This window comes from Coregonus lavaretus, assembly GCF_964263955.1.
Source record: "Coregonus lavaretus genome assembly, chromosome: 13".
Classification (NCBI taxonomy): Eukaryota; Metazoa; Chordata; class Actinopteri; order Salmoniformes; family Salmonidae; genus Coregonus; species Coregonus lavaretus.
This window is the reverse complement of record NC_140000.1, coordinates 47345338-47478642: the sequence shown is the minus strand read 5'-3', so window position 1 is coordinate 47478642 and position 133305 is coordinate 47345338. Positions and strand designations below refer to the sequence as shown.

General features: G+C 43.4%; 3 protein-coding genes and 2 pseudogenes across 5 annotated transcripts; 2 read left to right on the top strand and 3 right to left on the bottom strand.

The window, feature by feature from the left end:
* Positions 1–1746: 1746 nt before the first annotated feature.
* LOC311140068 (liprin-alpha-2-like) lies at positions 1747–12447 on the top strand (the record flags this gene model as incomplete). The annotated part of the gene is made up of 12 exons (XM_084175025.1): positions 1747–1838; positions 2225–2306; positions 3600–3800; positions 5520–5585; positions 6879–6914; positions 7111–7286; positions 7443–7540; positions 8247–8422; positions 8851–8919; positions 9294–9447; positions 11056–11139; positions 11989–12447. 11 exons carry the CDS (start codon positions 1747–1749, stop codon positions 11112–11114), a joined length of 1209 nt encoding a protein of 402 aa, XP_084031151.1. The 3' UTR covers positions 11115–11139; positions 11989–12447.
* A 5758-nt stretch (positions 12448–18205) lies between these two features.
* On the bottom strand, positions 18206–72323 carry LOC311140067 (acyl-CoA synthetase short-chain family member 3, mitochondrial-like; annotated as a pseudogene). Its single transcript has 18 exons — positions 72244–72323; positions 62598–62750; positions 59223–59367; positions 58958–59146; positions 57991–58125; positions 55184–55324; positions 54197–54277; positions 53981–54076; positions 52627–52779; positions 48263–48366; positions 28492–28604; positions 27933–27996; positions 25631–25694; positions 22156–22237; positions 21286–21408; positions 18956–19055; positions 18651–18826; positions 18206–18289 (listed from the first exon to the last, which is right to left on the bottom strand). The product of its transcript is annotated as an acyl-CoA synthetase short-chain family member 3, mitochondrial-like (transcript).
* Positions 72324–72352: 29 nt separating this feature from the next.
* On the top strand, positions 72353–110081 carry LOC311140770 (protein lin-7 homolog A; the record flags this gene model as incomplete). Its single annotated transcript, XM_084175985.1, has 6 exons — positions 72353–72389; positions 85727–85845; positions 92107–92178; positions 94972–95181; positions 98145–98360; positions 108353–110081. The coding sequence occupies 5 exons, from the start codon at positions 72353–72355 to the stop codon at positions 98358–98360; spliced, it is 654 nt and encodes a 217-aa protein (XP_084032111.1). The 3' UTR covers positions 108353–110081.
* A 6687-nt stretch (positions 110082–116768) lies between these two features.
* LOC311140146 (myogenic factor 5-like) lies at positions 116769–119150 on the bottom strand (annotated as a pseudogene). The gene is made up of 3 exons: positions 118547–119150; positions 117298–117373; positions 116769–116962 (listed from the first exon to the last, which is right to left on the bottom strand). The product of its transcript is annotated as a myogenic factor 5-like (transcript).
* Positions 119151–124673: 5523 nt separating this feature from the next.
* On the bottom strand, positions 124674–125725 carry LOC311139175 (myogenic factor 6-like; the record flags this gene model as incomplete). Its single annotated transcript, XM_084174065.1, has 3 exons — positions 124674–124783; positions 124881–124974; positions 125213–125725. 3 exons carry the CDS (start codon positions 125723–125725, stop codon positions 124674–124676), a joined length of 717 nt encoding a protein of 238 aa, XP_084030191.1.
* Positions 125726–133305: the final 7580 nt, after the last annotated feature.

Genomic DNA, 133305 nt, shown 5'->3' with positions numbered 1-133305 from the left:
ATGTGTCCGTGCATGTATGGGCAGTGTGTGTGTCTGTGCATTCGTGTGTGTTTGGGGGCAGGGGTGGTAAGGGGGTGCTGTTAACTCATTAACGTTTGTGCACTTTTTGTCTCCCGTCACTTTCTCTTCCTCTCTCTCTCCTCGCACTCTTCCTCCCTCCCTCTCATCATATGACTAAAGAAGCGGGTAAGTTGTGACAGTGTGACACCTGGACATCTCCATTGTCAGCGCTGTGCCGTCTGTCCACCTCTCTGTCCATCCATCTGTCCCCCTCCCAACGGCCGGTGCCAAAGCTGACGTCACTCTGACCCCTTGCTTTCTATCTTTCTTCCTTCCTTTCGCTCTTTTGATCTTTTCATTTACCGTATAAAATGTTTCTCCCCCACAGTGCAGTGACGGCTGCATCCATGGCTGGACAAAGAATGTGTGCCGTCACCCGTTAATGGGGTTGATTTTTATACCTGGAATGTCCAATACCTTCCTCCCTCCTTGTGTTTCTATATCTGTGACTGTGAGATATAACCGGTTCTGATACCGGGTTATGGGGCGTCAAATCTTGTTGTTGTTTATTTTTTTTTTTTTTATAACTGTTTCCTTCCTTTCCTAGCTAAGTTCAGTGGATGTATATCTCATGCATAAGAACCTGACATGAACATATCTATCTATATACATGTTGTATTGATACAACACTGAATGAAAAAATTGAATATTGATTGATATCAATGGACACATCTCCTACGTTGTGTGTCAGTCCATTCAGTCTTTGTATGCTGTATTCAAGTGCCCTTTCTCTGCACTGAGGCCTTCAACTCTGAACGAGTCACATACATAATGTGTTACATGCCTTTTCTCCATATGCCTCATGTTGACCACTATGTCTCGAGTTGGAAGACATTTTAGCTGCACTCAAGAACTTGTTTCTGCCTTAGAACTCTCATGAAGTATTCTGTTCACTGAATAGAATTGTAACTTCAGAAGTCCGTTTTTATGTCCATTTTTATGTGTGTAGCATGTTGTGTGAGTTATGTATTAATATGCTCAACAGGCCCTCTCTATATTCAGACTCTTAGCTCTGTTGACAAACCAAACTCAGCGTATACACTATGAACTGTCTTTAGGAAGTAACGTTCCACAGTTAGGTATCTCTCTAGCGTAGCCTCTCTGGTTCTTTTCTACACCATAGGCCTCCCATCCATCTGCTCCCCAACTCCATGAATTAGCCGTGTGCACATGGCAATAAAGATGAGACACACACACACACCCAAACACATATTTATATAGACTGTCCATCAGTTCTATGTCTCTCACTCTGCCTAACAGAGTTGGCGTCGCAGGAATCAGCATATTACAAATTGCCTGGGTAAAGAGAACATCTATCTGCTCTCCTCTGCTCTCCCTAGATAAGGTGCAATTTACTCTGAGCTGAGTAGGGCGGTGGGAGTGCTTAGCACAGCTTTCAAAGTGGTGCTCAGCACAAATAACACATTTCTCTATTTCACTCCGGCCATCTTAGTTCACCTATTGAACACTTCCACCGCCACACAAAAATGCAGTATTCACTTTTTTTTGGCCCAAAGAATGTGAATAAAGACGCCAAACACGATTTAAAGATGGCCAGAAAGAATACATTCAGCAAGACTCTCAAAAGGGTATCACAGTCAGCCGAAAAAGCCCAGTCTCTCTGTAGTTAGTATCTCAGCAGTAGTAATACATTCCCAGCTGCAGCACAGAGACAAGTGGAGATTGATGGTTCTTCAGATTAGCAACTCAAAATCAGGCTTCAGTGAGCAGCCCAGCAGCCCTAGCTGTCCCTTGAAGGTGTGTCTCTGGACCAGATGGTGAGACAGAGAGAGGGGCAGAGAGAAAGAGAGAGAGGGAGAGCGGCAGAGAGAAAAAGAGGCAGAGAGAGGAGGGCAGACAGAGAGATAGGGAGAGGTAGAGAGACAGACAGAGAGGGAGAGAGAGGCAGAGAGCGAGAGAGAGAGTACTCATTTTACAGGCAGTGTGTGTGGAGAGATTGATGTATGATAAGGCTGTGTCCTTTTAGAAATCTCTGGTCTGTGAGAGATAAAGTGTGTGGCACTGTACAGTGAACACACACACACACACACACACACAACATCTCTGTGTAATACTAGTGCCTTGTGTGTGTGTGTGTGGGGGGGGGTCTCAGTATATGTGTGTGTGCAGTGCATTAATCCCATGTCTCTGCTCCCGCCCTCAGGCACGAGCTATTGGAAGAGGCGAGGAGGAAAGGCTTACCTTTCGCCCAATGGGACGGCCCCACAGTGGTGGCCTGGCTGGAGGTAGGCACTCCTCTACTCTGGCCTGGAGCCATTCTCAATCCTCCTGCCTCTGGGATAGATTTACAAGGTCTGTGCCAGACCCCCACTCTGTGAAGAAGATAATATTCTCCGCCCCAGTGAGGTGGTCTATTCCTCCATGACTTCCCAGTCTGCACACTCAGCATTCACCTGAGATACGACACCCATTATTCTCTAACCTTTGAACCGTTGATGATGTTTCACATTTCAAATCAATTACCCGATGCCTTTCCACAGCCTAATGTTCTCCCTTTCTAATATGGCACTTCGAAATGCAAACCAGATACTTTCCGTTAATCAAAACATGACTGGTAATGGATATGGAATGACACAGTGCTGTTACATAATCGTTGGATGTATTGTGTTGTAATTACGACGCAAGGAACTCTAACGCCGCAGTCAGCATGTTACCGAGAGTTATTAATAAGTGATTACGCCTCCGGCTGACATTACTCTTTGTGCTTTATTATATTAAGTCTATTATCTAATCTAGTGTTTCCCAACTCCAGTCCTCCTGTACCCCCAACAGTACTCCATTTTATTGTAGCCCTGGGCAAGCACACCTGATTCAACTGGTCAACTAATCATCAATCTCTCAATGAGCTGAATGAGGTGTGTTTGTCCCGGGCTACAAAAAAAATGTGTACTGTTGGGGGTACTTGAGGAATGGAGTTGGGAGACACTCTGGCAATGGGCCTATGGGACCAGCAGTGGGTTGAATCTGGATCTCACTGATATTATGGGAAACAATGACCCATATTTTGATGTCACCTTGGTGGAAGCCTCAGAGGCCTGTTGGTAAAGGTCTACTCTGTGATTTACTGTGACATGTTCTCCCCAGCACATCCTTTCCCTGTTAAATCAATTACAAATGGGTTTGATTATAATTGATTGAAATTACACCTCATAAAGGCCATAGAGTGATGTTGTTTAATATTAACATGGGTGTTCATTAAGTAAATGAATGTGTTGCCTATCAATGAATCATCACAGTTCATTTTCTGTCTTAATTGAAATATCCTATGTCTGTATTCAGTTTTTCTCATTTCCTCAGATAGAACATTCTTGGCATATAAATTCAACATTTCAACCATGACTGCCCCCTAGTGTTTATCAGTAGATATTTATTAAAACAATGAAGCACTACACAACTTGTCTACCATAAGTAAAGAAACATTGTTTCTCCCTCTCCCACCACATCACCTATAATTTGTCAAACAAGCTCACTCGCTACTTTACATTAAATCATGGATGGTCTTCCTCCTCCTGTTTCAGTTGTGGCTGGGGATGCCCGCCTGGTACGTGGCGGCATGTCGTGCCAACGTGAAGAGCGGTGCCATCATGTCTGCCCTGTCAGACACAGAGATCCAGAGGGAGATTGGCATCAGTAACCCCCTGCACCGCCTCAAACTACGCCTGGCCATCCAGGAGATGGTCTCCCTCACCAGTCCATCTGCCCCGCCAACCTCCAGAACCGTGAGTGTCCATTGACACACACACACACACACACACACACACACACACACACACACACACACACACACACACACGCACCCACCCATGTATGTAACTGCCATCAGTGTGCTAGCTTAGCATATAGCGCTGCCTCCCAGAACCTGCCTCTGACTGGGCTTTAACCAGGCTCCTCTACCTCACCAACACACGTGACCGCCCGCTTGACTACAAACACATTGAGCTATAGAAAAAGGATCCTATTCGATAGCTCCATCGGCGACATTTCGAGTGCGCTTACAACACGTTCTTAACTCCAACACACACGCATGCACGCACACGCATACATACACACAGACTGTATAGTCTTCAAGGTAAAGACACTCAAGAAACTCAAAGCTATTTCTGCTACTTTGCATTGTAATGCCTGCACAGTCAGAGAACCTTACTTGTGTACCATCTCTATAATTTGTGTTGGTAACTGAATGTTGGAGAGAGTGGGAGGAGGCGGTTAAGGCTGGCTTGTTTATCACTCAGTAGTGTCAGTCAGCTCATCCACTTAATTGAGCACCGCAGCAGTTGCTCTGATTTACCACACAAGCAGCTATTTTATACCTGTCTGTTTCACAGCTCTGAGTTGTCATGGTGATTTCATGTAACCTCTGAGGAACCTGCTGTGTTTCATGCTACAAACTGTTCATTCTATGTAGCTTTATCACACCCTCAGACCCACACACACACACACACACACACACACACACACACACACACACACACAAACACAAACTGCTCATGAATCTTTCATCAAGGAGCAGTGAACTCTGGGAATGTGACTCTATAGACCCCCCTCTGCCCTAGTACCCCCTGCTGTGACGGGTGGTCAGTTCCCTGCCCCACTGAACCAAACAGACGTACAGCTGGTCTTGGCTCGGCTCTATAGTGTGAAACAGGCATGCATGACAGCCTTTTAGTACGGTGTCTTTAATAGAGATTGTCATCCCCTCAAGGGTTCTTATCTAGGTCATGACAGCTTGATCCAGTGGGGCAGCAAAGCACAACAATCATGGCTGCTAAAATTAGAATCAACAACAGTTTAGAATGGGTTAGAAAGGGGTTTAACGGTGTGGTACACTGAGGTATATCAGACTAGATTGAGTGGGTTAGAAAGGGGTTTAACGGTGTGGTACACTGAGGTATATCAGACTAGACTGAGTGGGTTAGAAAGGGGTTTAACGGTGTGGTACACTGAGGTATATCAGACTAGACTGAGGTGGATATGCATGTTTGTATTTGTGTCTGTTTGCTCCCAACACCTGTACTAATCCACTACTGCACTAGCTTATGGTGAACCAGTCTTGTCATGCATGCTAAATGTGTTCCTTTGGCACCGTGTGTGTTGCACCTGTGTAGGTGGGCTGCCCCAGTGCTCCTGTGTTGTTATGTGTTTGTGATACAGGATCAGATAGTATTTCACCCCTTAAATGGATAAGGTTATGATGGGGGTAGAGTCATCTGATCCTAGATCTGTGGTTAAGGACAACTTCTTCCTCAACAGTTTTGTGTCTGTGTTTGTTTGTGTACTGTGTTGCCCTTTGACCCCAGAGGGGCGGGCCTGCTCATCATCTGACCATGATGCTATAACACTATTGGCTTACAGTGGTGCTGCTCTTCTTCTTTAATACTGCTTGCCCCTCCTGGCGGACTACTACTGCTGCTGCCTTCTCTTGGGCACCGCACTCCTAGCCGTCAGGCAATGTATGGGTGACCCACGAGGAAATGGAGACCCTCGCAGCACCCTCCTCCAAAACGGTTAGTCCTTCCTCTCCTTTGACCTCTTCTCTGCTCTCACTCACTCCCTCTCTGCTTCCCTCTTTTCTTGCTTTCACTGCAGTTGAGACCTGTCAATGGCTGCTTTACTGAGTTCTGGGCGGCAGGTAGCCTAGCAGTTAGAGAATTGGGCCAGTAACCGAAAGGTCACTGGTTCGAATACCCGAGCCGACAAGGTGAAAAATCTGTCGTTGTGCAAGGCACTTCACCCTAATTTGCTCCAGGGGATTGTCATCCCTGTACTACTATGGCTGAGACTATATTTACCAGTGTGTGTTGGTGTTACTGCTATGATTCAGGGAGCTGCATTGCCCTTGGGTACCATACTGTAGTTACCCTATATTACCAGTCTTTATGTTATGTTTCAGATACAGCAGTTGTCAAGACATAATGCTATTTTTGCCCTTAGCAATGTCATCCTTTTAAACCTGACAGTGATCAGCTGATTGTACATAGGATTCACCGTACAAGACAGGTGTAAGAAGCTAAATCAAATCGGATACAGGTCTGCTAATTGATACAGTATGTTGCGAACATGTCCATTTAAAACCAATTGCTTCTGTCTCAAGATTAAAGCTTACATGAATATTGGTCACTGCAAGTGTCATTCATGTCAATCACTAGGACACAGACTGCTATGTAATGTACATGTAAGAATATATCTCTTTGAGCTTGAACATAAAGGTTATCCTTTGTTCCACTGTTCTCCCTGCTGCCTGCCTCTAATACAGCCTGCATGTCAGGCACAATGAGGCTAATAGCCAACTCAGTACCATTGTACGGAGGGCGAACCACGGAAAAAAGCCTCTCATTTGTGCCAGCCGTTTTGTGCAAATGGGACTGGATTGGCCTAATGTGGCAGCAGCGCCTGTCTCCAAATCAAATATAATCTGGCAGCAGCTCAGCTCAGGCCAGGACTGAAGGGATAACTGTGTTACTATCCCATGGGGCCAGTTCAGTTCACACGCTAAAGGTGGGAAATCATTTTCCCTTCTCAGATTGCAGCTAAATCCCACAGGCCATTTTCTCTACCTTGAATAGGGAGTTTTCATACATATTTAAATGGAGCTCTACTTTTAGTTTGGAATAGTTTGTTAGGGGAATGTATGCGAGGGAGAACTTTGCTGTACATTCTGAGGCCTTTGCTCTGGCTTGAGCAAGTCAACAGCCTCTGATGCTAAAGTAGAGACTTTTGGACTGTAGTCCAATGACCTGTTGCTATTATGTTCTCATGCATATTGCTACTGTTTCTTTTCCATGCCTGACCAATGACAGAGGTCCGGGGAGTCCGAGGAGGGGAGCTGGGCGCAGGTAAAGAATTTGCTGTCGCTCTCATGGATTAAAACAGTAGAATTGTCGTTTATTTAGAGTTACTCTAGTTCACACCAGAGTTGGTTTACAGTAAAACAGTGTCTATATGGCTACTTTTCAACTTGATCAAATGTAGTTTACAGATTAACAATGGGCTACAGTACGTAATTGTTTCCTTGCCATTGTTTCCTGTCAGACTCTAGCGTATGGTGACATGAACCATGAGTGGATAGGGAACGAGTGGTTGCCCAGTCTAGGACTACCTCAGTACCGCAGCTATTTCATGGAGTGCCTGGTGGATGCCCGCATGCTGGACCACCTTACCAAGAAGGACCTCCGGGTGCATCTCAAAATGGTGGACAGCTTTCACAGGTACACTAGCTTCACCTGCCCTCCTCCTGCATGATGTAGAAAAGTAGGATTTAGTCAGAAAGTTTTGTGTTTAGTCTCATTTTGTGGTAATAAGTGCATAATATTATTGTGTTTGTCTTTCAAAAAATTGCTTTTCTAATGTTCGCATGACTGTAGGACGAGTTTGCAGTATGGCATCATGGGTCTGAAGAAGCTCAACTATGACAGGAAAGAGCTGGAGAGACGCAGAGAGCACAGCCAGCATGAAACAAGAGGTACTTAAAGGACAATTCCTCCCAAAAACTATATTTTGGTATTTGTTTCATTAGTCCATTGTTGACATAGTCCCAAAATGTTTTGCTTGTCAGCAATCAAGTTTTCAAGATATTTAACTTTCAAAATACAGAAAGCATCATATGATGCAAAATGCATCAGATGGGGATGATTTCTGTATTTTGAAAGTTATATACAGTACCTTGAAAACTTGATTGGTGACAAACGAAACATTTTGGGACTATGTCAACAATGGACTAATGAAACAAATACCAAAAATATAGTTTTTGGGTGGAATTTTCCTTTTCCTTTAAAGACTGCTCAAGGAATGATGATAAAGCCCTTTAAGATAAAATATATCTAGTAGTGTCTAATTACAATCTCCTTAGTAATCTGCTAAGGCAAGTAATAGTTGTGGAAGCGCACTTACTTTACAGTATGTATTGCATTCTATTGTGTCTACCTATCATAGAGCTAGGAGGTGACGGTCATTAAGGACCAATCTAGCAGAGCCCTGAAGATTTTCTTCATCATGTAAACAGACTTGGAAAAATTATGTTTCTGCGGCCAAACACCCATGTTGTGTTGTACTGTAATAAGGGCTTGTAAGTAAGCATTTCACTGTAAGGTCTACACCTGTTGTATTCGGCGCATGTAACAAATACAATTTGATTTGATTTGATTTAATACCATGTCTGTGTGCCCCAGATGTGCTGGTGTGGAGCAACGAGCGGGTTATCCGCTGGGTCCAGAGCATCGGCCTGAAGGACTATGCCAACATCCTGCTGGAGAGCGGTGTGCACGGGGCCCTGGTCGCCCTCGACGACAACTTTGACTACACCAGCCTGGCGCTGCTCATCCAGATCCCCAACCAAAGCACTCAGGTCAGATCCCTCTGCCCTGCATCATGCTATAGCATAGTTATGCCACAAGAGTGCGATGCACAATGTACTAGCACAACCATACCACAAGAGGGAGACATTAACGTCTTAATTCCAAGAGTCTGTGTTTGTAGTCTTGTCTCTCTGAGCTAAAAGCAAGTTAATTATGATGTTTCACCCCAGGACAGAATAGATTATTTAGATGATCATCATTAGCAGTACACTTCAAACACATATTTTCATTTCTCAGTCTTTTCATCTCAAACAGGTCTAATAATACCCTGAGTGCCAGACCAGTAGAACAGTGAGCTGTTTGGTAATGCTGGCTTGGTATCAAAATGACTGAAAGCGTCTGTAGCCCAAAATAAAGAGACCTTAAACTTCCATTTCAAATGTACCTAATAAGAACTATTTATCCTTCCTATCCCCAGGCACGTCAGATTCTGGAGAGGGAATATAATAACCTGCTAGCCCTGGGCACTGAGAGACGACTGGACGAGGTGAGTGACTCCTGTCACCCGGACAGCTAGCCCCGCTGTTACCATGGGTGATGGGCCGTGACAGACACGCAGACAGACACACACACCTGGGTTTGTTGTCAATCATTACTCAGTTTTCCACCATCTCACTGCACCTCAGACCTTTCCTCAATTTTTACTTCCCACCCAATCCACCCGTCTCTCATATTGTCTTAGAGTTTGTTTGAGTTTCTAAATTGGGAAATTAGTAATATTTGTTAGCTACTATAAACACTACTGTATATGCAGACACAAGCTGTTCTCAGACCAGTTTATTTGGTGATAAGATAATGGCCGCCATCTCTAAACTCAATCTCTAACCTGTCCCTGTCTGTGTCTGTGTGTCTGTCCGTCAGTATGAAGATAATGACCTCCGGGGGCCATCGTGGAGGAGGCAATTCCCCCCGCGGGACGTCCAAGGGATCAGTATGATGCCCGGCTCGGCAGAGACCCTCCCCGCTGGCTTCCGCGTCACCACCGGCTCACACTCCCGTAGGCTACCCCCCGAAGGTAAACTCCCCCACAGACTCACACACTGGCCCCCTGCATGGCCAAGACCCCCACAAAGTAGACCTAACAATTAGACTAGAGCCTCCAGTTCAGGGCACTTAGCATGGATGAATGTGAATTGCTAATAATGCTACATTTGATGGTAAAATTGCACTCATCAAACACTTGCTGGCTGCCACACAATCATTCAGTAGTAGCCCCATTAGTCTTACACTTAGAATAATATAAAACATGCTAATGTATTTGATTAAGATTGTACCTGGTTGCATTTCTGTTTTAGAGTTTGGGGGGGTGGTCCTCTTGCCCCTCTCTTTACTTGGAGCTCTCTCTCCCCATCACACTCTCTCTTCTATCGGTGTATGGATGGAGCGTGTTGCTGACTATATCTCTATTTTCTCTGCTCTGGGACTGCTGCTCTGTGTGCAGTGCTCTATGAGGCGCTGGATGACAGTCCTGACGACATGTATTTGGACTGGTTTCAAGGTCAGATATACTGGAGCTATACCATGTGGCCTGCTGTTGGCCTATGTGCCTTTACATCCCCCAACACTCCCTGGTTCCTGCTTCCCACCCTACCGTACCTCCTCTCTTCTCTCTCTACTGCTCTGTTCCTCTCTGTTTCTTTCTGTCCCCGATGCCAACTACAAGGTTGGCCATTTGCTTGTCAAGGTTGTCAGTTTGTTATAGTAGACATTGTGAGTCGAGTAATTGTCACTCAGGTTACTGTTATTAGTACAGTAGTTGGTAGTTGCAGCCTCTGCTGCTGCACCCTTGAAGTTAAAGCAATGAATCCCCTATACATATGTTAGTTGAGCTATGTTAGTTGAGCTATGTTAGTTGAGCTATGTTAGTTGCCCTGTAAAAGGAGGTTTACATAAAAGAATAATGAAGACTTATGATGTATAAGATGGATGTTTTACAGTTGCCGGTTTGTGTTGCTCCTCGCCCTGTTGTTAAAAGAGGACGCTGGTCAAAATCTTCATGTTTTCAAGGGGATGAACGCTGTATTGAAACTTGCGTCTGTGGCCCAGTGAGTTATACCTGGACTGTAGTACAGTAGGCTTTGTTATGCCAGAACTTCTGATACAAGTAAGTCTATGGCTGACATCCGAATGCAGGTTTTGACCACAGTTCTTCTCTAACACAGTCCCCAGTGTAACTGGTCTGCCTTCCTGTCTCTGCCTCTATCTGTGGTCCCTGGTCTGTGGTGGTGATGATGACATTAACAGACTTGTTCCTGTACGAGGTGTGATTCACTCAAAATGGCCACGTGCACTCCTCCTCTGAGTGTGCGATGCAATGTGCCTTGGCTTTGCTAGCTGACATTTTGACTAACCTCGTTCCCATGTGTGGTGTGGTGCGTGTGTGTGCAGTGTGTTTTATCCACAGTATGGTGTACTGTACTCCTAGCCCTTATCAACTGGTTTAGAGTCAGTTTTGTTTGTCTCTCTCATTTGTTTGTCCCTCTCACAGTGGGCAATGGGAGCTGATCCTGTGTCAGTTGTTATGGGCATAAAGTAAGTTTGATAGCATTCTCTACTGACCCTGGGCCCACTCTGGGTGTTGAAGCTGAGTGACTAAGTGACGTGTCTCTGTCTCCCCCTACAGTTGGCCCCTCAGCAGTGCAGCGTCTGGACAGCTCTACAGTGAGGACCTACTCCTGCTGAGGGAGGAGAAGAGAGACTGTAAGCTGTAAATCACACACATTATCCCTGTACAAGCTATCAGTTGCGCATACACACATGCTCACACACACACAAACTCTCCCTCTCTCTTACATCTGTCGTTCTGCTCAGGGAAAGCAAATTACTCTGAGAAATTGGAACGGGGTGAGAGGGTAACTTGTCTTTACAGATAACCATGTTTGCTTGGAGAGGAGAGTCCCTCCTTTAGTGCAGGCATCCATGATTAGGTGATAGGAGTCAAAGCCAGCAGCATGAGGCGGCCTCACTCTGTTGTCCCTCCTTTAATCTCTGTCCAGCACAGACAACTACAGCCACAGTACACATGGAACTCTATTCCACATCAGGTAACTGATGCAAGTAGTAGATCAATAAAAGATACAAATACACCTTATGGAACAGTGGGGACTGTGAAGAGACACACACACTGGTACAGACACACGCCTACGCACTCACACACACTCTACACACACGTACATTGTAATATTGTTGTAAGGTGGTATTATACATTTGGATTGTAGATATGTAGTAGTGTAATAATGTTATATGATGTACCGTTGTATCTTTTGTTTTATGTGTGATGCAAGTGCCTTAATGTGTTTGGACCCCAGGAAGAGTAGCTGCTGCCTTGGCAGGAAGTAATGGGGATCCCTAATAAATACATAAATATCCCTGAATGCCAAGGTAGAGAGATATGGCAGCTACATGAATCTGTCTCAAATGAGATAATGTTATACAATTAGTAATGTCAACAATAATTCCCATATGATCAAATCCATGTTTATGACAACTGCACTGTGACTGTGGATAAAGCTTCACAGTGGCACAGTGTAATTACATCATACCCCCTCTCTTTCAGGTCCAGATACTGTATGTATAGAAGGTCTTACTGTACCTTGGAGCTGCTGGACGGGTCAACCTGCCTGGAACAAATATTCTGACGAGACGCACTGCCAAGAAGCGCCCCCCTACCCCCAAAAGAGAGAGAGAGGGGGGCCAGCGAGGGGTGCCTCCTGCCAAGCCACCCCCCTCTGCACTTACAAGCCAAGGCCCCCTGAAACCTGGACAGCAGCTGCCGGTGCTACTTTCCTTCAGTTTGTCCTGTTGTCACCGTTTCTACCTTTTACATGTACAATAACTTATTGAAGCATAATGTACTGTGTATTTCTTCTACCAGGAGATGTGTAGGTTATCTGTAAATTAATATAAATATGAGGGTTTTTTAATATATATATAAATATATACACATCTATATTACAAAAAAGAAAAGATATTCAGAGTTTGTGCAAATAAACCTCCCCTTCCCATTTAAAGTCCATTAACTTGGTTAAAATATGCTGCTCTTTGAACATTTCTCCATCATTCCCTGAGACCATTTTGTACACAGTTATTTTCCATTGTGCCGATGAACGTGTGTTGCACCTTGGACAGACTGTCCATCTGGTCGCCACGTGACCCCTCCCCCCCAGCTGGTAAAGCCTGCCCTCTAGTGGCATGTACAGCCCCATGTATCTGAGTGACCATCCACCATTCACAGCCCATCACCTCACAATCATGACGGGAGCCCATCTCATAGCAAAGCATTCTGGGAGGAGGACACAGAAACGCACTGTGACGTTTACTGATGATGTGACAAGCACTTTGATACAACCACAGAAACTCTGGACCACAGCCACAGACTAAAGGATAGACTCCACTCTGAAGCTACTCAGCTCAGAGTTCAACTAACACCAGGAACACTCTTCATCAGATGCTATCACTCACCTATAGTACCTTGACAATAAGTCAGGCCATACATGAAGAAACTCTTGACAATATACACACTCATCCAAGCTGGCCTTTTTTTTTTTTTGCCGTGGTGTCCGACTCAGCATCGCTGAGAAATAACTGAAAGACAGACTGCTTAACTCAGTGTGCGTAGAGTGTATATGGACATGTCGAAGTGAGGTGAATTTTAATGACAAACCTGTTGCTTGCTGTGACATTGGTGTAACTGTTAACTCTTTGTTTTTGTCTGAGTTGCCAGGGAAACCTATTGTACAGCCCTCCTACCTGTCTTTGAGTTATTTCTGCTGGAGTACTCAATCAAGTTTGACTTTTTTGTTGACTTTTTACATCTTCAATTTGCACAAACAAAGAATCATTTTATTTTGTGTCCATTTTTTATTTATTACTAATTGTATTTTGGTCAAAACTAAGTGGTGATCAAACAAATGTTCATTGCCAATAAAAAAAATACTGTCAGTGAAGTAGCTGTTGAAATGACTCTTTTTTTCACTCATTGCTTCACTTCAGCGCTCTAGTATGAAGAGTTCATCCATCATATTAAACTATAAGCTATAAAATAAACATGACAATTAACACATCAATGTATCAATAAGGTAGATTGGATGATAGATGCAGGATGTGGAACACCCGAATATCCACTCCAGAGCTCAGTTCTGGCATCATTAGTGCTTTCAGCTATATTCCGTTGACTGCAAAATGATTATGTTATTGTAGTAATATGAAGGGATTTTGATTTGTACGGTTGTGGTTTGTTGAAGTCTGTAATTAGGCATAAAGTAAGCTTCATTAATAGTGTTAAAATGTTGGCAGCATGAGGATTGAACCCAAACTGAAGCTAAACTGTGAGGTGGGAGACCCTTCCAGCGACTACAGCGGCCTGTTCAGGAGGACATAACGTAACAGAATGTTCAGATAGAAATGTATTGTGTAGAACAAAAAAAGATTGTCTATCAGATGGATCGTGTCAGCTCTAGTCAGTCTATTTCTAACTGCAATGTTCAGTGTTTAATGTTCCTGAATACACCCAGGGCTCAGACGTTTTCCTGGACCCAAATTACTTACAGGTCAAATGCAGCCGTTTTTATCTCAAAATCAAACAATTTCTGTTTAACAATTAAATACCTTACTGTGATTGTTTTCAATCAAAAATAAACAAAAATACCTTAGCAAAAATCAATTCTCAAGCAAAAATGTTGCTAGGACTGTCTGGGAGTGGTCTGAGTGGGAATGGGGGAAAAACTCAAATTAGTTGTTATTGGCAGACTTACACAATTCCACAGTATTATTCCAAAATCATAGTGTGTTAATATATACAAAACATAGGAAAATCACGTTTTTGACTGTGTGACAAAGTTAAAATGTAGAGTTTCCATCAACCTCGCTCGCGCTGCGCGCAATGTAGATATCGAAGAACACCGCTGTTCGCAGGCAGAGTAGTGGGTGAAACCATTCACTTCAGAAAAAGGTTTGATATTAATAAAGTTTCCTTTCATTATGTGTTGTCGAATTCATAAAAATATTTGCTGTCATTGTAGTAAGGTTGGCAATACGAGAGGTCTTCAGACTTACCATTTTTGTATTATTTTCCTTGAAAGAACAACTAGTGGGTTTTGAGCGCTTCTCCCCTATTTGGAAAGTTGGTCTGGCTGCTCTGCTCTTCAGTCAGAGATATTCTGAGAACAAGTTCGTGTTTCCTTCTGTACATAAAAACTGTTTAAAACTGTATAACACAATAGTGTCTTTGGAAAACTGGTTCATATATCCCAAAGTCAATAGCGAATGTGACTATGTATATATTTATGTTGCGGTTAATGTATTTAAAGCCTATTTCGGCAAGTTAATCAAGTGTTTGCTGGCTTAGTTAGCCATGGTAATAACGAGCTAACTAGCACCGTCAGTCAGTGCACTGTAATTTATTTTATTTATTTATTTAACTAGGCAAGTCACGCTAGCTATTGCTAGCAGGTGTTTTATTGGTAATTCAAGACTTCTTTATTGAAATATTAAGTGCATGTTTATTTTCTTACTACCTTAAAAGGTTTATAATAAAAGGGTTGTACTTGTGCTCTGTGTTTTTGGATTGATGTCACTTTACATTGAGGGCATGTATCATTACTGTTGCTCCTATCTAAAATATATATTGTGTCCTACCTAACCAGTGAACGTGTGGCTGTGACCATCCTGTCAATGCCTGTCATCACTGTTTGATATCTTTTACTGCAGGTATACTTTTCTATATTTTTTTAACACAACACATTTATGTTATATGGTCACTTTGTGCATTGAGTCAGAGATATTCTGAGAGCCGTAAACGTGTGGCTGTGACCGCCCTGTCAATGCCTGTCATCACTGTTTGATATATTTTACTGCAGATAAAAACCAAGTCAACCTGAAGTGTGGGTGTCCGTGTGCCTTTCTTCTGGGTGGCTATATGAAGTTGGTTACAACTGCACTGGGCCTTCAATAGACCAATAACAAGGGGAGTTGCAAACCTCTCTGCCAATAACAGCTAGTTTTCAGGTTACATAAACATATCGCTCCTATTAGGCCCCTCACTCAGACCACTCCCGAACAGTCACTTTGCAAATTTAATTGAGACGCATCACATAACTTGTACCCAGAAATGTTTTGATACTGAGATAAAAATAAAAAAAAAGGCTGCATTGGACTATAAAATCGGACCTATAAATAATTAACATAATGCATGATGGCTATTTGAACAATATTGGCACAGAGTTTCTAAACCCAGTGGCGCAACATCGCGAGTCTTCTGGGAGCGCTTGCGAAGCAAACTCCGCAGACCAGACCAGGGTTTGAGAAGTCAATGGGAGAAGTGAAAAATGCATCCTTAGTTGTTAACTTTCTCGAAATCAAAAGGCAAAACCTAGATTCGAGCCAATGTCTGAAGTAGTTGAACATGTTATTACTCCAACCTAATGAAAGTGACAAACTGACACGTTTTCATTTTCGTCAAAAACAACTTTATATCGAAGGACTTCCTTTTAGAGGTCTTCACGGATCCACCTGTACCCGAATCAAAGTATCTGAGATCCGATCCGGGACCTGAGAGGAATTCTAAATAATGTCACGGGTCTGGGTCGGATCTGATACGATTGTCATGGGACTCGGGTATGTGTAAATTGAACTGACTTGTCCGGAAGGGCCCGTACAGATCCGGACACGACTGCTGCAGTAGAGAGAGAAAGAAATGGTATAATATCTGCTTCTGCTCTTGCTTTTCACGAGAGTGGAGCGTGGCTCGTGTAGCTTGTTGGCCAATCATAAGTCTTATAAACGGCAATAGGCTACAGTCATATAGCCTCATTCCGTGTGTGGTAAAAGTTAGAAGATATCTATATGGATATCAATGGAAGATGGCATTAAAATGATGGAATTAAAAGTTAAAGGAGAATGATAGGCTACAACGACCAAGAGCCAACAGGTAGGCAGGCTGCTACTTATTAATATTCTGAATGGTTGTTATTTGTAACTGTAGAATGAGAAAGCACATGCACTGCAGCCTCAGTTAGCCTAGCTAGCTAACATTCGCTTCTCCCGGTTTGATGCAGTCCAAGACAGGTAGCTACTACATAATCATATTTGATATTAAATAACCTAGCTATGGTAGCTATTAGTCTACTATAGCGCAAGTCGGCTTGTTTGGTTGTTTGTTGTCTCTAGTCTCTCCCTCCCTCCTCCCCGTGTCACTCGCTCACAGTACGGCCCCTCCCCCGCCTGCTAGAGCAGCACCTCTCCCTCCTCTCGCACTTTATCAGCTCCGGTTAATAAAGTAGCTTAAAAAATAACTTCTGCTGCTTCCCTCACTCGGATCGGACCGGGTCTGGATCCGACCAGGTCTATACGGAATGAGTCTAGTTGTCCTTGGGTCTGTTTGGAACGGGTCTCTATATTTAAAATAAATATTTATACATATCAGGTGCAGGTGGGAAAGCCCCAGGTTCATTTCGTGAAGACCTCTACTGCCTGCACACGCGCAGTTCTGCATGACACGACCATTAGACCCGATGACATCGCCTACAAAGTGTGATCTGGGATTTCTGTTGGAGAGGCAGTTTCTGCCTCTCTTCATCCTGTACTATCTTTAATATTGGTACCCATGACTAGTAACCCCATGAGGAAATGACAAATTTAGGCTTCAAACCACATAGTGGTTGTTTTGGTGGAGTCTGAGGTGGAACTGCGTTAGAGCTGTGAAATGCACAAGCGGCTCCTGGCGTTATACATTTACATTTACATTTTCGTCATTTAGCAGACGCTCTTATCCAGAGCGACTTACAAATTGGATGATTTGTGACCCACTATCAGTAAATGTTGAAAGTAAAGAGACATTAGATTATAATGCACCATGAACTCCTTCTTTTCCTCCATTGGAAACAGCCGTGGCCAAACTTGGAGGTTAGGGTTATGCCATTCACATATTATACCTAAAGCAGACATTGCCATTGGCTGCACAAAATCTCATTAAGAGAAATACCACGCATCCCTGTTTACCAGTTTGAACACTGGAATGTGTGTTGTAATCTACACCTTGATTAGGCTGATAGATATCCACATTATTTTGTTGAATGATTTTCAATTTGAGCATCATTATTTCTATATAGCCTACACTTTCTCCTTCTGAACTTCTAACATGAGTGGGACGGGTGTGGCTTTGTGACAATGATCAGGAGCAGCTTCTCACCAATTTGACACCGCCAAAACAGTTATGTGGATGTCGGCTATTGCCGGTTAACTCTTGATCTGACTCTAGGCCTTACTCAGAGAATTGACAGTATAGCTATACCAAGTTTTTTCACAATTTATTTCACAGTGTTAAATATACTACACATTTTCACAAGATTGTTAACCAATGTTCAAGGTCTACAGTACATACTATCAAGTTATTTCATGTCATTTCTTGTCCTGGCTATTCAATGTCACCCCCACACAGAGGTAGTGACACCCATCTCTCAGAATGACTGTTCCCTTTGGGTAATGTTAGACGGCGTAACTGTTAAATCTACAATTGGGAGTGTCTACAGTGAAATAGTGAAGATATACTGTAACCTGTTTGCAGATCTGCTTGTGCTATAGTCAACTCCTTCTATTGTGCCATGTTCATTGTCACGCCAATGAAAGTCAGAGGAGTTGGCTAAAGTACATACAGCTCTAGTGACCAGCGATCGGACTGTTTTCTGTCCAGTCAGAGGTACAGTTCTAGTCCACTCTTCATGGTAGACTGCACTGTCTGCAGTCCAGGTGGAGGGTTAGAGCAGGAGGTTAGAGAGTTACTGTCCAGCGGCTCTCAGCTCCTGTTTCACCATCTTCTCAATGTCCTTATATACATCTGGGTCCTCAATGGTAGGAGATATCTGTGGAGACAGACACAGCCTTCCATACTACTAGTAGTAGCCATTTTTTTTTCATTTCTATTTTTGATCTGTTTAAATCTTATTACATCGTGAGTGAATTTCATCTTTGATATAATCCTCAAACTTTTATTCAATTTGTCGGTATGAATTAAATTGATCCAACATCGGCTCGCCAGATAATTGGCAGCTGTACATGAATAATAATCCAGTGCTATTCTTGGTGAATAATTGCACCTTTGTCTTCCAGTACCAACCAACTTTATTTATTAATATGCAGCCATGACTCAAAGTGTGCCTTGGCTTCAATCCAAGTACAGGATTGACAAGCATTGACATGGTGGGTGAATGTGTGGTGAGTTACCGTGTATAGCTTCCCGTTGACCAGGTTAGCCAGGGAGGAGCGGGGGATCTTCCCAGAGCGGTTCTTGGGGAGACCTCTGACAATCAGCACCTTCCTGAAAGCAGCCACTGGTCCAATGGTCTCTCTGACCAGGCTCACCATCTCCTTCACCACGTCTTCCTGGCTCTTCTGTAGGTCTGAGACAGACCCACATTCACAGATGTTTGACTTTTTATAACCCCACAGTCACAGGAATGTTGGATCCCCAAACTGCTCAATTAAATGGACCTTTATCCTGTATCTCTCTGGGTCACTGTGTCTCTTACCGTTTCTGAGGACACACAGAGCCAGGGGGACGTGACCCTTCAGGCAGTCCTCCAGACCCACCACAGCACAGTCCACCACCCCGGGGTGCAGCAGACTGGAACACACATAGCCCCTTTTAGAATCCGAGGGTGAAATACTTACACACCCGTCTCTAACATGTAGGCTCAGCATTCCCAAACAATCCCATTACAAGTCAGAATGTTGAACAAACTTCATTTCAACTTATTTTACCTGTTGTGGAGGCTGCTGAGGGGAGGACGGCTCACAATAATGGCTGGAACGGAGCGAATGGAATGGCATCAAACACATGCAAACCACGTTCGCACATGACAAACACTTGCACAATATGGCAGAGCTTAACCGAACCACAGACCAAACGGCAAACACTTTCAGCTGATTGTGAGGAAATGTGCTTCGGTCGACTACGTTCAGTTACATTTGGCTATTGTTTACATATTGTGCATCATATGCAATGCGTTAAGAGATTGAAAATACAAGCGACAGACCCTACCGGCGCTGCAAAAAGTCGGGAAAACAACACTTTCCTGTGGATCAGTGGCGGTCAGTGCTGTTTCAGACGAGGGAGGAGGATTTTTTTTTCATGAGCATGGCCTCATTTCTATTACAGCATATTGCATGACTGTCATTCATATTCCATTCACCCAGTTAAATGTAACAGCAATAGGTTTAGGCTACTACATGATACTCAAATTTTCCCTATTCCCATCATTAGGTTGCTACAACCTCGCCTATGAATAAAAGTTTACAACGTAGGTGCACACACATGGACAGACAGTGACATTCAATACCACCTTGCACACTCTTGCCTGCATCCAGCTGATATTGTAATCATTAGTCCAACAGTTGCAAACAAGAGTTTCTATTGGACAAATTCAGGTATGTTTATCCCCATTTTGTTCAGTTTTTCAACAGAATCGGCAGAATGAATACACCCCCGATCACGCGTAAACACAGTTTCATATCAGCCACGTTGTATTCCTTCTCGCATCTACGTTATGCGGTCTCCTCCTTTAACCTTTGCTTGTTGACATCAATGCACAACACATCAGCTGTATGTGACCAGGAAAAAAAAGAAAAAAGAAGACAAACCGCTACATTGTTGTCACCATATTAGCTAAAGTAACATCATAGTCAGCATAGCTAATAGAACTAACGCGTTAGTAAACCCGCTACAATCATGCAGTAAAGTTACAGTGTACAGTCAGTAAGCAGTTACACCGGCGGGCCCCGGTGGCAATAAATTAGTAAAACCAAAAGCTTACCTTGACTTGGAAGAGTTCCAGTGTTGTGTTGCATAGTCATAGCCAGCTAGCTAACAAAGCATCCCTCTGTTTGAGCAGGGTGTTTCAGTAGGCTAAACTAGCTAGCTGCATTTGCTAGCTAAGCAAGTGAGAAAAAAAAGACAAAATCTCTCTCTCTATTTCTCTCTTGCTTCTCCTTCATTTAGGAAGAAATTAATTTGTTCAAAACTGTTCAACTATTTTCTTTCTCTCCGAGTCAACTACTCACCACATTGTATGCACTGCAGTGCTAGCTAGCTGTAGCTTATGCTTTCAGTACTAGATTAATTCTCTAATCCTTTGATTGGGTGGACAACATGTCAGTTCATGCTGCAAGAGCTCTGATAGGTTGGAGGACGTCCTCCGGAAGTTGTCATAATTACTGTGTAAGTCTATGGAAGGAGGTGAGAACCATGAGCCTCCTAGGTTTTGTATTGAAGTCAATGTACTCAGAGGAAGATGGAAGCTAGCTGTCCTCCGGCTACACCATGGTGCTACCCTACAGAGTGCTGTTGAGGCTACTGTAGACCTTCTTTGCAAAATAGTGTGTTTTAATCAATTATTTGGTGACGTGATTATATTTAGTAAAGTTTTATGAAATTCACTGAGGAGGATGGTCCTCCCCTTCCTCCTCTGAGGAGCCTCCACTGCTGTGGATACCCTATCTCCACCTCCAAAAGGACCAACAACATGTACAACCGGTAAAGTAACTGTAAATAACATTTTATTCAACATTCTGGCTTGTAGAGACTATTGAGTATTTTTTAGGGCGACTTCGATCAGACTGAAAATCCATGGCGTAACCATGGCACAGTCTGATGTTTAGGCAAGAACATTCAGAGATGTTACAATAAATTTCTGGTCAGGTTACATGAAGAAACCTTTTTCCAAATGACATTTCTACTCCAGTCATTAGCTATGTGTCTCCACCGTGTGGCTGACACAGACACCACAACACAAGGGAATAACCTGTTAACAGGTGGATTCATATCCATGCAATCTGGGTCTATTAGTATCTCCGCTCATACCTCTTCCAGTGCCCCTGCCGACAGCCTGTGGCCCGCCACATTGATGACATCATCAGAGCGAGACATGATGTACAGGAAACCCTCCTCATCCACGTAGCCTGCGTCCATGGTGTCATAGAAACCCTAAGGTAAAACAGCAGGTAATGACTGACATTCAGATAAAATCACCACTCTAGCGTATATCACTTTTGAGTGTTTTTGATCTGTTATCTACACTGAGTGTACAAAACATTAGGAACACCTTCCTAATATTGAGTTGCCCTCAGAACAGCCTACTTTCATCGGGGCATGGACTCTACAAGGTGTCGAAAGCGTTCCAAAGGGATGCTGGCCCATGTTGACTCTAATGCTTCCAACAGTTGTGTCAAGTTGGCTGAATGTCCTTTGGGTGGTGGACCATTCTTGATACACACGGGAAACTGTTGAGTGTGAAAAACCCAGCAGGGTTGCAGTTCTTGACACACTCAAACCGGTGTGCCTGGCACCTACTACCATACTCATTCAAAGGCACTTAAATATTTTGTCTTGCCCATTCACCCTCTGAATGGCACACATACACAATCCATGTCTCACTTGTCTCAAAGCTTAAAAATCCTTATTTAACCTGTCTCCTCCCCTTCATCTACATTGATTGAAGTGGATTTTAACAAGTGACATCAATCAGGGATCATAGTTTTCACCTGGATTCACCTGGTCAGTCTATATCATGGAAAGAGCAGGTGTTCCTAATGTTTTGTGCACTCAGTGTATAATCATTCATTACATTTGAACCACTAGATGGCATCACTGGCCAGCAAAAAATAAATCCACGTACCTTGTCCCTATTTACATGGTAATTCAAGAGTTTAAATCTACAATGAGATCACCTACAGGGAACTTGGTGAAGTAGAGCTCCTTGAAAAGCTCTTGGTTCTGCCACAGAGATACGGCTGCTCCTGGTGGTAGTGGCAGTCTGGAGGAGAGAGAGACAGAGAGGGTGTGTGTGTGAGAGAGAGACTAGTGTCTGACACACAACAGACAGCAGCAGTGAGAGGTGACACTGTGGGACAGCTGGATCTCCAGGCCAATCACGGTGAGGACTATTACAGTGGCACAGAGGGAAGAAAGAGCCATACTCTGTGATGCTACAAATAACATCCAACAACAACTAGAGCTAATAACAAATGCTACAAAACAACAGTTCCTTTATAACTTTAATGTCAGAGGAGGTCTAGGGTTGTCTTCCCTTACCCATGAACCCATTGTCACAATAACCCGCCCCCCCCCCCCCCCCCCCCCGGCATCAAGATGTCTAAGGCACTGTTTTTCTATGGAGAGATAAGATACTCTAGGATATCTAAACCCTTATAATACTTTGGGTTTAGCAAGTGACTAAATTGGAAAGATAAGCCTGTCAGTCTATAAGGTTTATAAAAGAGTTGGGGGGGCTGTGGTCGTGGATACTATTACACTACACCTTAGTGGGTTCAGACATGTTGCCCAGTGTCTGCTGGGCCTGACCTGACCCTCCGTGTGAACACACACACACATATAGGGTGACTGAGTATCTGAGCCTTTGTTTACCCAGGGTCACTCGATCACCCCCAAATGTTCTTGAGAGGGTCATCCAAGTTCAAGCCCTGTCTGCATCACACCAGTTTACAAAGCAGCATGTTTGTGTACTGTAGTTGCATCAAGAACAAATAACCTTTGAACAAAGTTGGAATAGATAAAAAAAAGTATGTACTGAGAGTATTCAAACTTTCCCCGTCTGTCTTTGACTGCAGCCAGATCTAGGGCACCTCTGATATTGCTCTGATAAACCAAGACCTAATCATGTTCCATGGTTCAACCGCCTGCATTTATATCCTAATTTGGCTGTCACCTTTTTTGAATGCACTTCCACACACACACACACACACACACAAAAATAACAGCCTTTGAAGCAACAAAACTAACCAAATTCAATTAGGGCGCTAATGCTTTTTCTTAACACGTGAGATCCTCGCCACCCAAAGGCAATAACAATGCCTAAGGTTCATTTGCACAATGCACTATAAGAAAATAAAAGTCTGGGGTGGAGGACTTCTGATGCCTCCCACCATCTTGACTCTCGAAGAGAGATTCTCCATTATTAATTCACCTCAGAGCTAGGTGTTAGTTCTTAAACAAGAGAAAAGGGTTGGTTTTAAGAGTTGCGGCTATTTGTTCTCTGATGAAAAGCTCCATAGCAGCTTGGGCTGAATCCATTGTAATCCACCTTGTTGGTGCAGAAACAGTGGCAGCAATAACAATGAGGTGGTGAATGGAAGATGGGAGTGATTTCCAGGTAACAGGCTCACAGATAAGAGCACAATGGGGAGGAATGACTGATGTGCCCTCGCCGTGACCCGGCTCACACAATCAGCTCCCAACACAACTCGCTCATCAACTTATCCTTGACCGCTGGCTATGTCCCTTCCGTCTTCAAGAGAGCGAGAGTTGCACCCCTTCTCAAAAAACCTACACTCGATCCCTCCGATGTCAACAACTACAGACCAGTATCCCTTCTTTCTTTTCTCTCCAAAACTCTTGAGCGTGCCGTCTTTAGCCAACTCTCTTGCTATCTCTCTCAGAATTACCTTCTTGATCCAAACCAGTCAGGTTTCAAGACTGGTCATTCAACTGAGACTGCTCTTCTCTGTGTCACGGAGGCTCTCCGCACTGCTAAAGCTAACTCTCTCTCCTCTGCTCTTGTCCTTCTAGACCTGTCTGCTGCCTTTGATATTGTGAACCATCAGATCCTCCTCTCCACCCTCACCGAGTTGGGCATCTCCGGCGCGGCTCACTCTTGGATTGCGTCCTACCTGACCGGTCGCTCCTACCAAGTGGCGTGGCAAGAATCTGTCTCCGCACCACGTGCTCTCACCACTGGTGTCCCCCAGGGCTCAGTTCTAGGCCCTCTCCTATTCTCGCTATACACCAAGTCACTTGGCTCTGTCATATTCTCACATGGCCTCTCCTATCATTGCTACGCAGACGACACACAACTAATCTGCTCCTTTCCCCCTTCTGATAACCAGGTGGCGAATCGCATCTCTGCATGTCTGGCAGACATATCAGTGTGGATGACGGATCACCACCTCAAGCTGAACCTCGGCAAGACGGAGCTGCTCTTCCTCCCGGGGAAGGACTGCCCGTTCCATGATCTGCCATCACGGTTGACAACTCCGTTGTGTCCTCCTCCCAGAGTGCGAAGAGCCTTGGCGTGACCCTGGACAACACCCTGTCGTTCTCCGCTAACATCAAGGCGGTGACCCGATCCTGTAGGTTCATGCTCTACAACATTCGGAGAGTACGACCCTGCCTTACACAGGAAGCGGCACAGGTCCTAATCCAGGCACTTGTCATCTCCCGTCTGGATTACTGCAACTCGCTGTTGGCTGGGCTCCCTGCCTGTGCCATTAAACCCCTACAACTCATCCAGAATGCCGCAGCCCGTCTGGTGTTCAACCTTCCCAAGTTCTCTCACGTCACCCCGCTCCTCCGCACACTCCACTGGCTTCCAGTTGAAGCTTGCATCTGCTACAAGACCATGGTGCTTGCCTACGGAGCTGTGAGGTGAACGGCACCTCCGTACCTTCAGGCTCTGATCAGTCCCTACACCCAAACGAGGGCATTGCGTTCATCCACCTCTGGCCTGCTGGCCCCCCTACCTCTGCGGAAGCACAGTTCCCACTCAGCCCAGTCAAAACTGTTCGCTGCTCTGGCACCCCAATGGTGGAACAAGCTCCCTCACGACGCCAGGACAGCGGAGTCACTCACCTCCTTCCGGAGACACTTGAAACCCCACCTCTTTAAGGAATACATGGGATAGGATAAAGTAATCCTTCTACCCCCCCTTACCCCACCCCAAAGAAAAAAAAAAAAAACATTGTAAAGTGGTTATCCCACTGGCTATAAGGTGAATGCACCAATTTGTAAGTCGCTCTGGATAAGAGTGTCTGCTAAATGACGTAAATGTAAATGTAATGTAAACACACACACTTCTCTCTCTTTCTCTCTCAGGTCCTTCTGATGGAGCTCCTACAGTGGAGACCTATCTGTATGGAGAGGAGGGTGCTTCATGTAGCCCTGGGTGATGTAGAAATGTTTTGTATGATCGATTCTACGTAAATTCTTTCCATAAAACAATTCCACCCTCATATTTGAACACATATAAAACAGGAGTTATTTTTACTGTGCTCAAGTTTCTAAAAGTGAGAGTGTGAGTCCATCTCCCTGTGTGTTTATCCCTGAGGCAGAGACAGAAAGGTTTGCTACTCCAGAATAACAGAATTACTTAGCTGCTCACAGAGGTGTGACCATGACCATGCGGCTGGCTTACCTCACCACAATATTTCCCAGGGTCCTTGGCGTCACCTCCTGCATGTCATCGTCGATCACTGTTACTGGAGAAGAGAGAGGTGCATAGAAATCTGATTTATAAGGCTTATATTTCACCAGCAAGGTGGGATGTCAAAATGTGGCTTGCTCTAAAGTTCAACCATTGTTTTGATGGTGTGTGTTTTTTCTTTTCGCAAGTCAACATGCCTGGACTCCTCTCAAACGTGCACATATTAAAACAATTACAGTGTGACATTAATACCTTTTTTGTATTTGTCAACTACATGTAACTGATTACAGTTGCAGAGCCTGAAAAGCAGTATCTCTCTGCATACTGGTCAGGTAAATTGACTGAGACATTTCAGAACATTTGGGATAGTTCCAGAGGCGTCATGCCCATAGGGGGCACAGGGGCACGTGCCCCCTCAGATTTGTCCTGTTTAAAAAAATACATATTTTGTTTTTGTAAATGTTTTGTTGTTTCTCTGTAATACTACTCTCTGTAATATTACTAGCCACCAAGAAATGTTATGAAGTTGGCTTTAACTAGCCCAGATAGGTTACCAATTTCCAAACCTCATAACTAGCTACCAAGAAGCCATTTCAGGCTATCAATCAAGTTAGAGTAGCTAGCTGGTCTATCTATACTACATGACCAAATATGTGGACACCTGCTCATTGAACATCTCATTCCAAAATCATGGGTATTAATATGGAGTTGGTCCGCCCTTTGAAGCTATAACAGCCTCCACTCTTCTGGGAAGGCTTTCCACTAGATGTTGGAACATTGCTGCGGGGACTTGCTTCCATTCAGCCACAAGAGCATTAGTGAGGTCGGGCACTGATGTTGGGTGATTAGGCCTGGCTCGCAGTTGGCATTCCAATTCATCCCAAAGGTGTTTGATAGGGTTGAGGTCAGGGCTCTGTGCTGGCCAGTCAAGTTCTTCCACACCGATCTCAACAAACCATTTCTGTATGGACCTCGCTTTGTGCACGGGGGCATTTTCATGCTGAAACAGGAAAGGGTCTTCCCCAAATTGTTGCCATAAAGTTGGAAGCACAGAATTGTCTAGAATGTCATTGTATGCTGTAGCGTTAAGATTTCCCTTCACTGGAACTAAGGGGCCTAGCCCGAACTATGAAAAACAGCCCCAGACCATTATTCCTCCTCCATCTAACTTTACAGTTGGCACTATGCATTCGGGTAGGTAGTGTTCTCCTGGCAATCGCCAAACCCAGATTCGTCTGTCGGACTGCCAGATAGTGAAGCGTGATTCATCACTCCAGAGAACGTGTTTCCACTGCTCCAGAGTCCAATGGCGGCAAGCTTTACACCACTCCAGCCGACGCTTGGCATTGTGTATGGTGATCTTAGGCTTGTGTTCAGCTGCTTGGCCATGGAAACCCATTTCATGAAGCTCCTAACAAACAGTTATTGTGCTGACATTGCTTCCAGAGGCAGTTTGGAACTCGGTAGTGGTTGTTGCAACCGAGGACCGATGATTTTTATGCACTACAGCCCTCGGCGGTCCTGTTCTGTGAGCTTGTGTGGCCTACTACTTTGCGGCTGAGCCATTGTTGCTCCTAGACGTTTCCACTTCACAATAACAGAACTTACACTTGACCGGTGCAGCTCTAGCAGGTCAGAAATTTGACGAACTGACTTGTTGGAAAGGTGGCATCCTATGACGGTGCCACGTTGAAAGTCACTGAGCTCTTCAGTAAGGCCATTCTACTGCCAATGTTTGTCTATGGAGATTGCATGGCAGTGTGCTCGATTTTATACACATGGCAGCAACGAGTGTGGCTGAAATAGCCAAATCCACTAATTTGAAGGGGTGTCCACATACTTTTGTATATATAGTGTACCTTAGCTGGCATGGCTGCTGGCAAGGTTGGTAGACTTTAGAAAAGCAAGCAATTACTAAATGTACTGAATAAGACTCACATTCCTTTAAATCTTTTGCCCAGATTTTAGCAGAGATGCAGAGAAGCATATTTAGTTTCTTTAAAACAAGAACCACCAATCAGGAGGATACAGACAGCTCAAGAGGTTTTTCTGCTTAGATATGCAGAAGAAATATTTTTTTTTACATAAGATTAAACATAATGATTATGGCTCTAGCTTACATGAAAAAGCTGTTTCAGGTGTTTGAAAAATGCAAAATTCTCCAACTAGCGGATGGGGGGCCTAGACACCACCCCACAACCATCCTTGCGTTCTTTGTGCCCCCTCAGATTTTGGGGGTGCATGACACCCCTGGATAGTTCTGCTCTAATGAAGGAGACAGGTTAGTTCTCACCATTATATCCTGGAACGGGTTTGCCAGCCTGACCAGCAGGGGGAGACAGGGAGCAACTTCCACACTACTCTTCTATCTCTGCAACACGCACTTATAAACACTCATATACACGTACGCACACACACACACACATAGAAAAATATGCACGCATGCACACAGGGGCGCAACTTTCACTGGGGATGTCCCCCCCACATTCTGAAATTGCATTTTTGACCATGCGGATGCCTCCGAGCAGTCGGGTAGGCTGTTTGGAGTGTTTATCCGACTGGATAAAAAAAATGAAACCCTAAAACCAAAGTTGCGCCCCTGCATGCACACACCACAATCTCAACTTTTTACCACACAACCATAAAAAGTTTTACAGAATGCGCAAAAGGGAACAAATTATTCATACTTTTGAGTGGAACAAAAGTCAGTTTCATGCATCCCTAGAAATAAAAATGGTTTGTGATTGGCAGGCATGTCATCAAAGCTGTGGTTGAGCCCTGTGTTCTTCCTGTGAGCAGAGTTAACCTACATTACCAGAACTATGACAACTCCTATGGGCTCTCTGACTCACACAACCAACCTCCACTCTACACAGCTGCTCCACTTTACACTGAGATATCTCTCTGTCTATTCTGTCCCCAGTCACATGTGCCCACACATCAACACTACAGCCCTGGTTCCAACCTAAATACAGCAGAACCATCAAAGAGGTGACACATCACACAGGGGAGGCTCTGATGGAGGATAGGAGAAGAACCAATTGTGACCACCGAAAATAGTTTTCTTCCTCCATCCTCATCATTGTATCCTGTTGTCATGGAGATATCTGAACGTGAGAGCACTCTAACCTACTTCACTTTCTTAGCAAGCTTTTTGGACTAAGCTTCTATCCATATTATAAGGCATTCTTTGCTTGGAGGGGGGATTTTGACTGTGATGGAGATGTCGCATAACATCCCAGATCAATGGAGGGAGAGAAATGAATCCTCCTCCTCTAGCCACCAGGGCAGTGGCCTCTGAACTGGAGATGTTCTGCACCTCTCTGGGCTCATTAATCATCAGCAGGTTAATCACTCCCTGTAGACTTCAAAGCCCTTCTACCTCCGGCCAACACTGACGGCCAACACTGAGGGGCCAACACGGAGGTCTCCCCCAATGGGAGGTGCAGAAGGGGGATATATGTCTGCCCTGGTCCCACCTACATGGTCAAAAGTCAAGGCCTATCAGCCGGTGGCCTCAGCCACCTCAGTAACCAATGACAACAAACCAGCCACTGTTCTGCTTCCTCCTCAGGTGTGATATACCACACCCTGAGGGCAGGGAGATGACATGGTGTAGTAGGCCTACCGTATGTTTACGACTCTTCTTATATATATATGTGGATAGAGATCAATAAACCTGTGCAGAGTAGCTGTGTGCGTCTGCTCAGCCCATATATGGATCAGTGCAGAAATGGCAGATTATAGCAACACATGTAGACCGTGACAGGCCTCTCTAAATGGGAGCATGTGAGGATAACACAATAAACCCACTGAGCTGTGGCAGCAGCGTGTGTTTAAATCTTGCTGTTAGCGGCAGTCGTTGTAATTGCGGCGCAGATTTCAGCCAGCAATTAAAGCTGGAACAGAGATGAGCAGAGACCACTAATATAATGGCCCAATATAATTGCTCTCGCCAATTAAACACTTAGAAGTGAAACAATGCACAGGGCTTAATTGGCTGCTTACATAACCAGGTACATCTGGGCTGTTAGTGGATACTAGAGCACAGAGAATAAAACACCTTGGAACATTTTCCATGGGAAAAGTATAGATCTACAGTGCTTTTTTTATTGATTGTTAACCAATCTTTGATCTTTGTTCCAGTTTCAAATAATTACATTTTGTCCCGAGTTCTTCGTGAGGTGTAAGGGGCAGCAGTAGCCTAGAGATGAGAGAGGCGGACCAGCAGCTGGAAGGTTTCTGGTTCAAGCCCTGTGCCGGGCAACACAAAAATGGGAATGGAACTGAATTGGAAGGCTGCTGGACTCTGTCTGATCCCATGTACCATCGCCTGTTGTTGTGCCCTTGAGCAAGGCACTTAACCCCAATCGAGGGGCTGCACTGCTGCTAACCCTATGCCTCTCAACGTGTCTGTGTTAGAGGTCTTCACGGGTCCACCCAAACCTGAATACACCAGACCCGACCTGAGCGGTCTGGGAGTGTTGGGAAAGACCGAAGCCAAATTTCCATTCTAACCAATGGACAATATTTTAACATGCTGCATACTGCAATAGTCTAGTACTTGATATTCAGAGCTGTTTTTATTTCAGCGAGAGGCAGGAAGGCCTATTAATATGCCACTGCACTGCTTAGTTCTCCATTCATTTAGTGTTCTTAAACAGCAAGGCTACGCTAAGCAGAAAAACATTCCCCCTGGCACATTCAAAACATTGAAGCCGGACGTTATCTTTATATTCCCAATGACAGGGAAGATTGTCTAGTGAAAACAAGCAGAGTCGACTGAGCGAGGCTCCGGATGGCTACCAGAGAGAGGGATACTGTGAGGAAATTAGTGTGAAAACAGGTTTAGACATGGACGAGGGATGAAAGATGTGGGGGTCTCGCTCTCTCCCTTTCTCTTTCTCTCAGTGGTCAGATATCAGTACACAAACAAATCTTCTCCAGACAGACAGATCTGTTGGGTCTGTGGTGGTGAGAGGCTGTTTGGGAGTGATGAATGGAGGGACACTGTGAGAGGGCATGCAGTGAGGGGGAGAGGAGAGGAGAGGAGAGGAGAGGAGAGGAGAGGAGAGGAGAGGAGAGGAGAGGAGAGGAGAGGAGAGGAGAGGTAGCATTGTGCCCTTTCATACCAGGGTGCCGTCTAAAAGCCAAGCTCCATCACTGGTCTGTCTGTACAGACACAGAGCTACACAAATCCTTTATCTTTGTTCTGGGATCTCTGACATATAACCACTAATGAATACTCTCCCAGAATCACCTTGGCTTGTTCTTCTCTTTAATCTCACATTGACTTTTACACACCCACATACCACACATGCACACAGAAGCACAAACACAAAGAAGCACAAACACATAAAGCACAAACACACAGAAGCACAAACACACAGACACACAGAAGCACAAACACACAGAAGCACAAACACACAGAAGCACATACACAAAGAAGCACAAACACATAAAAGCACAAACACACAGAAGGACCAACACACAGAAGGACCAACACACAGAAGGACCAACACACAGAAGCACCAACACACAGAAGCACAAACACACAGAAGCACAAACACACAGACACACAGAAGCACAAACACACAGAAGCACCAACACACAGAAGCACAAACACACAGAAGCACAAACACACAGACACACAGAAGCACAAACACACAGAAGCACAAACACACAGAAGCACAAACACACAGAAGCACAAACACATAAAAGCACAAACACACAGAAGGACCAACACACAGAAGGACCAACACACAGAAGCACCAACACACAGAAGCACCAACACACAGAAGCACAAACACACAGAAGCACAAACACACAGACACACAGAAGCACAAACACACAGAAGCACAAACACACAGAATCTTGAGTCAGGCAATTATCTGGCCATTCTTGTCCTTCATCTGACCCTTCTTACATGTCAGGTGTCAGATCTCAGGGGGCAGGCTGTGTGTGTGTGTGTGTTTCTGTGAGTCTGTGCCTGCGTCTGTGTGTGTAGAGAGAGCGGGGGGGATTGGGTTGTCCCGATGATATGCGGTGCTGGGGTAACTTTGGATTGTCCCGGTGATGTGCGGTTGCTGGGTAACTAAGTCAGACGATGACAGTGATCAGACAGCAGGCCCAAGGTCAGCAGACCCCTACTGGGGCAGAGCTAAGAGAGAGAGAGGAGACGGCAAACATTCCTGCAGCACTGTCCTACATCTCATCTCTCTACTGACCTGTCTGAACCAACAGACCAGTATACAACGTATTTCTGATATCTGCACCAATTAAATAGGCCGGTAAGCATAGTATTCAATATAAAACAGCATGATGTGCAATCACTATATATGTGCTATGCAGTTATTTAATGTATTACGTTCTATTTTGGATCATAATATATAATAAACGGTTAGTTTGAGGATATTGTCTGGTATGACGCACAATTACTTGTTTACTGCTTTAATTACGTTGGTAACCAGTTTATAATAGCAATAAGGCACCTCAGGGGTTTGTGGTTTATGGCCAACACTCCACGTTGCGTCACGCCTAAGAACAGCCCTTAGCCGTGGTATATTGGCCATATACAGTGAGGGAAAAAAGTATTTGATCCCCTGCTGATTTTGTACATTTGCCCACTGACAAAGGAATGATCAGTCTAATTTTAATGGTAGGTTTATTTGAACAGTGAGAGACAGAATAACAACAAAAAAATCCAGAAAAACCCATGTCAAAAATGTTATAAATTGATTTGCATTTTAATGAGGGAAATAAGTATTTGACCCCCTCTTAATCAGAAAGATTTCTGGCTCCCAGGTGTCTTTTATACAGGTAACGAGCTGAGATTAGGAGCACACTCTTAAAGGGAGTGCTCCTAATCTCAGTTTGTTACCTGTATAAAAGACACCTGTCCACAGAAGCAATCAATCAATCAGATTCCAAACTCTCCACCATGGCCAAGACCAAAGAGCTCTCCAAGGATGTCAGGGACAAGATTGTAGACCTACACAAGGCTGGAATGGGCTACAAGACCATCGCCAAGCAGCTTGGTGAGAAGGTGACAACAGTTGGTGCGATTATTCGCAAATGGAAGAAACACAAAATAACTGTCAATCTCCCTCGGCCTGGGGCTCCATGCAAGATCTCACCTCGTGGAGTTGCAATGATCATGAGAACGGTGAGGAATCAGCCCAGAACTACACGGGAGGATCTTGTCAGTGATCTCAAGGCAGCTGGGACCATAGTCACCAAGATAACAATTGGTAACACACTACGCCGTGAAGGACTGAAATCCTGCAGCGCCCGCATGGTCCCCCTGCTCAAGAAAGCACATATACAGGCCCTTCTGAAGTTTGCCAATGAACATCTGAATGATTCAGAGGAGAACTGGGTTAAAGTGTTGTGGTCAGATGAGACCAAAATCGAGCTCTTTGGCATCAACTCAACTCGCCATGTTTGGAGGAGGAGGAATGCTGCCTATGACCCCAAGAACACCATCCCCACCGTCAAACATGGAGGTGGAAACATTATGCTTTGGGGGTGTTTTTCTTCTAAGGGGACAGAACAACTTCACCACATCAAAAGGACGATGGACGGCACCATGTACCGTCAAATCTTGGGTGAGAACCTCCTTCCCTCAGCCAGGGCATTGAAAATGGGTCGTGGATGGGTATTCCAGCATGACAATGACCCAAAACACATGGCCAAGGCAACAAAGGAGTGGCTCAAGAAGCAGCACATTAAGGTCCTGGAGTGGCCTAGCCAGTCTCCAGACCTTAATCCCATAGAAGATCTGTGGAAGGAGCTGAAGGTTCGAGTTGCCAAATGTCAGGCTCGAATCCTTAATGACTTGGAGAAGATCTGCAAAGAGGAGTGGGACAAAATCCCTCCTGAGATGTGTGCAAACCTGGTGGCCAACTACAAGAAACGTCTGACCTCTGTGATTGCCAACAAGGGTTTTGCCACCAAGTACTAAGTCATGTTTTGCAGAGGGGTCAAATACTTATTTCCCTCAATAAAATGCAAATCAATTTATAACATTTCTGACATGCTTTTTTCTGGATTTTGTTGTTGTTATTCTGTCTCTCACTGTTCAAATAAACCTACCATTAAAATTATAGACTTATCATGTCTTTGTCAGTGGGCCAACGTACAAAATCAGCAGGGGATCAAATACTTTTTTCCCTCACTGTACCACACCCCCTCAGTCCTTATTGCTTAAATGTAGAGTAACTTTCTCAGGCCCTGGCTTGACAGATTTGTCCCAGACAGGATCCGAGGAAAGGCCCACGCCTTACCACTCTTACAGAACATTAGCATATCTGTTTTAGAGCTTCATTAAGAGCCCATAGAGTCCTGTCCAGACAGTCTGACAACCTCCCAGCCAGCAGTGAGCTGAGGTGCCAGACTGCGGCAGAGCTACAGCAGCGCTGGTTAATAAGCCCTTCTGGTTGGAGCAGCTGTACCTGGGAGGTAGGGGGGAGGGAGGGAGTGGAGGGAGAGAGAACCTCCATGGAGGTCACAAATAAAGTCCTCTACAGCTGATGCTCAGTTCTGGATCATACAGGCATGTGACAGACATGCACAAAGTTCCGTATGCAGATGAACAGGTAGCGGAGTAGAAAGGGAAAGCTGCCATCACACCTGCTCTAATAGCATCTCAAATTTGCTAATTACAAAATGACCAGCGTAATGAAGAACACCAGCTTTACGGGTCTATGGAGTTTAAACAAGGCAGAGCTAGCAGCCGACAGAAAACCACTCTGCTTGAGGAGCCAATGACACCAGCAGCCTCTAGTGAGAGGCTAGCACACACACACACACACACACACACACACACACACACACACACACACACACACACACACAAAGTGTCTCGGAGGAGAGCCAAGCTGTAATTACGCTAGTGGCTCCGCCCACCACGAGCCAGGAACCTCTTAATGAGCCAGTCTGTGGGACGGGAGCCATATGGTAGTGAGTGACACGCTAGGTGTGACGCGCCACGAAAATCCACAGGTGGGCACGGAAAACAAGGAAAGGTTGGCCAAAGGAAGGGCTTTCATCTGAAAATAGATTGTGTATGTAATGTGTATCTGGGTAGTACGGCTAAACAAAGGGCACATTAGGTATTTTTATCTGGCTGGAATTCTTTGAATTCTTTGGTAATGGGATGTAGTCTTATAGCTTTAGATAAGGGGACCCTGTATATGTCCATTACACCATAGCTGTACGTTACCCTAGTAACGTAACCATAAGGTGGGAGGAGATACTACCACTAACCTAGCCCCTGTTGTAAGGTGAAACGTGTTAACAAACTTCAAGTCCCATACCCTGCGGTTACTTCCACTGCGTCCACTGGAAATGCACTGAAGTCGCGTCGCCATCCATAATAAGCGCTAAGCTGAGTAGTTAAGACTTCCTCTTAACTTCCTGACTCTCTGGGGCATAATCGTGTTGGACTTTAGAGCCTCAAGTGCCAAGCACAAAGCTACTGGTTTTCATGTTGGTGAGGAGGCTGTTTAAAGGAGGCTATGTGAACACACACAGCGCCACTTCACATGGTGGCTTTGACCCACAGACAGGACTGGCTCCTCTCTAGTGCAGAGTACAGGGCCAGGGGAATGAACGCTCTAACTCTATAGTCAGAATGAGATCAAGAAAGAAACACTGTAGTTGTAAAGGATAGTCATTATTTCTAAAACCTAATTTGCTGCAAAACGTAGGATCCTGTTTCTAATTGCACTTTAATTTACAACCTTACAAAGGTTTATTTAATTGCAATTCATTATGCACCCATTTGCGTAATATCACAGTCTAGTACTTAATTGTTCAGCTTCTATTCATCCTCTCTGTGTGATGATTACCAAATGTCTCTTCCTAGAGAATAGACATCTTGTGTACTGCTCCTAGACATATTTCCCCACAACGTTACAATGAACCTGAACCTTTGTACTGAGACAGAGAGCTTTAAAGGAAAGAGCCTTTAGCGGGTCATGTCCATGGGGCTGGAGCTTGGGCAAGAGGAGCTGGACAGTGGGGGACAGAGACCCAGCCGCCTGCCCTCACTGCGTCTCTAATCGCTGCCTCCCATCAGCCACTTCACCCTGGTGAGCCAGACCCTGCCAACTGGAAATATTCTGGTTGCCCGGCAACGCCGATGACATCAGCAACCTTCATCATCAGCCGTCCCTCCAACCCCAGGCACTTGGGTCTTAAAATAGCGACACAGATTATTATCAGGCTTCAAAATAGCAGCCATTTTCTCTGTTTTCTTCCTGGATACACAGGGGAAAACAAGCTGGTATTCAGACAGATTTGGATAAAGGGGTGGGGGTCAGAGGATGCTGTGGGTGTCTGACTGAAGTGGATAGATGTGACTGTCTGTGATGTAACAGAAATGGAGACCGAGTGGATACTCTTTTTTCCATATTTTTCTTCTTTTTTTTCTTCTTTTTTTTATAATTTTTTTCTTCTTCATTTTTTCATTTTTTTCTTTTTTGGATACTCTTGATAAGGGAGATAGAGAGGCAGTGGCGGCTCCTGAAAAAATTCTCAGGAGGGGCAATTTTTCTGATGATTTAGGTGACCTACACACATTTTAAAAAAGATATGTCCAGCAACAACATGAAGACAGGGGCAGCATATAAGTCAATACCAGAAGCATTTATTGACTGATCTGGGGAGATGGATTCCAGTTTCTGTGACAGATTATAAATAATCTCTGATGCCTTTGTTATATTAGCTTTTGGTTGAATGTACTGTCGTAGTAAATATATAATGTTATGGCTTGGTCTGACTAAAATCTTGTGCATGACCCATTTTGTGTTGGGCGTTTGTTTTCAATCAATGCTGTTCCTATCCTATAACAATGGACAAAAGAGTCCTATCTTGTCAGCCTTGTCAGCAGGTGGCCAAGGACAACACCCACGCCATAGGTCTCTCAGTTCTTCCAACTCACGAGTTCTTGCTCTGAGGACACACACACACACACACACACATCATCACTGATAACACACACACACACACACATCATCACTGTTAAACACACACACACACACACACATCATCACTGTTAAACACACACACACACACACACAAAAATCCCCTCTCTTTAGGCTGAACATTTGAAGACAGAGAACCTGACTCAGAGCCAATGCAACAGTGGAGGGGACCTCGCCCAACTCATCAGGACCAATCAGAAGATCAGAACTACTAGATTCAACCTACATCATTTATTGTATAAAATGTCAGCACACAATGTTTTCGGGGCTCTCTTCAGATAGCTCCCTAAGAGTTTGACGAACGAGTCCGTGCACGCGATTCCAGATATCTTTACCTCTGAATAAACTGCCTTTATTATACCATATCCACCCTGTCCAAAGTCTCTACTTGGTCTCAGTTCTCCAGTAAACTTGTGATTATCAACAGTACACAACGGTAACAAACAATTGGGGGAACTCACGGGGCAGATAGTAAGGTCGCAGTGACACAGAAAGCAGTTCAATGTCGGGGCTCGGGGTTACAGAGTCGCTCTCTTACCAGGATCGATTTTCCCTGTGACTGTCAGATCGAGGTCCGCTCCGACCAGGGTGAAGCCGGCCGGCTCCACTTCTCTGTCCGGGACTCTGTCATCCAGCCAAGTCTCCCAGCTGTATTGGATTCCGCTGCCAGCAACGTTTTCATTATTTAGTCCGTTCGTAGCGGGTATGTACACGATCAACAAGATCAGTCCAAAACCCACCACTGGAAATCCATGGTTGGCAGAATGTTTGTAAACTAAGTGTACAAATTAAAAACATAAAATAACGCCACTAAGTGTACAAATTAAAAACATAAAATAACGCCACATTGCAGGTCGCAACAGAGACGCTGCTAGCCGCTATTTGCTTAGTTACGTTCATGGTTACGTCACGTATGACGAAAGCGCGTAAGTGCAAGCCCACAGACACCCATAGAGAATGTATTGAAAGCTTTGAAATTTGAAAAAAATAGATTTTACATGACAGGCTATGAGAGACTTCTGGCCGATTTTCAACCTGACTGAAATCGCCCAAAAACGGGCGGGGCCATTTGAAGCACGACTTTAGCCTGATTTGACATTTAGTGGCAGTCAGATCAGATTACAACACTGATAACTACTGTTGCCGTGATATAATTGATTAGAAAAAAAATCCCTTCCTTTTCCCGTTTGGCAGTGCGTCGCCCATATCGCCCTATTGAACAGGCCGTCCCTGTAGAGAGGGGAGAGTGAAAGAGAGCGAGAGAGAGAGAGAGAGAGAGAGAGAGAGAGAGAGAGAGAGAGAGAGAATGGTGAAACAGGAGAGGTGATGATTGAAACGCAGAATGTATCAGCGAATCAGCTGACAGTGTGTGCGTCTGGGTGCACATGAAAGTAACGAGTGCACAAATCACTTCTACTTTATATCAGTAAAGTTCTCTTGCCCACTGTCCCTGCAAAATGACATTTGATTTGGAAAGAAAACTAATAAAAAAACTAATTCAAATTCAAAGCCATATTGGTAAATCAGTCAAACTCTGCCTGTAAGCTTGTTTACATAATTGAACATGTCCATTAGGGAACATGAAATCTGCTGTTCATATGAGATCACTGACAAGTTAGACACATTTAGCTGAGACTAATCAGAGGCATCATTTATTAGAAGAGTTTGAAGCGAGCTGTTGATGTGCCATGTCATTTTCATCAAACAGAATTAAGGAGAACATATTTCTCACACTCTTAATATCGCTCTTCCGTAGACGCAACACTCCTGCAGTGAACGATGAGAAAGAATGCTGTTCAAAATACCTGCCCCTTTGCAAAAACTCATTTACACTTCTTTGAAGGCTGCAGGAGGAAAGGAACACTTACAGTGGGGGAAAAAAAGTATTTAGTCAGCCACCAATTGTGTAAGTTCTCCCACTTAAAAAGATGAGAGAGGCCTGTAATTTTCATCATAGGTACACGTCAACTATGACAGACAAAATGAGGAAATGAGTATTTTGGCCCATTCCTCCATGCAGATCTCCTCTAGAGCAGTGATGTTTTGGGGCTATCGCTGGGCAACACGGACTTTCAACTCCCTCCAAAGATTTTCTATGGGGTTGAGATCTGGAGACTGGCTAGGCCACTCCAGGACCTTGAAATGCTTCTTACGAAGCCACTCCTTCGTTGCCCGGGCGGTGTGTTTGGGATCATTGTTATGCTGAAAGACCCAGCCACGTTTCATCTTCAATGCCCTTGCTGATGGAAGGAGGTTTTCACCCAAAATCTCACGATACATGGCCCCATTCATTCTTTCCTTTACACGGATCAGTCGTCCTGGTCCCTTTGCAGAAAAACAGCCCCAAAGCATGATGTTTCCACCCCCATGCTTCACAATAGGTATGGTGTTCTTTGGATGCAACTCAGCATTCTTTGTCCTCCAAACACGACGAGTTGAGTTTTTACCAAAAAGTTATATTTTGGTTTCATCTGACCATATGACATTCTCCCAATCCTCTTCTGGATCATCCAAATGCACTCTAGCAAACTTCAGACGGGCCTGGACATGTACTGGCTTAAGCAGGGGGACACGTCTGGCACTGCAGGATTTGAGTCCCTGGCGGCATAGTGTGTTACTGATGGTAGGCTTTGTTACTTTGGTCCCAGCTCTCTGCAGGTCATTCACTAGGTCCCCCCGTGTGGTTCTGGGATTTTTGCTCACCGTTCTTGTGATCCTTTTGACCCCACGGGGTGAGATCTTGCATGGAGCCCCAGATCGAGGGAGATTATCAGTGGTCTTGTATGTCTTCCATTTCCTAATAATTGCTCCCACAGTTGATTTCTTCAAACCAAGCTGCTTACCTATTGCAGATTCAGTCTTCCCAGCCTGGTGCAGGTCTACAATTTTGTTTCTGGTGTCCTTTGACAGCTCTTTGGTCTTGGCCATAGTGGAGTTTGGAGTGTGACTGTTTGAGGTTGTGGACAGGTGTATTTTATACTGATAACAAGTTCAAACAGGTGCCATTAATACAGGTAACGAGTGGAGGACAGAGGAGCCTCTTAAAGAAGAAGTTACAGGTCTGTGAGAGCCAGAAATCTTGCTTGTTTGTAGGTGACCAAATACTTATTTTCCACCATAATTTGCAAATAAATTCAATGTGATTTTCTGAAAAAAAAAGTCTTAATTTGTCTGTCATAGTTGACGTGTACCTATGATGAAAATTACAGGCCTCTCTCATCTTTTTAAGCGGGAGAACTTGCACAATTGGTGGCTGACTAAATACTTTTTTCCCCCACTGAATATCCATGACTGTACAGAAGCCTCTCTACTCTACTAATATCTACTCAGTCTTTCTGTTTGTCAGTTCATTACAAACAACAAGGCCTCCTACAGTAGTTCCACTGTGAGTTCCTACTGTTTGAAACCCAGGGCCCACAGTAGATGTGAGGAGTTCCCTGGGAGGTCAAGGCGAGGCAGAGACATTGCTCCTGGCTCTCTGTGATGATACAGTTTGCCACACAGCAGTGGTACATAACTACACTAGGTTTGCTCCAGGGTAGAGAGAAGCCCAGGAAATGGCTAGGGACTGCTGCTTTCAAGCTGTGATACATTTCATTTTCTCAGATGGAAGGCAAACAGCCTTTCCAGAGCATGAACGCTTTGAATACTATTTCACTCTGATTCTAGATCAGTGATCTGACAGACAGCCTCTTCCATTCAGATCATCGTCCACCACCTCAATACTGATTCTAGATCAGTGGTCAGAAAGTGGTCAGACCACAGAATTATGTCTTAATAAGATTTATGGGTCAGACAGCCTCTCTCTGCAGTCTCTTCTAATTCAGATCAACACAAGTCGCCCACCCGTCTGCCTTTAAAATCTCTATCTCTCTGAGCCTCCACTCCTGCTGATATTCATGCCATCGATTTCAGCTTTCCTTTGCTGAATATTACATTGGAAAGAGATTAAAGTGTGTCATGGAATGATTTGTGAAAATCAAAGGGTAATTGAAAATGTTCAATTTGTATCCATTTTGCAGGGAGCTACTAGATCAGCCTGGGAAGACTCAGCAGTAAAGCCCCTGGATGGAGACTGCCTGATTACATCTGAAGGACAAATCCTTAGAGGCATCTTACATTCTTTATAAATAACTGTTGATGGAATGCATTCCAAAGGAGTTGTACCTTTTCAAAATATTATTTTGATTTACGAGAATGTCTTAAACTTAGATTTGTGAGAACCCACCCAAACGTTTCAAAAGTAACATGTTTGGAATAATAATGTTTGGAATAATACCAATAACTGTGGTTTTTCTTAAATAATGTGTATTTTCAGTGTTGTTTGGATTACTGCACAAACATTATGCATTAAATGTACAATCCTCTCCAGAACCCTAGGCTGCAAGCCAATTTCAACCTGCACCACAATTATGATTTTGCCATCACTGCAATTCGCCTCCCTCTTCTTGTGAGAAGGCAAGACTGTGGCTGATAAATGGGTTTGATGGATCACCTGTCACAGAGCAGTTGAAGCACAGGGTGCTGAAATCTTTAGATGACTTGTGACAGCCACCACCTGTCAGGTTCTTCCACAGGACTTAATTATGCATGCCTTCTCCCAGAGTCAAAATCAAATCACTGCAGAGGTTTCATTTCTAGCTGTCAATATTAAAGGAAATGTTTTAGCCCAAAGTTTGGGGCCCATTTCTAAACCTCTGACAGAAACTCGGATGCTATAGAAGGCTTGTGTGACGGTGGAGAACAGAACATGCCTGCAGCTCCCTCATCTCTCACAATAAAACAGACTGCTCGCATTCATTATGGTCCCTTTAACATATTGAGTCTGTCTGAGTTCAGTCTATTCTGTCTCTCACTCACACACAGAAGTAGGCGCGCACGCACGCACGCACACACACACACACACACACACACACACACACACACACACACACACACACACACAACACACACACACCACACACACACACACACACACACACACACACACACACACACACACACACACACCAGGGTGAGAGGAGACTTTTGTTATTGTCAGAGACAGACTCCTCTACTCTCGAGTGAACAGGTTGAGAACTGCAGGCCTTTATTCCCAGTAATGGCTTTGAGCTTAGTGATGCCGCCGATCACACAGCCTGCAGTGGATGAAGCTCCCTGGTCTGGACTGCACTAGCACCCCAGAGAGAAGCTGGGAAAGTGCCAGGGTTATTGTTCCATCTCTATCTATCAGCAGTCTGAGGTTTGACTGAACTTAAGCGAACGATAGGCGGACAGTGTGAAGGAATCCTATCATACCCCCTCAGGGCTAAGACTGACAGAGAGAGCCCCAAGGATATGCTCTGAGAATCAGCCTGTCGTCTCTGATAAACCTCACATCAACACCACAACCATGGAGAAGAACCACCTCCTAGGAGAGTTAGAGAGCCGGAAAGGAACTGGGCGCAGACACACACACGGACACAAGGACACACCTTTTGAAGACATCCAGACTGATAAATGTTTCACAAACCCCTGTCCTCTGAGCTCCGTGCCGGACAGGCTCTGAGACACTCCTACAGACAGGAAGAGTAGAAGTGGAGACAGTACGGAGACAGCCAGTGGCTTTACACTCATCTGAACTGTATATGTGTGTATATGTGTTTGCATTCATATGTGTGTGTGCCTGTGTGGCATCTGGCCGTTCAGATCACACTGTACCAGCCAACCAGTAGGAGGCAGTCTTTGATCTATCTCCTCGCTGTTGAAACTGTGTGTGTGTGTGTGTCAGGGCCACACGCTGGGATGTCGATCACTCATCCCCCTTTGGCCCCTCAGAGCAGATTTACACCCTTGACAAAAAGCCTTACATAATAATGCCAGTGTGGCATGCCTGCTAAAACTGCACTCATGACTGATCAGTGAAATATAAGGAGAGTGCAGCCAAAGAGAGGGATCAATTCCATTTCAAATCGGTTAGCTCTAGTGGAATTAACTGAGGTTCAATTGATCAATGTGACATTTCCTCTGTTTTTCCAGTTCACCAGCTACATTTAAATTAATTTCCTGAATCGACTGGAATTGAAATGGAATTGAACTTAACTTTGGGGCAAAGCACCATTGATTTCAGGCTAAATCGATGCACTCCTAAGTCTTCTGTATACACTGAGTATACAACACATTAAGAACACCTGCTCTCTCCATGACATAAACTGACCAGGTGAATCCAGGTGAAAGCTATAATCCCTTATTGATGTCACTTGTTAAATCCACTTCAATCAGTGTAGATGAAACGGAGGAGACAGGTTAAAGAAGGGTAGTAGATGCCAGGCGCACCGGTTTGTGTCAAGAAATGCAACGCTGCTGTTTTTTTCCAGGCTCAACAGTTTCCGTTTCTAGAATGGACAACCAGCCGACTTGACACAACAGTGGGAAGCATTGGAGTCAACATGGGCCAGCATCCCTGTGGAATGCTTTGGACACCTTGTAGTGTCCATGCCCAGAATAATTTAGGCTGTTCTGAGGGCAAAAGGGGGTGCAACTTGGGCTGTTATGGTGACCTTATTACCGCCACACCGGCGGTCACGAATCATGACAGCAGTCAAATTCCATGTGACCGTTTAGTCAACTGTGGGACCTTATATCGACAGGTGTGTGTCTTTCCAAATCATGTCCAATCAATTGAATTTACCACAGGTGGACTCCAAGCAAGTTGTAGAAACATCTCAAGGATGATCAATGGAAACAGGATTCACCTGAGATCAATTTCGAGTCTCATACCAAAGGGTCTGAATACTTATGTAAATGTGATATTTAACATGTTTTTGCTTTGTCATTATGGGGTATTGTGTGTATTGATGAGGGGGAAAACTATTTAATACATTTTAGAATAAGGCTGTAACCTAACAAAATGTGGGAAAAGTCAAGAGGTCTGAATACTTTCCGAATGCACTGTATTATTTAGTATATGTAAAGACAAGATTAAATCAAGAATAGTGTGATGGGTGACAATATTAGCTTATTATACAAGCAATATTATCACTTGTGAATGATATATTATCACTTGTGAATGATGCCCAGCTTAAGGCAAGAAACAGTGCATGCTTTGTTTTGCGACTTTATCAAATCATAGTCCCACACCTCATGTAGCCTACCTAGCCCATAGGCCTAAATGTTTTGATAAGGTTTGTATCACAACTAAAGTGGCCAAATAACTTCTTAAAGTGAAGCACATTAATCCGCTTTACAACGGGTGTAGAGCCTAACTGGCATACATACGCAGCGCGTGAGTTAAGTTTGGGGAAGAACATTTTCACCATAAAAATGCACCTTTATAATAAAAGCATTACACGTATAATAGCATTTGAGGTCACTTTAGAGAATGCTGTTTTCCTGCTAATGTAACATTTGCGCTTATAGCCTACTGCCGTGTGCACATTGCTGCGCTTATAATGTGAAGAAATAGCCTAATAGTTTATCAACAGTTAAGCTAAACATTCTCATCTGTTGCGTCAGGCTCATTACGGCCACACAAAGGGGATGCAGACAGGAAATTAGAAGCATTATCAAGTGCTTGTGAAATTGTGAATGAGAGACTGATGAAGTGTGTACAGCCTGAGCAAAAAAACATGCCTTTCATGCAACTTTTTCAAATCATCATTAGAGTTACATCATGCAGCCTTGGAATGTATTAAAAATCTAAACATATAGCCCAACATTTGTATCACAACTAAACTTACATAAATAACTAAATTAAGCATTTCTGAGTACCTGTTTCTTTGTTAACCACTCAAAACAGAATAGCCGCATATGCACACTCCCTCAAATCGTTTGGAGAAAATATCCTTTCTATTTTATTCAGCTATGTTCAATTGAATTCTTCATACTATAAAATAATATAAAATAATCCCATGGAATTCTAAGCAAACCTTGAAATGCTGCTAAATGAACTAGTGTAGCCCACAGCCATATGGGATAGCCAGATCAGTGCCTAACATAATGTCACGCCCTGACATAGAGATCGCTAGTTGGTTTGGTCAGGGTGTGAATATCTATGTATTGTGAATATCTATGTTGTTCTATTTCTATGTTGGCCGGGTGTAGTTCCCAATCAGAGGCAGCTGTCAATCGTTGTCTCTGATTGGGGATAATACTTAGGTAGCCATTTTGCCTACCTATGTTGTGGGATCTTGACTCTTGTTTGGCTTGTTTGTGTGTAGCCATTGTGAGCTTCACGTTACGTTGCTTTTGTTGTTTTGTCGTGTGTTATCTTAGTGAATAAACATGTATGCATTCCACGCTGCACCTTGGTCCAATCCTGTACTCAACAAACGTGACAGAAGATCCCACCACCAACGGACCAAGCAGCGTGCCCAGGAGGAGCAAACACCCTGGACACAGGTGGGGAAGATGTGGTCTTGGGAGGAGATATTTGCGGGTAAAGGACCCTGGGCGAAGGTAGAAGCCCAGGTAGGAGAGGATCAACGGCGGCGCCAACAGTGCCGACAACGAAGGAAGCCCGAGAGACAGCCCCAAGAAAAAACATTTGGGGGGCACACGGGGTGGTTGGCGGAGCCAGGGGCAGACCAGAGCCAACTACCCGCACTCGCTGTAAGGAGCGTGTGTTCATTGAGGAACCAAGGTATGCGGAGATACGCACTGTGTCGCCAGTGTGCTTTCACAGCCCAGTGCGTCCTGTGCCAGCGCCCCGCACGTGCCGTGCGAATGTGGGCATCCAGCCAGGACGGGTTGTGCCAGCTTTACACTCCAGACCTCCAGTACGCCTGCACGGTCCAGTATATCCTGCTCCGGTTCTACGCACTGTGTCACCAGTGCACCTCCCCAGCCTGGTACGCCCCGTACCTGCTCCTCGCACCAAACCAGTGGTGTGTGTATCCAGTCCGGTACGCCCCGTACCTACGCCCCTTACCTGCTCCCCGCACCAAACCAGTGGTGCGTGTCTCCAGCCCGGTACGGCCCGTACCTGCTCCCCGCACCAAACTAGTGGTGCGTGTATCCAGTCCGGTACGGCCCGTGCCTGCTCCTCGCACCAGACCAGTGGTGCGTGTTCCCAGTCTGGCACAGCCCGTGCCTGCTCCTCGCACCAAACCAGTGGTGCGCCTCTCCAGTCCGGCACGGCCCGTGCCTGCTCCTCGCAACAAACCAGTGGTGCGTGTCTCCAGTCCAGCACGGCCCGTGCCTGCTCCTCGCACCAAACCAGTGGTGCGTGTCTCCAGTCCGGCAAGGCCCGTGCCTGCTCCTCGCACCAGACCAGTGGTGCGTGTTCCCAGCCCGGTGTTGCCTATGCCTGTTCCTCGCACCAGACCAGTGGTACGTGTCCCCAGCCCGGTACGGCTGGTGCCAGAGCAGTCCGCTCCACTGGTGCCTGGTCTAGCTCCGGTCAGCGGCTCCACCCCAGTGCCAGATCAGTCCGCTCCACCGTTGCCCAGTCCAGCTCCGGTCAGCTGCTCCAGTCCAGAGCCAGAGCTGTCCGCTCCACCGGGGTCCAGTTCAGCTCCGGTCAGCGGCTCCACTCCAGTGCCAGAGCAGTCCGCTCTACCGGTGCCTAGTCCATCCCCGGTCGGCTGCTCCAGTCCAGAGCTAGAGCAGTCCGAACCACTGGGGTCCAGTTCAGCTACGGTCGGCGGCTCCACTCCAGAACCAGATGTCAACTCCTCTCCAGGGTCGGGGCCTCCCACACCAGGGTCCAGACAGTGCTTGGTGCATCGTGGGAGGACTGAGAGGGGAAACATCGCGCCGAGGTCCAGACCAGACCAGGGATGCAACGGGGAGGCAGTAAGGGAGAGGACGTCACGCCCGGAGCCGGAGCCGCCACCGAGGCTAAATGCCCACCCGGACCCTCCCCTGTTAAATTAGCTTTTGCGGCCGGAGTCCGCACCTTTGGGGGGGGAGTACTGTCACGCCCTGACATAGAGATCGCTAGTTGGTTTGGTCAGGGTTTGAATATCTATTTCTATGTTGGCCGGGTGTGGTTCCCAATCAGAGGCAGCTGTCGATCGTTGTCTCTGATTGGTGATCATACTTAGGTAGCCATTTTGCCTACCTATGTTGTGGGATCTTGACTCTTGTTTGGCTTGTTTGTGTGTAGCCATTGTGAGCTTCACGTTACGTTGCTTTTGTTGTTTTGTCGTGTGTTATCTTAGTGAATAAACATGTATGCATTCCACGCTGCACCTTGGTCCAATCCTGTACTCAACAAACGTGACACATAAGGACAACTTAGAGTATGCTATTCTGTTCTTCTGAAATAGACTACATTTTCTTCATATCATATTTCTTTAGACCAGTCGAAAATAAATAATGGATTTATTTTGATGGTGTAGGCTATATTACATGGATTTATTAGACTTTTTAAAATGTAGATGTTCCAAAGGTCTGCATCAGTGGCTTGTAGGCTATGTGTGGAAGCCAGGAGATTGGAAATGTGTTTATGTTAATTAACGGTCAATCACTGTGAGAACCGGCAGTTATTTGCTTGACAATCACCGGCTGACAAAATGTCATGACAATCACAGCCTAGGTGCAACTCAATATTAGGAAGGTGTTCCTAATGTTTGGTATACTCAGTGTATTTATAGGCCTTTGAGAAAACCAAAGCAACCTAATGGTCATCTGAAAAGACAAAGGAAGACTCATACTGTATATTGTATCAACTGGAGTTCTTGCACTGTGGCATCTTGGCTCATGATAACTAACATTACAGTGGATGACACAGTAAAACACCAAAAGCCCCGTTTTGAGTGGTAACTTCTGTGGGTTACTGCTGCTGAGTTAACAACACCCACATCCAGGGAGGTCTGGGAGAGAAAGAGCCATCTCCCCAAACAGGCTAATCTGGGCTGAGATCCAAGACAGTGTTATGTGGCTCCTCTCTCACTCTCACCCGTACATTCTCAAGGTCCATGTCTTTTCAACAGGGTATTGATTCTATATTTAACACAGAGATGTCTTCTCTTCCCTGATCGATTCTCTGCAGAATAATAAAAAAAACATACAAGGCATCCAATGCATTTCTCGTGCCGCCTTCTCTACCACATTTATCACAGTTTCGTGGGACTGGGGGTAATCGAGCCGCGCAATGGCTCGCTGCCTGGAACCTGGGCTGGAATCACCCACCAAGTGACTAATGGCGTCTTAGCGACTCTAAAGTCATCAGAATGTGACAGGGGAAACAGGGTGAAACGATACAGGATAGCCCTGCACTCAAGACCCCAATTACACATCACCAATATAGACAACAGCGATGATGGATGATTGGTCAATTGGGAGGTATTATATACAAAATAAATCACACACACCAACAAGAAGAACTTCCCCTCTTTATCCATTGGAAAGCTACTAGACCATAGCATATGGTCTATGAATTATGAACTGCTTTGAAATGACTAGTATTAATGAGGTTAGATTGAGAAGCTGATTAAGTTAATTGGGTGGATGTGGGAGCATAGTGAAAGCCTTAGGGCACTCTAGGACAAGAGAAGAGCAGCCCCAAATCATTGTGGGCTAATTCTTCTTCTTAGCACTGCACTTAGTGGGTCAGATGTAGTACCATAGCCGGTATCAAGAAAACTAACCATCGTCCTAGTGTAATATGTAGTGTCCATTGTGAGGTTCCAGTAGCTAATGAAAGTCTTACCAGTCTGCCACCAGTGGTCCAGTACAGGCACGCCAAAGCTCCTTTTGGCCCAGTTCAGAGTCTCCACGTCACAGCGCTCTCCAGCCAAGAAAAGGCTCTTCAATCTGGAGGAGCAGAGAGAACAGTCGAGCTCTATAGGCCAGTACAGTGTAACTGAGTAGTGGTAGATCTATAATTAAGCAATAAGGCCCGAGGGGGTGTGGTATATGGCCAATATACCATGGCTAAGGGCTGTTCTTACGAACATCGCAACATGGAGTGCCTGGATACAGCCCTTAGCCATGGTATATTGGCCATATACCGCAAACCACAGAGGTGCCTTACTGCTATTATAAACTGGTTACCAACGTAATTAGAACAGTAAAAATAAATGGTTTGTCATACCCGTGATATATGGTGTACAGCTTCAGCCAATCAGCATTCACAGCTCGAATCACCCAAACAATATAACAGCCAAGGAATGTTACAATTTTCTTAACACAACAATGATTCCCTACCAGTGTTTCCCTTGAAGTGTTTTCAAGTAATCTAAAAGTGAGTTGCGCCAGTGGCAGGGTGAATAGAACAATAAGCTAGAGTTTTCCCATTAGACAATAATTGCCTTACGAGTCTCAAACTTGCACAAAAAACGTGTACACAAAACAGCCCATATTGTTTCTGTTGATCTGAGTAAGTAAAAATCCCCCTCCAGCTGTTGTTATACAGATAAAGCCATGCTAATCTTCACTCAGGGACCTTGACATGGTCTGATAAAGCAGAGAAGACTTCACTTGCTGCCATACAGTTTCCATGGCCTCGTTCCACACATAACAACTCAAGGAATTCTAATTCACATAGGCCTCAGAGGAGGCTGGTGGGAGGAGCTTTAGGAGGATGGGCTCATTGTAATGGCTGGAATGGAATCAATGGAACAGTATCAAACATCTGGAAACCACGTTTGACTCCGTTCCATGCTGTACATTCCATTCCAGTCATTACAATGAGCCTGTCCTCCTATAGCTTCTCCCACCATCCTCCTCTGATTGGTATGTTATCTGGGTCAGGGTGAGGGTCTTGGTGTAATCTAAATGAGAATGGGTAGAAGAAGCAGGGTCACATATCTCTACATAACATCCAGAGAATCACTCTGCTGCTCTTCGCTCCATATTCTACACAGCACGCCAATTTAAATTGAAATTTCACCCGTGTCACCTTGCCCTGAGTTCCCTGCTCCTACTCTGGAACAATCTGACCACAGCCTTGGATGGTTGGATCTGTGTGTAATTCATACAAGTGGGTGGGTGAAGGCCTAGCACATTTCTTCATATCTTTACAGGCCCAGATTCAGCCTTGGACAGGCAACAATAGTCCCACAGTACTATACCTAACATAGTCCCACTGGGGAAGTTTGCGTCTCATTAACAACAATGAGTGGAAACATTCGCCCCCATAATTGTGTTTAGTGTGCATGTGCTTGTGTGTATGTGTGTGTGCTTGTGTGTGTGTGTGGCTGCGTATGTGCAATGAGAATGTATATCAACCGCACATATATTCCTTGAAAGATGGCACATGATATCCCAAGTACTGCATGATATAAATCCTGCAAATGTTAAGCAAACAGGCAGAGTGAGTCGCAAGCCAGAAGTCAGTGAGCCAAGCTTCCTGGTGCTACAAGCTGGAAAATGTTATTGACTGAAGTCATGAACTTTGTCACCCATTTTGAGTTAGTGCTCCGGGCTATGTTAATAAGGGCTATGAAATGGTGCTTGCTCCATGGTGCTGTAATTGTTCATCTGGGTGGGTTGAACAGTACAGCAAGACGCTGCTCCTACAGAGAGCTCCAAACCCGCTTTTCTATTATTTTTCTGACATCTGGGGTGACGAGTGAAATCGCTCAAGCTCGCTGATAATGCTCCAAGGCCATTACAGTGCAGAACCATTCCACGGAAGCAACTCATGTGTCGTAATAACAATAGTCATCGTGAAGTACCCAGAGTGGATGAAATACTGGGCTGAAAATTGCAATTTTATGGTTTTGGCACGTCTGCACCTTGCAACACTTGGAAAGTGCTACACAGGCAAATCTGACTTTCTGAAAAGCAGCACATAGGAAAGTGCATTCATAATGGCTTTGTGGCCCTGGAGGAGGCAAGCACTCTTGCCGTGCCCTTCCAGCGCCTTCTTCTTCTTTGTTTTTTGGGCGAATCGCAACCAACTGACAGGTGCATACACCGCTACCTACTGTACTGGAGTGTGAGGCCGGTCACGACCTATCTATCCTCCCAACGCCTTTCCGGCACCTTCCCTGTTGGGAGGCTAATGGAGTCCAGCTGAGGATAATAAGTCAATCAAGTGTGTGCTTGGCTGGACAATCAGTCCCAACAGTTGATTAGGCTGCTGCTGCTCGCACTCGAGGGAGATGACTGGAGACAGCAGCAGACAGGTTGGGGCTGAAAGATGCTCAGTTTAAGATAACCTTTGTTATTTGAAGAAATACTTTACATTTCTTATTTGTAAGCATTTCTGTTGGTAAGTGATGTAATAAAACCTCATTTATGTTGGTAAATTGTGTAATAAAGCCTAAGTTTGAAGTGTTTACTCTACCTCACTGACCCTCTGTACCCGGAGACCCTATTAGCTCTGGTCCATGGCAGTGGCTTCTCCCCAGGCTGTGTCACAGGCGGCAATAATTACTATGGGCTCTGTGATATATTTTAGCACAGGAATTGGTGCAATTAGCTACGCATGTGGCGTAACTGAGCTAGGAGCTGAGAAGAGGCTACTGCAGTGAGCTTATCAGAGAGCGAGAGTGATGAATATTTCATATGCTATCCACCCCTGGGCTACGGCACCCACATCATATTACTACTGAACTATCTATGGCCTACTGATAGTGGTGCAATATACACTGAGGAGATAGCAGCAACAACCAGTTCATAGGAGCAACCATCCACGCGTGAATTAAGGCAAGAGTCCTTTGAGGAACATTTGAGTGTCTTAATACTTAATGATGTGTTCTCAAAACGCTTGCCTTTCAATTCAAACTACAAGTTTATAATCAATTCATGAGAAAGAGGGGAAATAGAGTTGACGTTTTAATTGACATTATTTGCTATTTTATTCAACTTTACTGGACTGCGTTCTTTTTACATTCACTGAGAACATCCAATTTCCTGAGCTGTCAAATAACACGTTTAGTGTCTGCTGCTTCCTGCCCCCAGACTGTTAATGCTGCTTCCTGTTTGGTAGTAGAGGAGTGAGAAGAATACATTTGATGGTTGTCTGTTTTGTCTCCAGGCAAGGAAACACAAAGGTCAACCGGATATTCAACTACTGTCTGAGTCTGTCTGGATTCTGGAAACAAACTATATTTCATTGCTGTTGTTGTGTTTGTGCCTCAATTCTCTCTCAGTGAATTGCAGTAGTCTTTCACTAACCTGCTCCCTATGGGAGAAAGACAGTCATGGAAAGATGTTGCATGGCACATGACTAAACCAACAACTGAAGCATAGTCCATCATAACAACTAGCAGAAAGAATGTCATGTTAAAGTCCAGGGAAAACAATGAATTCAATCCCTTTGGGATTTGTGTCTCAGGTCTGGCTGGAGCAGTCGAGGCAAAACACTGTTCACAAACAGCACACAAAATACCTTCAAATTCCCCACATACAGATGATTAAATGGCAAACTATAACCAAAGGTCAAAGACCCCTGCTTTATGACTGCGTGCAACAGGTGTGGGGAAAAATCTAAATAAGTGGAGTTATCACCACTTCCCCTCTATTTTCACATTATACCTGCTCGACTGTGATACTGTTTCAAAATATTAAGGAACCAAAACTGTATTTTCAACAGATTTATTATCAATATAAATTATGACATTTCCCATGGGGATAACAATCACTTCAGTCCATGGAACCAGGCACCATCAAAGATGGCGTTGCCTGGGGCTCTCTACAGCACTCAGTGATTCCCTGTGTGTTTAGCAGCGTGGCAGCAGCACAGAATGATTTAATAGGAATGAATGCCCTGCCACTGTGTTTTATCTATCCTGATTAAACCTCAATCAGGTCTAAATGAGAACACAGGTCCTGAGTGATGAGCCTGGGCATGGCAGGGACACTGCTCCAGCAGATGGACAGAGACTAACAAGAGAGTGTGCAGGCAGCGCCAAAACCTTCACCCAGTGGGGGACAACACTGGATATGGATGAAAGGTATCCAGTCCCTGGACGTTAATAGGAAAACACTCCTTTATTGGGAATAAAGGGTAGGCCTACTTCAAGTGGGCAGAAAAGCTACAAAACAGAGCTAGCCATGACAGTTGTTGAATGGTCCATCTCTGCAGTGTTATGTCAGTATGTGGGGATTGGGTGGTGAGTGTACCTGGTGAGGGGGTACTGATGCCCCCATGGCAGCCTGGGTGTCCTGCTGGCGGATGGCTCAGATGGCAGTGGGCGCGGTGAACATGGAGGAACAACCATGCTCTGACAGGACGCGGAAGAACGCCCCGGCATCCGGCGTCCCAACAGGCTTGCCCTGCAGAGAGAGAGAGAGAGAGAGAGAGATCTGTTACAAACCCAAACAGCCTGAGGACATAAGCTTACATGAACACGCCAATTGGGTATTGAAGTGTAGCGGCACATTCAGAGCAAGCTGTTTTTACAAAAGCTTGCGGTAGTAATGACACAGCCAGCCAACTATCAAACAGAAGAACAGTGCTAAGGCCATAAAGTTTTGTTCCTATTGGAAAGAGAGGAAGGCGAGTGAGCAGTCCTACGCAGTGAAAAGTGACGTTCCACTACATTAACACTTTCACTCTGCGAACAGAATGAATATTAATGGGAAGATCTGTTTGAAATGGAGACAAAATTATATTTGGAGCTCAGCCTTGCAGACAGATGAACACGATTACTCTATTGAGAAAGTATTGTGCACCAACAAAAGTCGTAGTGAGGAAGAGCCCATGGTCGAGCGGAACCGATATTAATTCTCTAAAGGTTCAGTCGGCGAGGTGGCTACTACAGTAAGTAGAGAGAGAGGTGTGAGAGAGAGAGAGAGAGAGAGGGCCAGATTAAAATGAGCTGGGAAAACAACAACAGACCCGAGGGCCTTGTGAATATTTGTGACTGTGTATTGATCAGTGAGACGACAGAAGGTCTTGTGTGGAGCATGGTAGACAGGAGCAGTGCATTCCACAAGACAAACACAGCCACAGACAACATGCTTTGGTTAAAGCTTGGCTGATGAATTCAACCCCCACCACCAATCCTACAGCAGCCACAGAGACCAAAAGGCTAATGAGGTGGATAGCCTCCATGTGCAGTCCTACCTCCCCACCCCTCTCTCCCAACCCCAGGGGTCATTTACCCAGGGCACAAACACAGCAGAATCACCAGCAGCTCTTCATACAAATAACTTCCACAAACCAACCTAACTGGGCCTTTCGAGCCAGTGAATATTGGTTTAATGAGGCCGGGGTAAATTTGCAATGATGATCATGCGCATGAATATCAAGAGGCCGGTCGTCTGAAACTACATATAATCATGCGTCATTAGGAGTCAATTTTTCTTGCACTCATTATCTTTAAATAGAGTGATCTGTGAAGCATTTGGAATCACTGAGTGAAAGGGACAAGACCTTGAGAAAGTTGAGTTTGCTTGTTTTTCTGGAGTCAATTGACCAATAGCGACCCGTTCACGTCATTATAGTAGGCCTACTGTAGGCTACGGTACATACCTCGTATAGAATGGTGGTGTTGCCGTGGAGGAGAGGGGCATAGCAAATGTAGGAGTGGCCCACTACCCAGCCCAGGTCAGACGCTGCCCACCATACCTAGCAGAGTAGGCAGAGAAAGATGAGAGAATGCATACTGTACTATGTTTGTGCATGCATATGGTATATGTTCTGTAATACAATAATAAAGAACACTGGAGATGTTTCACATTGACTTACTTCACCAGGCTTGAGGGCATAAATGTTTGCCATGGTCCACGTCAACATCACAGCGTACCCAGCAGTGTCCCTAACAACGCCCTGAGGGGGGGACGTAGAAAAGAGGCGAATGTTGATGCAAGACGAATGCAACAAGCTCTCAACAGGTTTAGTTTTTTATTTTACATCAAACCCTTGTATAAATCACCTCTGGAAAAAACTATTTTCTTTTTCAAGGCAACTATTTTGTCAGGCCATCTTTGCTATGTTTTTGAACATGTATGGTAATATAACCTGTATGAGTTCAGCTGTGTCCTCCATAGATCTCACTGGTGACTATGAGTCTGAGAGAACAGCAGGCTATAATGGAGGACCTCGCCAGCGGGTGGATATTTCATATTACCTGGGTGCCAAAGACAAAGGGAGCTATCTGGAGCTGTGTTTTTCCAATTTAGATACGCCTCCGGGCAATTTTTCAACCTCCTGCATGGTTCACCTCATATTCAGTACTACCGTTTCTGGTTTAAACACCGTCTCATCTATCTCATGGTGGTAAAGTTTAGAATGAACTTTAATCACATTTGCAGAGCCATAGAAAGTATACTGCAGCATATGATACTCATCTCTTGCATTAAACTGTGAAATTGACTGGCTTCTTTGTGATAAAAGTCGTCAGACCCCACTGGGCAAAAACTGGTTGAATCAACGTTGTTTCCATGTCATTTCAACCAAAAATGCAATGTGATGACGTTGAATCAAAATGGAAAACAGATTGGATTTGAAAAAAGTCATCAATGTAAGGGAATTTCTTATGTTTATTCACCCAACTTTTAACCTAAATCAAATGACATGGTGACATTTTTTGTTGATTTCATGTTGATTTCACGTTAGTTGACAACTCAACCAAATGTAAATCAAACCTAGACATTGAACTGATGTCTGTTCCCGGTGGGACTTTACACTCCTTCCAGTAATGAACATGTGTTGTGTCTAGTCAGAGTGGTTTACCTTAGGAGTGCCGGTGGTCCCAGACGTGTAGAGGACGTATAGAGGATGGCTGGCAGGGAGAGACACACAGTCATGAGGACGTGCAGTGGACATCTCCTCCTCCCAGTCCAGACTGAGGTCAGGATGCATGGACACCTTCTCCTGTTGCAGACAATCAACCAGGAGAGATGCATTCATTTCCATGACATATTCAAGAGAGACACATTCAAATAATTTTTACCATGTGGACATAAAATACAGATTAAAACAGAGCCATTAGTTGTGCACAAATCAACAAGTGCCTTTTCATAGTGATTACTAAAGTGGTTTAAGTTTCATAAGAGGGGCAATTTACCGACGACTTCAAAAAAAAGGGGGTGCATCTCATATTCTCACTATTCTTCAGACAGTTTCCATGACAACACACAACGTATCACCTTAAAAGTATCCTCCCTGTGTTGCATAATCAAAAATAGCTACTAGGGTAATTGAACATAAAGGTAACACAGCAGCACTCACAGTCTGGGTGCAAAGCCCCAGACATTCTGATACATTCCAAACATACAGTGGGGAGAACAAGTATTTGATACACTGCCGATTTTGCAGGTTTTCCTACTTACAAAGCATGTAGAGGTCTGTCATTTTTTATCATAGGTACACTTCAACTGTGAGAGACGGAATCTAAAACAAAAATCCAGAAAATCACATTGTATGATTTTTAAGTAATTAATTGGCATTTTATTGCATGACATAAGTATTTGATCACCTACCAACCAGTAAGAATTCCGGCTCTCACAGACCTGTTTGTTTTTATTTAAGAAGCCCTCCTGTTCTCCACTCATTACCTGTATTAACTGCACCTGTTTGAACTCGTTACCTGTATAAAAAAGACACCTGTCCACACACTCAATCAAACAGACTCGAACCTCTCCACAATGGCCAAGACCAGAGAGCTGTGTAAGGACATCAGGGATAAAATTGTAGACCTGCACAAGGCTGGGATGGGCTACAGGACAATAGGCAAGCAGCTTGGTGAGAAGGCAACAACTGTTGGCGCAATTATTAGAAAATTGAAGAAGTTCAAGATGACGGTCAATCACCCTCGGTCTGGGGCTCCATGCAAGAACTCACCTTGTGGGGCATCAATGATCATGAGGAAGGTGAGGGATCAGCCCAGAACTACACGGCAGGACCTGGTCAATGACCTGAAGAGAGCTGGGACCACAGTCTCAAAGAAAACCATTAGTAACACACTATGCCGTCATGGATTAAAATCCTGCAGGGTCCCCCTGCTCAAGCCAGCGCATGTCCAGGCCCGTCTGAAGTTTGCCAATGACCATCTGGATGATCCAGAGGAGGAATGGGAGAAGGTCATGTGGTCTGATGAGACAAAGATAGAGCTTTTTGGTCTAAACTCCACTCGCCGTGTTTGGAGGAAGAAGAAGGATGAGTACAACCCCAAGAACACCATCCCAACCGTGAAGCATGGAGGTGGAAACTTCATTCTTTGCGGATGCTTTTCTGCAAAGGGGACAGGACGACTGTACCGTATTGAGGGGAGGATGGATGGGGTCATGTATCGTGAGATCTTGGCCAACAACCTCCTTCCCTCAGTAAGAGCATTGAAGATGGGTTGTGGCTGGGTCTTCCAGCATGACAACGACCCGAAACACACAGCCAGGGCAACTAAGGAGTGGCTCCGTAAGAAGCATCTCAAGGTCCTGGAGTGGCCTAGCCAGTCTCCAGACCTGAACCCAATAGATAATCTTTGGAGGGAGCTGAAAGTCTGTATTGCCCAGCGACAGCCCCGAAACCTGAAGGATCTGGAGAAGGTCTGTATGGAGGAGTGGGCCAAAATCCCTTCTGCAGTGTGTGCAAACCTGGTCAAGACCTACAGGAAACGTATGATCTCTGTAATTGCAAACAAATATTAAGTTCTGCTTTTCTGATGTATCAAATACTTATGTCATGCAATAAAATGCAAATTAATTACTTAAAAATCATACAATGTGATTTTCTGGATTTTTGTTTTAGATTCCGTCTCTCACAGTTGAAGTGTACCTATGATAAAAATTACAGACCTCTACATGCTTTGTAAGTAGGAAAACCTGCAAAATCGGCAGTGTATCAAATACTTGTTCTCCCCACTGTAAGTGGTACTAATAGAATAGACGTGAAAGATTACCTGAGGAGAGTGATTGCAATACCTGGCAAAGCATTTTTAGAATGATTTCCCTGAGCACAGATTCGGCTGTTTTTATGTACGAGTTGAGAAGAAACTCATTTCAGTTTGCTGGAGTGCCAACACATTACTGTAAATGGCTGCTGGCTGTTTTGGAGGAAATGGACTGTATTTTATGCTACCGGTTCAGCCTGGTTTCACTCTGACCCTGTGCCAAGCTCCCCACCACGACCTGGAACCCATCTCAGCGTTGCATGATTCAGTCCCACAGCAGGGGGAAAAAACACACACATTTGCATTTTCATTCACTGAGCATTGACTCGCACACCTCATGCGCACCGGTTCTCTCTCCCACCTTTGTTTCAACAGGCTGTTTAGGAGCGACAGATCTGTCAAACCATCCATAACTCCATACAAACTCACGGCTGAAATAATCTGATCTATATACACTGGAATCGGATTAGTGGTCTATTCAGGAAGTAATAGCATTACGTAACCGCTAGAGAGGATAATGTAAAACTATTGCATGTCAACAGAGCTATTGTCTTTGGGAAATGACAGGCATCTCTCTGAGAGAGTTGACGTTAGTGAGTTAGGCCTTACCACAGCATAACATAGAACAGTATTCTATCTCTGTGGGCCTCACCATGTTGGGCTGGTTGTAGATGAGGACCTTGGAGGGATTGTGAGAGCTGAGCTCCAGGGCTTTCTCTACCAGGGGGATGTACTCCACTCTCCTGCCAGGCTCAATGCCAAAGGAGGCCGTCACTATCATCTTGGGCTGAAAGACACGGCATTCACACAGTGTGTTAGTGGTGCCTCTTAAAACACAACAAACGAAACAAGACCTAAGAGATGTGATACAACACAGTTTAACAAATGCATTAGTCTGAAATGTACTTTAGAACATTCTGAAAGGCCATGTTCTGATTATGTAATGTACTGTAAGTCAATATGACCGATATTACCTCTCAATTCCTATTTGCACACTAATCAAATGTAATAAGGGATCTGAAATTACTGTCTCATTCAACATAGAATGAGTGTCTCTAATATTTCATTCATTCTAATCCAATATAAAACAGGCTAATCAATTCTACCCAAATGCTTGAGGAGGAATCCTCAGCCATGGTGGAGGTGCTCCTCTCTGAATGGTGTATACTGTAGGCCTAGAACTTAAAAGGCTTTAAGGTCTGGCTTATATAGCTTAAAAGGATTTCAGTATATCCAATTCAGTGTCAGAGTCGCATACTGGCTAATACCCCTGCTGCTTTGATGAAATCCCTCCAACAAAATACTTCACTTGGCTTCAGTGAGACCTTTATCTACTGTAATATTACTATCTATGTGACTGTGAAAGTGGACCATCAACTCTTCTATAAAGGGTCCTATAAATGTGGCATGTACATTTCACACTTAACCATTCAACCATTAAACAGATCTGACAGTGGAGACAATCCTAAATATATTTTGGGTGCATGGTCCATTTAAAACTAAATTGACATGTTTTGTATCATGTTGAAACTGTTGCATTTCACTGATGTAGCATTATGAAGGAATCCCAGCACATCAAACTAAAGAGACACAATGTGAAGCTATGATGGTAGGCTGACCTTGGCATGGTCGATGCGGACAGACAGCTCCTTGGAGGCGAATCCCCCAAAAATGAGGCTGTGGGGGGCTCCGATCCTGGCACAGGCTAGCATGGTGAACATGGCCTGGGGCACCATGGGCATGTAGATGACCACCAGGTCGCCCTTCCACACCCCGTGTTTCACCAGGACCCCAGCCAGCCTGGACACCTAGGCAGAGAGGAGGGGAAGGGGTTACATTCTAATTAAATATCTACTGTGTGAAAAGTTTTGTTAAGATCATTACCTGTTCCTGTAGTTCTCTAAAATTGATTATCTGTTTAGTTCCAGTCACTGGGCTGTCATAAATGATGGCCGGTTGATCTCCTCGTCCACTCTCGACATGGCGATCCACTGCATTATGGTAAACATTCAACTTCCCCCCACCAAACCTTACACAGAGAAAACCCAACATTAGAGACAGCATATTGTCATTAAGAGCCATTAAATAACTACTGTAATACGTTCACTGTAGATGTATCAATGTTATGAAATAACAAAGCTAACAGTAAGCACAGTAGCCAGGTCTACATTTAGAGAACGTGTTTGATAAGATAAGGGCTGAACAGACAAAAATGTCATTTTTTCCTGCAACGTACAGGATCTGTCTACAACCCCAGATCTTTTGATGAAATGGGAGTCTCAACTCATTATGAGCTCTGTTGAGGTACTAAGGTGCTGAGACAAGCAGATGGTGTCTGGGTTCCTGTTGTTTTAAATATGCACCCACACAGAAAGATGAGACATCATGCACAGTCGCTCACTAGCCACGCCTTGATTTGAACACTATTACAACACTGAGGTCAATCTAGAGAGCATAGGGGATATTTACCATGCATAATTAAAGGTTCATCCTGTGAGGTCAGCCATCAAATACTTTGGACAGCTATACATGGTTTAATAATATGACCTTGGTGCACACAATTAATTCTGAAATATCTAATGATTAAGAACAAGTGCATGATATTTCACTATTGGATAGTCATAGACTAACTGTATGTACAGTGTCCCTAAACCTATCGTCCAAACATCTAATGCTTTCAAGTAGTAGGATAAATTGTATAGCTCCAAGGTGGTGGTAGTGCACAACGCCACTCCTTCAATATATTTTTGACGAAAATGAAAACGTTTCAGTTTGTCACTTTCACAAGGTTGGAGTAATAACATTGGCTCGAATCTACTTTGTGCCTTAAGATTTCGAGAAAATGAACAACTAAGGAAGATTTTTTCAGTTATCTCATTTACATCTCAAACCCCGGCCTGGTTAGTTTTGCAAGCGTTCCCGGAAGTCTCGCATTGTTGCGCATATACAGTGGGGGAAAAAAGTATTTAGTCAGCCACCAATTGTGCAAGTTCTCCCACTTAAAAAGATGAGAGAGGCCTGTAATTTTCATCATAGGTACACGTCAACTATGACAGACAAATTGAGAAAATCACATTGTAGGATTTTTTATGAATTTATTAGCAAATTATGGTGGAAAATAAGTATTTGGTCACCTACAAACAAGCAAGATTTCTGGTAAAAACTCAACTCGTCGTGTTTGGAGGACAAAGAATGCTGAGTTGCATCCAAAGAACACCATACCTACTGTGAAGCATGGGGGTGGAAACATCATGCTTTGGGGCTGTTTTTCTGCAAAGGGACCAGGACGACTGATCCGTGTAAAGGAAAGAATGAATGGGGCCATGTATCGTGAGATTTTGAGTGAAAACCTCCTTCCATCAGCAAGGGCATTGAAGATGAAACGTGCCTGGGTCTTTCAGCATGACAATGATCCCAAACACACCGCCCGGGCAACGAAGGAGTGGCTTCGTAAGAAGCATTTCAAGGTCCTGGAGTGGCCTAGCCAGTCTCCAGATCTCAACCCCATAGAAAATCTTTGGAGGGAGTTGAAAGTCCGTGTTGCCCAGCGATAGCCCCAAAACATCACTGCTCTAGAGGAGATCTGCATGGAGGAATGGGCCAAAATACCAGCAACAGTGTGTGAAAACCTTGTGAAGACTTACAGAAAACGTTTGACCTGTGTCATTGCCAACAAAGGGTATATAACAAAGTATTGAGAAACTTTTGTTATTGACCAAATACTTATTTTCCACCATAATTTGCAAATAAATTCATTAAAAATCCTACAATGTGATTTTCTGGAGAAAAACATTCTAATTTTGTCTGTCATAGTTGACGTGTACCTATGATGAAAATTACAGGCCTCTCTCATCTTTTTAACCCTCCCGTTGTCCTAGGGTCAAAATGACCCGCCACTGTGTTGAACCAACTTTATTTAATTTTTATATTTTTTGGATCATTTGTGAGAAGGAGGCAGTGATACTTTCTTTAAAGTCTCACTGCCTCCTTCTCACAAATTATCCCAAAAATATAAAAATTAAATAAAGTTGGTTCAACACAGTGGCGGGTCATTTTGACCCTAGGACAACGGGAGGGTTAAGTGGGAGAACTTGCACAATTGGTGGCTGACTACGCCCCCATTCTCATCGACGGGCTGTAGTGGAACAGGTTGAGAGCTTCAAGTTCCTTGGTGTCCACATCACCAACGAACTATCATGGTCCAAACACACCAAGACAGTCGTGAAGAGGGCACGACAAAGCCTATTCCCCCTCAGGAGACTGAAAAGATTTTGCATGGGTCCTCAGATCCTCAAAAAATTCTACAGCTGCACCATCGAGAGCATCCTGACTGGTTGCATCACCGCCTGGTATGGCAACTGCTTGGCCTCCGACCGCAAGGCACTACAGAGGGTAGTGCGTACGGCCCAGTACATCACTGGGGCCAAGCTTCCTGCCATCCAGGACCTCTATACCAGGCGGTGTCAGAGGAAGGCCCTCAAAATTGTCAAAGACTCCAGCCACCCTAGTCATAGACTGTTCTCCCTGCTACCGCACGGCAAGCGGTACCGGAGTGCCAAGTCTAGGTCCAAAAGACTTCTCAACAGCTTCTACCCCCAAGCCATAAGACTCCTGAACAGCTAATCATGGCTACCCGGACTATTTGCACTGCCCCCCCACCCCATCCTTTTTACGCTGCTGCTACTCTGTTAATTATTTATGCATAGTCACTTTAACTCTACCCACATGTACATATTACTTCAACTATCTCAACTAGCCGGTGCCCCCGCACATTGACTCTGCACCGGTACCCCCCTGTATATATAGCCTCCCTACTGTTATTTTATTTTACTTCTGCTCTTTTTTTCTCAACACTTTTTTAGTTGTTGTTTTATTTTTTACTTTTTTTGTTAAAAATAAATGCACTGTTGGTTAAGGGCTGTAAGTAAGCATTTCACTGTAATGTCTGCACCTGTTGTATTCGGGCGCATGTGACCAATAAAATTTGATTTGATTTGATTTGACTAAATACTTTTTTTCCCCACTGTAGGTTTAGAAACTGACAGTGAATTCGACGTTGCACTGAAATGAATTGCCGTAGAAAATGACATGCAGCACAATGCCCGTGTAATTAATAGTAGCCTACTTGCACTGCCAGTGAATGCAGTTACTTTACCAGTGGTTGTAATATGACTAGTATTTACCATTATGCAACAAACCCGTATTTGGCGTTCATCACATTGGTATTGATGCACTTAAACGAATCAAGTAAGTAGTTACCACTTTGGAAATATGGCATCCCCATTGTCAAGTGTTCGACACCATGGCACAAACCAGGTGACATTCTGTGCTGCTTCACTCCAAAACTTTTCAGGGTCATCCCTCGCTGTTCTGAAAGCTTTGTCGTATGTGTTGTTGTTTGTTGAGAATGTTCTGTTACATTGTTGCGCTAAATAACTGTTACATTGTTGCTTGTTAGTTGTTGACAAAGATGAGAGAACTCTCCACTCACGCTGTGCTGTCGCTGTCCAGGAATTATAGAAATTGAACGGTCCCAAAGTTATCCTTCTCTTGCTCCGGGTATTTGGAATGGCAAGGAAATTGCAGTAACGTTTACAAGCAATACCATTGTCTGGTCTGACTTTTGCGATAATTACATTTTAAAAAGTCATACTTAATATTGTTGGCCGAAAAAGACTCATCTCTGAAGTGTTGGTAAACTAGTCTACTGAATGTATTTCGCACTTTAAATCTAGTTTAGAGGTGTGCTGTCAAAGACGAAAGAGGGAACCCTTGATCTCATCCGCAGATTTCTCCAGGTGTTTCTGTTCTTCAGACTCTATAGTGGCTACAGTGCCAACAGGGGCCAGCCATTTCGAGGGAAATGCAATAGTCTCAAGGAACACGAACTATGAACTGGATGTGGAAAGTTGAGTCGGGGGGTGCTTTTCTCAAGATAAATCAATCTTGGCAAGATTCCCTTCAGATTAGTAGTGAGTGCTTGCACAAGAGAACATGCATGCACTTCTTGTTGATTTAGTCGATTTAAGAACTAGATAATAATCTAGACCAGAATGTGTTTTTGAGTCTATTGAATGGGTGAGATTTGAGACAACTCCTGCAAGTTGCTACTATGCCCAGAGAACTAATCAGTTTTATACGTTTTTCCATCAATTCTTAGCCTACTATTAATTTATTTGGTACATTTAAGCAGCAACAACAACATATTCTCAGCTAACTTCCTGTATTTCAACACATTTTGCCATGGTGCAGAAAGATAAATGTGCAGTTTTATAATTCTATTCAACACATTTTGTCACGAGGCTCAGAGAAAATGTTGCAGTTTCAAAGCTAATTTCCTGCAATTCTAAACGTTTTGCCATGGGTCGGGGCGCGTGCCCTGAGTTTGGCCCTGCATACCCGTTCGGTAATCCGGCCCTGGCTGTTATGCAGGAATATTTACAAAGTATAGGCCTAATAAGAACATATCTGTTACCCAGATTTGTATTCCTTGGTGACAAAAAGTTAGTGCTTTGTCAAAAGTTTCCTAATAGATACCTTAAAGATGCTGGCCTACATTGTCTTCATAATATGCAGTTTATAAAATACCTTGAACCCCCACAATAAATTATTTTAGTTAAACTAATGTTATGAAGCCAATAAATACATTATTTTATTATATTGTGTTCTGTTCTAATACTAAATTATATAGACATAAGTACATGAACAGGGTGAAGGCATTGCAAATTCATGGAGCATTGGTCACATGAAATATTTTTTCTATTAGTCTTATATTCCATATTTTAAAAAATTTATAGGAAAAAATCTGAGTTTATGCATTTTTAGATCATTTACAATAAAGGTTTAAAAATGACAATTAAAAAAAAAAAAAATGTTTTTCAATAAATAATAAAATAGTTTGACAACGATGCTTGTATGCTTTTAAATGATATCAGCATTCCTTTGATATCAATTGTTTTGGCATTCAGGTCCAAAAAGTCGCTTTCTGACCACTTCTCCGATGGGAAAACATGTAGGGAAAGTTTTCTTTTTTTTTATCAAAAGGGATGCTGTCAAAAAGTGATTGAAATCAAATGGATTTACCCAAGACTGTTTGCTCAGCAAACACATGCAGTACTGTTCTATAATAAAGCAGGAGTGCAACCTATGCTTAAACAACCCCTCTTTCCTCTTAAGATGAATGTTTTTATTTTAGTGTCAACCCAAAGATCAATCGGTGAGTTTTGAAACCCCTAAAGTTCTGCAGTCTGATATACCAGGCCTTAAATTATCGATCAAGGTATTTTGCTGATGCCCTATAAACTCCTGGGCTTAAGTCCAGCCACCACACCCTTATATGGTAATTTCCCCCCCTTAATCATATCACGATCAACTTCTACCAGTTGAATGTAGACACAAATATAATACTTTTTGTATTACAATTTTTCTGAAATGTTTTATTACAATATACAAATGAGGCTATATCTAATTAAATATTCACATATTTGCATATCGTGCAAATACATTTTTCTGGACACTGGAGGAAGTCAGCCTAAATATTTTTGTTTATTTTTGTTAAAACATTCCAGGGTCGGACTTGTCCTCAGGAAAATATTGGATATATACTTTAAAATCTTTAAAATCTGTAAAATACTAAAGATATACTAAAACACTCTATCTGCATTTTTCCAAAGAAAATGTTATTTAGAATAAAATATTTACAACATATCAACAATTCCCTCTGGGAAAGTCTGGAGAATATATCTAAGGATAACCACACAAAATTTGGTGAATGCAGATGCTTCTGAAGCTGAGATTTTTTTTTGTTGGTGTGTGGGAAGAGCCTGACTTTTGGGAAATGGCAGTTAAAGACAAGTAAACTGACTTTAGACTGCCAAACCCCTATTTAGACCCAATTACCATCTATTCAAAGTAAGTTACTAAATATAGTCCAGTTTGTAACATTTTCTATGAAATGGGCTTTAAATTGTGTAATTTAATGTAGTGAGCTGAGCTTTGCAGTTATTGATGTACAGTACCAGTCAAAGGTTTGGACACACCTACTCATTCCAGGGTTTTTCTTAATTTTTTACTATTTTCTACATTGTAGAATAATAGTGAAGACATCAAAACTATGAAATAACACATGGAATCATGTAGTAACCAAAAAAGTGTTAAACAATTCAAAATACAGTGAGGGAAAAAAGTATTTGATCCCCTGCTGATTTTGTACGTTTGCCCACTGACAAAGAAATTATCAGTCTATCATTTTAATGGTAGGTTTATTTAAACAGTGAGAGACAGAATAACAACAACAACATCCAGAAAAACGCATGTCAAAAATGTTATAAATTGATTTGCATTTTAATGAGGGAAATAAGTATTTGACCCCCTCTCAATCAGAAAGATTTCTGGCTCCCAGGTGTCTTTTATACAGGTAACGAGCTGAGATTAGGAGCACACTCTTAAAGGGAGTGCTCCTAATCTCAGCTTGTTACCTGTATAAAAGACACCTGTCCACAGAAGCAATCAATCAATCAGATTCCAAACTCTCCACCATGGCCAAGACCAAAGAGCTCTCCAAGGATGTCAGGGACAAGATTGTAGACCTACACAAGGCTGGAATGGGCTACAAGACCATCGCCAAGAAGCTTGGTGAGAAGGTGACAACAGTTGGTGCGATTATTCGCAAATGGAAGAAACACAAAATAACTGTCAATCTCCCTCGGCCTGGGGCTCCATACAAGATCTCACCTCGTGGAGTTGCAATGATCATGAGAACGGTGAGGAATCAGCCCAGAACTACACGGGAGAATCTTGTCAATGATCTCAAGGCAGCTGGGACCATAGTCACCAAGAAAACAATTGGTAACACACTACGCCGTGAAGGACTGAAATCCTGCAGCGCCCGCAAGGTCCCCCTGCTCAAGAAAGCACATATACATGCCCGTCTGAAGTTTGCCAATGAACATCTGAATGATTCAGAGGAGAACTGGGTGAAAGTGTTGTGGTCAGATGAGACCAAAATGGAGCTCTTTGGCATCAACTCAACTCGCCGTGTTTGGAGGAGGAGGAATGCTGCCTATGACCCCAAGAACACCATCCCCACCGTCAAACATGGGGGTTGAAACATTATGCTATGGGTATGTTTTTCTGCTAAGGGGAAAGGACAACTTCACCGCATCAAAGGTACGATGGACGGGGCCATGTACCGTCAAATCTTGGGTGAGAACCTCCTTCCCTAAGCCAGGGCATTGAAAATGGGTCATGGATGGGTATTCCAGCATGACAATGACCCAAAACACACGGCCAAGGCAACAAAGGAGTGGCTCAAGAAGAAGCACATTAAGGTCCTGGAGTGGCCTAGCCAGTCTCCAGACCTTAATCCCATAGAAAATCTGTGGAGGGAGCTGAAGGTTTGAGTTGCCAAACGTCAGCCTCGAAACCTTAAAGACTTGGAGAAGATCTGCAAAGAGGAGTGGAACAAAATCCCTCCTGAGATGTGTGCAAACCTGGTGGCCAACTACAAGAAATGTCTGACCTCTGTGATTGCCAACAAGGGTTTTGCCACCAAGTACTAAGTCATGTTTTGCAGAGGGGTCAAATACTTATTTCCCTCATTAAAATGCAAATCAATTCATAACGTTTTTGACATGCATTTTTCTGGATTTTTTTGTTGTTATTCTGTCTCTCACTGTTCAAATAAACCTACCATTAACATTATAGACTGATCATTTCTTTGTCAGTGGGCAAACGTACAAAATCAGCAGGGGATCAAGTACTTTTTTCCCTCACTGTATATTTGAGATTTGAGATTCTTCAAATAGCCACCCTTTGCCTTGATGACATCTTTGCACACTCTTGGCATTCTCTCAACCAGCTTCATGAGGTAGTCACCTGGAATGCATTTCAATTAACAGGTGTGCCTTCTTAAAAGTTAATTTGTGGAATTTCTTTCCTCCTTAATGCGTTTGAGCCAATCAGTTGTGTTGTGACAATGTAGGAGGGGTATACAGAAGATAGCCCTATTTGGTAAAATACCAAGTCCATATTATGGTAAGAACAGCACAAATAAGCAAAGAGAAACGACAGTCCATCATTACTTTAAGACATGAAGGTCAGTCAAAACTTTGAAAGTTTCTTCAAGTGCAGTCGCAAAAACCATCAAGCGCTATGATGAAACTGACTCTCATGACATTCCGCGACAGGAATGGAAGACCCATAGTTAACTCTGCTGCAGAGGATAAGTTCATTAGAGTTACCAGCCTCAGAAATTGCAGCTCAAATAAATGCTTCACAGAGTTCAAGTAACAGACACATCTCAACATGAACTGTTCCGAGGGGACTGTGTGAATCAGGCCTTCATGGTCGAATTGCTGCAAAGAAACCACTACTAAAGGACACCAATAAGAAGAAGAGACCTGCTTGGGCCAAGAAACACGAGCAATGGACATTAGACCGGTGGACATTTGTCCTTTGGTCTGGAGTCCAAATTTGAGATTTTTGGTTCCAACCGCCGTGTCTTTGTGAGACGCGGTGTGGGTGAACAGATGATCTCTGCATGTGTATTTCCCACCATAAAGCATGGAGGAGGAGGTGTTTTGGTGTGGGGGTGCTTTGCTGGTGACACTGTCTGTGATTTATTTAGAATTCAAGGCACACTTAACCAGCATGGCTACCACAGCATTCTACAGCAAAACGCCATCACATCTGGTTTGGGCTTAGTGGGACTATCATTTGTTTTTCAACAGGACAATTACGCAACACACCTCCAGGCTGTGTAAGGGCTATTTTACCAAGAAGGAGAGTGATTGAGTGCTGCATCAGATTCCTGGCCTCCACAATCCCCCGACCTCAACCCAATTGAGATGGTTTGGGATGAGTCAGACCGCAGAGTGAAGGAAAAGCAGCAAACAAGTGTTCAGCATATGTGGGAACTCCTTCAAGACTGTTGGAAAAGCATTCCAGGTGAAGCTGGTTGAGAGAACGCCAAGAGTGTGCAAAGCTGTCATCAAGGCAAAGGGTGGCTATTTGAAGATTCTCAAATATAAAATATACTTTGATTTGTTTAACACTTTTTTGTTTACTACATGATTCCATATGTGTTATTTCATAGTTTTGATGTCTTCACTATTATTCTACAATGTAATTTTTTTTAACAAAAAGTATAGAAAAACCCTTGAATGAGTAGGTGTGTCCAAACCTTTGACTGGTAGTGTATGTCCATTTTAAAGTGGTTAAAAATCATTAAAATGTTGTTGACAGTAGTATGATAAACTAAAGAAAATATACATTTTAAATTGTTTTTTTGTTGTTGTGTGTAATGTTTACTTTTTGAAAATACTAATATTAATGGACCAATATACCAACAAATCTCAAAACTGATAGGTAGATGCAAAAATGGCATTTCAGCCTGTGGTGCCTGGGCTTAGCACAGTAAACTCTCCGTAGCTGGTTTGTCTGCATGGCTCAACATGATAATGGATTTGTACTGGTTTCTGATCAGTCAATGTGATCTGTACCTTGATTGTGCTCTGCTTGCTGCTCATTAATGAATTACTACCATGTCATCAAAAGGGAGATTGTGTTTTCATGTACAGAACAGGAGTCTGACTACATTCAAAACCTTGGATCGTCAAAGGCTGTCAATTCTCCCAATGGTTTAATTTGTCCAACCTGAATGCCTCTGTAAATCACAGTACCCAGCGATAGAGCAATAATTCTTCCTATAGTAGCGCAGATGCTGCTGGCAGGATATGTGTAGTTTTCATTCTGTGTCTGGCACCTGGCACGGACGTGCAGTGTACACTCAATGATCTCCTGTAAACAGGGGCTGCACTAGGTTTAATCATAAGGGGTCTTCCATTCACCTCTCTCCCTCTCTGTTAGATATGATATGAGGAGTCAGTGTGAATTTGAATGGGACCGAAACGCACTGTCCACTTACGGACTACTTATTAAGGGTATTTTGAAGCCTTTAGCATTCTTCTTTTATCGTACTGTGATTGATTTCATACCCAATGTTACAATATGCCAGCATAAAAGTGGATTTATGAGACGATATTTGGTGTAATTACGATGATTGGAATTTTATACCCTACTGTGTGACTGGGTTTAATGTAGCACAGCAGTAAAATATGCCATTTAGCAGACGCTTTTATCCAAAGCGACTTACAGTCATGCGTGCATACAGTAGATGTTTAGTTTCATTAATCTAAGTGATTTGTCAGAAGTAATTTTGAAGTAGCTACTTCTTAGCCATCTCCTTACAGTTCCAAGCACGACTGACTTATTGTGACTGTGTTGGATGGTTGCCACTTTATCTTGACAAATTTTGGCTTCTCAGAGATCAGAAATGCAAACTAGTAGGCTACATTATTTTAAAAAATGTTTTAGTCATTTAGCAGACGCGCTTTTCCAGAGCGACTTACAGGAGCAATTAGGGTTATGTGCCTTGCTCAAGTCTTGCAAGTCCTTCATGTTGGAGCTCGAAGCCTAAGATTTTCCCTGTACCCTGCAATCACACCTGCAACCCTGTACATGTGACTATTAAACACTCTGAAGCTACAGATTTTTCACCTAGTCGGCTCGGGGTTTCGAACCAATTACCTTTTGGTTACTGGCCCAACGATCTTAACCGCTAGTACTAGGTCACATGTTTGATTTATTCTTATTTGACATCTGGACATGTTACCTGCCTTTTCTGCCGAGACCAGGGTGGTTGAATGAAAGTTATTGAATGCATAAGGTAAATGCCTCGTGTCTGTCATAGTACCACTATACAGTATATGTAGAGGGCATTGCCCTCCCTCTCCATAAGGAATAGGATATATTTTCCAGAAGATCTGCCATGCAGTGCCAGCATAACACCCACATGTTTACACTGATTTCCTCACTGCTCTCTTTGATCAACTGTCAACAGCTGCCTGTTGGATGGATTTGAACAGTCTGGAACACTGCGATGGCAAAGCAGAATGTCAAATCAAATCAAATTGTATTTATCACTTGCGCCGAATACAACAGGTGTAGACCTTACCGTGAAATGCTTACTTACAAGCCCTTAACCAACAATGCAGTTTTAATAAAAATAAGAGTTGAGAAAATATTTACTGAAACTAAAGTTTTAAAAAGTAACACAATAAAATAATAATAACGAGGCAATATACAGAGTGACTCAGTACAGAGTCAATGTGCGAGGGTACAGGTTAGTTGAGGTAATATGTGCATGTAGGTAGGGGTAAAGTAACTATGTACTATGCAATTTATCATTCCTTGAAAATGGGGCTTGATCAGATCATCTCGGCAACCCTGAGCTGCCTTTTACCTCTTGGATAGTGCATTCTGCACATAAGCAATGGTATTTGTTTGTTCCTGACTTCCTTAAGTGCTCTATCTCTCTTTCTCTTTCTCTTTCTCTTTCTCTTTCACTTTCTCTTTCTCTTTCTCTTTCTCTTTCTCTTTCTATCTCTCTCTCTTTTTCTCTCTTTCTCTCTCTCTCTCTCTCTCTCTCTTTCTCTTCTCTTCTCTTCTCTTCTCTTCTCTTCTCTTCTCTTCTCTTCTCTTCTCTTCTCTTCTCTTCTCTTCTCTTCTCTTCTCTTCTCTTCTCTTCTCTTCTCTTCTCTTCTCTTCTCTTCTCTTCTCTTCTCTTCTCTCTCCTGAAGTAGAACGTGTCATCCATTCAGAAATCAATTCACTCTCAGTCGCAGGGCCTTAAGAGCACTGCAGTCTAATCCCCTCCTCTTTTTAAAAGCAGATTCTTTCTCCAAACACTAGCACAGCAGCCCATATTAATGTGAGCACATAATCTCCTTGTGTCCTCTTTCTCACTGGCCTTAAGCCCTCCCTCCATCCCACCACTTACCACCCATATACAATTTGCATCTGCATGGAGCTGGGTGGAGCTGCTGTGCGGTTGTGATTCGCCAGCACATATGGTCTGTGTGGAGTTGATTTAGAAGTGCAGGTCTAAAAGCACTTTAAGATGAAAGATACAGTATGGAATGGGTTTGCTGAAATGCAATCTGGGAAAAATGGCACAGCGTTACACAGTAGGCTGCAGAGTCATATGCTCTTCCGTTGTTACACTTTCCCACATTAGAATGGAAATCTACCTGAAAGTGAGGTCATTGATTTTCCAAAGTTTAAGTAGACTTCTGAGAGGAGCCAAGACATATTAAAAAAGAAATGGAATCATTTGAAACTTAAACACTGTTGTCTAGTTTATAACAAATTGTGCACTGAAAAGTCAGCCAGTTAAATACAATAAATGTCCCCTTATTTGCTTGAAATCTATAATAGCATTTACAACTGAAAATGTACAGGCCTATGAAATTCTGTAGCCTACAGTGTGATCTTGTTTCAATCCTGGTCCCTCCATTCTAAAGGATGTACCCATGGGCATTGAGAGGGCGATATTCAATTTTCCTTGGTTTTTGGCCACACTGCTACAGGTCATGCAGTAGATTTGCCACAGCATTAAGCTATAGCTGCAACAGGCATTAGTAAAGGAAACATAGATACAGAGAGAGCCCAGCCCAGTTCCCATCTATGCATGAGTCTCCTTTTTACAGGACTATAAACATGGGGATTAATCTATAAACCCTTGATCTGCTGCGGTTCCAAGCCAACATTGAAACCTGCCTATCACTTTGTGGTTGCTGTAGACTACTATATCAGCCTGGGGCTGCAGGAAAACAAAAATCACCTGCCATGAGCACAGGTTGGCTATGAAATTGGCAGTGAAGAATTCAATATCAAAATGTTCATATCAGCTATTCAATATCGAACACAGTTGGGCTATAGGTCAGTCCAGTACCATCCACACTCAATTATTTGCATAAAGATATTAATCCCGCGGTTGTTCGGTTTGACAGGACCGTTGGATCAGTCCTATGGAGCGGCGGCGCGGGAGGTAATCCCCTCTTGCTTCCAGCCACTCCCACCGACGGGCTCTGTGCTCTCACTCGCCCGTTTGGCTTGAGTTGCTTCTGATGCTGCAGCTACCATAGTCGTTCTATCTCCCAATAACAACAGTCATGGCGACAGAGGTCCAACCGCTCACTCTGGATCGAGGTAAGATGCACAACCGTCGGATTCGCTTTCTTGTTGAATTATTTATGGTTCTGTAACTTGAGCGGGCGATGCATTGGCGGACGGCATTTGAGGGGAAACTAGTATAAGCTATTATTTAAATTTGACATTCGTCAGTTTATATTTCTCTCTTGCGGGATACCGTTATTCGCTGGGAATAAAATGACCGTTTGGTGCGTACTCTGCAAAATGGGATAAAACGGCTTATAACAAAGGTGTTATTAACGCACAGTATTACATCCCACTGCTTATGAATACAGTGCATTTATCACTGTTATGTAACATCCAGTAGAATATTATCTCGCTGTATTCTTCACTTCGTGATTGGGATAAATAATTTATTGGGCGCAGGAAACCAATCACGCGTAAATCCTTACTTCTCTGGACATCAGACAACTTTTGGATGGGTAGGCTTAAGAATAGATAACAGCTTTTTTGATTGGTTTATATTTTTCTTGAATCTATTGGTAATTTGGACAGTGAACAATAAAGGGGTACAGGTCTTCACCCCATAGCATACCTGTTGTTGGCAGTGAAAAATGAATTCATTATTCTAAAGGGAAGGATAAGTCCACAATGTAGTCTACCTATAGCCTACGTCATATTTTGGAGTAGCAATAGGCCTACTTGCACGCGGACTTCAGGTGATATTGCTTTCCTAAAGTACCCTGCCTGTCCAATGATAACAGATGGATACAGATGTGTCACAGCATGATTGCAGGTCATGTGATAAAAGCTTATTTTATGAGCTCATCATTCAGATGTCGTCATGCAACCACCACCGATATTTCCATTGGTTCTATGTAGCCTACTTATTTATTTCCGATAGATCCTGGCTATTGTTTCATTTTGATATTCAAAACGGGGACAATGGGGAATATGGATAAAAAGTGAAGCCTACGTTTCAGTCTGGAAATATGTAGCCTATAGAGTGCTTAAAACGAATCCGGCAGTGAAATGGCATTGGTGTGGCTGCATAACACAAACGAAACGAGTGGTGTTAAAAATAGAGAAAGAGGATACATCTGGGAAAAGTAATGGGCATGGGCTCACTTTGAATGATTGCCACAACAGTCAGTGACAGTAGGCTAAGCTGTAAACGCCTTGGAATAAACAACTCACAGGAATGTAGAAGGCAAGAGGATCTGTCTAAATGGAAAAATTACAAATGGTGACCTCTTTACATTGTATTGTCCACAGCGTTGCGCATGAGTAATCTATCCTGGCTGTTGTCGTGAAGTATGGAATGGATTTAAACCGAGGATCATCAGCAAAAGTGACCTGTCTTTATGCCCAAGGAATAGCGGATAATATAACAGTTTTATTCACACTTGATAAACATTGGCTCATTTGAATGATTTACAGTTAATTCCAATGCTCAGTGGCAATTGGACTCATTATTGCGTGACTGAAGCAACTGATAGGGGCTCTACATTAGTCAAACGTCTTCACATACTGTATATGAGCTTGAATGTGTATGCAAAGTCAAAAACATGATACAGGGCAAAATGATAAACAAGAAGCTCAACTCAGTTTCCTCCCACCATCCTCAGTTCAAGGAATTCAGTAATTAGGGGAAGGAACATTTCTGGCATTGAGATTCTATTGATAAACAAGTCATTCCTTATATGACACAGTGGGGAAGAGTTTTTTTCTCCCCAGTCAAACTGAAATATAAATGCCAGTATAAGCTACTCAACCCTTTCCATTAGATATGGACATTTGGGTTTGCATATAGGTAGACTAGTGAGTCAGAGCCCTTATCATTTCAGAGAGAACATTCAGGTGACTGCTGTATTCACATGTTCTGCACATTAACGTTAAGCAGTCACTGCCCCGCAGCAGTGATCATGTAGGGGATCATAATGATAGCTTTACAGGAGCTGTCATCGTCTTTGCACAGAGTCCTTTGTCGCTGCTGCCACTAGCGAGGAAACGCTGTAATTGATATTGAAAAGAAGGCTGTTTTTTTGTTGAAAGCAGGATGTGTTAGGAATTTGTCAAACACACACACACACACACACACAAAGCTCACAGTGTGCTTTGAGGTCATGACTGCACTTCCTGCTATTGTCTCAGGAAATGACTCAAACGCCACAGTCCTGTGTAGAAACAGCCTGTGTAGGAACCTCCCATGGCACCAAAGTTCTTCTTCAAAGATTGACTCTCATTCAAACACTAACCGGCTCCAGGCATGCCAAGACTATTGGTATTGATAGAGATACTGAGAGAGTTCTCAACTGTGTGCCATGAAGCCATAATAATATCAGTCAGGCTGAGGCTGGACAGTAATCACAGTGAAATGTGAGAGTGCTCTTTCTGCCAGATATTTGCTGGTGGAGAGGCATTTGAGGCCTTTGTGAGTGGAATACTTATTTATTTGCTAATTGAGCCGTGTAGGAAAACCCAGACACAGATGCTCAAACAGGTTTCTGTGCTGTCTGAAATTACAATGGATTTACTAAGAGGCCAAACATCGAGGGAGAGCAGAAGCTTGAAATCTGGAAGTCAATACTTTTTTTGATGCTCTCCATGCATGGTTTATTTCCATAACATAGAACAACCACACATGTCCTTGCAAGTTATCACTTATCCCTTGTTTTGGTCTATTCACAGGGGAGAAAGGGCAAAAAACGATAACCTACTCAGGGCCCTAAGCGTGTTGTCTCACCATACTGCAGACAGGCTTTGCTTTGCTTGCAGAGGTCACTGGGTTTGTTTGCTGTTGCGCAGCAACCTTCCTCTTGTACCTTGCTTTGGGTGATAACAGAGAGGAGGGATTACAGGTGAGGTGAACAGCCAGCTCAGCATTGTCATCAACGGAGAGCTGTTTGGAATGGCACAGCTCTGCGTAAGCTCTCCTTAGAACCACATTGAAAGGAAAGGTAATTTGTTTGGGATGGACATTTGCCAGGTAATCAGTCAGAGGAAGGGAGACAAAAACAGAGTGCAGTGTCATCTGCTTCTGCCTTAGATGGTCACCATCAGGGCTCATTAGCCTAAGGAGTGATTTATTTTCCCTCTATAGTCAGGAATGTCACGGCAGGGGCATTTAGTGTTAATTCACTCGATTTATGGGGGGGATTGATAAAGTGAGGTGCGTCCACTTAAAAAGCTCTCCTGTTGAGGAGCTGGCCTCATGTCTGGCAAGCCCCTGCTGGCCTGTTCCTCTACTCATCCAGAGTATGAGCACAGTAGAGGTTTTTGTGTGGTAATTTCTGTGTGGTTGCCAATGGCACAAAGGATACGCAGGTCAAATTGGGAAGTGGCAGATGGCATGGCCTCTCCGGGGTAATTTATTCTGGCATGTGTAAGGCAGACATTCTGGTAGTGACTGTGTTAGGGCACTGCTCTGGAAAACATTACATGTGGGATTGAAGAATAGTTCAGACTAGTCTTACTTTTAACATTTTAGTCATTTAGCAGGCGCTTTTATCCAGAGCGACTTACAGTAGTGAGTGCATACCTTTTCCTACTTTCTTTCCCTACTGGGCAGTCTTGAATAAATCTGCTATGAAAAGTTGATCTATTAGGGCCTTAGACATCCCAGTGGAGACGGAGAAGATGCACCTGCATTGCAGTATCTGTTTTCATCATCACCATATCTTAATGAGCCAGCTGAGTTAATTGGAAATATTTATTTACACCACACAGCGTTTTTATTAAAACTGCACGCAGATATTGGAAAATATATTATATTCAGCTCTGCCCTCTATTATCAACAGGGTAATTATGTGAGGGTATTGGAGCCCTGCCCAGTTTTGCAAACAGCTCAAAATCATGTTTTAGACTCTTACTCAAGTATAGAAAGCAGTGAAGCACTCATCGCTTAATACTGTGGCGTTGAAAGGCTTGGACCCAGGAAGAGTAGCTGCTGCTTTTGTAACAGCTAATGGGGATCCAAATAAAATGTTAAAGGCTTGATGACTTTCTCTAGTGAGGGTGACCTTTGTTAGTCACAAGCACTTGTTAAGGGGCTGAAATAGTCTGTGGCCAAGGCAGGACAGCACAGACCTGGTGTGTTCAGCAGCATCGCTAGCTGCTTGTGTGGTCTTCACATTTATTTATGACGCATCCAGAGTGATGGCCACATTAGTAAATCCAGTCATCAAAGTAGAGCAGAAAGTGAACTCAGTGTACTTGAAAGGCTGACTCATTCTGGAACTGGTGACTGTTTTAGACACCCTGCTATTTATAGTTTGAACCATCATTTCTGTGGTCGTCCGTCATTAATTCGATTTGAGAAAATCTCAAGGTGACACGTATATATTAGAGATAGATTTACCGCTAAACGTCTTAACATTGTCAGTCACAGAAACAGATTTACCACTAAAAGTCTTTACATTGTCAGTCACAGAAACAGATTTACCACTAAAAGTCTTTACATTGTCAGTCACAGAAACAGATTTATCACTAAACGTCTTTACATTGTCAGTCACAGAAACAGATTTATCACTAAACGTCTTTACATTGTCAGTCATAGAAACAGATTTACCGCTAAATGTCTTTACATTGTCAGTCACAGAAACAGATTTATCACTAAATGTCTTTACATTGTCAGTCACAGAAACATATTTACCACTCAACGTCTTTACATTGTCAGTCACAGAAACTGATTTATCACTAAACGTCTTTACATTTTCAGGTACAGAAACAGATTTATCACTGTCTTTACATTGTCAGTCGCAGAAACAGATGTACCACCCAACGTCTTTACATTGTCAGTCGCAGAAACAGATTTACCACCCAACGTCTTTACATTGTCAGTCACAGAAACAGACTATAGTAGACTAATAGCTTATTAGATACACACTATTAATTCATTGATTCCTCTTGGCTCTTTAGAGGACACTGCTTTCGATAGCACTTTCAGAATAGTTCTCTCCCAAAGTTGGACACCCTCTAAAAGACCTTCATCATTTCATTAGAACATGAATTAGAATGAGCATAAATGTTTTAGTTGTTGGACGCCTCAAGAAATCTTTCTCACAAAGAATTCCGATATTATTTATATTGGCCTTTGTTCTATTTCTTTTGCTTTTATTTATCTCTTTATTACTATTGGGGACACATACATAGGCACATTATGAATTTATTCATACGTACGCTTGAGGACGTACAGTATAATTTTGGTTAAAGTTTGCCACAGTGATTTCAGTATACAGTACGTTTGCTTTACTGTCTGCTGTAATTGGAGACATATGATAAACCTTTCAAATAGAGAAATATGGCATTACCCAGTTAGGAGTGATTGTTGAAATAGAAAATGGTAGATGAGAGCCTTATGTGACCGCTCCAAAAACACCTCTCATTACTTTCAGCTCATCCAATCAGGCAATGGTAATGAGTGTTCTCACTGCTCACATTCAAAGTGTGGCAAAGAGAAGTTAAGCTAGGTAAAATGTTTGGCAAGTAGCATCAATATTCCTGACTACTCAATGCATAGCAATATACTGGTGTTTCATACTTTATTTAGTTATATAATACTGATGAAGGCAAGACACATGCCTCCCCAACTTCACAGATGTAATTAATGTCAATTAGGAGTTGTATGTTTAACTTTTAACAGCCATTGTTTTGCATCCCATCTCTGGCTCCACATCCCTAATAACACCTCCAATAAGAGCAGCAGTATTACCTTGACACCTTTGTCTTCCCTGAAAACAAGTATCAAATGAAACAGGAAAAATTGTTTTATTGCACACAGTGCTCATGCCTTGCAGATGTTCTAATGGCAACATTGACCTGCCGTTGTGTCGGTGTGAAAGCTGAGCATACAGTAACTGCTCTTTGAATATTTTCATTTTGTGGAGGAGGGGTGAGTCCCACAGATGTTTCGCACATCTGGACCCCCGGAGTCCATCTCTTAGACCACTGCACTCCTGAGTGGTGCAGTGGTCTAAGGCACTGCATCGCAGTGCTAACTGTGCCACTAGAGATGCTGGTTCGAATCCAGGCTCTGTCGCAGCCGGCCGTGACCGGGAGACTCATGGGCGGCGCACAATTGGCCCAGCGTCGTCCAGGGTAGGGGAGGGAATGGCCGGCAGGGATGTAGCTCAGTTGATAGAGCATGGCGTTTGCAACGCCAGGGTTGTGGGTTTGATTCCAACGGGGGGGGGACAGTATTAAAAAAAAATATATATATATATATATATATGTGTATTCACTAACTGTAAGTCGCTCTGGATAAGAGCGTCTGCTAAATGACTAAAAATGTAAAAAAATGTAGAGTTGGTGAAGCGCCAAGGGGGCTGAAGTCTCATTGGAGTGTGGAGACATGTGGAGACATGAGGAGAATACAAATGGATTAGTAGGTGAGTGGATTCCCTCCACTGACTTACATTGGTTTCAAATGAATCTATCTCAGGTGAGTGAGGAAACCCTAAAAGAGGATATCTTTCAATTTAAGCCTACTAGAATGTGTGTGCCCCCAGGCTTGGAGGGAAGCAAAAGTCATTCCGCTACCTAAAAATAGTAAAGCCCCCTTTACTGGCTCAAATAGCCGACCAATTAGCCTGTTACCAACCCTTAGTAAACTAGTGGAAAAAATTGTGTTTGACCAGATACAATGCTATTTTACAGTAAACAAATTAACAACAAACTTTCAGCATGCTTATAGAGAAGGACGTTCAGCAAGCACAGCACTTACACAAATGACTGATGATTGGCTGAGAGAAATTGATGATAAAAATATTATGGGGGCTGTTTTGTTAGACTTCAGTGCGGCTTTTGACATTATCGATCTGGTAAACCTTATGTGTTATGGCTTTACTCCACCTGCTATATTGTGGATACAGAGTTACCTGTCTAACAGAACACAGAGGGTGTTCTTTAATGGAAGGCTCTCCAACATAATCCAGGTAGAATCAGGAATTCCTCAGGGCAGCTGTCTAGGCGTATTACTTTTTTCAATCTTTACTAATGACATGCCACTGGCTTTGAGTAAAGCCAGAGTGTCTATGTATGCGGATGACTCAACAATATACATGTCAGCTACCACAGCGACTGAAATGACTGCAACACTTAACAAATAGTTGCAGTTAGTTTCAGAGTAGGTGGCAATGAATAAGTTAGTCCTAAATATTTCTAAAACTAAAAGCATTGTATTTGGGACAAATCATTCACTAAACCCTAAACCTCAACTAAATATTGTAAAACATCATGTGGAAATTGAGCAAGTTGAGGTGACTAAACTGTTTGGAGTAACCCTGGATTGTAAACTGTCATGGTCAAAACATATTGATACAACAGTAGCTAAGATGGGGAGAAGTATGTCCATAATAAAGCGCTGCTCTGCCTTTTTAACAACACTATCAACAAGGCAGGTCCTACAGGCCCTAGTTTTGTCACACCTGGACTACTGTTCAGTCATGTGCTCAGGTGCCACAAAAAAGGACTTGTGGGGCAGCATGGCTGGCCCTTGGATGTACACAGAGAGCTAATATTAATAATATGCATGTCGAGCTCTCCTGGCTCAAAGTGGAGAAGAGATTGACTTCATCACTACTTGTGTTTATGAGAGGCGTTGACATGTTGGGTGCACCGAGCTGTCTGTTTGAGCTACTGGCGCACAGCTCGGTCACCCATGCATACCCCACAAGACATGCCACCAGAGGTCTCTTCACAGTCCCCAAGTCCTGAACAGACTATGGGAGGCGCACAGTTGTGATGAGGTGGTGTTGAAGGAGTCAGGCGCAGGAGGGTAAATCACAGAATAACAGGCTTTAATCCGCAAAATACAGGTTTACGCAGAAATGCGTCAAACACACTACAGGGCACAAAACAGGCGCACTGGAAAATACAAGGCACACGGGAAATACTTCAGTCTAAACAAAATACACGAGCTCCACCGAGCTTCACTAACCTCCACAATAAACAATCACCCACACAGACAAGGAAGCAGAGGGAACACTTATACAATGACTAATGAGGGAATAAGGACCAGGTGTGTGTGATTGAAGACAAGACAAATGGAGTGATGATAAATGGATCGGCAGTAGCTAGTAAGCCGGTGATGCCGAATGCCGAAACCTGCCCGAACAAGGAGGGGAGGCAGCCTCGGCGGAAGTCGTGACAACAGTACTACATAGAGCCATGACTACATGGAACTCTATTCCACATCAAGTAACTGATGCATAGTAGAATTAGATTTAAAAAACAGATAAATAAACACCTTATGGAACAGCGGGAACTGTGAAGCAACACAAACATAGGCGCAGACACATGCATACACACACACGATAACATACGCACTATACACACCCGTACACATGGGGTTTTGTACTGTAGATATGTAGTAGTGGTGGAGTAGGGGCCTGAGGGCACACAGTGTGTTGTGAAATCTGTGAATGTATTGTAATGTTTTAAAAATTGAATGAACTGCCTTACTTTTGCTGGACCCCAGGGATCCATAATAAATACAAATACAAATCTGTAAGCCTACAGGACTGGTATCCTCGGGCTTCACTGAGCTACATTATTTTAATGAAGTGGAATAGCGATAGAGCCAGATCCATGCGTACTCACAAGTTCCTCTCTCAGATGGGTTGGAGTGTTAGTTAGTAAGGCAGGCCAGGATCATGTTGCCTGTCTGTGTGTTACCCTCCAGATGTACTGTAGTTATTCATAGAGCGGCTCCGGCTTGGTAACAGGCCACGCCATGTGGGCGGTGAGGATATTCTTAGTGGTGTGTAGAGCCACGCTTACAGAGTGGTTTGCCTTTGTGTTGGTGTTGTAGGCTGAGGGACTTTAACGTCGATGCTAGTGGTGGTATAGCTCAATATTACCATGGTTTTACTGGTCTGTGTGTGTCTACATAGCCAATTATAAGGTCAGATTAATAAGGACTTAAGTTCTCAGCGGGTCTCCTAGGTGATGTGGCTAAATGCACCATGCAGGGATTTGATGTGAGGCGTCATTGTAACATGTCTTATTTGGGAGTCGTTGCAGACACAGCTATGTGGATGTGACATAATCACCCTGGGCTGCCAAGCAAATCTTATACCCTGGGGTTTTATACCCCTTAGATCACACACAGAGGGAACTATTTGATGTCTCACTCCTCAGTCCTCACACTGTATACAAAATACAGGATTTCAGCAGAAATGCCTGACGTGGGCAGCTCCTCACAGCAATGGACTACTACTGCATGTTTTACAACAATTATCACACAACACTATCCAAGGTCTGTCCAAGACATTCTGTCCACAAATAGCCATCTACATATTGAAACAAATCGACACAGCAGTGCTTGCAGAGGGGATGAGCTAGCAGATCAAGGGAAGCAGTGTGGATGATGGGCATAACAAGTGTCACGATGCAGCAAATGAAATGCAACTGTTGGAGAGGGGAGGCTTTTATGACCTATTACCTGCAATAACTCCGGGATCAGGAGAGCCACTGCTCTAGACTAGCCCTCGTAACTGGTCTAGGGGGATAACAACTATCACATCTGGTAGCAACAGACCATATTAACTGTTGGTGTGTTGGCTAACTGGGCTCAGACACTGGACAGTCTGAATAGGGGAGATGGGACATGACATGTATGGCCTCGTTACGGTATTTGCGGGATTTGTTACTCAAATGGAGGTCTAAAATAGTACCTTTGACTGCTTGTAGCCTAAAACTTTTCAGGACTTTTCAGGACTGCCAGATCTTCTTCTCTTTCTCCTTTCAAACAACTTGATACCCGATCAAAATCCTTCCCTTTTAGCAATCAAACATGGTTAGCTTTACTTTTACAAAATAGCTTTTTAGCCTATAACCCAGTTTATTTAAAAGAATTAATTAATTTAATTCCCCCGACAGAAGTTAAGAGCCAAACTACTTGAAAGTGGTGCTGAACAGGTGGAGAATCCTAACTATCGCTTTTGATCAGTGTAGCGTCAAAGTACAAAAACGGACCCCAAAAAATCACATCTATAAACATAGTTTTTTAGAAATCTTAATCTTTGAAGCGTTGCTCGAGTTCGGAGTCCTCATCAGAGTCCTTGACGGGGATGAAGAAATTGGCGCTAATGAGCAACTGAGGGCAGTTAAAAGCCCTCCTGATCTGGCCCTGACCTCGCTATAATGACAAATAAACGCTCATAAAACTACCCAGGCTGCTTGGAATAATACCAGCACATTACTGGCCGCTCATTAGTGGGAAGCTAACTTAGTTTTTTACAGGTATGGTACAGAATATTGTACAACTTCATTCACCTTACTTAGGGACTCATAGGCCACCTATTAAATCTGACGGAAATTCTGTACATTAGCTACATTACCTTTGCACAGCTCTGTTGCAGGGGTAATGTAAAGTAGTAATGAATACTGTTATATCCCTTCATACACACTTACAGGTTCAGAGAAAAGTGTCCCCTTTCCTGTGCCCGACTCCCTATGCACCAGCTCTAATTCTGCTCACATCTCCCCATCCCCTGAACCTGACAGGTCAGGCAACAACCTGGAGGTGTGTTGGGTCATTGTCCTGTTGAAAAACAGATGATAGTCCCACTAAGCCCAAACCAGATGGGATGGCGTATCGCTGTAGAATGCTGTGGTAGCCATGCTGGTTAAGTGTGCCTTGAATTCTAAATAAATCACAGACAGTGTCACCAGCAAAGCACCCCCACACCATAACACCTCTTCCTCCATGCTTTATGGTGGGAAATACACATGCGGAGATCATCCGTTCACCCACACCGCGTCTCACAAAGACACGGCGGTTGGAACCAAAAATCTCAAATTTGGAATCCAGACCAAAGGACAAAGGCCTGATTCACACAGTCCCCTCTGAACAGTTGATGTTGAGATGTGTCTGTTACTTGAACTCTGTGAAGCATTTATTTGGGCTGCAATTTCTGAGGCCGGTAACTCTAATGAACTTATCCTCTGCAGCAGAGTTAATTATGGGTCTTCCATTCCTGTCGCGGTCCTCATGAGAGTCAGTTTCATCATAGCGCTTGATGGTTTTTGCAACTGCACTTGAAGAAACTTTCAAAGTTCTTGAAATGTTCTGTATTGACTGACCATCATGTCTTAAAGTAATGATGGACTGTTGTTTCTCTTTGCTTATTTGAGCTGTTCTTGTCATAATATGGACTTGGTATTTTACCAAATAGGGCTATCTTCTGTATACCCCCCCCCTACCTTGTCACAACACAACTGATTGGCTCAAACGCATTAAGAAGGAAAGAAATTCCACAAATTAACTTTTAAGAAGGCACACCTGTTAATTGAAATGCATTCCAGGTGACTACTTCATGAAGCTGGTTGAGAGAATGCCAAGAGTGTGCAAAGATGTCATCAAGGCAAAGGGTGGCTATTTGAAGAATCTCAAATATAATTTGATTTGTTTAACACTTTTTTGGTTACTACATGATTCCATATGTGTTATTTCATAGTTTTGATGTCTTCACTATTATTCTACAATGTAGAAAATCCCTTGTATGAGTAGGTGTGTCCAAACCTTTGACTGGTACTGTATATATTTACGTCATTTAGCAGACGCTCTTATCCAGAGCGACTTACATACATTTTCATACTTTTTTCATACTAGTCCCCCATGGGAATCGAACCCACAACCCTGGCGTTGCAAGCGCCATGCTCTACCGACTGAGCTACACGAGACATACAGTGGGGAGAACAAGTATTTGATACACTGCCGATTTTGCAGGTTTTCCTACTTACAAAGCATGTAGAGGTCTGTAATTTTTATCATAGGTACACTTCAACTGTGAGAGACGGAATCTAAAACAAAAATCCAGAAAATCACATATATATATATATATATAATCACATGTATATATATACATTTTACATCCTATCCTATAGAACGTTCTGTGATGATTATCTCTAGCTATACAACACTTGGCACTTACGAAGAGCTGAGTGGAGTCTGGAGTTAGGTGATTAATGCCGTAAGATCTCTCCCTGACAACACTTCTTGGCTTGCAGTAACCAATCCTGATGGAAATCGAGCCCACAATTTCTTCTGGTTCAATGTAATCCACTGTGGTATTCTGGGTATCATGTTCTTTGTCCATTTTATACTTGTGTACTAACAGTAAATGTTGTGCCCTTGTATGTCTGTTTGACTGCCTAACACTGGCACAGAAAAAAACCTGCTAAACGACTACAGGTTCTATGTATGCAGTTCTCCCTCCTACCTAGTTCGCCCTAGGTCTGTAAACAGTAATAGCTTTTTGTCTCCTCTCTGCCTCACTGGGTTACACTAGATTGTCTTCCGTCTCAGTCCAGCCTCCCTGGGTTTGGCGTGATGTTTATAAACATTGTTGAGTGTTTACCTCGCTCTGATGGTGTCGTCCAGAACGTGGCGCTAGTTCAACACTAGTGTTTCAGATGATTGTTTAGAATCCTTGCGCTTAGCCTCTGTATACACTTGCTATTCCGATGTAGTTTGATATTTCTTGGATTAATAAAGTAGACATCTCCTCACTTAACGATTTGAAATGTTTCCTTTTTCATATCTAAGCTATATTATCAACTCCAAAAACATAATCTTGCTATTTCTTCCAAGTGTCACTGTGTCGACATCAAGCTAGGTATTAAAAATAAAACATCAGTATTTGATTACAAGTGGTTTGATCATTTTCGAGCAACTCGCTGATTGCAAACTGTATAGTTTGCTCTTTGCACATGCTCAAGGGATAAAGGGTTGACAGATGCACATTATCGACCAACTGCTTTTTATTTTGGTTCTTCTAAAACAACTGACTCAATGATTAGGCTAAGCACCAAATCCCTCCTCTCCCCTTCCAGCATGTACTGTCATTTTTAAATGTTTCCTGTTTGTCGCTAAGAGTGTGAAAGTAATCTGCCTTACTCCCTGGATTTATTCAGGGATGATAATTAGGGGTGGAGAGCTTACTAGACACAGGAGTCAAAGCCTTTAACTTAGGGCGTCATGGGTTTGTTTTAAAAGGATCTAATGCCCACGGTACCCGCTCCTGCCAGAAATCGCTCGCTTTGAACAGAACGATTCCGTCCCTCGAAGTCCGCCCCCCATTTTCTCATGCATGGAGCAGGCCTAATGCAAACGACACTGGGATTGCTTTCTCTCTCTTTGTTGTTCCCCTTGGCCTTGAATGAGTTTTTTTTCCGTTATCCTCTATATCGATTCGCACCGGTGTCTTTCTCAAGGCTCTGCTGTTAATGTAATTCAATATTAATGTAATTCATTTTTTTCCTTCTTGTCCTCTCTCTCTCTCTCTCTCTCTCTCTCTCTCTCTCTCTCTCTCTCTCTCTGACTTTCTCCACCTCTCTCTACCTCTTCCTCTCTCTCCTCTCTGTCTCTCTTTCTCTCTCTCTGTCAGATGTGGCCAGGGCGATCGAGCTGCTGGAGAAGCTACAGGAGTCCGGGGACGTCCCGGGTCACAAGCTGCAGTCCCTGAAGATGGTGTTGCAGAGTGAGTTCTGCACAGCCATTAGAGAGGTGAGTCGAGTCCCCGGTCCCATGGCCCCACTGCCTCAGGGTCCTTTTGCCCCTGCCAACACAGGGAAATTAACCACAGGTCACTGATGGTTCCTGTAATGAATAAATGTGGCTATCCTAGTCAAATCTAATGTCTTAAAGGGTGTAGTTGTAAAGAAAGTTAGAAATAATAGAATAGGAATGGTGTTGTACACAACAATGTAGACTTCTAGGGCTGTTCTTTCAGACAGACCACAAATCAAATCAAATGAATATGAATATGCCATTTAGCAGACGCTTTTATCCAAAGCAACTTACAGTCATGCGTGCATACATTTTTGTGTATGGGTGGTCCCGGGGATCGAACCCACTACCTTGGCGTTACAAGCGCCGTGCTCTACCAGCTGAGCTACAGAGGACCACAAATCAAATTTGATTTTCCACATGCGCTGAATACAACAGGTGTAGACCTTACAGTGAAATTCTTACTTACAAGCCCTTAACCAACAATGCAGTTTTAAGAAAAAAGTGTAAAGTAAAAAATAAAAATATAAAAGTAAAATAAAATAACAGTAGGGAGGCTATATACACGGGGTACCGGTACAGAGTCAATGTGCGGGGGCACAAGTTAGTCGAGGTAATTGAGGTAATATGTACATGTGGGTAGGCTCCAGTTAGTTTGTTATGTCAACTCAGACACACAGACTGAAGAGTAAGAGGGCCATCAATACTCAGACTGAGGTCATCTAGTAGGAAATGTCATCTACTAGAGGAAATGTCAGAGAGGACTGGCCCTTTCATTGAGCAGCAGGATGAGAGAAGGCTGGCCTGGGAGTCAGGCAGAGACACTGGAGCCTGGTGCTGCCTGGTGGTGGGGAGGCTTCATGTCTCTGCCAGGAGTAGCAGCGACGCAGCACCCTACAGACTAGCTTACAACAGCTGGCCATTGAGAGGGAAAGAGCGAGAGAAACACTTCAACCACCAACAACACATCCAGTCACCAGGGAAACTAGAGAGGATCAGCTTGGATTGGTTGCCGATGCTGACCGGCCGTGGTTTCCAGTCAATTACGTCCTTGTGTGAGCTGACACTTTGCCACGGTGCAGAATGGCTCTTTCTCATAGAGGTCTGACTGCTAGAGGGGCTAGAGAGTGAAGATGAGTGGTTATGGCCATGATAATGTTTACTGTTATTACAGAGATCATTATCAGCACATGCCGTTACGCTGCAACATTCAACAGCTGGGTACTCCACTGTGGCGTTCACGTTAGTGGTTATTAGATTAACAGCCTCCCAAGACCATAAATACTCCCATGTCTCTATGGAAGACCAGAGAACATGGCATTTATGTGAATTGAGCAATACCTTGCCATGCGTGCCGTGTCGCATGTATTTACAATCCAGCATTTGGTCACAACCCCTGTGCACACTTTTCTAGAACATGCTAATTTTAAAATGTCACCCTTTTTCCCCAGACTATGGATAGTGACGAGAATCGTAAAACACTTTCCTGCAGCTCGCTCTTAAAACCCTAACATAGCAGGACTAGACTGTTGAGCCTCTTTGAGCTACATTGGTGATCTAATCGTATCGTAATCACATTTGACCTCTTCTGACCCCTGTTCTGTACTGCATGTCTGCAGATGTGAAGTCTTTGTAGTTGAGAGAGCTATTACAGGAAGGTTGCTTCAGAGCCCTCTATTGTTGCGCTGTATTGGGATTCACCTGCATGTAATTTCATTAATGCAGATGACCTATACTGCATTGAGCTGGGGCCACCAGGTATTATAACTGAGCGATTCGATTTGTTCCCCTCCTCTCATATCTGCTGCGGAAGCTCATTTCATGGTCTGATGAACAGAATCCCACAGACCAGTGTAGCTTGATCATGTCTCTACTGTAGAAGTCACAAAGGTGATGCGGTTGAAAACCTTCTTCACAGTGTCAATAGAATTTACAGCCACATGAATCAGCCTAGCTATGGGTGAGGGGGTTAGCTGGCTAACTGTTGATAGGGGAAAATGATGGGGGACGGAAATGCCTGCTAAGCTGAAAGACACCCAATGACAGAGAGATGGACTGAGGAGGAGTGTCGCTCTTCCCATCCATGTCTATCAATGACAGCTCGGAGCTCAGGGAAAGTCCCTGAATGAGTCGTCAGAGTCAATCGACCTTGCAAATGGAAAGGGAAGGACGCCAGGGAAGACTGGGAGCACTAACCAGCTGGAAATGATGGACTTTATGATGATTTACAGCTTCTCTGTTAGCTTGACTTAAAGCGTTATGCATATCAAGAACTGGTCCTGATGAGAATCATCCGAGAGGCCCAAGCAAACATTTCAACCACACATGAAATCGAATCATGACTTTCATTAGTCACAAAACAATGCAGGTAATTTTTCCTTGCTAAGAAAAAGCATAGTCTATTCCAATGAACTGAATTAATTATGTGATCATAGAGTTGTAGTAGCCGGATGATAAAGGAATAGTGCATATGAATAAGGGTCTCACTTTGAATTCATATAAAGGAAAGGATTTGTGTGCCGCTCCATTGAGGGCGGACCTTTGCCTCTTACTGCATTTACTGCTGAAGGATGAAAGCCACTTCATTTAATTATCTCTGTGCGTTTTAATATTCTCTTTTTGTGTCATGCAGACAGAGCGAGGGAGGTCTGTGAATGAACAGTTGTTAAATACTGTGTCGCTTCTACCGAATGACCCATTTAAACTCTGTCAGCTAGAGAGAGGAAAAGGAGAGCTCTTCAACCGCTCTTTCTCTCTCTCTCTCCGTCTCATCTCTTCCCCCATTTTGCTCTCTGCTCCCTGACTCAGTAGAGAGAGGGAGACTGTTCGGGGAGCCATGGTTACACGCGTCATGCCAGGCACCCTTCGGGCAGCTCTCTCCACGATCAGGCATTGTGGCGTCCTCGTAAGGCTGATGGTAGACTGGTAGCCCCCAGCCCGTCAAGCACAATGAGCCTTCTACAGAGGTGAAATAGATCTGGGTTAATGAAAGCCTGCCGCGGTGAACGCCCAGTGAACCGGAGAGTTAGAAGAGAGAGGGAAGAGAGAGAGGGAGAGTATATTCAGGAGGGACAGGAGGAGGTATATTCAGGAGGGACGGAGGTAAAGATGGATGGATAGCAACAGGAGGGGGAGTGGGGTAGAACTGATGTCTTCAGGAGTCTTTCGAATCTCTCTCACTCTCTCCTCTCTCTCCATCTGTCTCTCTCTCTCTCTCTCTCTCTCTCTCTCTCTCTCGCTCTCTCTTTCTCTCTCTCACTCTCTCACTGTATGTTCGCTGGAGCTTCACAACATCAACTGACGGCAAAAAGAACACAGCAATTTGTTCCATGTTGCGACTGTTTTCTTGATGTTATTGGAGATTATTTTCGGAACAGAAGGTTAAGTTCATTCATTAACTGGGTTCATTAAGGTCAGTCTAAAAAGCTCCAATATCTTATTTTTGTAAGTGAACTGCTTGCTGAGAACAAAATACAATTTCTTTATTTTGTTGGTGTGAATTGTGAGCTTGAGGTTATTCTTTTATTTTCATATCAACAAACAGACTTTGTTTTTCATCAGTCAGATGGAGGATGTTCAGGAAATACGTAGGCTACACCAAACCACTTGTTTTATTGTTGAAGCACAGATGAAGCACTTTGAAGTCGTAAAGGAGCAAGGGCCTTTGTTTTGTTCCAGCTCATCATACAGAAATATTGAATGATGGTTGAGCCCAGAAAACAGTTGCACTCCTTTGTAGAGAGTAGAGACATACCGAGGTGTGAGCTGATGACTAGAATTCCTGTAAGTGTCCATTCCAGAGAAAAACAATACAACGAAAAAGTTTTAAATTCACTGCACAAGAAAAAAAACAAAGTCAATGTTGTTCTTTAAGAAGGGTTTGAGACGTTACAAGTTAATATGGTTTGCTCGTTGAATAATTCAGCAGTAGTTAGTGGTAAATCCAATATGCACTTCAACTAGTGGATGTTTGTGCATATAGTTAAGCAAATTACAGACTGAAATAGCTTGACCTTTATTGTTATTCATGTGTTTCCTAGACACAATTATCCTGGCTCGCTGCAAGGCGTCCACTGAGACCTTAAATACACAACAGTCCAAACATCTTAAGTGTATTTAAACCAAGCTCACAATGATGGATGGATGTTGCATCTTTATATGAAAATGTATATAGCGTCTTGGCTAAAGAACAAGAAGGATGTGGGCTAAAATGAGTCACATCAACAACTACATGACCCCGTATGGGGATTTAGGCCAATGTCTCATGTAATGTTCAACAATGCAACACTAATCAGAGTATTCATAATGTTTCTAGTTGTTTCTGTTGGATCACCAGAGGAAGGTGTAATAATGGCATACTGTACACTGGGGGTGCTATTGTAAATGGTGTTGATACAGTATGTCATATTCTGTATAGAAACGACTCAAAATAGCTATTTTACACCTGAAAGCTTTCCATTGGCTCATAATGCTGACTCCTCTTCAGAGGAGGGTAGAACACACTGTAAATGTGGAAGAGGTGTCCTGGAATAAGGCCCCAAGATACTGCCATGGTGTTCAATACTGGAAATCAAAGAGTTGCTAAGCTGAAAAACAAAGTACTGCTTTTTGACTGTAACACCAGAGTTACACTAGTGTATATGCACCGTTATGTTATACTAGGGACATTGTGTTTCCATAGCTAGGGCTGACAGTGAGGATTTGTAAAGAGCATAATCAGCAACCTCTTCATAATCAAAACAGTTGCTTTGTGAGAAGGTGTTCAACATCGTTCACAGTTAGCCATTGTTATGTATTACTGAACAAACATATATGTAAAGTGTTGGTCCCGTGTTTCATGAGCTGAAATAAAAGATCCCAGAAATGTTCCATATGCACAAAAAGCTTATTTATCTCAAATGTTGTGCACAAATTTGTTTACATCCCTGTTAGTGAGCATTTCTCCTTTGCCAAGATAATCCATCCACCTGACAGGTGTGGCATATGAAGAAGCTGATTAAACAGCATGATCATTACACAGGTGCACCTTGTGCTGGGGACAAGAAAAGGCCACTCTAAAATGTGCAGTTTTGTCACATAACACAATGCCACAGATGTCTCAAGTTTTGAGGGAGCGTGCAATTGGCATGCTGACTGCAGGAATATCCACCAGAGCTGTTGGCAAATAATGTAATATTCATTTCTCTACCATAATCCACCTCCAACGTCATTTTAGAGAATTTCGCAATACGTCCAACCGGTCTCACAACCGCAGACCACGTGTAACCCAGGACCTCCACATCTGTCTTCTTCACCTGCAGGATCGTCTGAGACCAGCCACCCGGACAGCTGATGAAACTGAGGAGTATTTCTGTCTGTAATAAAGCCCTTTTGTGTGGAAAAACTCACCCCACTGGCTGCCAAGTGGGTGGGCCTAGGCCCACCCATGGCTGCGCCCCTGCCCAGTTGAGAAATCCATAGATTAGGACCTAATGAATTTATTTCAATTGACTGATTTCCTTACATGAACTGTAATTGTTGCATGTTGAATTATATTTTTGTTCAGTATATAAATGATGGCGAAAAGCCCCAGTGGCCTTGGCCCCAAGTCAGGGCAGGTCCACTGAGGCCATGGCCCAGTGAGTACCAGGAGCCAGGCTGTGGAGCTGGAAACACAAAAGTCTGAGGCTTTTTGGGAAAACACCGGGGGAAATCCTCATTGGAAATTCACCTACAGTACCAAGAATCTTAGCTCCACTCTCTACTCCGTTCCAAACTCCATTCTCTACTCCGTTCCAAACTCCACTCTCTTCAGTTTATTTACTCAGTATCATGTGTTACCTGCATGAGAGGTAATTTCAAGGGCTAGTAGCGCCACATCACAGTGTGGTATGAGTATTTTGTGCTTACCGATGCACCACTGTTTGCGTATGCTTACTGTCATAGGGACCAGATGTTTGAGCAGCCTTAAGGGCAGTAAGTAGCAGGAGGTAGCAGAATCAGGTGCAAAATTGTGTCCAGTTTATTAACAGTGAAAGGTGGCTTTAGGTGGATGAAGAAATCCAATGAATATCTACATAATCTACGAAGGTATTTGCAAAATAAACAATCTCAAAAAACAGGTTTGAATAGAAATCAAAACTCTTAGACTACCAGACTTGGTAGTTGGTAGGCTATGACATGGATTGAACATACAAGAGACTTGGAGAAATGTAGCAGCAAATTCAAAAGTACTGAGAAAATACACTCATGGTTTGTCCATTTTTCTCTCTCTTTCAGGTGTACCAGTACATGCATGAAACAATCACAGTCAATGGCTGTCCGGAGTACCAGGCACGGGCTACAGCAAAGGTGAGCAACATACTCCAATCTCAGACTGGCTTAGCTGTATTGACCAAATTTGAGGCTGAAATATACATAATACATAAATAACCATCATGTCTCCTTCAGATGATCAAAGACTTGAGCAGGTTTGGTGTACAATAAATTACTCATTAGCAGACCTTGGATGTAAACACTTGAGAGATTCTACCAATGAGTCCCTCCGCTACCACTCATTCATATTCCTTCGGAGGAGAGCTTATTTTGTGGAGGAGAATTAAGAAAGCAGACATCTAACAGCGAAAGGGGGACACGAAGAGAGGGAATCAAGAGGGAGGGTGAGATGAGAGAGAGAGGAGTGCATCTCAGTCCTCTCTCCCAGTGTTACCAATACATCAGAGAGGGAGTGAAGAAGAGATGGGGCAACATAGGGAGGTGTGCAGACTGACTGATACAATTGGCTGCTCCTTCCAGAGACTGCTGCCCCCGTCTTCTGGGCACAAAGAGGAGTAGGACACAGATAGATCGACAACACTGGGCAAGCAGGATGAATACATAACTAGGCCCGGTGTGGAATACAATTCCAAAGGGCTCTTTTTTGTCATCTCTTCAATCGCAAATTCTCTGCAAAACAGTTTGCAATGCAGAGTATTGCTATAACCTCGACTATGGTTCAGTCCCTTTCTAAAGGAGTAGTAAACGGGGTAACCTTTTTTACAACTTTAATCAGACTGTGGATTGTGTTGTGAATTTCCACCTTGGATGAAAGGTATGCAAGGACATAGCTTAGGCCTATTGAAGGGCACCAGTGTATCTGATGTTGATAGAATATCAAAATACTCTTTCTAGCCTGCTCAGATCAAATGTTTTTGAGGTTGATGGTATGCTGTTACAGCAGCGTGTCCTTTTCATTTCCCTTCAAATATCCATCATTTGTGGAATATTCAAGGTCCCGATTCAACATTATAAAGGACATATTCATAAACAAACCATTTTATTTTCAAAGCTTATTCAACGGCTGTTTTGAAAGAGAGAATGTAGACAGGTCTAATCAAACGACTTTACAATTCATAAAAGAGGCCTTGGGGCTTGTACTTCACAGTGTTAAAGCAAGGCAATCGGCATCTTTTATACAGATTGTCCATATGACACTGTTTACACAAGAAAGCAATGACAACAGCATGAAGTGCCTTTCAGCTTTGTCCTTGTGCATCACCAATGTTTTCAAAAGCATATTAAATACAGCCACCAGCGGAGCAGCAATTAACATAGCACAAACTCAGTTCGCTGGCTTCCGCGCCCATGGGAGCGATTTCAATCGATGACATCGAAACGAGATGGTGCGCTGCTTTTGAAAGTGCCGCCCTCCTGAGAGTTTCCGTTTAGCTGAGCCAGTGCTCGTTTCATCAGCCTTGTCTCCAAGTACATCTCAAGTACATTGCTGACCAAACTCCTGAAGGGCAGCACTTCACATGAATCACTTTAATAAGTAGGAAATTGGAAGCCTAAAAAAAGTGCTATAGGATCCCTTGATACACCAGCAATCTTGAGGAGAAACGGGGTAGATGTTATTTTAGATGCCTTTGCTGCACTGTTGCTGGTGAGCGTTTACCAATTAAAATGTGTTCCACCTGAGAACATGAGCACTTGATTAAGTTTATTACCCAGTTAATTGAATCAATTCCAGACTGTAATTCCTGGCCTGAGGTTTTAATATTTTATCTTCCAGAAATGGGAGACCACGTAGGCTATGGTGCTCCAGAGTAAAGACTGAGCTGAACTGATGGCTGCTGATGATCAAATGTTTGTAGAAATTAAGTAATTTCCATTCGGTACTGTGACATTACATGGGCAATTTCCCAGTAAGCTGTAATTTTAGTTTGGTTCGCCCCAGACGCTTTTTGCATTTTGAGGAGGCAGCCATGTTTCTTCCTCCCAGGAAGGGAGATAAACTTGTGAAGGTGGATGTGCCGTGAGCCAGAGAGGTGGTGGTGGCATACTGAGCACAGTGCCTCTTTACCTCACAGTGGGGGAGAGAGACGGATAGGTGAGATCGAAAGAGAGGGGAGGGGGGGGGCAGAAAGTGATTCCGGAAGAGTGGAGGATCTCAAAGCTTTGGGCTTTTGCCTGCTGGGGAAAACTTTTGGATCCACATCCGCCAAGCTTTGAAACAGAGGCCTTTTTCCCCTGCAGTTTCCTGAGAAAGTATTGCTTAATAATAATAATGAGGCAGACTTGACAGACCGGCACCTGCGGCGCCTTTGTCTCTCCGAACATCTGCTGTTCCTTTTCCAGGCTGAGCTAACAAGCTCCCGCACACTTTGTTTCAGACGACAAGGCGAGAAAATATTCGTCTAGAACTTGAAAGCCATCCCAAGGCAGTGGAATTTAGTGAAGCAGGCTCACAGAGATTTAGTTAGTTGGGGTGAAAGTTATCTCGCTTCTTCTTCTCCAGCTGCAACAGATATGTGCTAATCCATGTTCTTACAGAGCCAGAAAACGTCTCACATGGCTATACAATACATCACCACTTTATTATTCTCAGCCCTACTGAATGTCTCTAAGCCCCGTTTAGAGAGAGAAGTCAGAAAGCCCCACTTAAAGAGTGAATTTAAGTCTGTACACTTTGTTTCTCCTTTGCTCTTGGGGATGGGAAAGTTTATTTGGCTGTTGGGAAATCCAATCTCAGTCCATGCACTTAGTATCGTCATTATCTAATCTATTTGTGTGGTTGACAGAATAGGGTGGAATAGGGCATGGAGTTAGTGCTGAAAACACCAGTAATGGTCTGATCTTTATCCTCTCTCCTGTCTCTCTCTGCAGGCCACAGTTGCAGCCTTTGCGGCCAGCGAGGGTCACTCTCACCCCCGGGTGGTGGAGCTGCCCAAGACGGAGGAGGGGCTGGGCTTCAACGTGATGGGCGGCAAGGAGCAGAACTCTCCCATCTACATCTCCCGCATCATCCCAGGGGGCTTGGCTGAGAGGCACGGGGGCCTGAAGCGAGGGGACCAGCTCCTGTCTGTCAATGGCGTGGTATGTATAGATTATTTACGATTACCGCTAGGTCTGGTCACATGGTCAGTTTTTCCTGACCACGTGACCCGACCAGAAAAAACTCTGTACCCTATTAATGATATTCTGTGAATTTGCATCTTCTATATTACGAGTCCCAATCCCAGTTGTATGCTGTTGTTGTTTGGGTCCCATCATTTTAGCCAATAACATTTTTGTGGAAAAATATTTCAAGTAATTAATTTTCTCTTGTCACGCTTGACATTTTTCCTGACAACCCACATCCGAGCAGGGAAGCATTCTGTCTAAACCTTGAGTCAAACTGTCACAATATGGAGTGGTTCAAACAGAGTGATTGGTTTTCTGAAGCCTAAAAAAATATATAGTGAGCGCTGTAATAATAATAAAGTGATTTCCTTGCTGAATCATATTCCATAACTGTCAATTTACGCAACCAAATGAAAACCAATTTCCATGGTAATGTCAGGATGTGTTCGGACTTAAGTTCCTTCTTCAGATAAACACTAGACAAACGTGTGCTTCTAGAAGCTTCATAAAGGATTCATTTGATTTCCGTGGAATTCAGAATTGTAATGTGAAGTTATATATTACTGTGGGCTTGAGGAGGAAGTACTAATTATACCAAACATGTTGAACTAGGTAGAAATACCTTTGACTTCCAGGTCAAACCTAATTGGTTGTAACCATTTAGAAACTGAAGCTTCTGCTGCGTAACTGTGTAGTTGTTGCTTACATGAAAGTCTTCGCAAAGTTTATTTGATTCTCTGTCCATGCCAATTAAGGAACTGAGGCAGACTTTAGAGACCGTATCGCTATAACCAGTGGCAATTTTAAATCTTTGTGGGGCAAAAACAAAGAACTTGTTTATGCATGCAAGCAAAGCCACTACACAACACAACACTAAACAATACATTAATTGCACTATAACGGTGACAAACGGTGCCCACAAACTGTTCGGGCCTACATAAAGCTGTCCCAACAGCAGAGTCCCAACAACAGTCCCAACACCTTACCACTGCTACACCTGGCTATTAGCGGAGCCTTGTCTGGCAGCGAAACAGTTCATTCAGCCTCATTTACTGCCTTTAAAAAAAACATAGCTGATATGGCTGACTTGATTAAACAAATGTGGTTTCTACTGACAATTGAGATGTACAAACTATGGCATAAGGGGACGACGAGCGCATAAGAGGCAATCCTTAATTTCGATTAAGACATTAATGAGCGAGCTAGGACGGACATAGTCAATATAACTATTTGTTCAGCACTTTTTAAATGTACAGCGACAGAATTCAGAACATGGGCCGTTCTTACAGTATTCTCCCAGTACACCAAGTCCGAACCGTAGGATAAATAAAGGGGGCATATAAGCAGACAATGAAAGCTCTTACAATATTCGATGATGACATTTCTCTAAAACAGGCTATAGGCTAAATGTGCACCACCAAGTCAGAACAGTAGGCTAAGTTATGAAGGGAAAAGGGACCAAATTATTAGGGTGAGACACATGGGCAGATTACTACACAACATACACTTAGTATTACTTTCTTAGCTAGAGTATACATATCTCCCTGGCATATTACATAATTTATGCAGCAGTATACAAGAAATTTTTGGACTCACCTTGTTGTGCTGTGCTCACTTGAACAGGAAGGAGTCGTGGCAGTCCTTCATTGGCAAATTATGTCATCAAAGTCTGGCATTCTCTGGATTTATGGTGCTTTCAAGACAACTGGGAACTCAGAAAAAAACAAGGTTGAATCATGACGTCAGTGATCTTCAGGTCGGAGCTCTAGAAATAGGCCAGAGTTCCCGACTTGGAATTCCGAGTTTGATGACCATTCAAAACGTATTTTCCCAGTTGTCTTGAACTCACTGAAGTCTGCGATTTCCCAGTTCCGAGTTTGCAGTTGTTTTGAACGCGGCAGAAGTCATGCTGGATTGACAGCATGGCCAATGTTGAATGTTTATCCTTTTAAGCTTGGAAAAGAGACCCTTAACCCAGACTTGGACCACACACCCACTCCACTGAATAGCAGGCTAGTGATTGCTTTGCAATGCTTGTAGTTAGCTACTGATTCCGTCCAAACCACTCATTGTTGAATTTGCGATTTCCAACTTGTTGTGTAATGTTTATGTCCAATGGCCGATGAGCACCTATACGTTTGATCTATAATTTCTCTTCATAATTTCTCTTCACATGACAAGGGTTGAAAAGGATTTGTCAGTAGATTGTTGACTTGATTCATGATGATGACTGCTAGCTTGCTAGCTAAGATTTTGAAAGTATGATGTTGACATGTTCAGTCCAATCAAAGCTACGGTAAATATAACGTGATTTGACGTCATTTTATCTGTGGCCAATGACCTTGAGCATTCTTGGATGGGCACTTCTAATGTAACTCTATGGCAGCACCCAAGGGGCTTGAATTATGAGCTCTCCCTGTAGATTTTGCGGTGATGTAGTGTCCCCATGAGTGACAGAACACTGAGCCAATCACGGCGCAACTAGAGAACATTACCAACCCCTTCGCTCCGTATTTTCTGCTGGCTACCCCACCACTGCAGAAAGCACTGAGTTAGGCTGAAACACCTGCATTTTGGAGCTTCCTTACTCAAGAAAGCAAAAAAGAGACAATGCTTTATTAACTCAATGATGCAAACTGATATGTGGCACGTATTAATGCCAAAATAACACGCAAAACAGTGTAAATAATTCCTGAATGGCGGGTCGCCACTGCTCCATTCAGAATATTAATAAGTAGCAGCCTGCCTACCTGTAGGCTCTTGGTCGTTGTAGCCTACCCTGCTCCTTTAACTTTTAATTCCTGAATGACGGGTCGCCGCTGACTACAACACTAAAACATTGCCACCACATTTCTGAAATGTATTTTTTAGCTAAACAGGTGGGGCTGAAATGTGCTGAGTCTCTTCTCTCATTCTCTTTCGCTGTATTTCCCCAGAGTGTGGAGGGGGAGCACCACGAGAAGGCGGTGGAGCTTCTGAAGGCAGCCAAGGACAGTGTAAAGCTGGTGGTGCGTTACACGCCCAAGGTCCTGGAGGAGATGGAGGCGCGCTTCGAGAAGCTCCGCACGGCCCGCCGCCGCCAGCAGCAGCAGCTCCTCATGCAGGCTCAGCAGCAGCAGAACCTCACCACCCAGCAGAACCATATGTCGTAGGTGAGGCTTTTCATTGCTTTAAAGGGCCGGGGACCGTAGCCTGGTGCCAGATCTATTTGTACTGTCTTGCCAACTCCTATTGGCATTGTCACACCAAAAAAGACTGTAGGAGTTGGCAAGACAGCACAAACAGATCTGGAACCAGGCTAGGGGGCCACCGAGGAGAAGTATTTGGACCACATGGATGAAGATAACGGCTGGTACAGTAAGCGGACCGGTCCACTAAACTGGCCATATATTTATTCACCGAACTATGATTACCCTTAGATCTATACTGTTTTAAGGATCTGACAGGGATTTAACATTTACATTTCAGTCATTAAGCAGACGTACTTATCCAGAGCGACTTGAGTGCATACATTTTCATACTTGTCCCCCGTGAGAATCGAACCCACAACCATGGCATTGCAAGCGCCATGCTCTACCAACTGAGCCAAACGGGACTCTTTAGCACCTCAAAGGTTTTTGGGGAATAGGGTGTACTGAAGGAGGCTGACAGTGTCTGTAGATACACTTTGCACCTTTGAAAGAGCAACAGCCTTTAAATACCCAGAGAGAGTGCCAGATAGGCTCCTGCCAGAGAGGCTCCTACTACACAATGATACCAGGCCTTGTCCTTTGGGTAAAAGTTACAGAGGATTACATCAAGCATTTAAATTTTTCATTGAACATATGCTTGCTTAAACATATGAGCGCTTAATCTATTTCAGGGTGTTAATCTATTTCAGGGTGTAATTCAGCTGCGTGGCTTGTGAATTATTTTAGATATGACTGAGCAAATAAGAGCTCAAGCTCATGGGATGCTACATGTTTTATAACATATACCACGGAGCAAACTTTACTTGACTGTATCAGTGCAAAGTTGAGGCAGACTAATAGTATACAAATATACCCCTGTCATTGCTTAGATTGCTGGAGTTTCATAGACAACTATGAAAATAGGTAGTGGTAATACTAAGCCTGTCTGGGCCTCAGATGAAGCTATAACTCCATGCTGTGGATAATTCAGCTGAGCACTCTTTAAAGTGTACTCTTGACATACCTCCAGGGGGCACATCTCAAAGGACTTAACACCAGCCACAGGCTAAGGGATCCTCAGTGGCACTGATTGTTTGATACTAACTCTCCTCGTGTAGCCCTCGTTTAGCTCAGGGAGGTATGTGAGAGCTTGTAGACTTGTGCAGTAGAGGCATGGAGAGGGGACTGAGCATGGATCATGTTTTATCAACCCTGGCATGCTGACTACAGGGCTTTGCCACAGTGGCCAAGAGGCCGGTGGCCAAGCAAGTGACATGAGCGGCGGACAGGCTGCTAGGTAGCAAGCACCATGGGATTGCATGGAATCTGTGCGTCATGTAGCCTTCCTCTCTGACAAGCTGCCAGGCCATTCTGTCTCTCTCTCGCATACCTGGCCAGGCTGACCAATGCCGAGGACACAATAGGCTCTGCTATATCTCTGTTCTCAGTAGTAGTGGGAAAGCCACAGACATGTAGCCCTTTCCTGCAGTCAAATGACCTAGTGGCCTCATGGGTGGAATGTTATTCATATTTTTCATAATTTCATAATTAATAAACATAATTTCTAAAACCTGACCGAAAATCCGGTGTTTCTATGTGAAACGGTTTTGTTATATTTCAGTCTTCTGTGGTGTATATAAAGTGTAATATTGGGATGCAAACTCTAAATGTAATACATTTCAACTCTATATCTGACATGGTACAGGTGTCTTCTTTTTCCATAACCATGTGTGTGAGGTGTATACTTTTGTTTCAAAGTAGATTTGTTTGACTACCAAGAAAAACTCTGTGTGACCCTGATTTTTTTTTTTTTTTTTTTTATTTTTTTTTTAGGGGGTAGATCAGCTTTAATATTGCAGATAGATTTTAGGTTCCATCAATGTAATTGTCTGCATCACTTCCAATCCCCCATATGCTTTTTTTTCTCGCATATATATATATATATATATATATATATATATACACACACACACACACACACACACACACACACACACATACATATACGCATATACATACGTACCGATAGTGGACAACCTTGTTTCACTCCTCTTGACAGTTTAAAACTTTTGGAGAAATAGCTGTTATCTACTATTTTACAACTAGGGTCACTATACATGATTTTAACCCAGTTTATAAGAGATTGTCCAAAAATGTAAATGCTCTAGGCATTTATATATAAACCCCAGTCTTTATCAAATGCCTTTTCGAAGTCTGCTATGAATAGCAGGCCTGGTTTCCCAGATTTTTCATAGTGTTCAATTGTTTCCAGTACTTGCCTTATATTATCTCCAATGTATCGCCCATGTAAAAAACCTGTCTGATTTGAATGAATAATGTCTGACAATCCCTTTTTAATTCTACGCGCTATACATTTTGCTAAGATTCTTGCATCACAACACTGAAGTGTAAGGGGCCTCCAATTTTTTTAATGGACTGGATCTTTATATTATCCACTTGTATCCTGTTTCAGTAATAATGATATCAGACCTTCTTCTTGAGTGTCTGATAATCTACCATTTACATACAGTGAGGGAATTAAGTATTTGATCCCCTGCTGATTTTATAAGTTTGCCCACTGTCAAAGACATGATCAGTCTATAATTTTAATGGTAGGTTTATTTGAACAGTGAGAGACAGAATAACAACAAAACAATCTAGAAAAACGCATGTCAAAAATGTTATAAATTGATTTGCATTTTAATGAGGTAAATAAGTATTTGACCCCTCTGCAAAACATGACTTAGTACTTGGTGGCAAAACCAGACATTTCTTGTAGTTGGCTACCAGGTTTGCACACATCTCAGGAGGGATTTTGTCCCACTCCTCTTTGCAGATCTTCTCCAAGTCATTAAGGTTTCGAGGCTGACGTTTGGCAACTCGAACCTTCAGCACCCTCCACAGATTTTTTCTAATGTGCTTCTTCTTGAGCCACTCCTTTGTTGCCTTGGCCGTGTGTTTTGTCATGCTGGAATACCCATCCACGACCCATTTTCAATGCCATGGCTGAGGGAAGGAGGTTCTCACCCAAGATTTGACGGTACATGGTCCCGTCCATCGTCCCTTTCATGCGGTGAAGTTGTCCTGTCCCCTTAGCAGAAAAACACCCCCAAAGCATAATGTTTCCACCTCCATGTTTGACGGTGGTGATGGTGTTCTTGGGGTCATAGGCAGCATTCCTCCTCCTCCAAACACGGCGAGTTGAGTTGATGCCAAAGAGCTCCATTTTGGTCTCATCTGACCACAACACTTTCATCCAGTTCTCCTCTGAATCATTCAGATTTTCATTGGCAAACTTCAGACGGGCCTGTATACAGTGGGGAGAACAAGTATTTGATACACTGCCGATTTTGCAGGTTTTCCTACTTACAAAGCATGTAGAGGTCTGTAATTTTTATCATAGGTACACTTCAACTGTGAGAGACGGAATCTAAAACAAAAATCCAGAAAATCACATTGTATGCTTTTTAAGTAATTCATTGGCATTTTATTGCATGACATAAGTATTTGATCACCTACCAACCAGTAAGAATTCCGGCTCTCACAGACCTGTTCGTTTTTCTTTAAGAAGCCCTCCTGTTCTCTACTCATTACCTGTATTAACTGCACTTGTTTGAACTCGTTACCTGTATAAAAGACACCTGTCCACACACTCAATCAAACAGACTCCAACCTCTCCACAATGGCCAAGACCAGAGAGCTGTGTAAGGACATCAGGGATAAAATTGTAGACCTGCACAAGGCTGGGATGGGCTACAGGACAATAGGCAAGCAGCTTGGTGAGAAGGCAACAACTGTTGGCGCAATTATTAGAAAATTGAAGAAGTTCAAGATGACGGTCAATCACCCTCGGTCTGGGGCTCCATGCAAGAACTCACCTTGTGGGGCATCAATAATCATGAGGAAGGTGAGGGATCAGCCCAGAACTACACGGCAGGACCTGGTCAATGACCTGAAGAGAGCTGGGACCACAGTCTCAAAGAAAACCATTAGTAACACACTACGCCGTCATGGATTAAAATCCTGCAGCGCACGCAAGGTCCCCCTGCTCAAGCCAGCGCATGTCCAGGCCCGTCTGAAGTTTGCCAATGACCATCTGGATGATCCAGAGGAGGAATGGGAGAAGGTCATGTGGTCTGATGAGACAAAAATCGAGCTTTTTGGTCTAAACTCCACTTGCCGTGTTTGGAGGAAGAAGATGGATGAGAACAACCCCAAGAACACCATCCCAACCGTGAAGCATGGAGGTGGAAACATCATTCTTTGGGGATGCTTTTCTGCAAAGGGGACAGGACGACTGCACCATATTGAGGGGAGGATGGATGGGGCCATGTATCGCGAGATCTTGGCCAACAACCTCCTTCCCTCAGTAAGAGCATTGAAGATGGGTTGTGGCTGGGTCTTCCAGCATGACAACGACCCGAAACACACAGGCAGGGCAACTAAGGAGTGGCTCCGTAAGAAGCATCTCAAGGTCCTGGAGTGGCCTAGCCAGTCTCCAGACCTGAACCCAATAGAAAATCTTTGGAGGGAGCTGAAAGTCTGTATTGCCCAGCGACAGCCCCGAAACCTGAAGGATCTGGAGAAGGTCTGTATGGAGGAGTGGGCCAAAATCCCTGCTGCAGTGTGTGCAAACCTGGTCAAAACCTACAGGAAATGTATGATCTCTGTAATTGCAAACAATGGTTTCTGTGCCAAATATTAAGTTCTGCTTTTCTGATGTATCAAATACTTATGTCATGCAATAAAATGCAAATGAATTACTTAAAAATCATACAATGTGATTTTCTGGATTTTTGTTTTAGATTCCGTCTCTCACAGTTGAAGTGTACCTATGATAAAAATTACAGACCTCTACATGCTTTGTAAGTAGGAAAACCTGCAAAATTGGCAGTGTATCAAATACTTGTTCTCCCCACTGTATGTGCTTTCTTGAGCAGGGGGACCTTGCGGGCGCTGCAGGATTTCAGTCCTTCACGGCGTAGTGTGTTACCAATTGTTTTCTTGGTGACTATGGTCCCAGCTGCCTTGAGATCATTGACAAGATCCTCCCGTGTAGTTCTGGGCTGATTCCTCACCGTTCTCATTATCATTGCAACTCCACGAGGTGAGATCTTGCATGGAGCCCCAGGCCGAGGGAGATTGACAGTTATTTTGTGTTTCTTCCATTTGCGAATAATCGCACAAACTGTTGTCACCTTCTCACCAAGCTGCTTGGCGATGGTCTTGTAGCCCATTCCAGCCTTGTGTAGGTCTACAATCTTGTCCCTGACATCCTTGGAGAGCTCTTTGGTCTTGGCCATGGTGGAGAGTTTGGAATCTTATTGATTGATTGCTTCTGTGGACAGGTGTCTTTTATACAGGTAACAAGCTGAGCTTAGGAGCACTCCCTTTAAAAGTGTGCTCCTAATCTCAGCTCGTTACCTGTATAAAAAACACCTGGGAGCCAGAAATCTTTCTGATTGAGAGGGGGTCAAATACTTATTTCCCTCATTAAAATGCAAATCAAAATAATTTTTGACATGCGTTTTTCTGGATTTTTTTGTTGTTATTCTGTCTCTCACTGTTCAAATAAACCTACCATTAAAATTATAGACTGATCATTTATTTGTCAATGGGCAAACGTACAAAATCAGCAGGGGATCAAATACTTTCTTCCCACACTGTAGGAGTGGTTAAAACATGCTAATAACGGTCCTTTGAGTATATCAAGAAAGGTTTGGTATACCTCGACTGGTATGCCATCCAACTCTGGAGTTTTCCCGGACTTAAAGTCTTTAATTGCGTCCAGAAGTTGCTCCTCTGTAATTTCAAGTTTTCTGTAAGGCTGTTAATTTTACATTATCAATAGAAAAAAAATCTCTACAATTTGCTGGAGGATGGAGGCGACTGAAATGAAAACATATGCTTAAAGTACTTTGTTTCCTCCTTCAAAATATAATTTGGTGAATCATGGGTGTCTCCATCATTTGTAACCAGTTTCAGTAAATTATTTTGGTAGCATTCCTATATTGAAGATTAAAAAAGAATTTGGTGCATTTTTCACCATATTCCATCCATATAATATATTACACTTGATCTTTCTTGAATAATTTTCTCCATTTCTTTTTGTTTTTCCTCTAATTTATTCTGGGTCTCTATGTTAGTTTTTATTGCAATCTATCTGTTCTGTTAGACCTTCTATTTCCTTTGTTAGTATGGACTCTTTTGACCTAAATTGCTTTTGTTTTCGAGATGAGTACTGAATTGCATGGCTTCTAAAGGCACATTTAAAGGTGTCCCATACAATAAGCGGATTTGCTGTACCTATGTTATGTCGGAAAAAGTCAGTTATAAATTCCTCTGGCCTAGTTATGAACAAGTTATCATCCAATAGGCTTTGATTAAATTTCCAATATCCTCGCCCACGTGGAAATTCAGTAAGAGTAATGTATATGCCAATTATATGATGGTCCGAGCGCATTCTGTCCCCTATCAACACTTTTTAAACTTTTGGTGCCAACGAGAATGACATAAGAAAGAAATCAAGACGACTAGCTTGACTGAGTCTCTGCCATGTATATCTCACTAGATCAGGATATTTAAGCCTCCATATATCTACTAGTTCTAATGTATCCATGACATTCACAAATTCCTTAAGAGCATGAGGGTGATTGTTCGTAGTGTGATTTCCTTTACGGTCCATTGAGCTATTTAAAATGGTATTATAATCTCCCACCATAATAAGAGAGTCTTGAGTTGCTTGCAGGGTCTATAATTTATTATATATATTTTCAAAGAAGTGTGGATCATCATTATTTGGTCCGTAAAGGTTAATGAGCCATATCTGTTTATGGTCCAATAACATATTTAAAATAATCCATCTACCTTGCGTATCTGTTTGGACAATTTGCACATTCAGATCGAAATTACTGTTAATTAATATCATCACCCCTTTTGAGTTTCTTAGCCCATGGGAGAAGTATATTTCAAATCTATTTGTCATTATATATGTTTGTAAATTTACCAATAATAAAGGCCATAGTGATTGAGTGCCAATATAGCTATACCATGATATTTGCATTGTTACTAAATAACCCTCCAATTGTTCTCCACTAATTCCCCCGCTTAAACCCCACCCCGTCCCAAGTTGGGCCGTCATCCCAGTGATCAGCATACCACCCCCGTCCCCCCGGATCCCTATGCCCCCTTGGGGCCAGGACCCATCCTTCGAAAACAGCACATAGTGCCACCCACAAAACAGAAGCAGGTCAACCACCAAAAGCATTTCCAATGCTCTCACCTCGATATATTTATATAGCCATTTAAAAAATATCTATTCAAATATCTTGCATATCTTATTTTCCATCATTATCATTTACTATGCATAATAATTTCGGCAGTTCATGTGTAGGATTTTAACCTATAACCCGAATTGCCATTGTATTACATTACATTTTTAACAAGCAACTACCATTTCAGCAAACAACCACTGCGATCCAACCCTCCCACCCGCAACGGATGCTGGACACAAACTCACACACACACATACACGCATACACGCATACATGCTCACACACTAAACCCCTCCCCTTCCCCACAACCAACCATAAGATCCGATGCTCAATGGCTGATACATCCCAGAGCCCAACTCAAGAAAGGACCTGATTTACGAATGCACATACAGTTACAGACGTTTGAGAAAGCATACTAGATTGAGCAAAAGTGGACAACAATGTGAGATTTGATTAATCTATTTAATCTGTGTCAAGTCCTAGGTGATGGAGATCAGATCCACCCTCTTCACCTGAGACACAAACACTCTGGTCCCATTTGGTAACCATTTTCCCAAGCATCTCCGTGCAGTCATACCTTTTGATTATTTTGTGCCACTTGGGCCACAATAGTAAGCCCCCTCTCTGATTGTCCGAGTGTGACCCCCTCCCCATGGGTTACTGCAGCCAGTGTTGCCAGCACTGCCACTACCTGGGTGGGGGTACCCCACCGGAATCCCCACCGGCTAGGTACAAGGTCGTCAAGGTTCTCATTAGCAGCTTTGAGAATTTCCTTGTATATTATGCTCCCCCATCGGGGGCTCTGGCTTTGTAGGACCAACCCTGCCAGGCAGGCTCAGAATCTTGAGGGTGCGGTGCTGCTCAAGTAGGCCTCTGACCGCATTTATTTCTCTGTTTAGGCTGCATACTCACAGCAGGTCCATAAAACAGATGGGAACTTCTCTTTGGTGTATGGGTCGCTCAGGTGGGTGTCCAGGATATAGGGTTGGGGATCGTTCCATCATGATAGGACAATAAAAAAATAGATTAGATAGTATACTATATTTAAAAATGTATATCCCTCATCTACACAAAATTGAAAGCTCTCTCTCACAACCCCTGGTCATAGACACCCGTTGGCTCTGGGATATGAAACCATTTCTCCTCTCACTCACTTAACGCCGCACTTTTCCAAACACAAAAACGCACACCACATGGCTGATTGCGGAGGAAATGGGCCCTGCGCGCAAACGCACGCATCCCACACCTGCGGCAAGGGGGAAAGGACGCCAGGGAGAACACAGGACCAGCCACAACAACCGTCCGCCAAAACAACAATTGCCTGCCAAAAATGCAATGTTCTAATTAGTTGTATTTGAAGATGTATTATTCTGCTTGTTATCTTTTCTTGTTATATCATCTTATCCTTTTATAAAATACTATACATACTATAAATGTTCTTTTAATATTACAATCCCTATCATGGCTAGTATTGGGTGTTCCATTATTCGACTCCTCTATTAGAACTTTCAGAATAGCCATGGAGTAGTCTTTGTGTCTCTGAACATTTGGTTGTCAATATAAAGTTTATCGACAACAAGTGCAACATGTTTCCGTTTTAATCTATTTTCCTTGAAGATTGGGTACAGAACTTTGCGCCTTTCTGCAATCTCCCTCGGGAACTGATCATTCATGCCTATTTTCATGCTAGCAAGTCTTTTACCTAAGCTTTTAACCATTGCTTTATCCTTAAAAAAAAGCAAATTTGGCAACGATTGGGCGCTCATATCTCTGTCCTCTTTGTTCGAGTTGGATTTTATCGACAGCCTCGAGTGGGATTTGAAGCGCTGTATGAAGGAAATCCTTCATAATATTCTCGGTTATTTCTCCCTCCTTTTCCTGAATACCCGTAAGTACTAGATTTTCTCTCATCGATCTAGTTTGGATGTCTAGTAAGGCTTCTCTCAGAAGGTTGTTCTCCTTTTTAAGTTCCCTAACGTCCGTTTCCATCTTAGTGACTGTCACTTTTAATTTTTTGGTTTCTTTCTCCATTATCGCAGCTTTTTCGTCACTCATTTCAAGACTCGCTTTCAACTCTTTTACGTCCTTACTGACCAATTCTAGTATTCCCAGTTTGTCATTTATCGACTTCAACAGGTCGCTTTCCACACTTACCAGACCCAGTGGTGAAAAGCATATATCATCTGTATCAGTCGACGAGTCGCGTTTTATCTTGGAGATTGATTCTCCTCGTTTATCTTCCGCCATGTTTGGGTGTTGCGTGTTGTTATAATATTTGTTGATATATTTCTCTAGCCTTATGATTTGTTTTGTGTTATTATCCAGATTGAATTTTATTAACTGCGAATATATGAAATGCTAATATTTAGTCTAATTTACTGATTTTGAATATTATGTTTTTATCTTGAGGTGGTTTGTACCGCTGTCTATTCAATACGCCATTCAATACGCTATTCTCTGATGGTTGTGTGACCCTGATTTAGCCCACTGCAGTAAAAGGTTAATTCACAATCATTTTTAATTGGCTTTTCACAGTTCAATGGGCATTTCACAATTCACAGCAGAGTACACTACACTGTTTTGTAACTTATTCTACCAGAATATGACATTAGCATCCCACTTTACTGACCTGTCAAAGTACTGACTTGTCAAATGGTTTCAAGCATTGCTCTCAGCTGTTCTTACATGTATCCCTCACAGGCTGTTCCAAAAGAAGAAGAAGGACTGAAGGACACTGAAAGGAAGGTTCTAAGTCCATCTCTATGTGCGGAGGATCCCGAAGGAACCACCTGGTAGAGGAGAATATGATACTGTTAAGCAGTGAAGACTCTCTCTCCCCCTTCGATGTACTACCAACAGAATGAAGCAAAACTGAAAGATATGTGTTCTGAAATGTAAACAATGGTGCTTGTGACGAGAGATTGGAGGCTAGCACTGAAGCCCATCCTTTTGACTTATATTTTGTTTGTGTTCATTTTAAGTGGTCCTCTAACAGTTGAAAGTTGTGACCATCCTCAATGTTCCTTCTTGTCATTTGTGATAGTTTATTTATTTCTGTTATCTGTTTTGAATTAATTTCACTTGTTTACTGACTTTCGTTTTGCTATCGCTTTATACAGTGATGTTCTATTGTTTCTGCTGTTGGTGCTTGTGTCTGTGTGTGAATGAACATTGCTTTTTTGTGTCAAACTTGTCCTGCTTTGGATAAATGTGAACTATTTTTTACCTTATATATTGCAGCGAGAAAATATTTTGTATGGAAACTTGTAGATTTAGCAATAACACTCTTTAGTTGGTTTTACATTTCACATAAACATAATGATTAGAAGTATAGAGTATATGGGAAAGATGCAAAAGTTAACAATGTAATACTAAGTAAACTGTATCTTATGCACTGTGTGTCATAAGGCAGCTTCTGCCATTCAAATCGAATGGCTGTTAAGAGGGGTATATAAAGTGGATGTATGCATTAATATACAGAGAATTTTATTCATACAGTTGAATAGGCAAGTACAATTATCGTGCAATATCATAATTTGACTTTCAGCTCTCAAGTCAGCTATTTAATGATTGTTAGTCATCTACTCCCATCAAAGAAATGTATACAGAGAGTATATAGAGTAATCATATATAATAAAATCGACATATGAATATAATTTTAACATTTCCTATATAATTTATTTGAGGACAAATAGAATATCAAACACATTTATATATATATGTGACCTGGGGGGTTAAGCATATGGTACAATTGTCTTTATTTTTAAATCAATCTATTTGATTGTTTATAATCTGAGTTTTGCATAAAGTAATGTTTCATGGAAGTATGTGTGTGTTTGTTAACATGCAGAATATTATTTAAAATATTTAATTGTATAAGACCTATTGCCCAGTGTATCATTCTTACCGGAATAGCATGGTTAATGGACTCATTCTCCTGGATCTGCGTCGTCACCTTGACATTTTGACAATCATTGTGAGTATGAGACTGTGGAATGTTCTAGTCGTCTTATCAATAAGGGACCTCTGTTTTAAACTCTCTCTTTCAACCCTCTACCAATAGTATGATGTAGTATTCTCATGACAAGTAACCATATTTAAGTATAACAAGTTGCACTGTGGATTCATTGAACGCTATTAGAAAACCAGTTGATGATTGACACTGATCAAAAGTAGTCTTGTATCTGTAGCACTGTCAGACAAACATTACGTTGGATGGTTTTCCTGGTAGCAAACTCTAGTATGTATTTTCTATATAGGCCTAGTTCCTTTGTGGGTGGTGGGTATTGAAGTAGTGCAAGATCATTTCACATCCATACTGTGTGCAATGTGCATCTTGATAGTCCAACCAGACGGGGCTGTGAACGTGTTTTGTCCCTCAACCTTTGAGCAGTTCATCTGGCCTTCGACAGATCCCTTTTGTACATTTACTTATTCTCTTTCTTATTGACGACTTGCATTTTTTTAGGCTGGACGTATTGTACTTCCTGATTCGATGTACTGTACTTCCTGATTCGACGTACTGTACTTCCTGACTGAATGTACTGTACTTCCTGATTGTACTGGGAAAAAAAGACAACACCAGGTGATATGCAATTGTTATACATATTATATTTGTATAAATAAATATATGTGCGTGTGTACAATGACAACCTCATTGACCCCGAAGTGCTTCTTCTTCTACTGTGTCTATTGTGCTTGTCTGAAATGTGGGGTAAGGGGAAGCAGGCTACAACCAGCTCCTGACCCCTGTCTGTTTGAGCTGTGAACAGGAGTTACAGGGCAGCAGTGTAGCACTCTTCCAAAGCAATTAAGGTCTATCAGTGAGGGGTCATTGGTTCTGACACTGCCTTCCACTGACAGGTAATGAGATGAAGTGCCTGTTGTTGACGCTTTTTACATTATAATAAGAATGTAAGCATCTGAATATAAACTCAATCGCCAATGGCACGTCAATACAGAAAGCAGACACTGAAACTAATGCCGGATATATGGTCAATATACCACGGCTAAGGACTGTATCCAGGCACTCCGCGTTGCGTCATGCTAAGAACAGCCCTTAGCCGTGGTATATTGACCATATACCACACCTCCTGGTGCCTTATTGCTTAATTATACTTTCCTCAGATAGAATCAAAGGAATATTTCCATCAAGAATGTCTAATTCATAAACAGTGACTCATCCTTGTAATCCATCTATCTATTTAATCACCTCTTTTCTCATTCCACGGCGCTAATGAACTGAGTAGTGAGGATGGAAACGCAAACTCGTAATTAGGCATCACTGATGAAAGATCAGTGAAATATGTTCATATTTGTCATTCTTATTCTGTAAAATGAATATACCTCAGCTTTAATTATTCAATCAGTAGGCTACACACTACAGAGCCCTTCATATAGGATAGAGGGCTTGTGTTGGAGAATGCACAAGCTACAGAGACTGTGCCATGTCGTGGATACTGACATTTGAGCCCTCAGGAATGACATTGCATTATATTCATCTAATCTCATCTTTGTGGACATATGAATCCTGGCTACGAGTAATTTTCATTATCATAACCTTTAAATTAATCAGATTGATCTGATGAGTCTAATGCAGATTAAGAACAGCATAGCTGCAATATGTAGTCACTGTATAACACTGTAATGAGTTCACACTTATATGGCTGGTGTGAATTGATTGATGTGTATCTATGTAATACTGGAACACAACACTTTCTTTATAGCCAGGTGAAATCACATCCTCTCTGTCTCCGTGACAACATACTTCCAGATGCAGGGGTGGGGGGGATGTCAGACTTTACTCTGTAGGGTGGGTGCATTGCATGCATGTGATGTGATACCCTGTTGGTCTGCCTTGGCAACCTAGAGGCAGAAAACGCTGCTTTTGTACCAAAGACATTTGGAGGTACACTCTAAAAATAAAAGGTTCCTGGAGTATCCTTTATGGGTTCTTCAAAGTGAAACCGTTGGGGAACCCCCTATAAGTTCTTCAAAGAACCCCTTTTAATGAATCCTCAAATAACCTTTTGAATAACCTTTTGGGGTTCATTTTTGAACTACCCCGCCTCCCCTGTTATTATTATTATTAATGATAATAATATGCATAACAATAACAACAATAACACAATATTTTAGTTCTCAGTGTTTATTATGATTTTAGTGGCAAAGCAGAATAAAAAAAATCAAAATATGAGGTAAACTCCCAGCAGAGCCCCAAGTCCAATGAGTATATCCTCTGGCGTGTTGATGTTAATGTGTTGATGTTCTCCGTATCCATAGCCAGAATGATTTTGCAGTGCATGGTGATCGAACAGGTTTCCTGTTATATTAATCAGAGGTGTAGGGAGGGTGAAGTCTGTGAATCAAAAAAAGAGTAATTATACAGATGATTAACAAAACATGCACACGACAGTATTCATACCTTGATTCTTGTGGTGAATGTGAATGAAAAGAACTGTATTGATAATGGTTTTCATACACATATCTTGTCCATAATGTAGAGGCCTATGGGATTTTCATTGAAGAGGTAAGGGAGGAGGATGGTACATGTGATCTGCATAACATACCAATACCAATTGACATACCTTTGTATGCCTCCTCACAGACACAAAAGTCATCTGCACCCAATACAGCTAGCCTTCAACATATTCTTATAGCATACATATTCTTACTTCTTTGTTGATTGATATCCATTGAATTGTGTCAATTTTCTGTTTTAGAAAGATTTGCACAAATATGAAAAGACAGATGGTATCATCATGAAACAATATCAATTTAGATCATACAAGGGACAAACCTTACCTTAAATTGAGGAGGTCTTTACATTTTTCAGTTAAGGGCCTGCACCTACTGTCCTTTCAAATTCAAATCCAAATGTTTCAGTTGGGCAGTTAGGTTCCAACAAGAACCACCACCAACTAAGGAGGTTCCTCGATGAACCCCACCTCCTATGGGGTTCTTGAAATAACTTTTTTGGCGCAATTTTCAGTGCCAAGAACCCTAAGGTAGCCTCCAACTGCTCTTAAACACTAGTAAAACTAAATGCATGCTTTTCAATCGAACGCTGCTGGCACTCGCCCACCCGACTAGAATCACCACTCTTGACGGGTCTGACCTAGAGTATGTGGACAACTACAAATACCTAGGTGTCTGGTTAGACTGTAAACTCTCCTTCCAGACTCACATAAAGAATCTCCAATCCAAAGTTAAATCTAGAATCGGCTTCCTATTTCGCAACAAAGCCTCCTTCACTCATGCTGCCAAACATGCCCTCGTAAAACTGACTATCCTACCGATCCTTGACTTCGGCGATGTCATTTACAAAATAGCCTCCAACACTCTACTCAGCAAATTGGATGTAGTCTATCACAGTGCCATCAGTTTTGTCTCCAAAGCCCCATACGCTACCCACCACTGTGACCTGTACGCTCTTGTTGGCTGGTCCTCACTACATGTTCGTCGTCAAACCCACTGGCTCCAGGCCATCTATAAATCACTGCTAGGCAAATCCCCGCCTTATCTTAGCTCATTGGTCACCATAGCAGCACCCACCCGTAGTCTGCGCTCCAGCAGGTATATCTCACTGGTCATTCCCAAAGCCAACACCTCCTTTGGCCGCCATTCCTTCCAGTTCTCTGCTGCCAATGACTGGAACGAATTGCAAAAATCTCTGAAGCTGGAGACTCTTATCTCCCTCACTAACTTTAAGCATCAGTTGTCAGAGCACCTAACCGATCACTGCACCTGTACACAGCCCATCTGTAATTAGCCCACCCAACTACCTCATCCCTATATTGTTATTTATTTTGCTCTTTTGCACCCCAGTATCTCTATTTGCACATAATCTCTTGCACATCTAGCATTCCAGTGTTAATACTATTGTAATTATTTTGCACTATAGCCTATTTATTGCCTTACCTCCATAACTTGCTACATTTGCACACACTGTATATATATTTTCTGTTGTATTTTTGACGTTTTTTACCCCATATGTAACTCTGTGTTGTTTTATCGCACTGCTTTGCTTTATCTTGGCCAGGTCGCAGTTGTAAATGAGAACTTGTTCTCAACTGGCTTACCTGGTTAAATAAAGGTGAAATAAAATAAAATAAAATAAAAATAAAAAAGGTTTTTCGAAGAACTTTGAGGATCTTAGAAGAACCCTTGTTGAACCCCTAATTTTCAGAGTGTAGGTGATAAAACAATATTTGTATGATTCCCCATGGAAGCAAATGAAGAATGAAAGGCCTAGGATACTATCTGTAGGATAGACTAAATGAATGTTAACGTAAATGATGATACAGTCTACCATACAGAGGAAACCCATGGAAGATTAGACTGAAGCCTATAGTATAGTAGTCTGGCTGGCACCAGGTCTGGAAGTCTTCCAGACACAGCTCGCTGTGTAGTCACATGGGTCGCGGGTCAGCCAGGCTAATAGTATAGACCAGGGGTATTCAGACCCAAATCGACCTATTCAAGTGCTGGTTTTATGTTAGTTACCTCATAATTAGTTGCACCCACCTGAGGGGTATACTACAAAGTAGGATCAGTGAGTTAGCCAGCTAACTTTGATAAACAACCAGAAATGACTATTGATTTTCTGATTCATTAAGAAAACTAAACTTTGATATGTGTTTTTTGTTGTGGAGTCAATTAGACCATGCCCATTCCAAGCTTATCCTTCTAAAATAAAATACACATTGATCCTGCTTTGTAGTATCCCAAGTTTAAATCAGTCCCTGATTAGAGGGGACTTTTTATGGTTTGAGGTCCAGATTTGAATTTGAGGGGTATATACTATTATTAGCTAGACAACTAGCTATAGCCTAGAAATCCCACTGGGTACACACTGGTTGAATCAACATTGGTTAACCAACATAGAATAGACGTGGAATGGACATCTGTGCCCAGTGGGATATATCAACATGGTGTCTAGATTACTCACTCAAAGGTGGGTCCTCAATGCAAGGGCAATAGTTAGCCTTCATAATGACCAAATATTTTAAATGTATTGTATTGATGTGATTATGAATCACTTAATGTTGTTAAATATGTTTAATGTAAGCGTCTGGCAGCTAGCTAACCTCCTCATAGCCTCCTCATAATTTGAAGGGGGGATTTGCAGTGAGCACGAGGACAACATTGGCCCCACTTGAGCATGTGGGTTTTGGAGTTTTGAAGTAGCCTACAGAGCAATTGAATTGGTAACTGTCTACTTTTCATCCCAACATGTCCTATTAGAAGAGCACAATGTCTGTAAAATATCTACAGATGTAGGATCTTAATTTGATGACCCTGTTGCAGGAGAACTTTCCTGCAAGTCAGGAAATGTAAAACTTGTAGTGTATTTGAGGTTTAAAAAGGCTTCTGAAGTTTGTAATTTCCACTATGAAATTTCAGACTTGATTTTCCCTTACGAAGAATGTATCAACCCCTACAAAAATGTCCATTAATTATAATCCACATAATAATTCACATTTCCTGTTGCTGCAGAATTATTTTCCTGCTGTAGTAAACTGGCTTAAATTAAGATCCTACATCTGTATCAAATTGTCAGGTAGTTATTGTTTAACTGGAATATGACACAAACAATATCACAGCCTACTTATTAGATAAGCAATTAAAAAAGCTATAGAGTCATGAGAGCATGACAAGTGACATCTCTTGAATTAGAAAGTATTAGAAATACCTCCCTCTTGTGGTGATAGTGTATACTCAGTACTGCAAATAATGGCTTTGGCTACAGTGAAAAATGGCAGAGGACTTCACTTAAGAGTGATTTGTGTCAGGCTACGTTTTGTCCTTACATTGTCCAGGTTGGAAGTTGAATCGAACGAAATAGATTAATGATAATAATAAAGTACTTGATGCAAATACACCCCCCCCCCCCCCCTGTTTGTAACCTTGGGTCATACTATCTGTTGATGTGGAAAAAAATATGATATCTCTTGTCATCTCATGACGTCACATGCCTGGTGCATGAATGATTTATGAATATATCCAAGGTTTAGCCATGGAAAATTACTTCAGTGCGTGGGGAGCTTCGTAGCCAGCAGTGTGGCTTACTGAAATAGAAGCCCTCACTGGTATGCATGCTATGCCACAGAGCCATCTAGCATAGTGCCACAGAGGCAGAGCCAGGGTTGAACTACCAGTATGTCCCACTCGCCACTGAGTCCCTCCCTCTGGTGTCACCACTCGCCACTGAGTCCCTCCCTCTGGTGTCACAACAGGAAGGTGCTTGTCATAAATATGAAGACTTGAGTGTCTCTCGAAGGTTGTGTCACGACGAGAAAGGTTTCTATGTTTTCACATGGTCGTGACTGCATGCTGTGCTTCTATAGGGCAAGTGATACAGGAGCTACATAAAAAACCTGCAGTGACACATTCGATTTCACTGTGTTCTTCTATTATAAATGTGTTATAAATGTGAGGGAAATATTTTTAGCCTAATGGGGCCACAATACAACAGGAAAAATACTGTAATGCTTTGATTTTATGAGCTGTAGGCTTTGATGAGATGCAACATATGATACCAGTAACCCCTTCCCCTCCGCTTCCACACAATTTCAAGTGTTACGTTCAGGCCATTTGTTCAAAATGATAGTGTTTAGGGTGTAGTTAGGGGTGTTAACCATGAGAAACATTTGTTACTAATGAAAAAACAGGTACACAAACCCTCTCTTCTCCCTTCCCATCTCTACCCACCACACCAACACTCTGACCAGAAATGGAATGAAAGCTACTCTCTCTTCTGTAGTCACTCTATTTGAAGGAATAAACAACATTTACACCAACAATGTGGGAACTCTAGAATTATTGAAACGTTTATTAATCATGAGAAACATGAAGCTAACATACAATAGCTTAAATACAACTTGTTTGAATGATGCATAGGCCTATATTAGGACGGACACATGAAATGGATCAATTAAATATGTTACATTTGGTATAATATTGTTTAAAATAAATGAACATTTACAGTACATATTTACAATCTTATTTACAATACAAAAGTTGGCAGGTGTTGATCGATCTTAGCCATCACCGAAATAGGAAGTAAAAGTGGTATGTGGTCATCCGATTATTTCTATTCTAATGCAGGTTTTCTTCACAACACGTGGTACACAGGTCTGGTCCCGGGGCTTTCTGGAGTGCAAGGCTGGGAGTCGGTGCTAGAGGGCGAGAAGGTAAGCATATCTCTGAGCCCTGCTGGGGCACTGGCATCCACCGAGGAGAGGCGATCTACTATGCTAGACAGGCAGGCCAGGCTGGAGGCACCAGCACCGCTCTCTCCGGAGCTCACTGGACAGGACAAACAGGGGAAGGACAAGGTCAGTCGAGACAATGAACGGAGCTATCTCATGGATGAGATCAGTTAACCACCATGTCCTATTGAGTCAATTTATGGGTATGGTGAACTTAAATGGAAAGGCAAAATTATTCACATAACTTGGAACATTATTTGTGCATCTATAGTATGAATCAAAACTAATGAAAGTAAACCTGGCAGATTTTACAATACTCAACATACACAGTTGGTAGTCAGACCATAGCCTAACATAAGCCCATTACATGTATTCATTAGACTATGTCTATAGTTTTATAAGACATAACAAGACAAAAAATATTAATCATACCGTTCTTAGTGTAACTGTAGTTGTTGCCATAGCTTGTGTTTATCTGAGGCCACACAACAGGACTGTTGCAGTCAACCTACAAGGAAACAAACAGAGCAAACTAACGTTAGCAGAGCAGTCATAACAAAGCACGTGATATTATTCACCTTTCCACGTTTCAGACATTTTGAAGTGTCTGAAATTGATTTTACTCAACTGAGGTTTTTAAATGGTGCACAATAAGAACATACAAATATTAAATCATATTAAAATATGGGCAAATAATGTAATCCCTGGTCATCTTGCCAGACTGATAAATCCACAGTGTTGCTGACTGTCTGGCTAGGCTTCTTTATTTCACAGCGACCTCAGGGCCAAAGTTGCAGGCTACTCCCATGATCTGCCCGGCACTAGCCGTGGCGAATCGATTGTATCAGTGGAAGCAACACCAGTTTGTGCAAGACGACACTTTCTCCCAGTAAATCTGCAGAACATCCTGGCAGCAGCGGAGAACATGCAGTCAGGATGGAATGCAGAAAAGCACAGTCTTTCCTGCCAGACTTCAGTAAGGTGGATTTAGCAGGGTTTATTAGGCTATAAAGTGTCCAGTGGTGGGAAAGCCATTACTCCATCCACCATCATAAAGATCCATTCTATTATTTAGCATTGCATCACCTTTTAACCATTGTTTTGTAGATTCTAATCTTGACTGGCCAACTGAGAAGGTATACACTGAGGTAATATACATGCACCAAACACACCAATAAAAAAAGGATAGCATTTCCCGGTGAAACATAACGCATCATGCATGTATAACACTGCAAAAGAGATGTTTGCATCAGTGATGCAGCCAAAGAAGATGAAATGCACAAGGGAACATTGTAATTGAGATCTCCCAACAGCACAATCAGTGCAAGTCTATTCAATAAACATTCTAAATTTGAAGTGAGCCTATTCCCCTTCAGATCCAGGGAGATACTCTGAATGCAAATTAGATTTGACATTGTAATGTCAAATTATTACAATATGCATGCTCAGAGACAAACAAAAGCTTTTTAACTCAAGATCTTGGGAGATGCAACAAGACAGAGGCTAACAGCAATGTGATCCATCATGCAAATAGAGTACTCTGAAATAGTCCAATGAGGGAACACATTTCAGCAGACACTGAACTAGCAGGACAGGATAAAGCCTCTGTGTGCTGCACAGAGATGAGGAGACAGTGAGTAAAGCTGTATATGAGTCCGTGTGTGTCTGGTCTCAGTCTCACCATGCTGTCGGAGCAGCTGGACGAGGGGCTCCCAGGCTCTGAGCTGCTCTCCCCAGGAAGGCCATAGTAGTTCTCCACATGCTCATGGAGCAGCTCCTGGAGGCTCTCGATGTACTGGATGGCGTTGCGCAGGATCTCCACCTTAGGCAGCCTCTGGCTGGGATTGGCTGAGGTGCAGCGCCTCAGAGCCTCGAAGCCGTGGTTCACCTTTTTCAGCCGGCGTCGTTCCCTCATGGTGGCAGCCCGCCTCCGGTCCACCGTGCTGGACTTACGCTTGCAGGCCTTGCAGGCCCACTGAAGGCAGTGACCCGCCTGGTGAGGAGCCCCAGGAACCCGGACGTGCTCGTCCTCCTCTGAGCCGTCCAGTTCCCCGGGGCCGAAGTCCAGGTCCTCTGGCGAGGAGGCACATGCGCTGTCATAGAAGACCTGCGATGGGGAGAAGACATCCATGGATGGGCTGTTGTTGTGGTTGAAGAAAGGAAGAAAACAACTCTCTGCTTTGGGAGAGCAGTGGGGTGAGAGAGGAGACCTCTGAGTGATATGAGGGGGCTGCTGCCATGGGGCCCCGCTTATATGCCCCCAGTCCAGAGCCCAAGGCCCACATTGGCCAGATCTAATTACCATGCCCCATTGGCCCAGGCAGGCTGGGGTTAGCTCAGCTCTCCGCCCCACCCGCTCCTGGTCCCTCACCCCCAGTACCCTGCAGAGTTCCTCACATCTGCACTCCCTGGTGTTTTCCCACTCATTACACCACTACATTGCCCTTTTCTGTTAAGAAACTGACCTATTCTGTGTAAAAGTAATGGTTGGTGAACACCAATAGTTGAACAGGTAAATAGGGGAATAACTTTACCTCTCAGATCCGACAAAATAGTAATTTTAGTATACCAATCTTTGAATATATACGCTACTAATATTGCAATGAGCCAACACTCAAAATCGTACACATTATGAAAGTGTGATAATAATAGAGATTAGTTTTGTTTTCTAAAACTGAGCAAGAGCAACGAGGTGAAGCATGTGCAAGAGTTTGCATGCCAATTTTATGCTTGAGACAAATAGCAGCGTTACAGATGCAGCCCAGCTGCAAAGGGAGGTGTAACATTTCAAATCCCGATCATTCACATGCAGCGGTAACTCGTCTAACCGGTCCTAACTCATCATTGAAGGTGTCATGCACGCGGTGTCCGTGTTTGTTCAAGCTAATTAAATAGGTAATTAAGCATTTAACACGAGGGCTTCAATTCGTGAATCATTTGCAAGACCTAGCCTAATGTCATAGCCAAACATACACCATTAAAACCTAATTATACCCATGTCAAATTATATTCAATACATATAGGCCTATACATTTAAACATTTACATATCATTGTTGCATTTAGAAAGGTCTCATAATGTCTAATAATGTACATATTTGATGTCCCTCTTAAAATACCTGCATCACATTGTATCCTTGATTAATTTTACTCAATAAAATGAGAAATCTGGCATTCAAATTGTGTTAACTTTTAAAACATTCGGCTTGTAATACATGTTAATAAGCATGCTATATTAATTACTTAAGCTGCATCTCGAAAGAGTACGCTTGCTTGCGAACCACATGTGCATAGCCTAATTACGCATGAGAAACTAGCTAGAACAAACACTGATGAATAGCCATGATGAGCTGCCTGTTTCAGTCGTCGGAGTAATTATTCGAGTGTTTGTTGACACCCTACAAGGATACAATGCGGATATTTCTCACAACGTGTCAAAACGTTTGGCCTCCTCTATCTCTGGGAACCGCGCACACCTAAGAAAACACCCGAGTACCTGCCACTGAATTGCGGTCCGAGTTTGTATAGCGCACAGCTGAAGAAGACATTGGCATGAGCCTGGCCCTAGATGCTGCGGATGAGATCAAAGGCTATATTGACTGTGAACAACCCCAACAATACGGACAACGAGAAAACCTGGCAACAACTGACAGCTAATTGAGCCTATAGAATACGATTGGGCCAGCATATGGTGTTCGTGGCGATACATCTAGCAGAGGCCTATGCGCTGCTCCATTCGTACATGCTCACTCTGGCTCTGTGATTGGAAGTGCTAGTGGTGTCTCTTGGGAACGTTTTTTTTTTTTTTTATCACCTCTATTCCAGAGTTGTTGTCAGGGGTCAGAGGCAGAGTTAAGTGTAGGGCATTAGCTGGGATTTAATGTCCCTTTCCCTCACGTGTGAAACCCTTATTTCTTCTAAACTGCTCAAGCTTTGATTTCATGTGATGTTGTGCCCCTCTTATTCAGTCTCCATAGGTGTCATATATCAAATGTTCCGACATCCATAAAGGTTTATTAACCCCAGATTTTATATGCCATAGATGGAAACTTATTTTTGTTATATTCCTGAAAGATTTGGAGTATGGAGACAAATGTTTCAGACTGATACAATCATTTCAAACTTATGACACATTATAATCCTTCATGTATAGCATTTCACTTTTCCAGTTAACCAATGTTTGTTTTTATATATGGGGGCAGCCCATTTCTTAAAGTAAAGTAACTGTCCAGTGTTGAAATATGACCAATAATTACTTACAATATGAGTGAAATAGTTTTCCTTCCATTAAAGTGTAATTAAGTATTTAAAAAAAGTATATTTTCTGTGTTGGAATGGTGTGGGCGTACCTCAGCAACAGAATGTTGTGGGCATATACCGGTCATTAAAAATATTAATGCGAGTAGACCGCTGATTGGCCAGCTCATCCTCCTTTAGACCACTGATTGGTCAGCTCATCCTCCTCAGGAGTATGACATCATACTCTATGAGGAAATAGCAAAAAAAAATGTAACTGTCTGTTTGAGATACAAGTTTGAGGTGGGGTTTTTGGAGTGTTTTTTCTCAAATTTATGCTTTGGCCACAAATGTGAGTATAAGATGAGTCAACAAGATCATTTGGGTATGAGTTAACAGAATATGAGCTTTTAAAAGTCAGACTTTCAATGGACAACTTTAGTGAGTGCATTAGATCATATCACATGACAAGGGTTTTTGATTGGCAACACCACTTGTCTGGCAGGGAGCTGCAGTGCGCTGCCAACTACAATGTTGCAGGGAATCATATCGTAGCAGGATATTCTAGGAAACCCAGATAAATCAAGGCATATCTCTCAAAGGCTGATCCTCTCCAATAAAATATCCCCTTTCATCAGCCTTGACTTTTTAAACACATGCTCCACAGCAAAATCCATTTCAATAGCATCATAAGTGACAGGGAAATCTCTGTAAAATTGCAGGCCGATGTTGTCTTCTAACAAGTCAAATGGTGATAATACGTCATACTGCACTTATCCTCCATTTGAAACACCCAGGGAGAGGACAAAACAATTCCATCTATAACACCTAACTTATAAAGACTGTATTATACATGAATAATAGAATACTCATATACATTAGTACAGGAATCACATCTATTAAACCCCAAACTGATACATTTGCATCTAAATCCTAAAATAACAGGTCCCAATGAAATTACGTCCCTCTCAACATAAAGGTGGTAATTGCTATTTTCCCAAGGTTTAGGCCTCAATGTTGAGCAGGTGGTAGATTTTGGTAGAACATATCAAAGATATTATCCAAAAACAAACAGTAGATTGACAAAGTCATTTAGGGGGATCTAAGAGAGCCTTAGAACTCATTTGGAAGGAAGACGCTCATGGACACTGGGAAACAGGCCCACAAACTCACTGTGAGAAAGCTGCTTCGATCCATTAAAATAACATTACTGTGGGGGTTATCTAGTTTCAGTTTGGTTCAGTAAGAGAAGTAGAAGAAAAAAGAAAGATGTGAAGGGACTTTGAAGTACAGGCCATATATCATTTGATAGTACTTACTGTATGAGGCATCACTGAAGCGCGCATTAAATCTATTTTTAATCGCACTAGAAATAGGAGCACGGGTGGCTTTGACACTGTGATTTGGATAAATGTTGGTACATTGGATATGCAATCTACTGTTTTGAGAAATCACCCAAAATGTACCCTAAAGCCATTTACGTCTATATAAAAAGACTGTAAGGTTAATCGATTTGAATGTACTCAACAGCAATAAAATAAAATAAAAAAACACAGAGACTCTTGTGCATCTCTACTATGGCCTCTTTTTCAAATGACTGTTGGATGAGTCACCAATAAGTTGTGTGTGTGTGCTTGGGGTCGTGGGGTTGTGAGTCAGTGTGAGGTGCATGTGTGTATGCCTACAGTTGTGTGAGGGTTGAGGGAAAAGACAGACGAAACAACCTGGACTCAGGGGTAGACATAATATAGTAAACGGAAATCCGGGACACGAAAATTAGTATGATATTTTACGTTTGGTACATTATGTATTAATTTGTGGATGTTCATCATCCATTTCTTATGATATGTTACAAATTACAATTCGTATGATATTTTACAAATTACAATTCTTATGATATGTTACAAATTACAATTTGTTGTGGCTAACATTATGTTACGTCTAGTCAATGAGACCAGGCTGGTCACACAGGGGTCAGCAGGGGCAGTGTGTCAGCCACAGAGATCTGAGAGGGAGAGGAGCAGTGCTCACTGTGATGCAGGGTTAGGTCAGCACAGCAATGCACTGTTGGATCATAAACAAGTAGGCTTCCACAAGTCAACACATGAAGGAGCAAGAGATCATCATATCAAACCTACATTCAGGGAGTCCCTTATAAAGTATGTGTAAATGTTGTGCCAATGTGCATGATCAAACAAGTGATCATGAATTAAGACCTAATAGCTGTCTTCATTATCACTGAGGGCTTTGCACCATTGCCTCCTGACAAAGTTTCCATGTCGAAGCATTTCCGAGTTTAGAGGTGACAAAATATTAATAATAATAATAATAATAATAATAGTAATAATAATAGTAACATAATAATAATTGTAATAATATTTAATGATATAAATATATTTTTAAAAAAAATCCAACTAGCACCGACTTTGCTGATAACTACTTTATGAGGGAAAATGTACTTGCTACGACTGTGAAATGTGGTTGTCTCACCTAGCTATCCTAAGATGGATACACTAATTGTAAGTCGCTCTGGATAAGTGTGTCTGCTAAATTACTCAAATGTTAAACGTAACGTTACTGGAGTGGACCAGGCTAGCTCTCTGCCAGCTGGAACAAAGAAAGGAGCCCAGGCTATTTCAGGTCCTGTTGGATTTTATGTTCTTCTAATACCCATGAATACTGAGGGAACGTGTGGCTGGTGCTTGCATGTGCAGTATCATATCTCTATTCAAATTCCACATGATCAAGTGGGTTAGTGGGGACATTAGGAATATCATTGGATATCATTATGAGACCTGAAAGCTATGGCTGAAAGTTTGTCACATAATAGGAATGGCCTGACCTGCAAAGAGGTTGAACACAGTAGGACCTACCTTAAGTACCCATACACCATGCATTAATCTATGGTATTTGGAGTGAGTCAAGTCCAATTAAAAAACTGGTACAACATAGGATAATTCAAAAATGAATACCTGAGGTTTTAATTGCATGGTTTTCATGATATTATACTATACTACATGTGTCAAGGCCATATAGTGTATACAATTTAATTTGTATTGATATCAAAATGTCTAAAAAGTAAAATTGTATTTAAAATAAAGTATTTAAAATAAAGTATTTAAAATAAATAATGAAGTGCATAGTTAGTGATGAACAAAACAAAACGTGTAGATGCCCTGTAAGATACAATGCTTACAATTTATTTGTTGGTCAGTTCATATATAAATACTCAAACACAACAATGAATCTCTTGAGGTTGTGTTTCTGCATTTTATATGTAAAATAAATTAAGTTGTTAATATATTATAAAATATTTACAATTATCAAATGTCCATTTGGAAATAAAATATTATAGTTCCATTGTTGTCATTCTTTAGAAATAAAATATTGACCATTCATACATTTTTAAAGAAAACAGTGACTACAAAATGCCCGTTAATTTGTACAAATGAATATAAGTAAATGGAAACTAAAACATATGAATTAAGAAGTGGAAATAATTTAGAAATAGACAATGGAAATATGAAATGCTGACGTCGCTTATGCAGGCTACAAAATTCAAATAAATCATGCATTATTTTTCGGAGACTTCTTCGTTGCAAGTCGGTTTCTCTTCACTTGAGATGCTGTCAACGATTGATGACAGGCGAAGAAGGCTGGTGGACGCTGAAGACTCCGTGAAGCCTGAAATATAGAAATAAAATATATAAGATGTACAATAAGTTGATGAGTTGCAAAAGAGCAATTTAGATCTAATTTCCTAATCATAGTTGGCACCAACCTTCTCTCTGATTCGTCATTGGTGCATTGGAATGATCAGCTGAGGTCTGCCAGTTTTGACAGGCCTTCTTCCAATGGTACTCCTTATTTGACGCCTACATGTACACACACACGTATTAGCTTAAGTGTCTACTAACACACGTGTTATTATTAACGGGCACAGGTACACAAAGTAGTAGGCCTACAAGTATGATGCACAGTAAGATATTTCTCATTATGGCAATTTGCCCTTTATGCATTATGGCAATTTACCCTTTATGCATGAAGCCAATTATTGTACGCATAAAGTGACATAAAAAATGCAGCTGCAAATATTACTCAAATGAAGCTTACATGGTGTTCTTTCACGTTATAGTTATATGAGCCATTTTGGGGCGTTTTTTCTTGCTCATCCAGTGTATGCAACAGGTCCTGCAATTGCTCGATGTAGTTTATGGCGCTGCGTAAAATCTCCACTTTGGGCAGGCGCTGGTTCGGATTGGGCACGGTCTTTTTCTTCAGCGCATCGAACGCTTCATTGATCTTCTTGAGCCGCCTTCTTTCCCTGAGAGTGGCCGCTTTGCGCCTATCGGTCGGTGCAGACTTTCTTTTACAAACCTTACAAGCCCAGATGAGGCACTGTCCCTCGCAGTGCGGCTGAAGACCCGGGGGTGCGAGGACATGCTCCTCTCCGCTGCTGTCACATCCAGTCTCGGACGGATCCCCCCCAGGTGACAACGGGCTGTCATTCCCGTGGTACAAAGGGGACACCCCCGCCATGTCCAAGTGCTGCAATGGTCCATGATCTCCCTCTAGATAACGCAGATCGTTGAAGAAATAAGTGTTGGTCTCAAAAAGGTCCACCATACTGTTGTACCCTCGCACGGCCTATGTTTTGACAGTGGGACCCTGCATGGCATTTAAATAGCCCTGTGACACAAGTCACCAGGCTTATATATAGAATGTGAAACTCTATCCAACGCTTAGCTGTCGCAGTGCATCAACCTTTTTTTTTTTTCTCAATGGGTTTTTTACTACCAAGCGAGTTTGTGTAGAAAATAAATAAGCGTTAACACCTCTCAATGAAAGTTAAAACTTCACTTCAAACTTATGACAGGTGTTTTCAATATCTGTTTCATGGTGAAAAGATAACATACTGTACCAGTGCCCATCTCTACTTCTCGACTAGTAGTATAACTGTCAATGTAATCTTCAGGCCCTTCCCAAGAAGTTGGCTCCCCTAAGCGTAACAAATATTGGCCCTCAACTGACTTGCAAAGTTCCAATAACATTATTTTCATAACTTATAATAATAAAGTATATTTGTTCTTGTTGCCTTATCTCATCAAAACCTTTCAACTTTCAAGCCCACTTCTCAACCTTTGACATAGAGCAGGTATTCCAATCATCAACAAATGGTGTACTCTGTTCATGTCTTTAATACTGTAGGCTGAAATTCTACAGTATAGCCTAATACATTTCAAAGAAACATATCCTAGACAGTGAGAATGGTTAAGTGCAATTGTAACTTGTGGCATGTCCAATCATAAATAGATATGAATGTGCAGTCAGAATGACACCTGTGGTATCTAGGTGGTATAAATAGATATGGGACTCATTCATCTTAAATCCATAAAATAGATGAAAGCCTTCTCAGTGGTGCTATGTGGCCTTTGGCATTTTTTCTACGATCTGCAAAGTCTGCTTCTCTCAGCTGGTGTCACGGTTTCGGCCGAGGCTGCTCCTCCTCCTTGTTCGGGCAGGCTTCGGCGGTCGTCGTCCCCGGAGTACTAGCTGCCACCGTTGTTTGTTTTCGATGTTTGTTTGGTTTTGTCTTATTGGTACACCTGTTTCTGTTTTGTGCTTATTATGTGTCCTAAAAGTTCTCGTTGTTTGAGTCTTGTGTTGTGTGTAATTGTTCACCGGTCAGAGGTGCAGTGTTTGTTTCCTCCATTGGATAGGAGAGAGTTTCCGCACTTGTTGTGAGCGCTATTTTGGCGAGTAGAGTTTTACGCGTTGTGTGCATAATTTTCGTGTTTTGCCTTCCGGGCTCTTGTTGAGGCCCGTTTTTTTTTGTGTGTATTTACTAAAGCCTGTTGGACGAAGCCTCTGTTTCCTGCGCCTGATTCCTACACCACATCCACATTTCACACTGACAGAATTACACACCCTTATCGATGGAATCAGCAGGAGCAGTAGCAGCACCCGAGTCGTTCGAGGAGCGCGTCCGCGGACAGGACGACCGGATAAACCAACTCGGGACCGCCCTGCAGGGAGTAATAAATACTCTACACCGATGGGAGACCAGTGGGGTACCCACACCTCCACCTACCTCACCCCCACCATCGGCCAGTCCGCCCGTCCAGGCTCCAGAACCCAGTGGGATTCGGCTCTCGCTCCCGAGGGCGTATGATGGTACCGCTGCCGGGTGTCAGGGTTTCCTCCTACAGGTAGAACTCTACCTAGCCACGTACACCCGGCGCCCTCGGGACACGAGAGCGTTTCCGCCCTCATCTCCTGTCTCACCGGCAAGGCGTTGGAGTGGGCCAACGCCGAGTGGAGGAGGATAGACGCCGCAACGGTCACCTACGCTGAGTTCTCCCGCAGCTTCAGGGCTGTGATCGACCATCCACCTGAGGGGAAAGCGGCGGGGGAGCGTCTATTCTACCTCCGGCAGGGGAAGAGGAGCGCCCAGGAGTTTGCCTTGGAGTTCCGGACTCTAGCGGCAGATGCAGGGTGGAATGAGCGGGCCCTCATTGACCACTTTCGGTGCAGCCTACGGGAGGACGTCCGCCGTGAGCTGGCTTGCAGGGACACCAACCTCTCGTTTGACCAGTTGGTGGACATGGCCATACGCCTCGACACCCTGCTGGCCACCCACGGACGTCCCGAGTGGGGGCCGTCCATTCCACCCTCCAGCGCCTCCGAGCCGAGTCCTATGGAGCTCGGAGGTGCTGGCGCTAGAGAAAGGAGGAGAAGGAGTCCAAGGGGGGCCGTCCCCTGCACCAACTGTGGCCGTGGAGGACACACTGCGGCTAGGTGCTGGGGAGGGTCTCCAGGGGGAAGAGACAACAGGCCACGCACTGGGGAGTCATTCCAGGTGAGTAGGCGCCCCACTTACCCAGAGCTCTCTGTTGTGCACCTAACTATACCTGTCAGTTTTCCACAGGTTGCACCTCGGTCCCAGCATAAGGCGCTAGTAGATTCAGGCGCAGCTGGGAATTTTGTTGATCGGAAGTTTTGTGTAGAGTTAGGGATTCCTCTCCTTCCTGTCAATGCTCCCTTCCCTGTACATGCTCTAGATAGCCGCCCGTTGGGATCAGGGTTGATTAGGGAGGTCACGGCGCCACTTAGGATGAAGACGCAGGGGGGTCATGAGGAGACTATTCAGCTATTTCTGATCGACTCTCCTGCGTATCCGGTGGTGCTGGGGCTTCCCTGGTTGATTGCCCATAATCCCTATATTTCGTGGCAACAGAGGGCTCTTAAGGAGTGGTCTGCCCAGTGTATGGGGCGATGTCTGGGTGTTTCCGTGGGGGCGACCTCGGTGGAGAGTCCAAACCAAGTGCCCGCAATGCACGTTCCCCCTGAGTATGAGGATTTAGCACTCGTGTTTAGCAAGGCGAGGGCGGCGCGATTGCCACCTCATAGACAGGGGGATTGTGCGATAGACCTCCAGGCAGGAGCTGCGCTTCCGCGGAGCCATGTGTATCCTTTGTCTCAAGAGGAGAAGAGGGCTATGGAGACATACATAGCCGAGTCTCTGAGACAGGGATACATACGGCCCTCCACTTCCCCTGCGTCCTCAAGGTTATTTTTTGTGAAGAAAAAGGATGGAGGTTTGCGCCCGTGTATTGATTACCGTGGTCTCAATCAGATTACTGTGAAATACAGTTATCCACTCCCTCTGATTGCGACTATGACGGAGTCATTACACGGAGCACGGTTCTTCACAAAATTGGACCTCAGGAGCGCCTACAACTTGGTGCGCATTAGGGAGGGCGATGAATGGAAGACAGCATTTAGTACCACCTCGGGTCATTACGAGTATCTCGTCATGCCATACGGGTTAATGAATGCTCCTTCAGTCTTCCAATCCTTTGTGGATGAGATTTTCCGGGACATGCAGGGGCAAGGAGTGGTCGTGTACATAGACGATATTCTGGTGTACACTTCTACCCGAGCCGAGCATGTAGCCCTGGTGCGCCGAATGTTGAGGAGGCTGTTGGAGCACGACCTGTATGTCAAGGCAGAGAAATGTCTGTTCTTCCAGGAGTCTGTCTCCTTTTTGGGTTATCAGTTGTCCGCGTCAGGAGTGAAGATGGAGGTTGACCGTGTGTCAGCCGTGCGTAATTGGCAAACCCCAACCACGGTTAAAGAGGTGCAGCAGTTCTTGGGCTTTGCGAATTACTACCGGAGGTTTATCCGGGGTTTTGGACAGGTGGCAGCTCCCATAACGTCCCTTCTGAAGGGGGGTCCGGTGCGCTTGCAGTGGTCAGCTGAGGCGGACAGGGCTTTTGGGAAACTGAAGGACCTGTTTACTTCGGCTCCGGTGCTGGCGCATCCGGATCCCGCTTTACCATTCCAGGTGGAGGTGGACGCGTCAGAAGCCGGTATAGGGGCCGTTCTATCGCAACTGTCCGGCACGCCACCTAAACTCCGCCCCTGTGCTTTTTACTCTAAGAAGCTCAGCCCGGTGGAGCGAAATTATGGCGTGGGGGACAGGGAGCTGTTAGCCGTGGTACAGGCCGTAAAGGTGTGGAGGCATTGGCTTGAGGGGGCTCAACACCCTTTCCTCATTTTGACTGACCACCGTAACCTGGAATACATTCGGGCAGCTAGGAGACTGAATCCTCGCCAGGCTCGATGGACCATGTTTCTAGCCCGGTTCGTATTTAAGATCACGTACATCCCTGGGTCCCAGAACGGAAAGGCAGACGCTCTGTCTCGGCGGTATGACACAGAGGAGAGGTCCGTTGAGCCCACTCCCATACTACCGAGGTCTTGTCTGGTGGCACCGTTGGTGTGGGAGGTCGATGCTGAAATTGAGCGGGCGTTGCGTACCGACCCTAGCCCTCCACAGTGTCCTGTGGGTCGGACGTACGTTCCGCTCGAGGTTCGGGATCGACTTATTTATTGGAATCACACGTCACCCTCGTCTGGGCATCCAGGGATTGGCCGGACAGTGCACTGCCTTAGCACGAAGTACTGGTGGCCAACGTTAGCCAGGGATGTGAGGGTTTATGTCTCCTCCTGCTCGGTGTGTGCCCAGTGTAAGGCACCCAGACACCTGCCCAGGGGAAAGTTACAACCCCTGCCCGTTCCACAACGACCCTGGTCTCACCTCTCAGTGGACTTTGTTACAGACCTTCCCCCCTCACAGGGGAATACCACCATCCTGGTCGTTGTGGATCGGTTCTCAAAGGCCTGTCGTCTCCTTCCCATGCCGGGTCTCCCTACTGCCCTACAGACCGCTGAGGCACTATTCACCCACGTCTTCCGGCATTACGGGGTACCCGAGGATATAGTGTCTGATCGAGGTCCACAGTTTACCTCCCGAGTCTGGAGAGCGTTCATGGAGCGTTTGGGGGTCTCGGTGAGCCTTACCTCGGGGTACCACCCGGAGAGCAATGGGCAGGTCGAACGTGTCAACCAGGATGTGGGTAGGTTTCTGAGGTCGTATTGCCAGGGCTGGCCGGAGGAGTGGGCGAGGTATGTCCCCTGGGCAGAGAACTCTCTCCGCCACTCCTCCACCAACCTAACCCCTTTCCAATGTGTGTTAGGTTACCAGCCGGTTCTGGCACCATGGCATCAGAGCCAGATCGAGGCCCCTGCGGTGGATGAGTGGGTGCGGCGCTCGGAGGAGACGTGGGACGCTGCACACGTCCATCTGCAGCGGGCCATCCGTCGACACAAGGCGAGCGCCGATCTCCACCGCAGTGAGGGGCCGGTGTACGCACCTGGAGATCGAGTCTGGCTCTCGACCAGAAACCTACCCCTCCGCCTGCCCTGCCGGAAGCTGGGTCAGCGGTTTGTGGGGCCTTTTAAAGTCCTGAGGAGGTTGAACAAGGTGTGTTACAGGTTACAACTGCCTATTGATTATCATGTTAACCCCTCGTTCCATGTGTCTCTTCTCAGGCCGGTGGTAGCTGGTCCACTCCAGGACTGTGAGATAGGAGAGACTCCTCCGCCCCCACTGGACATCGAAGGGGCTCCGGCGTACACAGTTCGGTCCATCTTGGATTCGAGACGTCGGATGGGGGGTCTCCAATATCTCGTGGAGTGGGAGGGGTACGGTCCGGAGGAACGGTGCTGGGTGCCGAGGAGGGACATTTTAGACCTGTCTCTTCTGACTGAGTTCCACCGTGGTCACCCCACGCGCCCTGCTCCGCATCCTCCTGGAGCCGCGCGTCAAGGGGTGGGTACTGTCACGATTTCGGCCGAGGCTGCTCCTCCTCCTTGTTCGGGCAGGCTTCGGCGGTCGTCGTCCCCGGAGTACTAGCTGCCACCATTGTATGTTTTCGATGTTTGTTTGGTTTTGTCTTATTGGTACACCTGTTTCTGTTTTGTGCTTATTATGTGTCCTATAAGTTCTCGTTGTTTGAGTCTTGTGTTGTGTGTAATTGTTCACCGGTCAGAGGTGCAGTGTTTGTTTCCTCCATTGGATAGGAGAGAGTTTCCGCACATGTTGTGCGCGCTATTTTGGCGAGTAGAGTTTTACGCGTTGTGTGCGTAATTTTCGTGTTTTGCCTTCCGGGCTCTTGTTGAGGCCCGTTTGTTTTTTTGTGTATTTACTAAAGCCTGTTGGACGAAGCCTCTGTTTCCTGCGCCTGATTCCTGCACCACATCCACATTTCACACTGACAGCTGGGATACTGGTGGTCACTGAGGGCTCCTGTTTCTGCATGAAGATATGGCATCCATGACATGAGCCAAGAAATTAGCCAAGTACATTTTTGTCACCCTTTTGGCCACTGTTTACCATTTATAGTATTATGGTTGGGGATGAACATTTATGAAACTATTATGTGCGTGCGTGTGTGTGTGTGCATCAGTATGTGTGTGTGCCGTGCATGCATGTATGTGTGTGTGTGTGTGTGTATGTATGTACAGTGGGGAATAAAGTATTTAGTCAGCCACCAATTGTGCAAGTTCTCCCACTTAAAAAGATGAGAGAGGCCTGTAATTTTCATCATAGGTACATGTCAACTATGACAGACAAATTGAGGAAAAAAAATCCAGAAAATCACATTGGAGGATTTTTAATGAATTTATTTGCCAATTATGGTGGAAAATAAGTATTTGGTCACCTACAAACAAGCAAGATTTCTGGCTCTCACAGACCTGTAACTTCTTCTTTAAGGGGCTCCTCTGTCCTCCACTCGTTACCTGTATTAATGGCATCTGTTTGAACTTGTTATCAGTATAAAAGACACCTGTCCACAACCTCAAACAGTCACACTCCAAACTCCACTATGGCCAAGACCAAAGAGCTGTCAAAGGACACCAGAAACAAAATTGTAGACCTGCACCAGGCTGGGAAGACTGAATCTGCAATAGGTAAGCAGATTGGTTTTAAGAAATCAACTGTGTGAGCAATTATTAGGAAATGGAAGACATACAAGACCACTGATAATCTCTCTCGATCTGGGGCTCCACGCAAGATCTCACCCCGTGGGGTCAAAAGGATCACAAGAACGGTGAGCAAAAATCCCAGAACCACACGGGGGGACCTAGTGAATGACCTGCAGAGAGCTGGGACCAAAGTAACAAAGCCTACCATCAGTAACACACTACGCCGCCAGGGATTCAGATCCTGCAGTGCCAGACGTGTCCCCCTGCTTAAGCCAGTACATGTCCAGGCCCGTCTGAAGTTTGCTAGAGTGCATTTGGATGATTCAGAAGAGGATTGGGAGAATGTCATATGGTCAGATGAAACCAAAATAGAACTTTTTGGTAAAAACTCAACTTGTCGTGTTTGGAGGACAAAGAATGCTGAGTTGCATCCAAAGAACACCATACCTACTGTGAAGCATGGGGGTGGAAACATCATGCTTTGGGGCTGTTTTTCTGCAAAGGGACCAGGACGACTGATCCGTGTAAAGGAAAGAATGAATGGGGCCATGTATCGTGAGATTTTGAGTGAAAACCTCCTTCCATCAGCAAGGGCGTGGTCCTCTGTAGCTCAGCTGGTAGAGCACGGCGCTTGTAACGTCAAGGTAGTGGGTTCGATCCCCGGGACCACCCATACACAAAAATGTATGCACGCATGACTGTAAGTTGCTTTGGATAAAAGCGTCTGCTAAATGGCATATTATTATATTATTATAAGGGCATTGAAGATGAAACGTGGCTGGGTCTTTCAGCATGACAATGATCCCAAACACACCGCCCGGGCAACGAAGGAGTGGCTTCGTAAGAATAATTTGTGTGTGAAAACCTTGTGA